Raw genomic sequence first — 144,179 nt, forward strand, 5'->3', positions numbered from 1 at the left:
CTACTCGGATGCTCTGGGCCCCACATTGAGTCATAAAGGTCAATATTGAAAACAGAGAAAAATCCACTATGCAAGTATGGTTTAGTGGCAGATACATTATTTCATTGAATATGATATTGTTAGTAAAAAGTCCATGTGATAAAGATATAGAGGTAATCATATTTTTGGATTGAATACGGTGTTACTGGAGAAAAGTGCACCAAGTAAAATGTTCCAGTGACAAGTTTGTTGCTTCCATCAACAAAGACCATCTTTTTCTCTTTATTATTTGTTTTGTTTTTATTTTTTTCACAGGATTTTAAAAGACGCAACAAAACGATTTTTTTTCAAATACGTAATCAAAAAAACTATTTCAATTAATTATTCAATGTTCGCAGTTTCCAAAAACGGATTCGTGAGGAGAATGCAAAATACGTGATTCCGAAGACAATTATACGAACGCTAGAAATTTGGTTAAATAAAGTAAAAACTCCAAAAAGTTCTTCAAATATCATGGAATTAAAAAAAAATGGTAAAGAAATAATGAAATTCGACTTTCATTTTAAAAAAATTGCATTTCAAAAGAAAAAGGAAAGAAAAACTGTTCAGTTTTACGAATTTAGCCATGAAAATACTATTTCATTATTTTACTGATGTTTTAACGTCTCTATCATGTTGTTGGTATAATACGCATTAATTTTAGTGTAATACGCCATTTTTAAATCTAATTTTAGTATAGTACTCGCTGGTTAGAGTAAAATACTCATTTTTATTTAATACTATGTTGAGTACAATACTCGCAAGTTTAAGTATAATATTCGATTTTTAAATAGAATACTTAATAATTTTAATATAATACGCCATGTTTAAATGTAATTTTAGTATAGTACTCGCTGGTTAGAGTAAAATACTCATTTTTATTTAATACTATGTTGAGTACAATACTCGCAAGTTTAAGTATAATATTCGATTTTTAAATAGAATACTTAATAATTTTAATATAATACGCCATGTTTAAATGTAATTTTAGTATAGTACTCGCTGGTTAGAGTAAAATACTCATTTTTATTTAATACTATGTTGAGTACAATACTCGCAAGTTTAAGTATAATATTCGATTTTTAAATAGAATACTTAATAATTTTAATATAATACGCCATGTTTAAATGTAATTTTAGTATAGTACTCGCTGGTTAGAGTAAAATACTCATTTTTATTTAATACTATGTTGAGTACAATACTCGCAAGTTTAAGTATAATATTCGATTTTTAAATAGAATACTTAATAATTTTAATATAATACGCCATGTTTAAATGTAATTTTAGTATAGTACTCGCTGGTTAGAGTAAAATACTCATTTTTATTTAATACTATGTTGAGTACAATACTCGCAAGTTTGAGTATATTATTCCATTTATGAATAAAATACTTAATAATTTTAATATAATACGCCATGTTTAAATGTAATTTAAGTATAGTACTCGCTGGTTAGAGAAAAATACTCATTTTTATTTAATACTATGTTAAGTACAATACTCGCAAGTTTGAGTATATTATTCCATTTATGAATAAAATACTTAATAATTTTAATATAATACGCCATGTTTAAATGTAATTTTAGTATAGTACTCGCTGGTTAGAGAAAAATACTCATTTTTATTTAATACTATGTTAAGTACAATACTCGCAAGTTTGAGTATATTATTCCATTTATGAATAAAATACTTAATAATTTTAATATAATACGCCATTTTTAAATGTAATTTAAGTACTCGCTGGTTTGAGTATAAAACTCGATTTTTTAAATAGGTCCTGCACTATCGTTCAGGATTCAACCCCTGTCCCATCGCTGCAGTGTTGCATTCCTGTGCCTGTTTTACAAGTACTTTAATAGAACGTGTTCTGATGAACTCATAGCATGTGTGCCCCCTCAACGAACATAACCCTGACTAACCTGACAAGCAAAAAAATCCTACCTTTTCGTCGTTGAAGTCCCTAGATATGCCGAAAAATCTTTTATTCTAATAGTCTTAGATTTGGAATTCCCTCCCTGCTTCCTGCTTCCCTAACTGTATGAACATGTAGAAGTTTAAATGTAATGTGAACAGATATCTCGCTTGTTTCTTCACACGATCCCAAATAGTAGCCTATTCACCCACTATTTCAAACAGTCTTACCGAGAGATCTTTTGTTTAGGATTCTAACTATCCCTTTAAGTTCAATTCTTTGTATTTCTCTTACACTTGTTTCACCGGGTATTTGTTGTTTTTATTTTTATTTTTTTCATAAATCCAATTGCTCTTATAATTAACTAGCCTGGGTGCCCAGCGTTGACTGGATGTTTGTAGGTGTGTGTTGAGCAAAAAAAAAAAAAGTGGTAGTAGGCAGGCAGGCTCGAACCCGTGACGCAAAGGCGGAAAAGAAAGTGAAAGAAAATATGACGTCTTACCGCTACTCCATAACGCGACCGGAAGTGTAAAGCAATCAAATTTCACGTAGTCAATCAAAAACAAAAGATGTCTTGCAGAAATGGCAGTGCTTTTAAACCTCCCACTAAAGCAAATTAGACACAAGGTCGTTTTTAATGTGGGCGGAGGGAAACCAGTTCCTTAAAAAAAGGGGTCACTCTGGCAGTATCCAGATAAATAGTAGTTGTCTCAGTATGAAAGGTTTCCCTTACATTGACCAAGGACCAATTACAGAGCAGATACTACCCGGCCCAAAGGCCAGGCATTTGCCTTTAAATAATTTCGCTTTATTTTTACGAAAAAGACAAACAAACACTGGAGACGACGGCACGATTTAAAAAAAAGATAGAGACGATGTTCGTTTGCGAATCTGAGATACTAAGATCTGAGAAGTATGTGAAAACTCCTCACGGAATCTAACCGACGTGAGAAGCCCGATGCAAAAAGCCTTTCGCGGACATACGCAAACACTTGTGCCCATTTTGCCTTTTATATCTTAGATTAGTCTGAGAGCCCGGCGTTGCCCGGGCGTTTTGCAGTGTGTGTTGAGTAAAAAAAAAGAAAGTGGCAAAGACAGAAAGAAAGTGAAAGAAAATCTGACGTCTTACCGCCACTCCATAACGCGACCAGAAGTTCGAAACGTTAAAATTAGGCAAAGTCAATCCAACCAATACGATGACTTGCAAAAATGGCTCACAAAAGATCGATCCCTCCTTGTAGAAAACTGCCCAGTTAAGGGTGAAGGAATTAATGTTTTTGGCCAATTTTTTTATATTTGTCATTTGAGACATCGAGCTTCAAAATGATACTGATCTCATGAAAATTGTGAAAATCCGTCGCCTCTGTCGAAGGTTTAAGGCACACATACATACATACATACATACATACATTTAAACAGACAGGTGAGATTTATATTATAGATGGAATAATGGAAATCTTCCCAAGATTCCAGTTTCTTTTCATGCCATACATAAGACCTTATATTTTCCCTCTCAACTCTGTTTACCCCAGCATCACTAAGACACTAACTTCTACTAAGGTTGCTTCTTTCTGTTAATTGTCCCATATCACTATTATCACATTATGGTTTAATGTTTTCTAGGTATGTAGCTATAGGGATTGCATAGTCATAATGGGTGGTCTATAATTTTTTCTTTTTACAAAGGAGTTACCACTTATCAAGACCCGGAGGCCACTCGAGGATAAAGATTAATGAGTGTACGATAATGAATGGGACAATATCTTAGTAACCGTTAGTAGTGGACATTTGGTAAATTGGATTACTCAATGCGAATCCTGAGTGATTCCCTCTCTTTCTTTTTTTCTCTCTTTCCTTGTCCTGCTGCTGCTAGTGTTCACTATGACCTCGGCATGACCTCACATTGACTCCCAAAAATAACTTGACCTCGACAGCATCGCAGTCGTTTCTGTTCTGCCATACACTTACGTCCACTGTGACTTGCGTCCACTTTGGGGTATCTGTTTTCTTCCCACGGCCTTCAGACCGTGACAGCTTACACACTCTACTTCTGTATGGCAGAACCTGCACTTGTCATTGCTGAGACCACTCATCTTTTTAAGAGCATTAATTATCAAGCTTTGATCTTATAATCCTTTCTGGATCTTATAGTGAATTAATCTTCTTTTCAGTCACTCTACAGAACTTTCCTCATCTATACACATGGTGTTCAATATTTACCGTAACAACTTTCTATTATGATCTATATTTTGTGAATTTTCAAGATTTTTGTCTTCAATATTTTCAGGTGTATATGGATAGTTAAACTTGGAGATTACTTTTGACAATATACTCCATGATTTAGCAAAACGAATTGCAATTGAAGAGCTATTCAAATCTGGAAAGTCTGCAAAAAACATTGCAAAGACCTTAAATGTGAACCAAATGCCAGTGTTTTGAGCACTAAAGCGTTTCAAATCAACTGAACTTGGAGAGTAAAGTCTCAGCTTCCCACCATACCAAGTTTGAAGCTCTGAAAAAAAATTAAGTGAGGAATGGGCCAAAATTCCACAATCATTTGTGACTTGCGTAGAACATACATCAAGTGGTTGCAGCAGGTTATCGATGCACAGGTCGGTTACATTAAATAAAGCTTGGATATTTTGAATCTAGTAATACTATTATATATATTTATGTTTGGGTGATCTGTATTATTTTTTTTTGTTTTCTTTTTGTTTTGTTTTTTGTAAATACGAGTCACCACTTATCAAGGCCCAAAGGCCATTCGAGGATAAGGGTTAAAGAGTGGACAGTAGTCAATAGGACAATATCATAGTAATCGTTAGCAGCGGAAATTTGATAAATTGGATTACTTAATGGTACGGATCATCAAGAACTTGTTTACATTGGACTTGAAGACGAGCATATTGTAATTAGCTGGAAAGCAGACAAACGGAAGACAGCTCCACAGGTGTGCAGTTCTAAGAAAGAAGCTTTGTTCATGGAATCTACGTTTAGGTTTAGGCACAGATAAAGAGTGGGGGAAATTATTGATAGTGGTTTCAGATAGTCACGTGTTTCTTGTGAAAGTTTGGCGAGGGGGACCACAGATTGGAGCTCAGACGAGCACTTGTCATGAAAATAAGGATAAAGCAGAGATGGGCTCGCAACATCTCTTCTGTGAGAAACAGGTTGCAGGGAAAAGAAAAGGGCATCCCCTATGAGGCCACGAAGTCTATTGTGAACTAGTTTAATTTAGTTAATAAATATATGTAAAAAAAACTTTGTAACGTTGATTATTGAACACCCTGTATTCCTGGAATATTTCATCAAGGAAATACTTGGCAAATTCTTCTAGTTTTCTGCAATTGAATGTCTTGGTGTATATTTGACGCTTCTTTTGTATTCTTTCAGTAGAAGATTTGTTTTGTGTCTCATTTGTAAGACAATCTTGTCCAAAATATTTGGCCAGTTTTGTGATGGGGGTTTTTCTTCTGGCTCTTGTTTCGTGATGTTTATGTACTATTTTGAGGTTTGGTTCCTGTAGCTCATCAGATATTGCTCGGTTTGTTGCATATTGGATGAAGGGCAATGCCGATAGATGTGCTAGTTAACGATTATTATATTTGTTATAATATTTGTCAAAATAGAATGCTATTATTGCAAAATATTTACAGATGAAATTATTTATGTTAATAGAAAAGAATGTTAGAACACAAACAATCATTAAGAAAATAAGCAGTCTTACATAGAGGTCACTTAAAGTGACGTGGAGTTAGGGTAGGGCTTGCAAAAAAATGCACAATATTTTTTAGTCAAGAATCGAGAGTGAGATTAGATGTTGTAAATGTTAAATGTCCGTTGTTAAACTACATCTGTTAATATATCAACACTGCCGTAAGTGTTATACATGCAGCAATTTAACGAACAATAGAAAAACTAGATAAGACAAACACATCATCATCATCAGCAGCAGCAGCAGCATCATCAACAACCACATCATCATCATCATCAACATCATCATCAATATCATCATCATAATCATCAACATCATCATCATCATCATCAACATCATCAGCATCATCATCATCATCATCATCACCACCACCAGCATCATCAACAACATCATCATCATCATCATCAGCAGCAGCATCATCATCATCATCATCAACATCATCATCATCATCAACATCATCATCATCATCAACAACATCATCATCAATATCATCATCATCATCATCATCATGCAGTCCGTCAGCCTTGTGATGCCTAGTCGGAGCCAAGTGCTCATCATCATCATCATCATCATCAACATCATCAACATCATCATCATCATCATCAACAACATCATCATCATCATCATCAACAACATCATCATCAACATCATCATCATCAACATCATCATCATCAACATCATCATCATCAACATCATCATCATCATCAACATCATCATCATCAACATCAACATCATCAACATCAACATCATCATCATCATCAACATCATCATCATCAACATCATCATCAACATCATCATCATCAACATCATCATCAACATCATCATCATCAACATCATCAACATCATCATCATCATCATCATCACCATCATGCAGTCCGTCAACCTTGTGATGCCTAGTCGGAGCCAAGTGCTTTATCCTTCAGTACAGGACTATCCACCTTGACTCCAAACTTGCTTCCGCAGTTCAGGTGAAATATCTGTTGCGCATCAGATAAACATCCTCTGAACTTCCAATGGTCATTTCCAGTGGAACGAACTCGCGACGACTGGCAGCAAAGGAGGCCACAGCTTCTGACCGAAAGTAATCTCAGTATCGTGTCTGTTACTATGCCTTTTCTTTTGTATGAGGTTCCATAGACTTTTAAGGAAAACTGCAAGGCAGTAGGATTTGAAGTCAAAGTTCCCATCTCTTAGCCTTTTGCTGTGATAAGGCCCACAAGGCAATGGTGTTTGAATTGGGGGTTGGTTCCCCTAATCTTCGCCCAACCAAGGACCCCCACAAGATAGTGGGGTAGGGGTTGGTAGTGTGTCAGGGCATGTCCACACATCGGTGGGCCATAACGCACTACCTCTGGGGTCCCCTACTACTCTGAGATCTCCTACAAGTTTAGCCTGGGGCCGCAAGGCACCCAGTTACCATGTGTGGCCAACGTGGAGGCACTGTAGGAGTCTTGATGATAGAAAGGCTATGTACTGGCAGGGAATACATGCATAGCTGCTTCCTTTTCACCACGAGGTTAGCAGCGGTGTTAGCTGGAAGCGAGAAGGCATGCAAGTATGAACTTAACACTAGCTTATACCTAACACACTAGACGCATCACATCCTCCTGCTGGATTAAGAATCCAAACACACACACAGATATACACACATCATATAAATGACTATGACCACGAATATACAAATGTATATCCAAACGAATCTCTTAATCCAATAGATGATGTACGAGATTAGAGACACAAGCATAATATATATCCCCTCCACATGACATATATATCAACTCATTATCGGTGAGTACAGTTTGACACATCGGTTTTCGTTGGATAACCAAAGTTCAGCAACGTTGGCCAGTACCAGATGGGTAAACATTAGGAAATATCAAGTGCTGTGTGTAGAAGGACGTCAACACCTCACTGCAAGAACTGCAAAACATTGTCATCTGCTAACGCGGATATACATGCAACTGGGGATCTCTAGAGATCTTGATATTGCCATGAAACTTTCTCGTTTAGAAAAATAGGTTGACCTCTAGAGTCTGACATAGTGTTACATAGAGGTCATTTAAAGTGACCTGGACTTAGGGTAGAGCTTGAAAGACACGTATCGTTTGTAGTCAAGAGTCGAGAGTGAAAGATAGAAGATTAAGTCAGAGTCCGGAGAGGATGAAAGACGGTCCATGGGGGGCTGATGGCTCCCAGTAGATAGGATCAGAATGCGTTAGTCTAGGACCAGCGTTGCAGCTTTCCAATGGGGAACATTGGTAAATAAAGCTGCTGAAAGACAACCCGAGATTTGTTGATTAATTGGGGTGAATCTTTATCGCAGCTTTTTCGAGAATCCGTCAAACAAGATAAAGACAGGCCAGGTGTGTTTCTCTGATTGGCCCGATGTTATAACCCCAGAGAACCGTTATTTATCTCTTTCTGTACAGTGCCTCCATGTTGGCCACACACGGTAACTGGGTGTCTTGCGGACCCAGGCTAAACTTGTAGGAGATCTCGGAGTAGTAGGGGACCCCAGAGGTAGTGCGTTATGGCCCACCGATGTGTGGACACGCCCTGGCACACTACCAACCCCTACCCCACTGTCTTGTGAGGGTCCTTGGTTGGGCGAAGATTAGGGGAACCAACCCTCAAATCAAACACCACTGCCTTGTGGGCCTTATCACAGCACAAGGCTAAGAGATGGGAACTCTGACTTCAAATCTTACTGCTGCCTCGCAGCTTTCCTTAAAAGTCTATGGAACTTCATACAAAAGAAAAGGCATAGTAACAGACACGATAGAGCAACTGTTTACCTCACTGAGGGGAACATCGGTAAATAAAGCTGCTGAAAGACAACCCGATATTTGTTGATTAATTGAGGTGAATCTTTATCGCAGCTTTTTCGAGGATCCATCAAACAAGATAAAGACAGGCCAGGTATGTTTCTCTGATTGACCCGATGTTACAACCCCAGAGAACCGTTATTTGTCTCTTTCTGTTGTAAATGTTGCATGTCCGTTGTTAAACTGTATCTGTTAATATATTAACACTGTCGTAAGCGTTATACATGTATCGATTTAAAGAACAATAGAAAAACTACATTAGACAAACAAACGTATATACACACGTCATATAGATGACTATGGCACGTACATACAAACGTATATACATTCTTTATACACATATTCATTAGAAGAATATTTTATAGCACTGGACAATGTACAAGTTTAGACACACGTACTAGTGATAGGACGATTCCAATATTTTTTCTGATTCCGATACAATTACCGATTTCAAATCCTATTCTTTATAAATCTCTAATTATTTAACTATAAGTTATTTTGCCCGATTTTCGTAAAAACACATGTTAAATATGCAGATATTTGACTAAACGTAAAAATACACTTGTGGAGGATGATCTATCGATTTTCGTTTCACTGGTATTTTAAAATCAATGAATATTTATTATTTTATCATTATTACCAGCAATGGAAGATTTTGCATTAAACAAAATAAAAAAATAAAAAAGACAATTAAAAGAATTGTTTCGGCATTGGAAAATAGGCATCAATTTTTCCGATTCCGATACCCCCAAATCTTCCGATTTTTTCGATTCCCGATTCCAATTCCGATTAATCATCCCGTACATTAACACGTACATAAAATATGCTCCTCCAGTATACAAGAAGGCTCACAATAGAAATCCAATGTTGATGATAAATTTCTGAGAGACCCATACCATATCCTTGAGCCCCTGGAGGCCATCCACAACTTTGTAGATGCTTTTGTAGCGAGGAGTTCTTTTTTCAGGGTGAAGATGCTGGCCCCATGTCCAACTTTCCCAGAAGGTACATACAACGCATAGCCTTTGCAAATGGTCACCCATCTGGTACTGGCCAGGCTCAACATTGCTTAACTTCAGTGATCTGGCAAGATCCGGTGTGTCAACATAATTATACTGTACGAGAGCCCCACACCTCCTGCCTTTTTTTTTTTTCTAACAGTTCCATCCTAATATGCTTCTTGGAACGATGGAATCAAAGTAAGTCTGACCATTTTCTTTTTTGGTGAAAATAAAAAGTGGGCCTCTTCATCACCGGTTCTCGTCTCTACTAATTGAATCAAATCGAAGATATTTGGCCGCTACCGATATAAGTAAAACTAGTTTCTACTTTGGCTGACCGAAAATGACTAATGGATCTGAATTCCTCAGCTGCCATCTTCCGCAAATACAAAAATATGATTAGTGCCGAACATAATTCGATTATCCTTTTTTTTTTGCCTTTTCCCCAGTGCGCCGCCATCTTGCTTATATGATAAGGTCAAAGGTCACGCAAATGGTACTAGCTGATCGATTTATTGTGAAAGCAAGACGCCATTAGATTGCTTTTAAATTCAATTGGCCGATAATTAGAGCGGCTTTCATTTCTTTATGGTCAACAAGGAAATGAACTCTAGCTTCTTTAAACTTGTTTTTTTTTTTTTTTTAGAATTAATAAGCAAAACATTGCCTCCCCCTCCCCCTCCCCCTCCCCCTCCCCCTTCTCCTTCTCCTTCTCTCTTCTTTTTCCTTTTCCTATGATTCTATTCAGACTTGTCATTTTCTTCCTATCGTTTCCTTGCACTTATTTTTCTTTTGCTCTTTCCCTTCTTCTGCTTTTTCTTCCTTTTCTCTTTCTACTTCTTCGCTTCTTCTTCCACCCCCTCCTCTTCCTCCTCCACCTCCTCCTCCCCTTCTCCCCTTCGTCTCCCTCTTCTTGTGATTTTATTCCTACTCTTCATCGTCGTCTACATATCGTTTCCTTGCACTTCTTTTTTTCTGCTTCTCTTTCTCTTCTTTTCATCTTTGTTTTTCTTTTTCTCTTTCTTTCTCTTCTCTTGTTCTTCTTTCCCCCTCCACCTCGTCGTCCTCCTCCTCCTTTTTCCCCTTTCTCTCCCTTTTCTCGTGATTTTATTCCTACTCTCTGTTTCCTTATATTTTCTCTTCTTCATTTTCTTTTTCTTCTTCTTTCCTTCTCTTCAACTTCTTCCCATGCTTTCCTCATACTTCTTTTTCATTCTCTCTTCCTTCTTCTTCTTCTTCTTCTTCTTCTATTATTATTATTATTATTATTATTATTATTGTTATTATTATTATTATTATTATTATTATTATTATTGTTAATAAAATTATTATTTTTATTATTATTATTTTTTTTATTTTTATTATTAATATTATTATTATTATTATTATTTTTATTTTATTATTATTATTTTTACTATTATTGTTATTTTTATTATTATTATTATTTTTATTATTATTATTATTATTATTATTTTTATTATTATTATTGTTGTTGTTATTATTAATATAATAATTATTATTATTATTATTTTATTATTATTATTATTATTGTTGTTATTATTAATATAATTATTATTATTATTATTATTATTATTATTATTATTATTATTGTTATTATTGATATAATAATAATATTATTATTTTTTTTTATTATTATTGTTGTTGTTATTATTAATATAATAATTATTATTATTATTATTTTTATTATTATTATTATTATTATTGTTGTTGTTGTTGTTGTTGTTATTAATATAATTATTATTATTATTATTATTATTATTATTATTTTTATTATTATTGTTGTTGTTATTATTAATATAATAATTATTATTATTATTATTTTTATTATTATTATTATTATTATTATTATTATTGTTGTTGTTGTTGTTGTTATTATTAATATAATTATTATTATTATTATTATTATTATTTTTATTATTATTATTATTGTCATTATTAGTAATATAATCATTATTATTATTATTATTATTATTATTATTATTATTATAATTGAGATACAGTGCGGGAATTTTAGAATGGTCTGACAAGGATTTGCATGCCATGGATATCAAAATAAGAAAAGTTTTAGCAATGTTTGGTATATTTCACATTCAAAGTAGCGTAGCAAGGCTGTATCAAAAGAGGAAAGATGGTGGGAGAAGATCGAAAAGTGTAAAAGATTGTGTTAGAACCGAGGAGATGTCGTTGAAGGAGCATGTGGTTAGAAGTGGAGGGTGGATGCTTACGGTTGTGGCCAATGAAGTGGAGGTATGATGAGACCAAGGCTGATTATGTGAAACGTATGGATAGAGAAAGGACAGAGGAACTGGCTAGGAAGAAAATGCATGGAAGGTTGACTTGAGCCCAAAATAATAAATTTTAAGAGGTCATAATAGGGGTCAAAGTTAAAAAAATTGACCGCTTTTTTTTTCTTTTTTTTTTGCTCAACATACACCTCCAAATACCCGGGCAACGCCGGGCACCCATGCTAGTATATCTATAAAAGTGAAAGTGTCCGTATGTCTGTCTGTGTGTGTACATTTCCCTACGCAATAACTCTGTCAATTTTCAGCCTACAGACTTGAAATTTGTTATACAAGGTACTGAGATTTGGAAAAATCTATGTGATTAGGTTTCGTCCGGAATTTTGCTGTTAAGGGGTCAAAGTTCAACGATTTGACCACTGAAAACTCTACCAAACTCCTCCGAAAATTCTTGGTTTTAATCCTTGAAATTTTAGATATAGGTTCCTTAGATATGGATCTAACTTAATAACTTGATTTGAGCCCAAAACAATAAATTTTAAGGGGTCATAATATGGGTCAAATTAAAAAAAATGAACGCAAGTTATTAAGTTAGATCCATATCCAAGGAACCTATATCTAATATTTGAACTGTTTGGACCCGAAAAAGGTCAAATCGTTGAACTTTGACCCCTTAATCGCCAATTTTCTGGCCGAAATCAGATCACCTATCCCAAATCTCAGTACCCTGTATATTAAATTTCGAGTCTTTAGACTAAAAATTGACAGAGTTATTTCGTATGGAAATGTACACACACAGACACACAGACAGACAGATACACAGACACGTTCACTTTTATAGATATACTAGCATTGGTGCCCGGCGTTGCCCGGGTATTTGGAGGTGTATATTGAGCAAAAAAAAAAAAAAAGCGGTCAATTTTTTCAACTTTGACCTCTATTATGGCCCCTTAATATTTATTGGTTTAGGCTCAAATCGAGTTATTAAGTTAGATCCATGTGCAAGGAACCTATATCTAAAATTTCAAGTGTGTAGACCCAAAATTGGAGTTGGAGTTTTGGTAGAGTTCCCAAAGGTCAAATCGTTGAACTTTGACCCCTTAGCAGGCAAATTTCTAGCCGAAAACCGATCACATAGATTTTCCTAAATCTCAGTTCCCTGTATATCAAATTTCGAGTCTGTAGACTAAAAATTGGCAGAGTTATTGCGTATGGAAATGTACACAGACACACAGACACGTTCACTTTTATAGATATACTAGCATTTCAACCCCGCATTGTCTGGGTGTTTGGATGTGTATGTTGAGCAAAAAAAAAAAAAGTGGTAGTAGGAAGGCAGGCTCGAACTCGTACCGCAAAGGAGGAAAAGAACTGGGTAAAACCTAACGTTTATGCTGTTATGACCACCGCCAAACCGGAAGCGGCATTTTTTTAAATTAAGGCTAGACAATCGAAAGAAGCGGATAACTTTCAAAAATATCGGCGAAAAATGTGACCCCCCCCCCTGTAGAAAAGTGCCTAGTTGAAGGGGAAGATATTAATGTTTTTAGCCAATTTTTCGATATTTGTCATATGAAAGTACGAACTTTAAAACGATACTGATCTTGGTAAAATCGGTCGCCTCTATTGAAAGTTTAAGGCAGACATGCAAACAGACATACATGCATACATTTATATATTGGTAACTAAAAATTTTCGACCCAAACTGATGAAAAAGCTTGCCCTATCTCTGAATACCCTTTATGTAAAATTTCAAATATTTAGACCAGAAATTGTCTGAGTAATTTGGAAGAGACCGCAAAGGTCATTTTTTTTTTAATTTTGACCTCTATTATGACCCCTTAAAATTTATTGTTTTGGGCTCAACTTAAGTTATTAAGTTAGATCCATGTCTAAGGAATCTATATCTAAAATTTCAAGTGCGTAGACCCAAAATTGTCGGAGGAGTTTGGTAGAGTTCTCAAAGGTCAAATCGTTGAACTTTGACCCCTTAATCACCAAATTTCTGGCCAAAAATCGATCACATCGATTTTCCCAAATTTCAGTAAACTATATATCAAATTTCGACAGAGTTATTGTGTAGGGAAATGTACACAGACACACAGACAGACACTTTCACTTTCATATATATATATATATATATATATATATATAGCAAAAATGGTAATTAGTAAAAACCTGAAGAGAGTACTCAATACTATTGCAGAGCAAATATGCATTTTATGGAATTAGCAATTGGATTCGAATCCTCACATCACACATATATATATATATATATATATATATATATATATATATATATATATATATATATATATATGTACATATATATACATATATATGTGTGTGTGTGTGTGTGTGTGTGTGTGTGTGTGTGTGTGTGTGTGTGTGTGTGTGTTATGTGACGATCCAATACAATTACCGATTCCAAACTAAATTCTTGATTCCAATACAATTACCGATTCCAACTCTTTATAAATCTCTATACATTTCACAATAAAGTTGTTATTTTTTCCCGATTACCATAAAAACACGTGCAAATATTTTCTGAAACTTAAAACACATTTGTGGATGAGGTGATCTATAGATTTTAGTCTTTCTCGTAGTTTTTAATCAATAAATATGTATCATTCCTATCATTACTACTTTTTTTTTTTTTTCTTCCTTTGAAGATTGTAATGCTGGGTATGGGGCAGCCAAACCAGCTGCCAACATTGCCCCGCTTTTTTATTGAAACCAACCAAGAGCTCTTTTTAGTATCCTCGTTGTTCCCTTAAGTGCAATTGTCTGAATCTCTTTTGCACTTGGTTCACCAGGAATATTAGTTAGGTAGGACTTCAGGTTCTTCTTCATAAGTCCTGTGGCACCTGTAATAACTGATATGATTGATATCTCCTTAAGATTCCAGTTTCTTTTCATATCATACATGAGACCTTGATATTTGGTCTGTTTCTCTATTTCAGCTCTGTTAAGACCGCCATCATTAGGAACACTCACTTCAATCAAGGTTGCAACTCTTTCTGACTTATTCCATATAACTATGTCAGGTTTCACAACAGCATGGACAATTTTGTTTTAAACAAAATCAAATAAAATGCTGCCCCATCAGCATTCCACTGTAAGAGCGCCTCAGGCGGCTATCAATAAACTAACCTCTTCTAAGAGAGAAGGTAAAACCTCAGAGGGTGATTCATTCAGGACACACACACATACATACATACATACACTCACATATACACTTACACACACATAAACACATACACACGCATTCACATACACACATATACATACAAATACACACACATACACACATATACACATACAAACACACACACACATACACACGCATACACATACACACATATACAAACACATACGCACACATATACACACATACACACACGCACATGCACACACATAGACACACACACATTCACACATACACATGCACACACATACACAAACATGCACATACGTAGACACACACATGCACACACATACACACAAACATGCACACACACATGCACACACATGCACACACACATGTACACACATACACACACATAGATACACACATGCGCACACACACATACACACGCATTCACACATGTGCACACACACATACACATACACACACACACATGCACATGTATGCACACATGCACACGCACATGCACACATACACACACGCATATAGACACACACACGCACACGCACACACATGCACACATATACACACACACATACACACACACATGCACACGCATGCGCACACACACACATGCACACATATACACACACGCGCGCGCGCACACACACACGCACACACATGCACACATATACACACACATACACACATGCACACACATACACACATGCCCACGCACCCACATGCACACACATGCACACGCACACACATGCACACACACACACACACACACACACACATTGGGATTTTGAAACAAACTTTCTGTTGCTTTATTCTACTTCTTAATCAAGAACTTCAAAAACTTCGCAACAAACTTTGGGTTTTTCAAAATATATTTTACATCTCTAGAAAATTGGTTTGTTTGTTAATTTATGTTTTCTCACTCTCCTTTCAAAATTCCCATCGTTGAGTTAGCACTTGCTAACTGGTGACCCATTCGTAACATTTATGTTTTTATCCACTTTTTCCATTCGCCAATTTAACTACATTTGTATTAATTGTTTGCGCTGTTCTTGGCACGTTTCAAAGATGCTACTCTCGGCAAAAATACACTACCCAGTACTACTATTACTACTACTACTACTACTACTACTATTACTACTATTACTACTCATTACATTATTACGTCTACATCTTCATTTATTTCTACTATTTCTACTAAAACTATTACTACTACTCTTCTTTCTTTTTTCTTCTCACATATGTTAATTAACCAAGTCCGACTCAAATACTCATTTGTGTCAATAAAAATATCTTCATAAGTTTGTTTTTGTTTGTTTATTTTTGTTTTTTTTTTTGTTTTTTTTTTTTTGTGATCTTATCACGTTACAGTAATGAGCTTTTGCCAAATCCGTCCTTATGATAAAGAATTCTGTCGCCTGTCTTTTCGGCTAATTTTCCCAACCAATTCAGGTCAAATTGCAAGTAGATTGCACTCTGCCATCGCATGCGAAAGTACTTGTGTCGCTGATATAGAAACGAAAAGATATCGAAATTTTAGAAATTACGAAATTCCACTCAAAGGGGAGATAATCAAACGAGCTTAGAGTTTTGGAGGACATGTCACGGCAATCCTTCCCAGGTATTCCTTCAACAATGATATTTGGTGTTTATTTAGTTTTAGTGGAAGATGAAAAGAAAATAAACAAAAAACGTTTATTATGTACTTATGTGTTAGATTTAAAAAAAAAAAAACGGTACACCAAAAATTGCACAAATTCAAGTATTTTTTTAAACAAAAAAAAACAACACATTTTAACACCAAAATACCTTGTCTGCTATTTCCATCATAATGCATTTTATGTGTTAGAACGTGCAATATAAACTCCAACACCAACAAGTAACATTTTACGCCTGAGATTAATTTTGGTGTACCTACACTCTAATAGCGAAATTAGGAAGACGAAAAAATCGATTTAAAAAAACAAAAAAAAAACAATAGTATTTACTGACGTTTTGTGTCAATTTCAACTAAAAACAATTAAAAACTATTGATTTTTTTTTAATATTACCCCATTATTTACAAAAACCCAAGTTTTCGATCTTTATTTTCACATTTGGCATGTTTTTTTGAAAACACGTGAAAAGCGAAGTAACTTTATCATAATATCTCATACAAAAGTAATTGCATCGATGATGTAGAAACGAAATTTTAGTTTATTTAATTGAAATTCATTATCGAGATGAGTAGTATTTATTAATTTTTATTTATTACGGACTATCATCTTCATCTTTTTTTCTTTTTTTTTTTTCAGTTGTTTCATGATGTTTCAGCCAACTATTCCTCTGGCCTTCGTCAGGTGGTACTGGTAACCATGACAGAATAGGAACTCTAAATCTCCTGACGGCATCCACTGCAATTACTGCCTTCACTGTTCTCGCCCGCGGCCCTCCGTGGCCCGGTGACAAGATCAAAGTGTAGTATCTGTTCCGGCAGATACTGCAAGCTATGACTAGCAAAGACCAGATGTGGGGGCAACCCCACATGCCTGACCTTTAACCAGCTCCCATTTCCCACCTCTCGGGAGCTGGTCCCCTTTTCCCTTCCCCCTCCCTTCACTCCTCACATTAAAAATTGGCCTTGTGCCTAATTTGCTCGGTGGGGGAGCAAATAAATACCATCTGTTCCGGCAGATGCTGCACTTAAGATAATTTGTACCAGTCAATGGAGGGGAAACCCTCTATACTGGGACAATTATTATTTTTGGTAACCAGAGTGACCCCTTTTTGCCTACTTTTAGGGGAGCTGGTTTTTACCTCACATTAAAAACGGCCTTGTGCCTAATTTGCTCAGTGGGGGAGCAAATAAATACCATCTGTTCCGGCAGATGCTGCACTTAAGATAATTTGTACCAGTCAATGGAGGGGAAACCCTCTATACTGGGACAATTATTATTTTTGGTAACCAGAGTGACCCCTTTTAGGGGAGCTGGTTTTTACCTCACATTAAAAATCGGCCTTGTGCCTAATTTGCTCGGTGGGGGAGCAAATAAACACCATCTGTTCCGGCAGATGCTGCAGGCTATGACTAGCTATGACTAGCTATGACTAGCAAAGACCAGATGTGGGGGCAACCCCACATGCCTGACCATTAACCAGCTCCCATTTCCCACCTCTCGGGAGCTGGTCCCCTTTTTCCCTTCCCCCTCCCTTCACTCCTCACATTAAAAATTGGCCTTGTGCCTAATTTGCTCGGTGGGGGAGCAAATAAATACCATCTGTTCCGGCAGATACTGCAAGCAAAGACCATATGTGGGGGCAACCTCACATATAAGACCTTGGTCAATGTAGGGGAAACCCTTCATACCAATTGTCACTATCCAGCTCCCCTACTCCCCGGGGAGTTGGTCCCCATTTCCCCTTCACTCCTCACATAAAAAATCGGCCTTGTGCCTAATTTGCTCAGTGGGGGAGCAAATAAATACCATCTGTTCCGGCAGATGCTGCAAGCTATGACTAGCAAAGACCAGATGTGGGGGCAACCCCACATGCCTGACCTTTAACCAGCTCCCATTTCCCACCTCTCGGGAGCTGGTCCCCCTTTTTCCCTTCCCCCTCCCTTCACTCCTCACAATGAAAATCGGCCTTGTGCCTAATTTGCTCGGTGGGGGAGCAAATAAACACCATCTGTTCCGGCAGATACTGCACTTAAGATAATTTGTACCAGTCAATGGAGGGGAAACCCTCTATACTGGGACAATTATTATTTTTGGTAACCAGAGTGACCCCTTTTAGGGGAGCTGGTTTTTACCTCACATTAAAAACGGCCTTGTGCCTAATTTGCTCAGTGGGGGAGCAAATAAACACCATCTGTTCCGGCAGATGCTGCAGGCTATGACTAGCTATGACTAGCTATGACTAGCAAAGACCAGATGTGGGGGCAACCCCACATGCCTGACCATTAACCAGCTCCCATTTCCCACCTCTCGGGAGCTGGTCCCCTTTTTCCCTTCCCCCTCCCTTCACTCCTCACATTAAAAATTGGCCTTGTGCCTAATTTGCTCGGTGGGGGAGCAAATAAATACCATCTGTTCCGGCAGATACTGCAAGCAAAGACCATATGTGGGGGCAACCTCACATATAAGACCTTGGTCAATGTAGGGGAAACCCTTCATACCAATTGTCACTATCCAGCTCCCCTACTCCCCGGGGAGTTGGTCCCCATTTCCCCTTCACTCCTCACATAAAAAATCGGCCTTGTGCCTAATTTGCTCAGTGGGGGAGCAAATAAATACCATCTGTTCCGGCAGATGCTGCAAGCTATGACTAGCAAAGACCAGATGTGGGGGCAACCCCACATGCCTGACCTTTAACCAGCTCCCATTTCCCACCTCTCGGGAGCTGGTCCCCCTTTTTCCCTTCCCCCTCCCTTCACTCCTCACAATGAAAATCGGCCTTGTGCCTAATTTGCTCGGTGGGGGAGCAAATAAACACCATCTGTTCCGGCAGATACTGCACTTAAGATAATTTGTACCAGTCAATGGAGGGGAAACCCTCTATACTGGGACAATTATTATTTTTGGTAACCAGAGTGACCCCTTTTTGCCTACTTTTAGGGGAGCTGGTTTTTACCTCACATTAAAAACGGCCTTGTGCCTAATTTGCTCAGTGGGGGAGCAAATAAACACCATCTGTTCCGGCAGATGCTGCACTTAAGATAATTTGTACCAGTCAATGGAGGGGAAACTCTCTATACTGGGACAATTATTATTTTTGGTAACCAGAGTGCCCCCTTTTTGCCTACTTTTAGGGGAGCTGGTTTTTACCTCACATTAAAAACGGCCTTGTGCCTAATTTGCTCAGTGGGGGAGCAAATAAATACCATCTGTTCCGGCGGATACTGCAAGCTATGACTAGCTATGACTATCAAAGACCAGATGTGGGGGCAACCCCACATGCCTGACCATTAACCAGCTCCCATTTCCCACCTCTCGGGAGCTGGTCCCCTTTTCCCCTTCCCCCTCCCTTCACTCCTCACATTAAAAATCGGCCTTGTGCCTAATTTGCTCGGTGGGGGAGCAAATAAATACCATCTGTTCCGGCAGATGCTTCACTTAAGATAATTTGTACCAGTCAATGGAGGGGAAACCCTCTATACTGGGACAATTATTATTTTTGGTAACCAGAGTGCCCCCTTTTTGCCTACTATTAGGGGAACTGGTTTTTACCTCACATTAAAAACGGCCTTGTGCCTAATTTGCTCAGTGGGGGAGCAAATAAATACCATCTGTTCCGACAGATACTGCACTTAAGATAATTTGTACAAGTCAATGGAGGGGAAACCCTCTATACTGGGACAATTATTATTTTTGGTAACCAGAGTGCCCCCTTTTTGCCTACTTTTAGGGGAGCTGGTTTTTACTTCACATTAAAAACGGCCTTGTGCCTAATTTGCTCAGTGGGGGAGCAAATAAACACCATCAAAGTGTAGTATCTGTTCCGGCAGATACTGCACTTAAGATAATTTGTACCAGTCAATGGAGGGGAAACCCTCTATACTGGGACAATTATTATTTTTGGTAACCAGAGTGCCCCCTTTTTTCCTACTTTTAGGGGAGCTGGTTTTTTTACCTCACATTAAAAACGGCCTTGTGCCTAATTTGCTCAGTGGGGGAGCAAATAAATACCATCTGTTCCGGCAGATACTGCAAGCTATGACTAGCTATGACTAGCAAAGACCAGATGTGGGGGCAACCCCACATGCCTGACCTTTAACCAGCTCCCATTTCCCACCTCTCGGGAGCTGGTCCCCTTTTTCCCTTCCCCCTCCCTTCACTCCTCACATTAAAAATTGGCCTTGTGCCTAATTTGCTCGGTGGGGGAGCAAATAAATACCATCTGTTCCGGCAGATACTGCAAGCTATGACTAGCTATGACTAGCAAAGACCAGATGTGGGGGCAACCCCACATGCCTGACCTTTAACCAGCTCCCATTTCCCACCTCTCGGGAGCTGGTCCCCTTTTTCCCTTCCCCCTCCCTTCACTCCTCACATTAAAAATTGGCCTTGTGCCTAATTTGCTCGGTGGGGGAGCAAATAAATACCATCTGTTCCGGCAGATACTGCAAGCTATGACTAGCTATGACTAGCAAAGACCAGATGTGGGGGCAACCCCACATGCCTGACCTTTAACCAGCTCCCATTTCCCACCTCTCGGGAGCTGGTCCCCTTTTTCCCTTCCCCCTCCCTTCACTCCTCACATTAAAAATTGGCCTTGTGCCTAATTTGCTCGGTGGGGGAGCAAATAAATACCATCTGTTCCGGCAGATGCTGCAAGCTATGACTAGCTATGACTAGCAAAGACCAGATGTGGGGGCAACCCCACATGCCTGACCTTTAACCAGCTCCCATTTCCCACCTCTCGGGAGCTGGTCCCCTTTTTCCCTTCCCCCTCCCTTCACTCCTCACATTAAAAATTGGCCTTGTGCCTAATTTGCTCGGTGGGGGAGCAAATAAATACCATCTGTTCCGGCAGATACTGCAAGCTATGACTAGCTATGACTAGCAAAGACTAGATGTGGGGGCAACCCCACATGCCTGACCTTTAACCAGCTCCCATTTCCCACCTCTCGGGAGCTGGTCCCCTTTTTCCCTTCCCCCTCCCTTCACTCCTCACATTAAAAATTGGCCTTGTGCCTAATTTGCTCGGTGGGGGAGCAAATAAATACCATCTGTTCCGGCAGATACTGCAAGCTATGACTAGCTATGACTAGCAAAGACCAGATGTGGGGGCAACCCCACATGCCTGACCTTTAACCAGCTCCCATTTCCCACCTCTCGGGAGCTGGTCCCCTTTTTCCCTTCCCCCTCCCTTCACTCCTCACATTAAAAATTGGCCTTGTGCCTAATTTGCTCGGTGGGGGAGCAAATAAATACCATCTGTTCCGGCAGATGCTGCAAGCTATGACTAGCTATGACTAGCAAAGACCAGATGTGGGGGCAACTCCACATGCCTGACCTTTAACCAGCTCCCATTTCCCACCTCTCGGGAGCTGGTCCCCCCTTTCCCTTCCCCCTCCCTTCACTCCTCACATTAAAAATTGGCCTTGTGCCTAATTTGCTCGGTGGGGGAGCAAATAAATACCATCTGTTCCGGCAGATACTGCAAAGCTATGACTAGCAAAGACCATATGTGGGGCCAACCCCACATATCTGAACTTGGTCACTGAAGGGGCAACCCTTCATACCAACAGTTTCTAATCCAGCTCCCATTTCCCACCCCTCGGGAGCTGGTACCCCTTTTCCCTCCTCCCTCCCTCCCTCCCTCCATCTCCACATTAAAAAACGGCCTTGTGCCTAATTTGCTACGTGGGGAAGCAAATAAATATCACAAAGTGTAGTATCTGTTCCGACAGATACTGCAAGCAAAGACCATATGTGAGGGTAACCCCACATATCAGACCTTGGTCAATGTAGAGGCAGTCCTTCATGCCAATTGTCACTATCCAGCTCCCATTTCCCACCCATCGGGAGCTGGTCCACTTTTCCCTCCCCCCTCCCTCTCTCTCTCTCCACATTAAAAAACGGCCTTGTTTTTTTTTTTTTTTTTTTTTTTTACAAAGACATCACCACATTATCAAGGCCCAGAGGCCACTCAAGGATAAGGGTTAAAGAGTGTACAGTAGAAGTTGGTCAATATAGTAATCATTAGTAATGAAAATTTGGTAAATTTAATAACTTATATGGAACGGCTCATCAAGAACTTATTTACTTTAGACTTGAACAAAACCATATTGTAGTCAGCCGGAAAGCAGGAAAACGGAAGACAATTCCACAGGCGTGCAGTTCTAAGAAAGAAGCTTTGTTCATGGAATCTACGTTTAGGTTTAGGCACAGATAAAGAGTGGGGGAAATTATTGATAGTGTTTACAGCTAGACGAGTGTTTCTTGTGAAAGTTTGGCGAGGGGGGACCATAGATTGAAGCTCAGTTGAACACTTTCCATGAAAATAACGATACATCAGAGACAAACTCGCAACATCTCTTCTGTGAGATAGAGGTTGCAAGGAGGAGAAAAGGACATCTCCTACGAGGCTACGAAGTCTATTTTGAACTCTATCAAGGCAGGACAAGTCCTTTCTAGCAGCTCCTGCCCAGATGTGGCAACAGTATTCCATCCTTGGACGTACCTGGCTCTTATATAGATAGAGAATAGCATCAGCAGTGAGATATCTACTGGATCGATAGAAAGATCCCACCATTTTTCCAGCGGCCTTGGCAACAGATTTGATATACGTGTTCCATTTAAGATCAGGAGTAATGGTCAAGCCCAGAAGCTTGTCAAAACTTGAGGCCTCCTGAAGACGAGAGCCATTCATTTCAATTGATGACAAATGTGGATTAGAATGTTGATGATGTAAAGAGAGAAGCTTGGTTTTAGATGCATTAAAAGTAACCAGCCACTCCTTTCCCCATTGTACTACGTGCTCAAGATCAGAGGAGAGAGAATTGGAGAGAACATGCTCGTTTACTGTCTTAGATGTGGTACCATAAATGGTAGTGTCGTCAGCATAAATGTCTACAAATGATGTAAGGATATGATTTGGAAGATCATTAATGTAGATCAGGAAAAGAGTTGGGCCCAGGATGGATCCCTGAGGGACACCGGCATTAATACTGTGAGCTTCTGATTTTTGCCCCTCAACTACTACTCTTATAAACCTATCAGAAAGAAATGATTTAATAATTGAGAAGACTTTTCCAGCTATACCATAGCTAGCGATCTTATGAAGTAAACCTTTATGCCATACCCTATCAAAGGCTTTAGATATGTCAAGAGCAATTGCCCTAGAAAGATTGCCACTGTCGAGAGATTTGCTAATCCTATGCGATATAACTGTAATTGTAATTGTGCCTAATTTTCTCAGTGGGGAAGCAAATAAATACAACTGCATTTACTGCCTTCCATAGTTGTTGTCCTCTCACCATGTTTTGGCCAAGTAACCATCTGGCCGGCATTGGGTAGGATTGAAACCGCCATCTTCAGACAATTCTCACCTGGAACCGTAGAGATTCGATGTCTCTATCAACTGCGCCACATGCCCTGAAGGGTGATCAAGGTTGAATTTAATAAAAATGTTGTTTTGTCCAAATAAAAATTTTTTTATTCATTTTTGAAAATATCTGAAATTGAATATATTTTGCCTACCCATCGAGATTTTGATAATTGAACGTTTTTATGCTTTGATGCTATACTTTGTGATTTCTCCCTTCTGTTATTAAAGCAAAAATTCTTCTAAAATTTAAATTATTATCTAAATTCACCTTTTTGGGAAGCCATATGAGATAAAGTAAATAAGATTTTTTGCTTGAAATTCTGAACTTGTATTTAATGAAGTGTTGAAATTAAAGTTTTTAACTGTCAAATACTATTGTGTCGCAAAAAAAAAAAAAAAAAATCCGTCATTCTTTTTTTCACTGACATACGACGTACATACAAAATGACTCCGAGTGAGCAAAAAAAATTCTTCTCTCCAATCAAAGAAATACAGGCATTTTATATGCTCAAATTCGACATATGCAAATTAAACCATGGTTGAATTTGGGCATATGTGACCTTTTCATGTCAGATCGGTCGGGTTTCGAGTTTTGAACATCGCACCCGCCACCCTTGGCCGCTTGTTTTCGTGACTGTTGTCACAATAAGGAATAGAAATTCTGTTGAAACTTGTTTCTTTTTGTTCAAAGTTTATTTTTATGCAAAAAACAAGTTTGATTATCTTTTATATCTTTTAAAATTTCTCTTCCCTGCAACCGCTTTTCGGCAGAAGAGATGTTGCGAACCTGTCTCTGTTTTATCATTATTTTCATGGCAAACACTCATCTAGCTGAAACCACTATCAATAATTTCACACACTCTTTATGTGTGCCTAAACCTAAATGTAGATTCCATGAACAAAGCTTCTTTCTTAGAACTGCATGCCTGTGGAACTCTGTTCCGTTTTCCTGCTTTCCAACTGACTGCAATTTGATTGTCTTCAAGTCCAATGTAAACAAGTTCTTGATGAGCAATTCCTCTTAAGTAATACAATTTACCAAATTTCCACTACTAAATATGACTACATGCTTCCCTTAACTACTGTGCACTCATTAGCCCTTATCCTCGAGATGCTTCGCAGCCTTGATAAGCGGTGGCTCCTTTGTGAAAAAAAAGTGCTCGTCTGAGCTCAAATCTATGGTCCCCCTTGCCAAACTTTCATGAAAAACACTCATCTAACAAGACACTATCAATAATTTCCCCCACTCTTTATCTATGCCTAAACCTAAATGTAGATTCCATGAACAAAGTTTATTTCTTAGAACTGCATGCCTGTGAAACTCTCTTCCGTTTGCTTTTCAAGAACTGACACCAAAGTGTAAACTTTTCACGCATAGATGTGAAAATCTTTATATTCACTAATTCATTTACATCTAATTGAACTTTTCAAAATGTTCATTTTTTTTCTTTTTAATACGTTTTGCCTACCTTTTCTAAAGATTTCCTTATGCTGTGATACTGGACCAAATCCCACCATAAAATTGAAAAAAATTGCTAATTTCAGATTTAAAAAAAAAAGACCTCCTTTGTAGGAATTAGTTTCAAGACACATTAGTGCCTTTCTCGAAATGTTATATCAGGGAGTAAGAATATCTCAGGTTTGGCAAACACTTGTTTATATATCCAACAGCGTTAATAGGGAGCTTTACATTTTGCTATCAAATTCCTCATGACTAGGCTTTATAAGGCAACTAGCCTGGATGCCCGGTGTTGCCCAGGTGTTGGGGGGTGTTTGTTGAGCAATAAACAAAAAGTGGCAGGCAGGCTTGAACCCGTACTGCAAAAGAGGAAAAGAATATGAAAAAAAACATGACGTCTTTGCTGTTGCGTCATTTATAAGAATTGTCCATATTTATATTTTATATTCAATGTACTTTTTACCTAAAAGGATTTTTTAAAGCAAGGGTCCCAGAGAAACCGCGTTTTCACAACTAGCTATCCGCCATTAGCCAAAGCGGTGTTTCTTCGATTTTTCAAGTTGTCAAATATGGATGCCTCAAAGGGACATAAATAATTATTTCCAAAACGTAAAAACAACACATTAGACTAAATACATTTCCAAATTAATCTCGATAGTAACTAGATGAAGAAATAAAGATTTGTTGGAAATTTATCGTTTCAGATAAATTCGACGTGAAAGTAACTAGCCTGAAAAAAAAAAATAAAAGCATGAAATAAAAAGGGGGGGGGGGTAAAGAATAAAATATAAAGGTCTTGTTTCAAAACGAAGAAGATATTTTATTTACAATAAAATTAGTTGCAAATTTTTCCCTTTGCCGGCATTAAATTCAAAGAACGCCAAAGTAACGTATAATGAAAAAAACAACACTGGTTCTTATAATGAAGATGTCGTATCCATGAAAGAACACAATATTATGATTCAAAATAGTAGTCCCTAATCACACACTCATATGTAATAAATTTTAGGAGCGTATTCACAAATTGAAAGCCAGTCAGGAATGTGCCTTTTTCTTTTTTCTCTCGATTAAAAGTCCTTTTAAATCATTATACTCCTTCCAATTATGTGCAGACCTTAGCCACGTAAAATAAGGTCTTTTTTAAAAGTTACACTCCTTCTAAATACGTGCAGACCGTAGCCACGTAGATAGTTTTCAGAAGCATACCTCGTCGCATGTCTGGAATATTCTTGCCGGGTTTTCTTCTTTGAAGGAGGCTCCAAAATTCCTTGTCTGCGCCGGTCAATCAATCTGCATCCACTCTTCACGTCGCTGGAACCAAAAAGAGACCGAAATTCGCGTTGGGCTCGTGACGTCATCAAGAAGCTAGCATTTCCTTTTTCTTCAAATTAAAGGGAGTTTCGTACAAACCCAAAATATACGAAACTAAGAATCATAAAAGATACGAAATACAAAAAATCAAATATAAGAACCAGACAAAAATATAATAAAAGTAAACAGGGGGGGGGATGCACTATTATTGGTACAAAAAAAATTCCAACACATTTAATTTATCTCCCCCTTTGTAATTAATTAGATATTTGAAGTCAATAAAGTTGGTGGATATGGGTTATCGTATGTAAAAAATGATCACATTTCACTCATCAGTTTTTGCCGATTAAACGCAAACCACTCAGCCAATTTTCGATTTTTTTTCCTTCTATTAAAGAAATACATGAGTTTTCGATTTAATTTTATTTCTTCTTTATGGAGTAAAATTTTTTTTTATATCTAAAAACAAAACATCGATTGAAATAGAAAAAATTGTCGTAATTGTACGAAATTTTGTGGACAATATAACAAGATTATAAGGTTTCACTTAAAAAAAAAAATATGAGCGTGGTTGTAAAGTCCAAAGTTTTAAATCTTTTTGGTTTAAAACTTAGGACTTTACAGCTAAATATGCAAATAACTATTCTTTTTTGTTTGTTTGTTTGTTTGTTTGTTTGTTTTAAATTGGCTTATTTTATCTATTGATCTTTTATCTTCAATTTGTGATATATAAATCTGAGGTGAGAAAATTAGTTATTTTCATTTTAATAGACATTTCAAAATGGGGTGGGGTGAATTTAAAAAAAAAACGCTTGTCTAGAATATTATATTCGGTTTATTGGAAAGAGCATAAAAATTCACATTGAACCTGAAAATATCATAGAAATTGAATGAATAGAAAAAATTTGATAGATTTTTAAAGTGAAAAAATTGAAATAATTTAACTCGTAAAATTCAATAAAAAAAAATGGCTGGCAGCACGCAGGCACTTTGTAAACACTGTTTTTGTTTGTTTTTTTAATAAAAAATAATATTTCTATTATTTTTTTAAACAACTTTAATAGTATATTTTGGAAGCATATTCTATAAAGGAAATAAACAACTTACTTTAAAAAGAGAAATTACCAGTTTTTTATATTTTATAAATTCGTAGTTCTGTGTTAGGGGTGTCAAAAATTCCCAAAAAATTCTGACACACCTAATGGACCTTGTGTCTGCCCTCGTGGGGAAGCAAGTAAACAAACAAAAAAATATAAAGAATTATATTGCATAATAAAGGTCTTAATATCTGGAAAACTACTTGTCTGCGCAAAATTTAACTGTGATATTCGTTTTCAGCATACGCGAAAACCCCTGGAAGTCGTCATTTGAGTGTTAAGGTGGAAAGAAAATAAAAATTTACTGAAACGTTTATCAAAAACAATTGAAAACAGCTGAATTCAATAGCGATAAAAAAAAAAAAAAAAAAAATCTGGAGTTATCTCCCTTACAGGAAAACAGGTTTTATTGAAAAGGTTTTAATGAAAATACTGGAAATAATATTTTTCTGTTTATATCATCTTTTTAATATTCGAGGAGATTATATAAATACTTAGCATCTAAATTGAACACAAATATTATTTAAAATTTATTAACTTGATACATGCATTAAGAACAAATAATCGTTAGCTAATATGAGTTTCGTTGTGGAACTCTTCATCGCCTGAAGATTATTTAAGTAGTGATGGCGCCAAATCCAATCACTTTTTACGTTACGAAATAATTCCGTTTCCTCAACAGGTAAAACTCGTTTTCTTTGCCATTTTTATTATTTACTTTGTATATTTGTTGATATTTGTAATAGATGAACTACTACGAGTTGTGAACGGTGAAGAATTATTTACTAATGAGAAAACGATGCGTTTATCGTTATAAATTTAATGTTTGTCGTTAATAAAAAAAAATATTTGTTTTTCGAAAAAATGTTAAAAACCAAACAAATGTATAACAAATAAATGTTAAGGCAAGATAAGTTACTGTCCTACCTATCTACGAAAGTTTTTAGTGGGTTTACACTTTAAAACGTTTATTCGGTTCGAAAAAAAAATAGTTACCGTGCGGGTGGGTTTCTTGCAGTATTTTGGGGTTTGCATTCGGGTTTGTATTACTGTAGATTCGAAAAAGTTGTCAAAAAACAAATATATAACAAATAAATGTTATCAAAGGCAAGATAAGTTACTTTTCTACCTAACTGGATATATTTTTCGTGTTTTTATTCAATGTAACATATTTATTCAGCTCGAAAAACATACAGTGTTTACCGATGTATTCGAAAATTCAAGATGGCGTCTCCACACCCTCTTTAACACCGTAAGTATGGAAAAAGGTGTTATAAATAAAAAACTATACAAAATACTATTAAAAACCCGCCGAATATATGTCAACCTATGTCACGGTAACATATATTGAGTGAGTTTTTAACAGTATTTTATCCGGTTTTTTATTTATAACACCTTTTCCCACACTTACCGTGTTAAAGAGAGAATAAGACGCCATCTTGAATTTTCCAATACATCGGTAAACACTGTATGTTTTTCGAGTTGAATAAATGTTACATTGAATAAAAACACAAAAAATATATCCAGTTAGGTAGAAAAGTAACTTATCTTGCCTTTGATAACAATTATTTGTTATATATTTGTTTTTTGACAACTTTTTCGAATCTATGTGTACAGTACAGTAATACAAACCCGATGAGTTACTTTTCTACCAACCGAGATGGTCATCTAGGGAAGCTCGATAATCGCTCAAAAATCAGAAATTAAAAATGCTGGCAAAAACCTACCCAATAAATGTATGGGGAAGGACATGCTCTACTACAGACAACACACCGAAAAATTTTCATATATTGGGTGGATTTCTATCGGTAACTGTTGTTTTCGAGTTTTGATCGATTATCTAGACTCTTCTCCGTCATTTTGTTGTTCGTTTAACTTAAACGCTCGGCATTACTTGCATTTTAAACTCGATACACGCTTTAAAATAAGTTAGTCACAGACAAGTTATGCAGGTAGGTAGAATAGTAAATCAGCGCTTTTGTTTTAGAGGTGGGTAATTTAAGGGAGATAACTCCCATTGACTAAGAAAAACATTAAATTTTCTGTTTTGAACTATTAAAGAATAAGAGCCGTTAAAAAATAATTAACGTTGAAATTTACATATTTTGATTTTTAATTACGATTAACTAAAAATTAAAAAAAAAAAAAAAAAAAAAAAAAAGCAAATTTCCTCTTTTAAAATAAAGGGTTTTGGTCTCATGCCAAAAGATATCTAGAAATTGGGTATTATTTTACTTTAAGACCCCTCTCACGTTCAATATGTTTTGTAGATTTCGGTGTGCTAAAAGCGAATTTGCAAACCGTTGCCGTCGCAAAAATTAGTTTTCATGAGATGAAGAAATTACTTTTTCAAAAAGTGGGTGATCACTTTTCGATGTAATTTTAACTTAAAATGAGCACCCACTTTCTGGCCACCTGTGAGGGGGGGGGCATTTTTTGTGTGCTTATTGACTAAAAAGTTTGTTTGATTTCTTTTGCATGAACTCTGGGAGTATTTTCGTTTCACAGCCTAGCCTTCGTTTACGCGACGCATAAAGCATAAACGAAGGCTGTTAAATGTGCACTCGCATACTAAACTGCCTTGTCACAGTGTAGTATTGGCGAAATTTAAAATTAGATAAAAAAAACAAATAGTTTTCCAAATATTAAACCATGTAATTCTGTTATAAGTGGTGGCCATTTCTATATGCGCAAGCATATTTTTGATTTTCAAAATTTTTTGTAATTTTGACATTATTTAATTGTTACAGTTTATTTTTGTTTTGGTTTGTTAATTTACAAGTTTAATTATTTTAATTTCATTTTTCTGTCAGACTGATGCAAAATGTTCTGTATAGTTCTGGGAGGTCCATCTTCCCAGGCCTTGGCTTTCGGGAGGAGCAAGTTTATCACTTGTTGTCTGAGACGCCTTCGCCGGTGAATGCCGACAGGGCTACTCAGATTTATTTTTGCAAGGCCAGAGTGCTCCTCCTCTTTGGGCGCTGACCCATTTTCCGACATTTCGCAGTGGAAGAGTGGTAAATAATTGCCTTTTGACTAGGAGCAAAGTGTAGTATTTGTTCTTATCTTACACTTCATCTTGTATGTCTTGTGTCAGTGAGGAAGAAACCCTTTCCACACCAAAGTAATTTTTATTTTGGTCCCAATTCAGAAGCCCCCCCCCCCCTTTTTTTTTTTTTTGTACTAGTGCACTTATTGATCCACTTTTTTTTTTAAATAATATTTTCAAGTTTAATATTTTCAAGTTTAATAAAATTTTATGATATCTCTTATTAAATTGTAAGGTTAAACAACAGAACAAGTACAAAACACCATCTCATCCCCATGTTAAGAATGGCTTTCTAAATGTTGTTTCAGCACGGATCAATATGTGCGCTAGTACCTCCCCTTTTTTCTTTTTTTTAGAGCTACATGTTCTCCACATTAAAAAAAGAAAAAATGACCTTGTGTCTAACTTGCCTGAGCTCCATTTGAATTGCTACTGTTTCTTGGAAAAGTTGGTCAACATTTTTCTCTGAAAATCAATAACTTCTTAAAATGGAAAAACTTTTTTGCATGCATTAAAAGGAAAAAACATCTTTTCTGTATAAAAACGGCTTTTAAGACATTTTTAACAAAATCGCAGACTAATTTAAATTTTGAAAGAATAAAAAAAAAAAAAATAAGTTTAAAAACAATAAAAATCGAATTTTTGAAAATGTGATAAAAGAACGGTTTCTATTTAAGACTCGATTCTGTCAGTGATTCCGTGATTGTTAAGAATTGGTTCCCTTCGACGGAGTCACAAGAAAGTAGACTTTTCTTTTCACTACAAAAAAACTTTGCATCAGACATTCATTTGGAAATGTTATTAATAGGAATATATTTTTAAACCTAAAACGTTTCTGAATATTTTTAAATGAGGATTGATTTTATTTTTTGTGTGATTTGGATTCTTCAGACTACTGTTCTCATCTTGAGTGTTATTTATACGTTTCTGTCGATGTAACACCCCTAAAAAATAATGCATTCACTTCTTGTTCTATAAATAACAAATAAAAACCCAATTATATACGCAAAAAAAAAAAAAATAAATAAATTTCAGAGGCGCAAAGATTTTTAAAAATACGCCCATGCAAATTCTGTGGGGAAACAAAACTTAAAATGCGTTTTGTTTGGCGGACATAGTTGAAAGCATACCACGTGACAAAAGTGCACTTCTCAACCAATCAACGCTCAGGGAGAGATTTAATTTTCAAAACCTTTTTCCTCACACCGCCTGGGAGCCAATTGGCAAATATTTAAACAAATTCACTCACTCACTCGGCACTCCGCATTCACCGCTCTTCGATTACTTCTCTATTCACGTCAACGACTCCGTTGCTACGTATTTTCCCGCCAGCATGACAAAACACGATTATCCACATGCATGCACACACACAGAAACTCTTCTCCACACGCACGCGGCGAATAATGCAGATATTCAGTCGCACGCAAAGACATTTACCTTCCTTATTTCTCCCAGCACACACAAAAATTAAGCCAGTTTTCTCGCTGAGAAAATGAAGGACACTCTCTGCTTTTTCTTGTCAAAACCAGTCTCAATTACTTTCATATTTGCAAGAACTGTCGATCAAGACACACATTTTTGACACTAAAAAATGATTTGTTTTTTACTTGTTATTTTTGTGTAAATAAACATCGTTTATTTCACGTGTTTGATTTTTATTTTATTTGTGGGGGGGGGTCTTATGAGACCTGAGTACCACTACATACTCATTTCGCATACAAATGACTCGGGTTTCGAATCCCGAGTTCTGATATGTTAAGCTGATGAGTCCAAATGATGGTGAAATTCGAGTCTTGTACTTCTGGTTATATATCATCACACATTCGAAAAATGGTGGAAAAAGGGATCTTATGAAACCTGAGTACCACTACAGAAAGTTTTTTTTTTTTTTTTTTCTTTTCACTACAAAAATATTTGTCTTCAGACATTCATTTGGAAATGTTGTTAATAAGAATATATTTTTAAACCTAAAACGCTTTTGAATATTTTTAGATGACGATGCATTATTTTTATTTATTTATTTTTTTTTTTTACTTACTTATTTATTTATTTTTTCTTTTTCTTCGGACTACTGTTCTTGAGTGTTATTTATACGTTTCTGTCGATGTAACCTCCAACTTTCTTCAAGTGTATCAGTATTTTTTTACTTTAACAACAACTTTGCATTCACCATTAAATTGACGACTTTTCAGGTATGCTGAAAACGAATAACGCATTTGAATTTGGGGCAGATCAATAGTTTTCTGGATATCAAAACCTTTATTATCCAATGTAATCTATTATGTTTGCACTGGCGGTCATGTTTTTCTCAACTGAACAAGTACAAAAGCGCTTGAGTGTTACAACCCCCCCCCCTTCCTTCTCATATTAAGAATGGCAACCACCACTGAAAATGAAATTCATTCATTAATACATTGGAAAAAAAATTCTTTAATATCTTTAAAATCTTTTAAAAAAAAAAAATTACTTGTCTGCCTCAAATTTGAATGTGATATTCGTTTTCAGCATACCCAAAAACCTATGAAATTCGTCAATTTAAAGGTGAATATTGAGTTGCAGTTAAAGTAAAATATTTACCAATGTATCTTTTTCGAACTTTGGAACTCTTTTTAATCCACGGGGGATAACTTTGGAACTCTTTTTAATCCACGGGGATAACATGCTCTTGTTCTGTCAGTCTGCAAGGACTGTGACTTAGTGGATAAAGTACTTGGTAAAATTCAGTGGTAAAATTCACTGTTAAAGGTTCAATCCTCAGTGCGAATGACTATCCAGTCGTGTTTGATGGAACAAGAACATGCCATCCCTATAGATAAAATAAAGGGTTCCGTTAGAAATTCTGTGCAAATTCACAAGTTTGACAGTATACAACTGAAGATTAGAGATTACATGAACTAAAACGTTGTGCAATTGTGGAACATGATACTACTGGACTGCTTTCTTTTGAGTTAAAACACAAACGTCTTCAGATCTAATGTAAACATGCTTTCCATTCATCTTCATTTTTTTTTTTTTTTTGACTGACAAAACACCTATAACATTAGACCTTATCCTCGAATGGCTTTTAGCTTTGATAAGTGATAATGCATTAGTTGAAAATCTATCTATAAAAGTGTGTGCATGAGGACAATTCTCAACCTATATACTCAACAATTTTTTGATCTACAAATTGAAATTTTGTATATACGGTATTCAGACATTTTATCTTGTCAATTGGTTCACATGACTGCTTCTTAAGAAGTAGGTTTGAAAACACTTTTTAAAGATTGTGGCAAGCTGGCCTCATGATTATCATACTTATCTCGCTGTCTTTAGGCTTTGGTTTCCATCTTAGTCTGAGTAAGTTATTTTTTATTTTTTCACTTAAAAGAAGTTAGCTGTTTAGGGTTTCGATCTCAGTCTGAGTATTTTTTTTTTCTTTTTTCTTTTTTTTTACAGTTAAAAGTGAGCTGTTTAGGAAAAACATGATACTCACATACACATTTCTTTCCGTTTTTTTATTTTTTTTACTTAACGAATTTAACGTTGCGTTTAATACCAGGCAGTGACAGGTACATCTGCTAGTATGCTATATTTTGCATAGCTTGTCCGTTTTTATTCCTAGTGTTTCTAATGTAGATATGTTTACTTATCCCCCTCCTCAAATAATTCCTTATGTTGCGTATTTGCTACGGTCAGTTGTTCAAAATACGTTTGTCCAGTTTATATAATTAACATCTGCTTTTGTCACCGATACAAGATATATACACGCTGACAGCGAGTAAAAATGACAGTTGATCTATAAAAAATGTATTTTTATTTCACATCGAAAAATCTTTTATAAATTGTTACTGGTGTTTTGACGTTTCCAAAAGGCACGTGAGGTGCGTGGTTGTTAGATGTCTTGCAGTGAAAAAAATGTGACAGCCTTTTTCTCTCTCTCTCTCTCTCTCTCTAACCGACTGACTGGCTTACTCTTTGTGAGGGTTCATTTATATAGATATTCTTTTCCTATTGGAATGTTTAATATTTCCAATTTTCTATTGTTTCAATCCTCTGAACGATATTCTCTCACATATTTCTGGGTCAAAGTATGCATTCCATTAGACAATGGTGGAAAGTCCCGCATTCTTCATATGGAATCCATTTTCGTGTATGCAACCAATCAAATGTTTTTTTTTTTTTGTTTTGTTTCCCACCCCTCCCCAGGTTTACTAATATCTAACACTGTGTGTAGCTACGTTGCTGCACTGATGTTCTTTCATAGGTTTGGCATAATTTTGAACGCTTAAATTTTGCAGTTGAATTTTTTTTTGATCTGTTAATAATTATTAAGTTCAGATATAATAGAATGACTTTCTTTATTTCTTAAATTTAAAATCAAAAAAGATTTTCTGACAACATCTGTGCCAACTCCCATACATGCACTCAGAGGCCAATTGATTCAATAAACTGGGCTATCTGTTGCGGCCTGTTATTGCTATTTATTTATTTTTTCTCCTTCTCCAAGTTGGGGATGATAAATTGGAATCGTATGTTAGTAGGCAAATAAGTAATAGAAAAGATTTTACGAAAAGTGCTTTTTTTTTTTTTGCCTTTTTTTTTTTGTCTTTTTTTTTTGTCTTTTTTTTTTTGTCTTTTTTTTTTTGTCTTTTTTTTTTGTCTTTTTTTTTTTGTCTTTTTTTTTTTGTCTTTTTTTTTTGTCTTTTTTTTTTTGTCTTTTTTTTTGTCTTTTTTTTTTTGTCTTTTTTTTTTGTCTTTTTTTTTGTCTTTTTTTTGTCTTTTTTTTGTCTTTTTTTTGTCTTTTTTTTTTGTCTTTTTTTTGTCTTTTTTTTTTGTCTTTTTTTTTTTGTCTTTTTTTTTTGTCTTTTTTTTGTCTTGTCTTTTTTTTTGTCTTGTCTTTTTTTTTGTCTTGTCTTTTTTTTTGTCTTGTCTTTTTTTTTGTCTTGTCTTTTTTTTTGTCTTTTTCTTTTTTTTTTCTTTTTTTTGTCTTTTTTTTGTCTTTTTCTTTTTTTTGTCTTTTTTTTGTCTTGTCTTTTTTTTTGTCTTTTTTTTTTGTCTTGTCTTTTTTTTTGTCTTTTTTTTTTTTTGTCTTGTCTTTTTTTTTGTCTTGTCTTTTTTTTTGTCTTTTTCTTTTTTTTGTCTTTTTTTTGTCTTTTTCTTTTTTTTTTCTTTTTTTTGTCTTTTTTTTGTCTTTTTTTTTTGTCTTTTTTTTTGTCTTGTCTTTTTTTTTTGTCTTGTCTTTTTTTTTGTCTTTTTTTTTGTCTTTTTTTTTGTCTTTTTTTTGTCTTTTTTTGTCTTTTTTTGTCTTTTTTTTGTCTTTTTTTTTTTGTCTTTTTTTTTTTGTCTTTTTTTTTTTGTCTTTTTTTTTTGTATTTTTTTTTTGTCTTTTTTTTTTGTCTTTTTTTTTGTCTTTTTTTTTTGTCTTTTTTTTTTTTGTCTTTTTTTTTTTGTCTTTTTTTTTTTGTCTTTTTTTTTTTTGTCTTTTTTTTTTTTGTCTTTTTTTTTTGTCTTTTTTTTTTTTGTCTTTTTTTTTTTGTCTTTTTTTTTTGTCTTTTTTTTTTGTCTTTTTTTTTTGTCTTTTTTTTTTGTCTTTTTTTTTTGTCTTTTTTTTTTTTGTCTTTTTTTTTTTTGTCTTTTTTTTTTTGTCTTTTTTTTTTTTGTCTTTTTTTTTTTGTCTTTTTTTTTTTTGTCTTTTTTTGTCTTTTTTTTTTTTGTCTTTTTTTTTTTTGTCTTTTTTTTTTTGTCTTTTTTTTTTTGTCTTTTTTTTTTTTGTCTTTTTTTTTTTTGTCTTTTTTTTTTTTGTCTTTTTTTTTTTGTCTTTTTTTTTTTTTTTGTATTCCTTCAAATTTTTTACTTTAAATCGTGGATATCAAAATTTTTGTTAACTTTAATCTCTAAATTTCAGCTGCCTGCCAATGAAAGTAAATTAACCTTCAACGAACATGAATTCTTTGCTCAAGGAAGATCATGCTCTGACTTTCTCTGTCAAAGGGTTTTATAGCTTTTCACGGTAAGTTACCTCCCTTCCTTAAAGTAACATGTCTATTTAAAGTATTCCCTACTAACCCTAACCCTATTTTGGGGATAGTTCAGTTTTCATGGTGAGTTCTCAAATACGCTTATAATCTTGTTCGTTTTGAAAGTGAGTGATCATTTTATCTTAAATTTATATGCTAAACTAATTCCCCATCTTAGTGTCAATGTTTTACTGCCAAATTGTTTTAAGATGTATAGTATTACTTATATATCCGTATGTGCAAAATGAATAATGTTCAAAATCTATAAACATTTTCACCCCTCCTTTAAAAATTCACCAAATATCAGGAAATTAACCAATTTTAATGAAATTTTCAGTATTTATCAAATAATGATCACGGAATGTAATGAATCCATTATTTTTATTTGAATCTTAATGAAAAAAATGTTTATATTTAAACAAAAAAGTTATTTACTAAAGTTATGGTTTTCAGTAAAAAAAAAAAAAAAAAAAAAAATTTATTTTTGCTTTTTTTATGAAAATAAAGCATTAAAATTGTAACAAAGTTGTTTTTTTCTTTTTTTTTTTTTTCTTTTTTTGCAGGAACATTACGACCCCCCCCCACTCCATATTAATGAATTCGATATAACTCTAAGAAAAATTTCTCAAACTACCCATATTCTCATTGAATTAAGCCTTGTTTAATATTTTCACACAAAAATAGTTTTAAAAAAAAATTTTTTTTTCAGATTACATGTTTCCCATGATTTTTATGTAAGATTCTAACATTTTCCTTGCTTGAATGAATGTGGGTCTTTCAGCATAACATAATTTTTATATAATCTTGAAAAATACATTTTTTTTTTTTTTTTTAATTCAAAAGCAAGAACACAGAAAACTAATTAAATTAAAAAATGGTAAAAAAATTATACAAACGTTCACGATAGTAATGCATAGCTTGGGGGGGGGGGCACTCTCTACCTCCTTCCAGCTACCTGATGTCATTTTCAGACAGCCTTTTGAATTTGACATTTTGGGCTTCTGTAGAACACATACTTAGACGATTTTGTTTTGCAAAACCAGAATCTCTTGGAGGGGGGGGTAATTAAGCTATTTTTAGTACAAACGGTGTTTTTATTTTATTTATTTATTTTTTTTTTTTTTATATCTTTGGAGTTTATTTTACTAATTATTTTTTTAAATAAACCCAGAAAACTAATATTCATTTTCAAGGGATATTTACAATTTTATTTAACTTCAAAATTTGGCAAAATTTCTGAATGTCACCATGAAAACATTTTTCATTATAAATTTTTTTTTTTTTTTTTTTTTTTTAAATCAACTTTATGCTTTAATCTTTAAAATACAATAAAAAAAATTATGATAAACTGGCTTTCAAAACCGTTCCCCCCCCCCATCAATTTTCCAATATCTATTACAAATTTTTTTAATGTTTTTTGTTTTTTTTTAATTTCATGCGCTATATTAAAATATCACAACTAAGTTACATCACATGGATCTCTATTCCCCCCCCCCAGCAACACCATGCCATGAAAAAAAGGAAAAAAAAAAAAAAAAACTGTTTCTATTCTGGTGAAAACACTGCAAAAAATGTTTGTTCACATGAAATAATTTTGAATGCTTAAATGGCTGTTGTGGCTTATGATGATGATGATGATATTTTTTTTTTTTTTTTTTTTTTTTTTTTTTTTTACAAGAGGGAGAAGGAAGACTCTCGATGAAAGCTGGAGGGTGATAATTTGGAATTGGGCATGTTAGAAGGCAACAAAGTAGTAAAAAAAAAACGATTTTACCAAAGGTGATTTTTGAAACCAATAAATATTTTTTATTGGAATCGTTTAGAGATGAGAAATTTATTTGCGGACTGTTATCCTCATCTTCTAGTTGTTTCACAACATTTTAGCCAACTGTTCCTCTGGCCTTCTTCAGGTGGTCAATCGCAACAGGATAGGAATGCGGAGTCTCTTAACAAAATCTTCAGTAATTACTGCCTTCCATAGTTGTTGTCTCACCAACTAATACTCTGCCCGGCTTTGGGTAGGAGGGGCATTCTGTGTCAAATCATCCAGAAATATGGGATTTTGAAACCCATATCCCCAGATCTCGCTGTAGTTTGCACTGTAAATTTTGTAAATTTAAATTTTAACGTGGTAGAAATAAGACCTAGAAGAAGAAACCACATGCCAAATTCACTTTCCTTTCTTCTGTGATCAAACTGGAAGGTGAATAAAAAAAACTATCGAACCAATTTCTTGTCTTGGAGTGAAATAAATCTTTGTCCCCAAAAACAGGTATCAAGTCTCTCTCCCAGACGAGAATTTCCAGATGGACCAACAAAATGGCAGAAGGTATGTTGAAAATACATTACATGTCACACACATATTCACACTTAACAGCATATGAACATATGTAATAGAAAGACCACTAGACAATCACACACACAACGACATTAACTCTGATAAGATAATCAAACATTCAATCTTTTCTAAATAGACAAATGCTTATTTTATGATACAACAACGTAACAATTAAAAGTTTTCTCCAATCTCCCAGAACAAGGACCTCATTGGAACAAAGATTCTCTTTCTTTTGATTCAAGTATCTGGCTTGGCATTTTGTTAAATATGATTGTCTAGTAAGTTATTTTCATGACAAGAGCTCTACTGAGCTTCAATCTATGCCCCCCCCCCCTAGCCAAACTTTCACAAACACTCGTCTAGCTGAAAACACTATCAATAATTCCCCTCACTCTTTATCTGTGCCTAAACCTAAACGTAAATTCCATGAAAAAAGCTTCTTTCTTAGAACTGCACGCCTGTGGAAATGTCTTCCGTTTTCCTGCTTTCCAGCTGACTATAATTTGATTGTCTTCAAGTCCAACGTAAACAAGTTCTTGATGAGCCATTCCACTTAAGTTAACAAATTTACTGAATTTCCATTACTACCAATTACTATATTGTTCAATTGACTACTCTACACTCTTAATCTTTATCCTCGAGTGGTCTTTGGGCCTTGATAAGTAGTGATACTTATGTAAAAAAAGGAAAAAAAAAATTGTCAATGGTGTCGATCAACAGATCTTTATATTCTGCGTATGTTAATGTTGCGTGGCCGGTTGTGTCCCATTCACTAAAATGAAACTGGTCATTGGGGTTCATATCCTACAACTCCTCCAAGAATTTCTGGAATGCTACTCTACCAGGGCAGTTTTCAGAGCGATGCATCATACACTCTTTGTTAAAAGAATCACAAACTTTGAAATGAAATCTTTGTAAGTGATGTTCCACTTAATGGCATCGACAAGAAGTCTTGCATTCTGATGTATGTCACAGAACGGAATGTGTAGATGCAGCTAAAACACACCACTTACAACATAAAGTTCATGCAAATTACACCCTATCACGCATTTTGTTTGCAAGCACCCCTTTTCTATACTAACAAATTCCTTTTTGGCTGGTATTTGCCGGCTGTATTCATCATTCTCATGCATTTGTATTATCACGTCGGCTGTCTCCAGGGAAAAATCGAGTTCGGTTTTGACAAAATACTATTTGTCAGTTCTCTGGCAGCCTGAACAACATACTAAGATACCTGGAAGAATTTGGAGTTGTATTCACGAGACCAGAAATCAGGAGCAAGTGTCATGCAGGAGTTGAAGCACTTCTCTTTCATCAGATAATGTAATTGATCCAATTCTGCTTTTTCTCTGGTGTCTGTTTTCACTGGGCATTAATTCTGCACATTCAGTTCACCAACGCCAATTTTATCACCATGGACATGTCACTTTTGAATGTTTCTACAGTTTGTTCTAACTTCCTTTTGACACTATGAACACAGCTATGAGAAGCAACTACAGGGGTAACATCCATGGATACCAGTCTCGCATTCAAGGTTTTTTTTGTGAAGTTTTCACAGAACTCACAGGTTCATAGTCTGGATCCATTGTGTCATCAACTGTCAGACTCGCATATTTTTTTGTGCACTGACAACAAAGAAAGTGACCTGGTGGTACATTATACCCTCTTGCCTCCAGATTTTTTGCCGTCTGCAAAGATATTGGTCGTTCACCTTTTGACCTTGTGGTGTAAAAATCCACTACAACACTTTGTGGTCTTTGCTTCATCACAAACAATATTTTGTTCCATCACAAACAATATTTTGTTCCATCACAAACAATATTTCGGAAATATTGTTTGTGATGGAAGCAAATGGTTGATAATTCACCTTCAACTTGCCCCAGAATTTAAAAATGTGTATAAACCCCACAAAACGCAAGAAATTGAAACAATTTTATATCTTTGTCTTCCTTAGTTTTCTTAGATCACATATCAACAAAAATCAACAGGTTCTTGGCATTTTGTTGGTATGAAGTGACGTCAAGATATATGGTCAAAAGAAATCGTGATTTTTTTTTTTTTTTTTTTAAGATTTAATGCTGATTTTCAGGAAAACCAATTTTTTTTGTCAAGTTTTGTTACTTTTTTTTTTACCTTTGAAGATTGTAATGCTGGGTATGGGGCAGCCAAACCAGCTGCCAACATTGCCCCACTTTTTATTGAAACCAACCGAGAGCTCTTTTTAGTATCCTCGTTGTTCCCTTAAGTGCAATTGTCTGGATCTCTTTTGCACTTGGTTCACCAGGAATATTAGTTAGGTAGGACTTCAGGTTCTTCTTCATAAGCCCTGTGGCACCTATGATAACTAATGAACATTTTTTATGTTTTCAGATTCCACATAGTTTTGAGTATCCCATCATGAAAAGCAGTAAAATTTTGTATTTTGATCATTTTAGGTCACTTTTATTATTTTTGGAATATCTGAAAAATTGGATAGGGGTTATTCTCAAGGACACCCCTAGAGAAAAATTTTGTAAATTTAATTTTTTGACACTTTATGATAGCTTCCTGAATCTTTCTAACCTATGTAGAAAATCAGAGTGAAAAAAATCACATTTTCAGGAAAATATAAACAAAAATTTAAAAAGTTGCATCAAAATGACCCTTCCCCCCCCCCTAGTTTTTTGAGGATTAAAAAGTTTCTCAAGAAGTTTCTTAATCAAAATTGTTGGCTTAAAATAGTACTAGAAGATTTTTACCATCCTATTATTGGTTTCTTATAAAACGATTTTTTATCCGGTTTGGTGTTTCTAACCCTCATCAGCTAATCTTGAAGACGGCTAGGTTGGTGAAATTGTTACCAGAACTTAACTGTTTTAGTATCTGACTTGCTTCAGAATTTATTCCAAAATTAAGGAGTAACATAAGTTTAACGCATGTCTTAATTGATTATCACATCCAATGTTTTTCTTTATCGTCAAAAATATACCCGACTTTCAACAGAAGCTGAATGAACGAAACAAGAACTTTTAACCATTTTTGGTCTAAAGACAATTTATTGTGTCTAAATCTTTGAATTCCTTGGGTCAAAAAACTTGCCTGGGTGAATTTTTAGAGCCATATGATCTTCCAATCAGAAAATATTCAAAGAAATGACATCAGAAAATTGTTGCCCAGGCATCAGATTGTGATTAACGCCAAAACCAAAAATGCTCTAAATCGGGAACTGCTTGGAATTATGTGCTCAAATTCTAAGGATTTCTTAGTTCCTATATTGTCTATCTGCAGTGCAAACTACAGCGAGATCTGGAGATATGGGTTTCAAAATCCCATATTTCTGGATGATTTGACACGGAATGCCCCTATGAGACAATTGAGATGAGAGGCTGTGATGAGGGTCATTGACATTGTCACACCAGAAGACTTTCATGAGACTTTCCGGAAGTTGTTTGAACAGTATAACAAGTGCATTGTTGCTGGAGGAAATTACTTCGAAAGGGACTATGGTTTCATGTGTGTACTATCAATAAAAGTACCAATATGAAAAAATCTCGAAACTTATTTAAGCCACGTTGTGTATGTAATACGTGTGTGTCGAGAATTGTAAATGTCAACGTAATTAAAGAAATAAATTGTAAGTTGGTCAAAATCATGAAATTTTCAATATAGACTTTTGTCATTTGTTTATTATATGCTCTGTAATTACATTGAGCTTCATAAATTAAGTATATAAAAAAAGTGAAATATAATTGAAAAAAAAACAAATCATATTTGGTAGTAGGCAGGCAGGCTCGAACCTGTACCGCGAAATTGGAAAAGAACATAAAAAAAACAAAACGTGACATCTTTGCCATTGCGTCCATCGCCAAACTGGAAGTGGCAAAGGTTTAAATTAAGGCTAGTCAATCGAAAAGAGGGGATGAATTTCGAAAATATCGGCGAAGAAAGCGACCCCCCCCCTCTTTGTTGAAAAGTGTCCAATTGAGGGGAAAGGAATTAATGTTTTTTGACAATTTTTCGATTTTTGTCGTCCAAAGGGCTGTGCTTCAAAACAATACCAATCTTATGAAAATCTGTTGCCTCTGTCCTAAGTTTTAGGCAGACATACAAACATACATTTAAACGGACAGGTGAGATTTATATTATAGATAATGTCAATAATTGTAAATATCAACATAATTAAAGGAATAAATTGTAAGTTGGTCAAAATCATGAAATTTGGAATATAAACTTTTGTCATTTGTTTGTTGTATGCTCTGTAATTACATTGAGCTTCATAAAGTAAGGATTAGTATATAACAAATGTGAAATATAATTGAAAACCCTATTTCCACAGAAATTATATAAACTTTTGTTTTACATAAGCATTTACGTCATTACACACTCATGAGCATGTTTCAGTCAGCTAGTTACAAGTAACTAGAGATGTCTTCAAGCGATATTGCTTATACAAAAATAAGTCTGTACTCTAGGAAATGCGACCTATAAATGAAAAGTATATTTTGCTCTATTTTGGTATTGAGCACTCTTGTATGAACCTTGTTTGAAATCCATTAGTTGCTTCTCTGACGAACTGCAAACATTTGTACTTCCTCGACGTAAATACCCCCGACAAGCAGCTAAACCCCACCCCTACACAGTAGAGATCCCTAGATGTAAGAGCTTTTTACTCCAGTAGTTTCTTTCTCATAACTGTTACACTTTGGAATTCCCTTCCAGATCCCTGCTTCCCCAACTGTACTGACATGCAGAAGTTCAAGTGTAACGTGAACTGACATCTTGCTGCCCAACTCCCTACAAAGTACCCCTGTAGCTTAGGTCCCTGTTAGTAGCCCCTACATCAAAGTGGCAATGTGCCTTGTTTGGGGTGAAAATGTAATTTAAAAAATTATGGATTACAATAGAAAAATGTGAGCATGACAAGTAATATGGGTAAGCTTAAACATGGAAAAGTAAAGGACTAGTTTCTAAAACTGGAAAAGAAAAGGACAAGTTTTCTAGTAAAAAAAATATAAATTTATAACTTAAAATAGTGCAGCATTAAGAATTTTTTTTATTCAATTTATAACAACATATAATCAATTCTTAATGCTGCAGTATTTAAGTTATAAATTTATATTTTTTACTAGAATATCTTGTCCTTTTTTTTTTCCAGTTTTAACAATTAGTCCTTTACTTTTCCATGTTTAAGCTTAATCATATTACTTTTCATCTTTTCATGCTCATATTTTTCTATTGCAATCCATGATTTTCCAGGCTTCCAATAAATTCTTTTTTTTTTTTTTGCCCCCCCCCCCCAAAACACCTATCCCCCAATTATCTCCCTTTCATTCTGTTTCACTTGTTATTTCTCTTTTCGAATTAGTAGCAACAATAGTCGCTGAAGCGACGTGGTTGCTATGGAAACCAGTCATAAAAAACGTTGCTAACCGCCTTACATATTTTTATGATGCTGAACACCAGAAAATTCATAACTTTTGTTTTACTGAACGAAAATTGAAAACTTTTTTTTTTTTTTTTTTTTTTTCACAATATAGTTGAGAAGGTGATCTATAAACTAATAATTGTTTGAAATTTGGTCGAAAAATGAGTGAAGGGTGAAGCTTTCAAGCAGTTCTAAATAACTAAAACTGCCACTTAACCATTTATTGATTCAAACTACCGTGTTTGAATGAGATGTATCAGACAAACTAATTTTTCTGGTGCTTGTGCAGAATTTGAACCAAACGTAACTAACTGTCCACTCAGAACATTACGTCATGTGCTTGGATTTGACTGTAATCTGATGTAAGACGCCAATCAATGCAAGGTGAAGGAGCAGACGATCTTTAGAGAAAATATTGGAAAAACAAAAACATCAACAGGACCAGCCAGGAGCTTCTTGACGGTTATCTTTGAGTTTGTGCAGACAGAAATTTGGTAGAGATCTGTTTGTCTCCATCTTTAAACCATATACGGAAAGCTACCCGTTTGGGTTGGCAAAGTTTCTTCCATATCCGCTGTTTTTTCTTCCCCCCCCCCCCACTTTGACATAGTCTGATGCGACCATAAAAAAGTCTCACTAATCCTATGGGAATATCCCAGCTGTCTTAATTTAATGTAATTTTTAAAAAATCGGTTACCTAGCCCCACTCTTCATGGGGGAGGGGGTTCATGAAAAGAGAAACAAATACCAAAAAAAAAAAAAAAGTTTACTTAATGTTACAAAAACAAAGAAAAGCCTACAAAACAAAAGAAATATTACATGGAAAATACATAATGTGCTTTCTTTTTTTTTCTTTTTTTTTATGATTGTTAAAAAAAATAAAAGCAAAAAAATTCTTATTTTGTACAATTTTTTGTTTGACTAAAAAAAAAAAATGCAACTATTTTTTTTTTTTTTTTACAAGAATAAAACAAATTGTTACGGTAGATTGTTGTTTCTTTATTTTCGTTATTTATTTTTCCTAGTAATTTTATATTTAAATGATTTTTTTTTCTTTTTCAGTGGTAGCGTTTTTACGCTTTGATAATCAGCGACGCTCGGCGAAAGCCGGCATGTTTCAAGTAAAGCAAAGTGGCTAGTTAGTTACGTCTGGTTCACATTATGCACAATACCAATTTTTTATATCGTTTACTAAAAATAATATCCTGATTTATTCATTTTAATCAATTATTAACGCACGTTTCATAAAATAATTTAACCTTAAAATGTTAACTACAAATTGTGCCAGAAAGTTATTTTTAGATAGGTGTGTCAAGGGAGATAACTCGTTTTCATCAGCAGAGTTGTCTCCCTTTTATTCTTACACCATAAACAAATGAAACCAAGTTTGCATTACGTCAATGATATAGCGATATACTGTATATATTTTCCAACCTTTATATTCTCCCGAGCATTATCTTTCCTAAAAGATTGGTCTTATTTCTAAGGAATTGCCTGCTGTCATCGGTCTTCTATTTCTGGCTACCTCAAAAATTCTTATCGATTATTTCGTGGCCATACCATTGAAGTTTCCTTTTTAGCACACACATCTCTATACTACTTAGATTTAATATTCCTCTGAGGTCATCAAATTTAAGTGTGTCTTTTAAAACTCATCTTTGTACTCCTCATCTGGTCGGCGCCATACATACTTAAGGCCAACAGAACCAAACAAATTAAATTTCGTCTCATCAGACCATAGGACATGGTTCCAGTAATCTATGGGCTTTGTTGACATGTCTTCAGCAAACTGTTTGCAGGATTTCTTGGGTATTGCCTTCAGAAGAGGTTTCCTTTTAGGGTGACAGCCATGCACACCAATTTGAGGAGTACAAAGATAAATGTGTTATGCCTACAGTCAAGCATGGTAGTGGGAATGTCATGGTTTGGGGCTGCATGAGTGCTGCAGGTATTGGAGAGTTACATTTCGTTGAGGGGAAACCTGAACTCCAACATGCACTGTCAAATACTGCAGCAGAGCATGATCCCCTCCCTCCAGAAACTGGGTCGCAGAGAGTGCTCCAGCATGACAATGACCCAAAAACACATCCAAGACAACCACTTCTTCACTGAAGAGGCTGAGGGTAAAGGTGGTGGACTGGCTAAGCATGTCTCCAGACTTGAAGAACCTAACAGAACATGTTTGGGGCATCCTTAAGCAGAAGGTGGAGGTGCGCAAAGTTTCAAATATCCGCCAACTCCGAAGTCATAATTGAAGAGTTAAAGAGCATTCCAGTGGCTACATGTGAAGCTCTGGTAAACCCAGGAAAGTAAAGGCAGTTTTGGATAATAATGGTGGCCTCACAAAATATTGAGAGTTGACATGTATGTAAATATTGACAACTTTTCGTAAGGGGTGTACTCACTTTTGTTTCCAGGGATTTAGCTTTTAATGGCTCTATTTGAGGGGAAAATAAATTAACTCTGTTATATATGTTGCAGACAGACAACTTTTTATTGTGTCAAAAAATCATTTTTCAGTGTTTTCCAATGAAGAGATGTACTTAAATGTTTGAAGAAATGTGAGGGGTGTAATCACTTGTGATACACTGTATATGAGAATGTGTGTGAGGATACTTCTCAACGTATATACTCAACAAATTTTTGATCTACAGACTTGAAATTTGGTATATATAGTATATTCTAACATGTGAAAAAAATTTTCATCTTTTTTTTTTTTTTTTTTTTTTTTTTTCATCCAGAAAAAAAGGCTGCTAAAGAATCAAAATTGAAAAATTGGTACAAGGTTATCGGTTTTATCTGTTTTATGACTGCACATGATGGCTTCCTTATGTTAAAAAAAGTTGGTTTGAAAACCCTTTTTAAAGATTATGTCAAGCTGGTTATTGTACTTTGATTCACTGTCTTTAGGTTTCGTTTTAGCTTGAGTTTTTTTTTTTTTTTCTTTTTTGCTTACAAGAAGTGAACTGTTTAGAAGAAAACAATACTTACATGCACATGTCTTAGTTTCTTTCTGTTTTTTCTTTTTTTATTAATTTTAACTTAAGGAATTTAACATTACATTTACTTATGATATTTCTGTTTATAATAAATAAGAATCCTGCATTAATTAAAATATTTGTATTTTGTGACCAGGCAACACCAGGAGCATTTGCTAGTGTGTGTGTGTGTGTGTGTGAGATAGATATATATATATATATATATATATATATATAATCAATATATATAAAACTTGATTTTATTTCAGGAAAAGGAAACAAGTAGAAAAAAAGATAGAAATAAAAAGCCAGAAATTTGCACATGAAGTTTTGCCCAAGAAATTTTTATCAAGGTATGTTTGAATAGAAAATCGTTTTTTGTGAAAAGTAACAGTATTATAATTAGTGTTGAGACGATTAATCGGGAATCGGAAAAATTGGAGCTTTTTGGGGTATCGGAATGGGGAGAGGGATTTGAGCCTATTTTCTGATGCCAAAACCGATTCTATTTTGTCTTTATAAAACGTCTTCCATTGCTTGTAGTAATAATAAAAATGATAAATATTTGTTGATTTTAAACTTCCAGTAAGACTAAAATCTGTAGATCACACCCTTACAAGAATATTTTTAAGTTTTTAGAAAATACATGCACATTTAAGATATGTTTTTAAAGTAATTGGGACAAAATAACAATTTTATAGTTAAATATTTAGAGATTTATAAAGAATCGGAAATTACATACGGAATCGGTAATTGTATTGGAATCGGAAAAATATTGAATCGGCCCATCACTAATTATAATATTACAAATAATGTTACAATTTTCTTATTCAGATAAAGACCTTTTTTTTCTTTTTTTTTTTTCTTAATTAAAAACAGTTCCTCTCAAGATGTGAGAACAGTACTCCATCTTAGGATGTATTTGGCTCTTCTAGAGATAGAGGATTGCATCAACTTGTCAGCATAATTGTTCCATTTTCTTACATAGATGGACGTCATCAGGATTACCCTACATAATCGTTTAGTTGTTTAAATAATTTACTCGACTTTACATTCACACCTTTACTGTTGGCTTCCTCCAAGGATCGAGACTAATTCATTCAAAACGATGCATCCGAAAAAGGTCAAAGATAACATTAGCTGAAATATTCAGAAAATAATGCTCAAAATGAAAATGACTATCTAATCCCCCCCCCCCTTTTTGTTTTTGGTTTTTTTTTTATTCCCTTAAGAAGGTTTCTTTGATATCAGCAGGCAGCAAATGAAAGTGGGGATCGCTTTCTTAAGACATTGAGTCTCTCTACTTTATCGTTACTTTTACTTGACTGAGCTCCAATCTATGTTCCTTCCCTGCAAAACGTTTGCAACAAGTACTCATCTAGCTACAATCACTTCCATCACTGTGCTTAAAACAAAACAAAAATCCCCCTTAAATAATCTAACCCGACCTGTTCCACCATTACTGATCATTTCAACATCTATCTCTTAGCCCTTATCCTAGAGTGATTTCCAGGGCTTGATAACCAATAAACTCCCCTCCCAAGTGAAAAAGAAAATTATTAACTTCTGAGCCACAAGGTTATCCACTTCCGGACCAAATAGTTTTCATTGATACCACACCACTTTTTTCTTTAAAGTTGAATAAACTCAGATCAAGTATTATTGAAAAGAGCATAAAAAACAAAAGAAACATGATCTTTTTTTTTTTTTTTTTTTTTTAACCGGTCTATTAGAACTGGAGTTATGATCATTCAAAGTATAAAAAAAAAAAAATGTGTGGTTCACTGGACATTTTGCCTTAAGTCAGTCCTATTCAAATGCATATAAGCTTCTGACTGAAAATAGGAAATTTACACAATTTGCAGACTAAAGCATCTTTAAAAAGCTGTATCTTTAGATCTTTTTAAGATTTGATGATGAAATTTTGAACATCTCATCATAATACCATGACGGTTCAGTTGGCATTATTTATGACTACTTCACTTGGTAAGTTACAGACTAATTAGCATACTATTTAGCATATTTCAGTTTCATTTTAATGGTTTTAAGTATAAACAGCACAAAAAAACAGCTAAGAAAAATGCTAAGGTTTTATCATCATGAGAAGTTTTATTCTGATGGACATGGTCATTTCTCATTATCACCTCGTGTAAAATCCAAAATGGCGACCGGGAAATTCAAGATGGCCACCACAATACGATTCAAAGATATTATTAAAATATGACTTGTAGCATATCAAATTAAAGGAAATTTTGTACAGGTCAGAATTATGTTTTCAAGTACATTAAACTAATTAGCATAATTAAGTTTCATTTTACAGCTACCCAGTTAACAAAAAAAAAAAAATGGGAGGTAATATTTTATCATGCAAAATATTATTCTGATGGACTTTTTTAATCATTGTCATCATTACACCGTGAAAAATCCAAGATGCCACCACGACACGATTCAAAGAAATTATTAACAAAATATGGCTTGTAGCATATCAAACGAAAGGAAATTTTGTACAGATTACAATTATGTTTTCAAGTTCATTAAACTAATTAGGATAATTAAATTTCATTTTAATGGCTTTAAGGTACCGTGACAATTATTGGGTGTGTTTCTAACACTATTTTGTATAATTTTTAAGTCCTTATCAAAACTTTAGGAGACATCACGGGCATTTTTTTCTTGTTCACATGTAACGCTCGACACTACTTGTTTTTTGAACAGAAAAAACATTTACAGCACCAAAAAATTTATCTAAGTAGGTAGCAGAGTAGCTTGCCTTTTGGTAACATCTGTTATATATTTATTTATTTTTTCTTTGACCACTTTTTCGTTGTAAAACAAACCCAATAAATGTTATCATAGGCAAGGTAAGTTATTCTTTTACTGAACTGGATAAGCGATTTGTGTGTTTTTTAACTCGTTCAAAAGCATTTTTTACCCAAGTGACGCCTTTGCTGTTACGACCACCGGCAAACCGGAAAGGACGTAGGTTTTAATGAAGGCTAGGCAATCAAAAGGAGAGGATGATTTTCGAAAATATCAGTGAAAAAAAAACAGCCAAATTTCTGGCCGAAACCAGATTATAAAGATTTCCCCGAATCTCAGTACCCTGTATATCAAATTTCGAGTCTGTAGACTGAAAATTGACAGTTATCGTGTAGAGAAATGTAGACACAGACACTTTCACTTTTCTAGATAGATTACTTTCTTAAAAAGTAATGAACATAAGGTTTCGATAATTTTTTTTTTAACTCTTGACTGTTTCTATTGAAACTATTACATATATATAGGCAAATTAGGACAATAAAATGGCAAATGAATACCAAATATTAAATTCATTAGAAACTTAAAATGAAAAATAGTTATACAAATTATGTATTATTATGCCTAATTTGTGTAACTTATATATAATTTCTTTTTTTTTTTTTAATCTTTTTTTTTTTTTTTAGCGATGTGTTAGTTGTTTTTCTTGACAAAATATAATGAAAAAGTACATTCCCTTTTTAGTAATTAGATAATTTTATTTATTTTCTTTTTTAACACTTTTAATTACGGTTTCTATTAATAAAACTATTACATACATATATATAGACAAATTACACCAATAAAATTACAAATAAATAACTCAAAATATTAATTTATTATAAACTTTTAAAAAAAAAAAAGTTATGCAAATTACACACTAAAAAAGCTTTTTTTTTTTTTTTTAACAAAATATATTGAAACAGTACATAATTGTGATTCTCATTCAATCCTGAGGAACTTTTTTTTTCTTTTTTTTTTTCTTTTTTTTTACATAGGACTCACCACTTATCAAGGCCCAGAGGCCACTCGAGGATAAGGGTTAAAGAGTGTACAGTAGTCAATTGGACAATATAGTAGTCATTAGTAATGGAAACTCAGTAAATTTTTTAACTTTAGTGGAACGGCTCATCAAGAACTTGTTTACATTGGACTTGAATACAACCATATTGTAGTCAGCTAGAAAGCAGGTAAACAGGAGACAGTTCCACAGGTGTGCCGTTCTAAGAAAAAAACTTTGTTCATCGAATCTACGTTTTAAGTTTAGGCACAGATAAAGAGTGGGGGAAATTATTGATAGTGTTTTCAGCTAGACGAGTGTTTCTCATGAAAGTTTGGTGAGGGTGGGGGGGGCATAGATTGGAGCGCAGATGAGCACTTGCCATGAAAAAAATGATAAAGCAGAGACAGACTCGCAACATCTCTTCTGTGAGAAAGAGGTTGCAAGGAAGAGAAAAGGGCATCCCGTACTAGGCTACGAAGTCTATTTTGAACTCTATCGAGGCAGGTAAATCGTTTCTAGCAGCTTCTCCCCAGATGTGCCAACAGTACTCCATCCATATGGTTTTTCCTTTTAGTAATTAGATAATTTTTTTTTCCAGGTTATTTGGTCCCTCTGATACATAGAACTTGTTTTAACAAATTAGGTATTATTATGCCTAATTTGTGTAACTTTTTTGTTGTTTTGACAAAATATAGTGAAAAAGTACATAAGTGTGATACTCGTTCAAGCCTGACCAATGTCAGGTCTCCCTTTTTAGTAATTAGAAAATTTTATTTTTTTAGCACTTTTATTTGCTGTTTCTATTAATAAAGCTATTACATGTATATAGGCAATATATAGGCCAATAAAATTACAAATAAATAACACAATTTATTATAAACTTTAAAAATAAACTTATGCAAATTACGCATTAAAAAAGCTGTGTTTTTTAAATATCATAAAAATATACCTAATTGTGATTCTCGTTCAGTTCTAAGCAACGTTTTCTCTTCCTGTTAATAATTAGATAATTTTTTTTTTTTTTCCCAGGTTATTTGGTCCCTCTGATACGTGGAAGGTGTTTTTCAAACAGGCGGATGCATTTGCATTTGTACATAAAGTCAGATTGGTGAGTGCTCAGTATTTTACAATTTTAGAAAACATTCCTTTTCTTTTTTTTTCTTTTTTTCTCTTTTTTTTTTCTTTTCTTTTTTTTCTTTTTTTTTCTTTTCTCTTTTCTTTTTTTTTTCTTTTCTCTTTTCTTTTTTTTTCTTTTCTTTTTTTTCTTTTCTTTTTTTCTTTTTTTTCTTTTCTTTTTTCTTTTTTTTTCTTTCTTTCTTTTTTCTTTTTTTTTCTTCTTTTTTCTTTTTTTTTCTTTTTTCTTTTCTTTTTTTTCTTTTTTTTCTTTTTTTTCTTTTTTCTTTTCTTTTTTTTCTTTTTTCTTTTTTTTCTTTTCTTTTTTCTTTTCTTTTTTTTTCCTTTTTCCTTTTTTTTTCTTTTTTTTCTTTTTTTTTCTTTTCTTCTTTTTCTTTTCTTTTTTCTTTTTTTTCTTTTTTTTTTTTTCTTTTTTTTCTTTTCTTTTTTCTTTTCTTTTCTTTTTTTTTTTTTTTCTGAGTGACAACTTGTCAAAAGGTCACTGAAGGATAAGGGTTAACGGGTTAGGTAGACAAGACAAAAATTTCAAGTATTGAAGACAGTGGTTGAAACTGGGCAGAATTTGATTATTTTAAAAGGACACAGCTTGATAAGAATTTGTTGACATTGGACTTGTCTACAATTTTGTTGTAGACGACTGGGAAGATTTTAGTGCTTGTTGATTTGCAAGTTTGGAAAAATCAAAATAAATAGAACGTAATTAGGTAGAAAATTAAAAGAAAATCTGTGGTCTTAGATGTATATTAAATATCCAAACACTTATTTTCACATAAATACTTTCTATTCAGCAATGATTCTTTTTGTGATTAGATTCGCCTTGATATTTTGCATGTTTTGTGACAAAAATTTCAACTTTTGGCGTCGTTCTTCCACCGAGTGCGTCATATGTTATTTATATGAGTGCAAATAAGTTTACTTCTATGTATAAACGTTCATGTGTTTACGTATCTATTGAATGTATATAACATGTATAGATTTGATTGCAACTAGTGTTCTCGTGTCAATATGTTCAGATACAGTTCCTGGTGCTACCAGATCAGGCTGTCTGGCAAGGCTCTATATTGCGAGTGATTTTTCAAAGTGGCGACTAGAAATAATGAAACGCTTATCTTTTGCCGATTGTATTTTTTTCACTGACAGTCTCCCAGTGAAATCTTCTGAGTGAAAAATATCTTTTCAACTTTGTTCGTTTTTTTTTTTGTTTTTTTTTAAAGTTAAATTTTTTAAACAATAAAAGTTTAATAGAACAATGTTTTTTTTTGTTTTTTTTTAACGAAGACTGTTTAAAAAACATCTGAAGAAAACAATGTTTATACCTTCAAGTATCAACATAAAATTTGTTGTATATTTAGAATTACAATTATTAAAAAAAATACAGAAAAATCTTTATTATGTACATACTCGTCATGGAATGAAGATGTCATATTCCAAAAATCATGTGGGTTTGGCTAGTAACTTTTCTGTTTGACTAGTAAATGAAAATAGTTGTCAAAGGTCAACTAAAGATAAATTTGTCCGTAGAGCCCTATCTGGTCTTCATCATCAATCTTCATCTCAAAAGTTCCAAAACATTATGTCGAGTCGGTGTGGACCGAAATTTATATGAAAGCGCAAACGACTACGCTATTTCTGTTTCATAAACACATCACACATTAAGATATTGGCTTCCTGAGGCTAAATGCACCTAACATTAATGCGTTTTGTTTTTTCTACTTCCTTTTGAAAACTTATGTTCTGCAAAACCAAAAACGACAACCCACCTTTCCCCCCTTTTCCTTCTTCCCATTTCCCCTTTCCATTTTCTATCTCCCCCCCACTTCCTGACGAGTTTCTTAACTTAAAATATTATTATTATAACCCTTTTCTATTGCAAAACTCATTCATGTTCTGCAGGGCAGGGAACAAAAACGATAAAATTCGCTATAAAACAACCAAACCAAACACTACAAACGATTGAAGATACAAAAAGCTTGAGGAATAAAGGTCGTCAACAAAATAACTGGTTGCAACAGGAATACTTTTTTTCAAAATAACTGGATTCGGCATTAAATAACCTATAAAGGTTTGATATTCTGTAAAACAAAACAACCAAACCAAACTCTTACAAGTAAATATTTAAAGATATAAAGGACTTGAAGCATGAATACCGTTTCCAAAATAACTGGATTCGGTGTTAAATAGCCCGAAAACAGTTGATATGCCGTAAAACGAAACCGCAAAACCAGATACAGTTAAACAACAGACATGTAAAACATTTTACAACAAAAAAGGGGCAGATAACAATTCTCGGGGGGGGGGGGGGTTACATCGAGCCAATCGGAAAAACATACCCGCTCTGTCTTTGGTCTTGTTTGACGGAAAACTGCAAATAAGATTTATCCCAATGGATCGACAAATCTCGGTTTGTCTTTCCAGCAACTTTATTACAGATGTTTCCCCCCATTGGAAAACTGTGCGCTGGTCATATGTTCATTACATTTGATAAGCATTGGACACCTTGTGTTCCCGGGTTTTCGAGCCATTTTCGATCAGTTTGGCTTGACTTTCTCCTTCGAGCTCCAACCACTAATTGACTAAAGCCCTACGTACACAAACATCTCCCCTCTAATGACATCATCAATATGTATCGCCATCGGCTGATGTCAGTCACGTATACTTACTTAAAATTCATTTTCATTTTCAACATATTTTTATTCTAAAAAATACCTTCCACCTTGATACATTCTTTGTCTTGTTAAAATATTTCTAACCTAAACACTGACAATCGACCATTGCAAGCTAACCAGTATTTTCTGGAAATCACTAACATAACATAACATGCATGGCCCTATCGCACAACCAATTATGCAAGTATTGCCAAACCCGTTTCTGAATTTTTAAGATGAGGATGGGTTATTCATATCTGAATTTTTTGGACTACTGTTCTCATCTTTAGTTTCATTTTCACAACTACTGCGCTACAGGTCCTTGGTGCAGTTGTTAGAGTACTTGGAAAAAATCATTTGTAAAAGTGATTTTTTTTTTTTTTTTTTTTTTTTACATAGGCATCACCACATTATCAAGGCCAAGAGGCCACTCAAGGATAAGGGTTAAAGAGTGTACAGTAGAAATTGGACATTATAGTAATCATTAGTAATGAAAATTTGGTAAAGTTGATAACTTATATGGAACGGCTCATCAAGAACTTATTTACGTTAGACTTGAAGACAACCATATTTGTAAAAGTGATATCTATGGAAAAGTTTATCTTTAGTTGACCTTTGACAACTAAATATTTTCGTTTACTAACCAAATAGAAACGTTACTAGCCAAACCCAAATGATTTTTAGAATATGACATCTTCGTTCCGTGATGAGTATGTACATCATAAAGATTTTGGGGTTTTTTTTTCTAATAAGTGTAATTCTAAATATACAACAAATTTTATGTTGATACTTGAAGATATAAACATTCTAATTTCTTCAGATGTTTTTTAAACAGCCTTCGTTAAAATAAAAAAATCGTATATTGTTCTATTAAACTTTTATTGTTTAAATAATTTAACTTTGTTCGTTTTATTAAAAGAAAAGTTGAAAAGATATTTTTCACTCAGCAGTGAACTTTGGAAGATTGTCAGTGAAAGAATCTCAGTATGGGCGATCAAAACATACAATTGCGGATTACTTAGAACCTCTAACCAGTCATGGTTGACACAACAAGAATATGCTACCCACGTGTGAAGTAAATAAAAGTATCTGTTGGAAATTCCATCCAGATTACTAAGTTCAACAAAAACATTCCCGAATTTGACAAGATACACTTGAAGAAGGTCAGAGGTTACATTGACCAAAACACTATGAGATATCTATATATATATATATATATATATATAAATGGAAAGCAAAGATCTTGTATGTGTAAGGAATAAATCTGGGCTGCTGAGCCATCTACATGCTCACAGCTAGAAAACATCTTGTAAAAATAATTTTCTTTATGAAGTGGCAATCGCCATGATATAACTAACTATTCTGGTTCATTCATTCAGCCTAAGTCTGCTTCCAACTACAAAGCCTGAATAAGTGGGGACAAAAAAAAAGACATTATTACGGACTTTGCTGTTCTAATGCAAAAGATTTATTTTCTAATTTAAGATTTTATGTTTAAAACATGAATATTTAAAAAAAAATTTTTTTTTTTTTTTTTTTTTTTCCTAGAATCTGCATGTGTTTGCATTTGAAAGTGAATCCTTTAAGGCTGATGTTCATCAGGGTCGACGTATGTACTTGGTGGCAACGTATCCAGTCTTTTGGCATTATTACAGGTAAATAAGTCACTTGCTTATCTATCTGTATCCTATTCTATAAAAGGAACTTTTGTGTGGGTGCGTTCCCTATGGACTCTGAAACAGTTGGGTCAATTTTTTAATGAAATTTCACACAAATGTACTTTATGGATAAGGCAGTGTTCTTAGATAAGCATTGTGTCAGAATGTCTCCAATAAGTATCGATAATCAATAAGCATAAAAATCTAATGAAAGAAGAAACAGGCGTGAGAAACAAGCATTGAACAAGAACACACATTTGAAATAGACATCGATATTTCTACAAGAATAATTGTTGCATAACGGGCATGTCTCTTGCAATATAAAACACAGGTCTGCATGTTTTCGGTGCATATGTGTGTGTATAGCTGTGTTTATCGATTAAATGACAATTTGTGTTATCAAAAGAAGTGCTGTTTATTTTACAGTTTGGCACGTGGCTTAGAGCAGAGAAAGATGGGAGCGACAAGGTGATTCATTTAAAGACCAAAACCAGTGCAGAATTTATTTTTTGATAAACATGTCTATTTATTAAAAATAAATTCGATATTTTGATTCATAACAGAATTTTCATCAGGAAAAACATTTTTTTATGAATCTTTTTCTTTTTATGTATCCTAATGGTGATTGATTGTGCGGCCTAGCATGTTATCCTTCAAATGTTGTCAAAGGGTAAAGTTCAAATGTCCAATCCAGTAGAAAAGCCGGTCCAGCATGTATTTTTAAATAACAAGCACCTCGTTTGCAGCCAAATGGCTGCATATAGAAAGATACATATATAGACACATCAACATATATATATATATATATATATATATATATATATATAGATAGATACACGGAAAGTTATATAGACACACATAGATAGATACATACATAGGACATTATAAACATATATATATATATATAGACCACAGAAAGGTATATAGATATAGACACAGTTGCCTATAGGCTGAGATAAACCCCGTCTCTCTCACACACACACATACAGTAGGGAAATTTATAAGAAGATTAAAGAAAGGTGTTTAAAATTTGAGATTTAAAAAAAAATGTTTCCTCTTCTATCATCCTCCCCCATGTGTTGCCATTGTTTACATTTATTTTACGGATCTGTCTGAGCACTCATTAAGGGCAATTTTATATTTTTATTTATTTTTTTTTTTTAGATTTTATTTATTTATTTTATTTATTTATTTTTTTTTATTTCGTTGCCAACCTAATTAATATCAACGACATTTAAAAAGTGCTTTGTTTCCTTTGTTCGTTATTATGATGATAATGAATTGGCCTTAGTTTCATATTTTTTGGATGCATTTTTTTTTTCATTTCCATGGATATAAATATCACTAAAACATCCACTGGGTCATAAGCTTCAATTCGGTACCTAACTTGCCTGGGTGGTTTGCCTGTAGGCTGAGATAAACCATGTCTCTCACATAAGATAAAAAGGCTGCTGTTTAAAGCACTGATAATATGGAATGAAAATTCAAAATTTAACAGTTTTAAAGACCAAAACAAGTCCAGAATTTTTTTAATAAACATGTCTATTTATTTTAATAAACAAGCATGTTTATTTTTATTACTTAAAAATACATGCCAAATTTTCATTATTAAACATAGTCACAGATTTATGTGTTTATATTTATTTTCTTGTAGCTCAATTTTATGAGTTTGTGTCCGATATTCAGTATTGAAAAATGCATTGTTTTGTTATCTTTTTGTAGTTATTCCATTTGCCAATTAGTTATCTGCTGCCACCAGATCAGGCTGTGTGAAGATATTGGTTTACTGAGACAAAATGCACCTAACATTTGTAAATTAGTTATAGGCCGTTTTTAATTGTGGAGTATTATACTTCAGTTTCCAGATAATGTCAGATTATCAGGAGAGAGTATGCACTATTTTGGAGCCAACTTCTCGACAGCCTTTTATGCATACCTGACCCTCTCGCTAATATTATCAGAACTGCAAGTAAATCAATAAAAAATGGGCGTTTAGTAATATTATGGTTTCTATTTTGGTTAACATGTATACATGATATGAGTATCGGCTGAAGAGAGCTTGATAAAGGTATCTAAAACGGTCCCCAATTATGAGGTTTGAAATCAACAGTACCAATGACTAATCTCATAAACTTTCTGTAAATAAAATAAATGTTTTATAGTTAAACTATTTTATTTTCTTATTTTTTACCACGTGCTAAAATACAATTGTTTTTTAATCAACAGTCAACTTGACAAAGCACATCGACATCACTATGAGATCATCCCAGAAGGTGAGGCAGTTTTATTTTTTCTGCTTTGAATTATTTGGATTATTTCTTTTTGAGATGAGATGAGAATTGGTAATTTGGATTATTTAAACTACTGTTCTCATCTCTAGTGTTATTTTCATCACATTTTAGCTGATGCAACCTTTTTTTTTTTTTTTCTTTTTTTTCTTTTTCTTTTTTTTCTTTTTTCTTTTTCTTTTTTCTTTTTCTTTTTCTTTTTTCTTTTTCTTTTTCTTTTCTTTCTTTTTTCTTTTTTTATACACATGTTATTTTCATCACATTTTGGCTGATGCAACCTTTTCTTTTTTTCTTTTCTTTTTTTTTCTTTTTTTCTTTTTTTCTTTTTTCTTTTTTCTTTTTTTTTCTTTTTTCTTTTTTTTTCTTTTTTCTTTTTTTTCTTTTTTCTTTTTCTTTTTTTTCTTTTTTCTTTTTCTTTTTTTTCTTTTTTCTTTTTCTTTTTTTTCTTTTTCTTTTTTTTCTTTTTTTTTCTTTTCTTTTTTTTTCTTTTCTTTTTTTTTCTTTTCTTTTTTTTTCTTTTTTTTTTCTCTTTTTTTTTTCTTTTTTTTATACACATGGTGGTCACCACTTATCAAGGCCCGGAAGCCACTCAGGGATAAGGGTTATTGCAAGTACAGTACGTTAGTGTGGAGATTTAATGAAGTGTTTACTTAAGGGGGCGGTTCATTAGGAATTTGTTAACGTTGGACTTGAAGACATCCAGGTTGTAGTCAGGTCAGGCAGGCACACGGAACAGTTTCACAGGCGTGCAGTTCTAAGAAAGAAGCTTTGTTTATGGAATCTACGTTTTGATTTAGGCACAGATAAAGAGTGGGGAAAATTTTGACAGTGGATTCAGCTAGACGGGTGTTTTTCGTGAAAGATTGGCGAGGGGGGACCAGAGATTGGAGTTCAGACGAGCACCTGCCATGGAAATAACGATAAAACAAGGATAGGTTTGCAACGTCTCTTCTGTGGGAGAGAGGCTGCAGGGTAGAGAAAAGGGCATCCTCCACTAAGCCACAAAGTCTGTTTTGTACTCTGTCAAGGCAGGATAGGTTGTTTTTAGCAGCTCCTACCCAGATATGACAGTATTCCATCCTGTAACCTTCAAGTTTATCTTCACAATGGTTTTTATTGGTGGATGGTAAAATGTTTTCATTCTTTTTAACAAGCCATCGTCCTTAAAATTCGAAATGTGTGATGTGCTTATGAAACAGAAATACTGCATTTTCGTATAAATTTCGGTCCACACCGACTTAACGTAATGTTTCTGGACTTTTGTGCTGTCAGGGAGCTAAAAATAGCTATCGAATCACTGCTTAGCCTCTATTTAGCGCAGGCCTAACGTTCTGCAAATGGTTTCCTTTGTTTTGGCAGACTTGCGAGTTGTTTTGTAGACTAAAATAGCCATGAAGCGATTTAGTGACAAACCAAACACTTCAACGGATAAAAGAGCAAGCCCAAGGAGTTTCACAGTGCAACAAGTGTTGGATAAAGTGACAAATTCTGATTCAGATGAAGGCGAATTTGATCAGGAGTATGTTTCTGAATCAGGTAACGCTAGTGATGATGAATATATCAATGAAGGAGGAAGTTTTTTTACATGGGGGTCACCACTTATCAAGGCCTGAAAGCCACTCAGGGATAAGGGTTATTGTCTGTACAGTAATCAATGAGATAGTATTGTAGTAATCATTAGTATTGGGGGTTTTTATAGTTTCTTAAGGGGGTGGTTTATCAGGAGTTTGTTTATGTTGGACTTGAAGACGTCCAAGTTGTAGTCAGGTGGGAAACAGGCAAGCGGCAGAGAGTTCCACTGGTGTGCAGTTTTAAGAAAGAAGCTTTACTCATGGAATCTACGTTTGGATTTAGGCACAGATAAAGAGTGGGGAAAATTATTGACAGTAGTTTCAGCCAGACGGGTGTTTTTCGTGAAAGATTGGTGAGGGCGGGGGGGGACGAGGGATTAGAGCTCAGACGAGCACCTGCCGTCGAAATAGTGATAAAACAAAGACAGGCTTGCAACGTCTCTTCTGTGGGAGAGAGGTTGCAGGGAAGAGAAAAGGGCATCCCCACTAAACCACGAAGTCTATTTTGTACTCTGTCAAGACAGGATAGACTGTTTTTAGCAGCTCCTGCCCAGATGTGGCAGCAGTACTCCATCCTTGGACGTACTTGGCTTTTATACAGATAGAGAATTGCAGTGATAATTCTGATGATGCAAATGGGCCTGCGCATCAACGAGGGCTCCACCTGTTAGACAGACTGGTATGTGAAGGCTGAATGCTGGCAGCAAAAAATTACTAACGCGTTTGGTTTTTTTTTTTTTTTTTTTCACAATTTTGCCCAGGAGGCCAGGCATAGGAGCAAATTAGATTCAGTAGCTCGGGTCTGGTAGGGTTAAGATGAGGATTGATGATATTTAGATTGTTCAGACTACAGTTCTCATCTTCAGTGGTTTTCTCAGTGTTCCAAACGATGTAAATTCTGATCTAGATGCACCTGAAGAAGGCCGGAGGTTACATCAGCTGATATATTACAAGAATAACACTCAAGACGAGAAGTCCAAATAATAAATCCTCATCTAAAAAATTCAGAACATTTTTACATGTTGGCATGTGTTGGACAGCTTTAAGAAATTTACTTCCAAACTAACCTAGTCTTTGTCCTCTAATCTCAAAATTCACAAATATTACCTTTTTGTTTTACTAACGGATTATCACTTACGAAGGACAAAAGCCATGCGAGGATAAGTGTTAATGAAATCGAATGATTGTCAGTTGAATGATAAAGCACCTTTTTGAAATGATCGAAAAAGATTGGGATGGATCAAATTTGAATACTTGTCGGAACCATTCATAATGGGGATCTGCTGACACTGGTTTTAAAGATGACTAGTATCTTGCAGGGAATTAATCTTGGTCATATGTTCCAGGCAGGAAGCCCTTGCAAACACGATACCACGAGGCTGATTCTTAGCTGACTATAACATGGTCATTTTCAAGTCTAATGTAAACATGTTAAGTTATCCTTAAATAAATTCTGACAAATCTTATGGAAAAAGAGGAAGATCGAAGATGAAGCAAACAATCGATTTGATTGCAACAGGAAGAAGTTGGAGGGATGCTGTGGATCTGACCAAAAGCAATTGTATACTTTGACCGCCTCGTGCATCGCAGGAGTCTTCACCATTACAGACTGTCACCGTTGTTTCACCGGCCACCCGACACTTGTTAACTCTTCTCCTTTGGTGCTTTATAATGAGTAACTTATTGTTAAGAAAATTTTTTTTTTTTTTTTAAATAAACTTTATTTTCATCAGAATTGTGTGTGTGATGATAATAAACAAATGTCCCCTTTCCATGTAAATAAGAAGAGTATTAGATAGGTGAAAATGAGATTAGGATAAGCCGAGACTCGAACCTTGTAAGCAAGGTTAAGAATTGGAATGTTAGAAATTAGTCTATTGTTAAATTCTATTAAAATAGTTAGATATTGTTTATATCGTAAAAAGAATTGATTGTTTATCCTTCTAAAAACTGAATATTAAAAATGTCAGCTAAAGAATGAACAATACAAATTAGAAATATATTGTTAAAAATAGGTTAGAATTGTATGTTGAGAATTCTTTTGTTGTTAAAATGTGTTTGGAAAAACATGTATAGCTACGTGAATTGGCCACGTTTGGGGAAACACACTTCTGACGTCATAGACGAAGGGGGATTCTCAATATAGGAGCTAGTCAGTCTGCTACTCAGCAGAAGAGTAGCGTCAAGAGCAGTTGAGTTGGAGTCAGTCCTTTGGAAGCGAAATGAAGAACATTAAACTATGTAGATCCAAATTTGAATTCCTGACGTCATCAGCATTCGACCGGTCAAATGAATAAAGAATCATTGTGTTTTTGTAAAACTGTTGTCATGTGTCATCTTTCAACACTCAAAATGTAACGTGTTAATCATCTTATAACGAACATTGTGTAACCATTACAAGATTATGTATCTCCCTTCCTCTGTGTTAAGAACTTGTATACATCTCCATTCAGTATCTATGCGAAGTCTCAAGCATCCCATAACTGTAATATATATGTATAAATGTCTTCGCTCGCTCATCATTGTTATATATGTCTCCAATACGAACTCCTTGTCATCTCTCTTAATATGAAAATGTACAACATGAAAAGTGTAATGAGTTAACAAATAAACCATTAAATGTTCACGTTCCAACTTAGTTTCAACTGACTCCAACCAGTTTAGAGGTCCTGAATCTGACCTTAAACTATATCCGTTGGTGAGGCCGCAGCTTGCAGGCTTGGGGAGTGTGGAGCCACCTTTTAATTGTCATTGCTTCCAGGTCTCCACTCTGGCCCGGAGATGTTGCATCCTTCTACCTGTTCGGTCCTGAATGTGATCTAAAACTATATCCGATGGTGAGGCCCCAGCTTGCGGGCTTTGGGGAGTGTGGAGCCACCCTTTGATTGCCATTGCTCCCAGGTCCACTCTGACCTGGAGTGGTAGTACCTGTTTGGATCCCAACTATGGGTTAAATAGAAACTGACATGAAAACAAAATATATATTCTATTGAAAAATTTTCTTCCGAATCACTGGATTTGGCATTAAATAACCTGCAAAGGGTTGATATGCCGTAAAACAAAAACAGCCAGTTTGGCTCTTTTTAAGTATTTGTGAATCGTAATCACGTGTTCAAACTATTGTATAGTCAGTGTGTGGTGTTTATACGGCAGTTTATATACTTTACTAATTCAACGTGTGTGTGTATATATATGTACACGTATTTGCATTGTTTGAGTGTATACGTGGCCTAACTGAATGTTTGTGGTTCTTCACTATTTGGATTATATGTGGTCTTATCTATATACTAGTGATGGGACGATTCTAATATCTTTCCCGATTCTGATACAACTTCCAATTCCGATTCTTTATAAATCTCTAAATTTATTTAAAAAAAAATATATATATATATATATATATATATATATATATATATATATATATTCCTAAACGTAAAATTACACTCATGGAAGGTGATCTGTAGATTTTAGCTTTACTTGTATTTTAAAATCAATAAATATTATTTTATCATTATTACCAGCAATGAAAGATTTTGCTTAAACAAATCAAATTAAAAAAAAATTGTTTTGGCGGTCGGTAAATAGGCACCAATTTTTCCAATACTGATTCCGATAACCCGTTAATCCATCCGCTGTCTTCAACATCCGAAATTGAACTCAACACCATGCTTGTCAAACCGGGACATGGGATATGTCAACTTCTGGTCACTTGCGCAAATACCTTCCAGTGCAAACTTGACTGGTTACCAAGTTTTACAGGTTTTGGGAAGCTTATCAAAACATAGCTTCACATCTCTTGTTTACTTTGCCATGTAGCTTGATGGACAGATAACAGATAATTTACTTTTCTGCTTAGCAAACTACCTAAAACAAGCCAGCTCACAGCAGTGGACAAATTGAGTCTACTATTGATATGAATTTATTATTTCTAAATGTATCCTTAAAACCAAATTCCAAATTAAATTTTTCATTTTATATTTTTGATTCCCTTTTTTGTAATTTATTTTATCTTTTTTTTTTTTTTTTTTTTTTTTCTCAGGTTCGGTGTGCAAACTTTATTTTGATCTCGAATTCTACCGTGAATTTAACCCGGGACTTGAAAATGGATATGCATTATGTCAGATATTTATTAAGGTAAAATTATTTACAGCTTTAAGAATTAAATGAGGTGGGAAGTTTTAAGAGTCTTGAAGGCATAAGTATCACGCCCCAAAGCGAGGAGGTAAGTTTACCACTGCCCCCCCCCCTGTCTTGTTTCTGTTTGTCTCCCCAATTCACATTATTACATCCTTTATCCAGTTTTGAAGCACAGAATTAACTTTGGCCCTAGTACTCTGACTTAGGGTTAGTGCATGCACCGGCTTTCGTTGAAGGGTAAGGGAGTTTACCACCGGAGATGTGTCACTTGACTGACTCCCATTAGATATTCAACCCTTGGGTATCGAGGCTCTCGGCTAACTTCAGTCGGGTCTAGGCAAATAGGGTGTTAGGCTTGTATTCTTTGTAATCCTCCGTGCAAAGAAAGAAAGCGAACAGAATGATGAACTCAAAATCCAAATATTTAGATTTTCTTTTTTTTTTCTTTTTTTTTTTTTCCTCCCCTTTATTTCCTTTATTTTGGTTCAGCTTTTATTCATCTTTGTTTTTCTTTTGTTTTTTTTTATTCTTCCCCCTCCCCTTTATTTTGGTTCGGCTTCTATTCATTTTTTTTTTTTTTTTTTTTTTTTTTTCCCCTCCCATTTTTGGTTCAGCTTTTATTCATTTTTTTTTTTTTAAACAATCAACACTTGAACAGCACTGAAATAAAAGCATATAATCAACGGACGGAATAAGGATAAAAAAAATACCTCAGGTATCAAACTTAGTCTTCCAATTACCTCGGTAATTAGAAAGTTTATGGGGTTTAAGCACAGAATAGTATTACAAGCGTATGCTATATTTTCGTGGACATCGGCAATATTACATACCTAATGTGCTTCAACAAGTCATATCTTTTTTATTTGTGGGTCAATTTTTAAAAGAATTACATTGATGGAAAGAGAATATAATAAGCATTCCAATGCTGTTGATTTATTTTTCTTTTCTGCATTCAATATTTTTATGCTCCAAGTTAAAAATGAAAAAACAGTAAAAAATGTCATCATATCAACGAGTTTTAACAGTGAGGTGGAAAGGAAGTAAAAATTTACCAAAAAAATTATCACAGAGAAAATAAAATTATCCAGTTATGAATATTAAATGTACTTGTCCCAAACAAAAATCCAGTTAGATAATTATAAAGAATTCCAGGTTAAAAAAAAAAATGGTACTATTAATCTTGTCAGGATATGATTTTCAAGTTAAATTTGATTTTTGTTTACAGTATCTTTTGTTTATTAGATTGTTAGTTGAAAATACAGAATAATTAACACTCCTCTCCTCCCTATATTAAGAAAGGATTTCTAAATGTTATTATTTCAGCATGGTCCATAAACTGCACAATTGCCAAATTTTATTTAAAACTTGCAAGGTTGTTAAAATACATACAAAATCTGCGTAAATTAAAATATCATGTGTAAGCATATTGTATGTCTGAGCAATGCAGGGCTGTGATATGACACACACACATATATATATATATTAGTCATATTTTAATTCATGCAGAATTCATATTCATTATTATTCTCAATTGAATATTATATTGAACCTAATGTATAGTACCTGTTTCAAATGTTTTTAAAATATGACTTTGATGGCATTTGCTGGAATTGAAACCCAAACATTTATGCTCCAGAAACGTTCCCTGCAAATGTAGCTATCGAAAGATAGATAAAATAAAAAATATTTAATATTAAACAACTTGAAGAAACGAATTTGGTCATGCGCAGAAATATGTTGACAATTTTACATTCCGACTTGCCAACATATTTCATTCATCCAAACAAAGATTTTACTTGTTATAAACCATCCTTGGTTTACGATTACTATTCCCTGTTAATTTCAGTGCTATGCGACCAGTAGTTTCAGAGTTTATCGGTTAAACATTTTCACACAGACAGACATACATTTACTGTTTTATTGATAAAGAAAAATAAACATACATAAAATATATATATATATATATATATATATGATGGACTCTCCCGTCGATTTCGACGTATGAGGTTCAGACAACCCATATTTCTAAAACTCATTCATGCTTTTGCCTCTGATGACTTTTTAGTCCAGCAAGGGACTTGCAGGCAAGACCACAAATAGAACATGAATGTGGATTTAATGCTGCAGATATTGGTTCGGCTGGTAGTCGTTTTGCTCTTACTCTGTTTTCTTTCAGTTGCCTTAAGCTTTCAGATTGAAACCTCTGGAAACCTTCAAAACACCTTGATCTCCATCCTTTTCGGTCATTCACCTCATCTTCAAGACTCCTGTATAGTATGTTCACTGCAGACAAGTTACTCTTCAACTTGTCCTTGTACCTAAGCCAAGGACGTCCGACAATTCTTTTACCACTCTCAAATTGACTGTACATCACAATTTTTGGAATTCTGTCATCGGGCATCCTCAATACATGACCAGCCCACCGCAATTGCGATTGAATAAGGAATAATTCAATGCCAAATATTTTGCATTTTGTGAATAATTCGGCCTTTGATACCTTGTCGCGAAGGCTAAGACCACATATGGAGCGTAGACAGCTTTTGTGGAAAACGTCCATATATATATATAGGAATGTCTTGGGCATTTTTTTGTTTTCTGAAATCTTAAGCCAATTTAGCAAAACTCAATTTTCACTAATTTTCTTAGAAAACTGTTTTCATTAATAATTAATTTCCTACCTTAACGGTTTTTTTTATATGTTCATGACTGTGACATTAAGCAAATATAGTTGGTTTAACGTGAAATTCAATATTTCACATTTTGCTCAAGTAACTGAGAAAGCACCCAGAATAGTTAACAACCCCTTCTCCATGTTAGAAATGGATTCTAAACAATGTTATTTCAGTATGGTCCATAATCTGCACAATTACCAAATTTTATTTTTAAAAAATATATCAGGATGCTTTGGACATTATTATTTTATTTATTCATTTATTTTTTATTTTTTTTCATAATAAAAATCTAAACAATATGATATAAATGCGGGAGTACCCCAGGGGTCTATCCTTGAACCTTTATTATTCCTAATATTCATAAATGACCCCCCCCCCTGATAAAATCGTTTATAACAGGCACAAGGGGTAAACAAATGAACGCATATCTAAAGAAATGGCAAAAACACTAGAAGATAACCTCCAATCTGTAGTGGAATGGGGACAAAAATGGATTGTCACATTCAATGTTGCCAAGACTGTTTCCTTCAAGAAACCTTCTCTACCACCAATAGCAATGGCCAAGAACACATTACCCAAAAGTACTTCCTTTTAAACTCCTTGGCCTAACGTTTACAGGGAATATGAACTGGAATAGATACATTGAGAGCATTGCCAAGGCTGCTGCGAAGAAGGTGGGCTCTCTCTACTGTGCTAAAATATTACTTACGCCTAAAAGTATCCTGTACCTCTATAAGGCCACCATTCGCCAATGTATGTTGTCACATTTGGGCTGGTGCATCTCGCTCCTGGACAGGGTTCAAAAGAGTTACCAACCTGATAGGTCCTGAACTGTCATCGAGGCTTCAGCCTCTGTCCGAAATTTTGCATTCCTCTGCCTGTTCTAGAAGTACTTCAATGATGAATGCTCTGACGAACTACAAGCACTTGTACCCCCTTGATGTGAATAATACCCCTGACAAACCCGACAAGCAGCTAAATCCCACCCCTTCACAGTAGAAATCCCTAGGTGTAAGAAAGCATTCTATTACAATAGTTTCTTCCTCAGAACTGCTAGACTTTGGAACTCCCTTCCGGGATTCTGCTTTCCCAACTGTACTGACATGCAGAAGTTCAAGTGTAATGTGAACAGACATCTTGCTACTCATTTCTTTTCATAATACCTTTGCAAATTATGTCCCCGATAGTAGCCTCCTACTTCAAAGTGGCACTTGATTGGGGTGAAAATCAAATTTAAAAAAAAAAAAATCGCCTTATCTCTTCACCTTGTTTTAAAACCAGATTATTTCTCCTTGCAGTATGTGTGCGCCTGGTTAAATGAAGTTTTCTCCTTTGATTGTGATGAACGAAATGTCCTCATCTTAGATGCCAGGTAACAATTGATTTAAATATTCTGAAATCCTTTTTTTTTTTTTTTTTTTTTTTTTTTTTATTTCCTGATAAAATTCATGTACTCCAGAGTGTGACATTTTAACTTAATCGAGTGTTTCAAATTTGGGAGCTTTAAAGAGTGTTATCTAATGTCACTCCCAGGCACACTCTGATCACAGTTTGCCATTTATGGGTTAAATAAAATGGATTACATGCTAGTAATCTGTATATTAAGTGAGTGTCCAACCTGATTTGCAGCATGAAGAAGAGGTGGGCGGAAAGTAATGAATAAGGTTTGGAAAAAGAAGTTTCATACCAGCTCAACAATTCATTCTTTTTAGCTGTCTACTGCTTTGAATACTTCATATATTGCTTTGAATATTTCATATATTGCTTTGAATACTTCATATATTGCTTTGAATATTTCATATATTGCTTTGAATATTTCATATATTGCTTTGAATACTTCATATATTGCTTTGAATACTCCATATATTGCTTTGAATATTCCATATATTGCTTTGAATATTTCATATATTGCTTTGAATACTCCATATATTGCTTTGAATACTCCATATATTGCTTTGAATATTCCATATATTGCTTTGAATATTTCATATATTGCTTTGCAAACTTCATATATTGCTTTGAATACTCCATATATTGCTTTGAATATTCCATATATTGCTTTGAATACTTCATAAATTGCTTTGAATACTTCATAAATTGCTTTGAATACTCCATATATTGCTTTGAATACTTCATATATTGCTTTGAATACTTCATATATTGCTTTGAATATTTCATATATTGCTTTGAATACTCCATATATTGCTTTGAATACTCCATATATTGCTTTGAATACTTCATATATTGCTTTGAATACTCCATATATTGCTTTGAATATTTCATATATTGCTTTGAATACTTCATATATTGCTTTGAATACTTCATATATTGCTTTGAATACTCCATATATTGCTTTGAATACTCCATATATTGCTTTGAATACTCCATATATTGCTTTGAATACTCCATATATTGCTTTGAATACTCCATATATTGCTTTGAATACTCCATATATTGCTTTGAATACTTCATATATTGCTTTGAATACTTCATATATTGCTTTGAATACTTCATATATTGCTTTGAATACTTCATATATTGCTTTGAATACTCCATATATTGCTTTGAATACTCCATATATTGCTTTGAATATTCCATATATTGCTTTGAATACTTCATATATTGCTTTGAATACTTCATATATTGCTTTGAATATTCCATATATTGCTTTGAATACTTCATATATTGCTTTGAATACTTCATATATTGCTTTGAATACTTCATATATTGCTTTGAATACTTCATATATTGCTTTGAATATTCCATATATTGCTTTGAATACTTCATATATTGCTTTGAATACTTCATATATTGCTTTGAATACTTCATATATTGCTTTGAATACTTCATATATTGCTTTGAATATTCCATATATTGCTTTGAATACTTCATATATTGCTTTGAATACTCCATATATTGCTTTGAATACTTCATATATTGCTTTGAATACTTCATATATTGCTTTGAATACTTCATATATTGCTTTGAATACTCCATATATTGCTTTGAATATTCCATATATTGCTTTGAATATTCCATATATTGCTTTGAATACTTCATATATTGCTTTGAATACTCCATATATTGCTTTGAATACTCCATATATTGCTTTGAATACTTCATATATTGCTTTGAATACTTCATATATTGCTTTGAATACTTCATATATTGCTTTGAATATTTCATATATTGCTTTGAATACTCCATATATTGCTTTGAATACTTCATATATTGCTTTGAATATTCCATATATTGCTTTGAATACTTCATATATTGCTTTGAATACTTCATATATTGCTTTGAATACTCCATATATTGCTTTGAATATTCCATATATTGCTTTGAATATTCCATATATTGCTTTGAATATTTCATATATTGCTTTGAATACTCCATATATTGCTTTGAATACTTCATATATTGCTTTGAATACTTCATATATTGCTTTGAATACTTCATATATTGCTTTGAATACTCCATATATTGCTTTGAATATTCCATATATTGCTTTGAATACTTCATATATTGCTTTGAATACTCCATATATTGCTTTGAATACTCCATATATTGCTTTGAATACTCCATATATTGCTTTGAATACTCCATATATTGCTTTGAATATTCCATATATTGCTTTGAATACTTCATATATTGCTTTGAATACTTCATATATTGCTTTGAATACTTCATATATTGCTTTGAATACTCCATATATTGCTTTGAATATTCCATATATTGCTTTGAATATTCCATATATTGCTTTGAATACTTCATATATTGCTTTGAATACTTCATATATTGCTTTGAATACTCCATATATTGCTTTGAATACTTCATATATTGCTTTGAATACTTCATATATTGCTTTGAATACTTCATATATTGCTTTGAATATTTCATATATTGCTTTGAATACTCCATATATTGCTTTGAATACTTCATATATTGCTTTGAATATTCCATATATTGCTTTGAATACTTCATATATTGCTTTGAATACTCCATATATTGCTTTGAATACTCCATATATTGCTTTGAATACTCCATATATTGCTTTGAATATTCCATATATTGCTTTGAATACTTCATATATTGCTTTGAATACTTCATATATTGCTTTGAATACTTCATATATTGCTTTGAATACTCCATATATTGCTTTGAATATTCCATATATTGCTTTGAATACTTCATATATTGCTTTGAATACTCCATATATTGCTTTGAATACTTCATATATTGCTTTGAATACTTCATATATTGCTTTGAATATTTCATATATTGCTTTGAATACTCCATATATTGCTTTGAATACTCCATATATTGCTGTGAATACTTCATATATTGCTTTGAATATTTCATATATTGCTTTGAATACTCCATATATTGCTTTGAATACTTCATATATTGCTTTGAATATTCCATATATTGCTTTGAATATTTCATATATTGCTTTGAATACTCCATATATTGCTTTGAATACTCCATATATTGCTTTGAATACTCCATATATTGCTTTGAATATTCCATATATTGCTTTGAATACTTCATATATTGCTTTGAATACTTCATATATTGCTTTGAATACTTCATATATTGCTTTGAATACTCCATATATTGCTTTGAATACTCCATATATTGCTTTGAATACTCCATATATTGCTTTGAATACTCCATATATTGCTTTGAATACTTCATATATTGCTTTGAATACTTCATATATTGCTTTGAATATTTCATATATTGCTTTGAATACTTCATATATTGCTTTGAATACTCCATATATTGCTTTGAATATTTCATATATTGCTTTGAATACTTCATATATTGCTTTGAATACTCCATATATTGCTTTGAATATTTCATATATTGCTTTGAATACTTCATATATTGCTTTGAATACTTCATATATTGCTTTGAATACTTCATATATTGCTTTGAATACTCCATATTACTGCTTTGAATACTCCATATTACTGCTTTGAATACTCCATATTACTGCTTTGAATACTCCATATTACTGCTTTGTATACTCCATATTGCTGCTTTGAATACTCCATATATTGCTGCTTTGAATACTCCATATTACGTAATAAATTATTTTTCCAATGCTTGATTGATTTGTTATTTCTCATGATATGTATCATTTACTTCTGTTTATCTCTTTGAATTGAAGGAGGTAATGCCTGTTAGTATGGTATTATGGCAACAGGTCAGATATCTCACTCCTCCCCCCAAAAAATGGTAATTTGTATAGCAAACATGTTCATGTCAAAACAGAAAATATCATATTCCAAAAATCGCGGAAATTAATCAAGTTTTATCTAAAAAAAAAAAAAAAAAAAAATCAAATTTTATGATTAATCAAAGAATGTCAGTCTTGCCTGCCATTTTGAAAACAATCTAAAGAAAAAAAACAAAGGGAGATAACTCAATAATTCAAACTTGCAGGATTTATATTGTAATGCTTACAAATTCTGATTAAATGCTTAAAAATGATTTTCTTTATTATAAAAATAAAAACATAAATGTACCACCTTACATGAATTTTGGAATCTGATATTTTTGCTTCATTAGATGCTTACATATAAAGTGAATTTTGACAAAAAACATTTTTTTCTTTGGCATTTTCTGATTGATAATTGTATATTAAACAACTTCTTTTCCAGCACTGCCTCCAAGTATAGCGAGCATTTAATATTTCAACTTCCAAATGCAGCTTTCAAAGATAATCTTCAAATTGGTAAGTGTGGAAAATTATTTTCTCCAAAATTAAGCACCATTCTAGCTTTATCGACACAGATTTGTTACCGTGGCAAATACTGAATGTTAGATTGTATGGAGGTTCCGAGACATAGGGCATGAAATAGTGTATTTGTTTATAGAAGCAACACAATGAAGAGACGTAACAGATAGACACAAATTGAAGCAACTTTAGATATAACTAGCATGGGTGCCCGGTGTTGCCCGGGTGTTTGGAGGTGTGTGTTGAGCAAAAAAAAAAAAAAAAAGTGGTAGTAGGAAGGCAGGCTCGAACCCATACCGTGAAGGAGGGAAAAAAACGTGACGTCTTTGCTATTACTACCACCGTCAAACCGGAAGTGATGTAGGTTTAAATTAAGGCTAGACAATCGAAAGGAGAGGATGACTTTAAAAAATATCTACGAAAAAAGCGACCATGTAGAAAAGTGCCCTGTTGAGGATGAAGAAATTAATGTTTTAGATAATTTTTCGGTATTTGTCATCTGAAGGGTCGAGCTTCAAAACGATACTGATCTTGTGAAAATCCATCGCCTTTGTCGAAAGTTTTAGGCAGACATGCAAACATACATACATGCATTTATATATTGGTAGCTCAAATTTTCAACCAAAACCAATTAAAAAGCTTGCCCTATCTCTGAATACTCTTTTATGTAAAATTTCAAATGTTTAGACCAGAAATTGTCTGAGTAATTTGGTAGAGACCACAGGGGTCAAATTTTGTTTTTAACTTTGACCCCTATTATGATCCCTTAGCATTTATTGTTGTGGGCTCAAATCAAGTTATTAAGTTAGATCCATGTCCAAGGAACCTATATCTAAAATATCAAGTGTTTAGGCCCAAAATTCGCGGAGGAATTTAGTAGAGTTCTCAAAGGTCAAATCGTTGAACTTTGACCCCTTAACAGCCAAATTTCTGGCCAAAAACGGATTACGAAGATTTTCCCAAATCTCCATACCCTGTATGTCAAAAATCGAGTCTGTAGACTGAAAATTGAGTTATTGCGTCGGGAAATATACCTAGATAGACAGACAGACACACACACACACGCACATACAGACAGACACTTTCACTTTTATATATAGATAACAAGGAAACAAACTATGCAGATTCACATTTATTTTTATTATTTGGATTCTTCAAATGACTCTTCTTATCTTAAGTGTTATTTGCGCAACGTTTCAGTCAATGTAACTTCTGACCTTCAGGTGTATCTTGTAGAATTTTTGGAATCTTTCAAACTCTTGTAATCTGCACACAGTTTTGAATAGAATCAAATCAATAAGGGTTTTATCACTCAATGAGGAACCCCTCCCTGAACTTTAGCCATCTCTCTCTGTCCTGAGCTATCCACTGCCATGTGGGACTCGTGTGTTGTATCAGGTTGTCCCTCTACCTCGTTCTTGATCTTATGTTCACGAGGTGTCCATTCTGTTGTTTTGGTGGACCATCTCTCATGTTTGGCTACGTGCTGTGTTTGGCTGTGTTGATGGCAGTAACTCTTGTTTTAACAGAACCGTTTATTTAATTAACGGGTATAGCATACTCTTGTTCCATCGCTCATGACTGGGTAGAAGTCCTGAGTAATTTGCATTTGTATTTTTGGGTCGAGTTTCAATCTCCTGGAATGTAACTTTTACGACTGAATTTTACTTAATTAGTAGGACGTGTTGAAATTCCACAGCAGACTTTTATTTTATTGATGTTGGCATTTGGTGGATGTTAAGCGTAATTGTAGTTTTTTTTTTTTTTTTTTTTTTTTTTTTTAACTGCAAAAAGTAAAATACGCTCAAATATGATATTTTAATTAAAGCAGATTTTGTGTATATTGTTATAGTCAATCTTTTCTCGATTCTTGTATATTATAAAGTTGTGATTTCAAAAATGTATCTATTTGACTTGGATGCATCAGTTTGAATCAAAACTTTTGAAGAATTATTGGTAAAATTATTTATTACAAGAAATGGAATGTCATAACAATTAAACGACAGTCACTCGGAAGGAAAAAAGGATGTAAACATGACACACAAAATAACACCCGCTATCATATTAAAATATAGATATTAGTGCTTTCTCAGTTTCTGCAAAACTACTCACCTTTTACAGTAATTTTATTGTTTTAACATCTGTTATTCTAGGAACAAATTTCAACTTTGTGTTGGTTTTGAGACCTACTTCTGGATGAATTGATTTTTAAAAATATTATGCAATTTTTTTTTTTTTTTTGTGGCTCTTTTTTCATATTTCTCAACAAAAACTTGATATGTCTGAATATATAATGGTTTTTCATGGTGGTCAACTCAAATATACATGTGTTAAGGCCTGAAATTGCACTGTTATCCATTTACACTGAGATTCGGCATATCCAGGGACTCTCAAGAGGTCAAAATGGCCAAAAATGACACTTTTTGCCCCATAACGTTTGATTCATCCGATAGATTTTCCTGAAACCTTGGCCAAAATGTGGAGGCCAATGTTTCTTAATATAGATTCAGTGTTGGTGACCCCGGCAAAATTCTTGTCCGCATCCCTCTTGGACTTTTAGGGCTAAAAAAAACATGCCTTTTTTGGAGCTCTTTTTTCATATTACTCAAAAACTTGATATTTATGTCGATATAGTGGTTTTCCATGGTGCTAAATTCAAATGTACATTTCTTAAGGTATGAAATTGCATTGTTTGTCCATTTTCACTGGGATTTGGCATTCCCAAGAGCTTAAAAGGGGGTCACAAATGCCCCAAAATTGCAAAAAATGACACTTTTTACCTCATAACTTTTGCTCCATCCATTAGATTTTTCTGAAACTTGGCGAAAATGTGAAGACAACATTGGCCCTTCACACTTCTTACACTCATCATCTCTTCACTATTTTTTGTGGCGTCATCTCGCATGCAGCACCAGAGGGGGACCATGCATGTGCGGCTTGTTAAAGTAGAAAAAAAATAAGCTCTCTTCACAAATTCAGTAATGTTCATCTTTTGCTTTTGGGGATGTGAATGCATCACAAATACAGCAGAATAAATCCAGATATGTCACACATTTCCTTCTACTTGATGTAGCGGCCATGTTGAATTCGAGACTGTTTGCAGAATACTTGGGAAAGAAATAAAATTTCTTTTTAAACATGTACTGCTTTCATCTAACATTTTTCTAAAATGCAAATTGTAAATTATAAAAAATATATACAAAATTTAAAAATTGAATCGTTTAAAGCCAAACAAATGCAGAAACACGTTTATTTATTGAAATTGAATTTGATATTTTGATTCACACCAGAATCTTCATCAGGAAATACAATTTAAAAAAAAATTTTTTTTTTTACGGTAGTAATACTTGGATTACTTGGCACGTTTTCCTTCAGATGTTGGTGAAGAGTAAGGTTTAAAATGTTCAATATAGTAGAAAAATCTCTGTCGAGCATGTATGTGTTAATAGAAAGTCTGTTTTAATAAGCACTGTTGATATGGAATACAAAATTAAAATTTTTAAACGGTTTAAAGCCAAACAAGTGCAGAATCTCTTTCAATAAATAAACTTTTTTTTCATTACATAGGCATCACCACTTATCAAGGCCAAGAGGCCACTCGAGGATAAGGGTTAAAGAGTGTACAGTAGAAATTCGACAATATAGTAATCGTTAATAATGAAAATTCAGTAATTTGTTAACTTATATGGAACGGTTCATCAAAAAACTTCTTTACATTAGACTTGAAGACAACCATATTGTAGTCGTCTGGAAAACGGAAGACGATTCCACAGGCGTGCAGTTCTAAGAAAGAAGCTTTCTTCATGGAATCTACGTTTAGCTTTAGGCACAGATAAAGTGTGGGGGGTGGAGGAGAATTAGTGATAGTGTTTTCTACTATACGTGTGTTTCTTGTGAAAGTCTGGCGAGGAGGGACCATAGATTGGAGCTCAGCCGAGCACTTGCCGTGGAAATAACGATAAAGCAAACTCCCCAACATCCCTGAGAAAGAGGTTGCAGGGAAGAGAAAACGACATCCCCTATGAGGCTACAAAGTCTATTTTGAACTCTATCAAGGCAGGATATTTATTAAAATTAAATTCAATATTTCGATTCATAACATAACGATTGGGTGTAAAATCTTCGGTATATATTAATGTTTACAACTGAAAGAAAAATTCCATTTTTATAATTGAGAAGCCTTGTACTCAACACATCTGTCACACTTTCTCGCTGAAAATGAATGCAAGGGGCGTAACTCTTAAAATGAGGAAAGAGTTGCTTCCCTTTAAAGTACAAAAATTTCTTTTTAGCTAATAGGAAGGAAATTCAACTTCAATTTTTAACGGAACTGTTTTCTTTAAATCAGTTTTTGGTAAATATTGGTTCATATTGTTAAAAAACAGATTTCACTTTCTGCAAAATTACTCACCTTTACAATAATTATTCTTTTGCATTGATTTAATCGTGATGAATAGTTTCCCCTCCCGTTTTAATTATTACTCTTCTGTTAAAATCAAGTTCCACCTGTCTTTGTTTACTTTCTTTGTCAGCTGATCGTTCCACTTCATGATGAATGCCCTGGAAAAATCCCTTCTGATTAATGTTGACCTGCTTCAAAATCGTTTGTTATTCTGAAAAACAACCTAGTTTGTTTATTTTAAAACTGGGAAACATTAATCAGAAGAGACTTTTCCAGGGCATTCATCATGAAGCAGAATGAGCAGCTGACAACAAAAGGTAAACAGATGCACATAACTTAATTTTTAACTTACACTCACTCTGTTTGCATCTGTCTTTGAGAAGGGATTAGTTTATTGCTAATTGTTTGAGGCACCTCTACCGGGGAATGCAGACAGAGCTACTGAGGCACTTTTTGCATGCGAGACTCCTCTTCCTCTAGGGCACTTGTCTCTTCAATTCCATTTTTCCACCCTTGTGTCACATTATCCTACCCTGGGGGAAAAAGACAAATGCCAACTGGTTTTGCAAACTCGCTTTGGTACTGGTGTAGTTTACAACCCATGCTGCAACTAATGGTTGATTGGCATCTTCAAGAAAAGCCAGGAAACGAAATGAACTAAAAATCAAAACAAAGTACTGATATTAAACGGGGAGGGGGGGGCGATCAAGAAAATCACATTTAAAAAAGTCATCATAAGGGAATTTAAATAAAAAAATTTTAAAAGAACGCAACAATTTTTGTTGGGTTAGGATGAAAAGTTTCTTGCATTTTTCTTTTTTCTTTTTTTTTTTTTCTTTTTTTTCGTTTTTTTTTTTCTTTTTCTTTTTTTTCTTTTTTTTTCTTTTTCTCTTTCTCTCTTTTTCTCTTTCTCTCTTTTTCTCTTTCTCTCTTTTTCTCTTTCTCTCTTTTTCTCTTTCTCTCTTTTTCTCTTTCTCTCTTTCTCTCTTTTTCTCTTTCTCTCTTTCTCTCTTTTTCTCTTTCTCTCTTTTTCTCTTTCTCTCTTTTTCTCTTTCTCTCTTTTTCTCTTTCTCTCTTTTTCTCTTTCTCTCTTTTTCTCTTTCTCTCTTTTTCTCTTTCTCTCTTTTTCTCTTTCTCTCTTTTTCTCTTTCTCTCTTTCTCTCTTTTTCTCTTTCTCTCTTTTTCTCTTTCTCTCTTTTTCTCTTTCTCTCTTTTTCTCTTTCTCTCTTTCTCTATTTCTCTATTTCTCTTTTTCTTTTTCTCTTTTTCTTTTTCTTTTTTCTTTTTTTCTTTTTTCTATTTTTTCTATTTCTTTTTCTCTTTTTTTTCTTTTTTTCTTTTTCTTTTTTTCTCTTTTTCTTTCTCTTTTTCTTTTTTCTTTTTTTTTCTTTTCTTTTTTTTCGTTTTCTTTTTTTTTCTTTTTCTCTTTTTCTTTTTTTCTTTTTCTTTTTTCTTTTTCTTTTTTTCTTTAAGCAAAAGTTTGTGGGAACCAAGTTCCATATACAACGAACATTGAACACAAACTTGTGACATTAAAGTAAACCTAATTATCTCCCTTAAATTCCGGTAATACCATTTTTTGCCACAAGGTGGCGTTAACATCTCACTTCCGCTCCATATTACTCGCCTGCTTTTTCCTTTGGACACGGAACCATGCAGATGCATAAAAACTACGCTACTGATTTGCACACATGCAAAAGACATTCGTACTCCCACGAAGAGACTCTCAAAACAATCACGCAAGTAATGTTTTCCTATACCTCTTCAGTATTTAACTGTTTCTTATTACTCATGAAACAATTATCGTAAATAAATATACATCTGTTGTAAATTTATGTGTCCATTCTTGGCTTGGTGAACTAAGCGACCATTTTATATTTATTCCGCTACACACAAGGGAATCAGTAACTCTGATCCCCAACAAGTTAATAATTCTTTTCGCTTTTATCTATTTTTTCTTTTATTTTTATTTATTTATTATTTTTCTTTTTTCTTTTTTTTTTTTTTGGGAAGGTGAGAAAAAATCTTATTAAATTTTTAGGTGAAAAAAAAGTTTGTTTTTTTTGTAGGTGAGATAAAGGCATTGCATTTTTTTTTTTTCTTTTTTTTTTTCTCAACACAATATATTTAAATTGTTATTGACAATTATTGCCTGCTGCAATTTGATTGGCTAAGCCTTTTGGCAGCTTTCACTAGTTTTATGTACACTGCTAGATGCTGACAAAACAGTTTCAGCACGTATTAGAAATTGCAGCAGTACACACGTGTGTATGCGCACGAAAGTTCTCCAACTTTTCTTTTGGCTTATAAGTTTTCTTTCTTGACAATTCAGTAATTCCTTACAAAGATTTGTATAAAGGCATGAAACCACATTCTAACATTTAAAGACTGCTTTATTGGTCATCTTTGTTAGTAAGGTATAGAGAGAAGCAGGTTGTATAGAGAAAGGGTTAGTCATTGAAAGTATTTCTCTGTTGAAACGTAGATTAAAGATTAAGCAAGCTTGTTGAATGAGAAAGTTTGTGCGTGTTAAAGTTATGGTATGTAGCTATGATAGATTATTTGTCTCCTTGAAGTTAGTAATAGAAGCGTGTGTCATGAAAGATTAGAGACAGTATTGTTGGTTGGTTGTTTTTGTTTTACGGCATATCAACCTTTTTCAGGGTATTTAATGCCGAATCCAGTTATTTTGAAGAAATTTTTTTTAATACAATATATTTTTTTTTTTTTTTTTTTTCAAAGTCAGTTTCCATTTAACCCATAGTTGGGGCCCTAACAAATACTACCGCTTCAGCTCAGAGTGGACCTGGGAGCAATAGCAATAAAGAGTGGCTCCACACTCCCCAAAGCCTACAAGCTGGGGCCATTGGATATAGTTTAAGGTTATATCCATGACCAGAGACAGTATTGTAAGGATGAGCTTGTGTATGTGTACCGCATGTGGAGATGGCCATATTGGTTTGTTTGTATTTCGTCATAATCGAACATAGTCCGTAGACCAGATGTTGACTTGTTGAGTACCAAGAGAGAAATTGAGGATGACAGGTTCATTCCACATGAAGTTATTGTCTGTCCAAGAATTGGGAAGAAAGAGTGTGTTGCCAGTTTTGAGTTTTATAAACTCAGTCACATGACTGGGAGCTGGCTTCTGATTGGACAAGCCAAGAAGGAAGTGTATCTCAAAATCTCGAGCCACAAGAATTCGCTTCTGCTAGTATTTGTCGCAATTTTCCTCTGCTACAGATTAAAGCCTCTGCCATATCTTTATGAAATTTATGATCACTTTAATCAATTTTTTTTGACTTGTTGAATTTTAATTTGGGATTGACAATTGTTTTCTGTTGCAATCTGATTGGCTAAGTGTTTCAGCATCTTCCAATGATTTGCATAAACTGCCGGAAGATGCTGACAAATTTTTGTTTGAAGATCGGTTATGAAATGGACCAGTATCCTTGCTTTTTTTTAATATTTATTTATTGGTCCCCCCTCCCAGACAAAGGAGGGATTGAACCTAGTAATTTACTCCAATTCATTCGTTCACACTTTCTCATTAACCACGCCTTGGATTTTATAAAAATTTTGCTCAAACATGAGTCATGGTTAAAGTAAATTTTTGCCAAAATGGATTTTCCAGGATAATTTTGGTTGTAAGGGTATTTTCTCGATAACTACTTGAATATTTTTTTTTAATTTTGCATAAACATTATTTTCGCTTGTGGAGGAGAATAATGAATGCTTGGCTTTTTATTTTTTTGAATTGTTTCCATATTTTCCAGGTTCATTTGTCCAGTTTATCTCTACCCAATTGGTGATGTGGTTGAAAGAATCGGTTTCCCTAGGTGACAAGGAGAATCAAGCTGTCGGTCGTTCATCAACAAAGGCGATAGAGATCAAAACTGAAGATGGAGCATCCGATCAAAAGAAATCTGCTGAATCCATAGACTTTCCTAAACCTGATCTACCACCTTCTCGCGTAACATCCACAAAATTTCGCTCTCGGAAAATATTTTCTTTGTTCTCCAAGGAAATGCTGCAGAAATTGATTGTGAAGGATAAAAATTGTGAAGAGACACTTATTTGTGATTTGGGTAAGATGAAGGCGCTTTTTTTTTCTTCTTTTCGTCTTCTGTCAGTTATGGAATGAGGGCTCACCATACTTTGTTTTGAAAAAAGAAAAGGAAAGTTGCTGCATTGCAAAGCGTGTTTTCTCATAACATAAATAATTCTGGAGCTGATTGTTCTCGTAAGCAGCATCGTGTCTCTTTTCTTCACAATAGATTACACAAAAGAATTTGTGTGTGTGTGTGTGTGTGTGTTTTCTATGGGGAACTCAGCCAGGGAAAGCGGAATGCAGGGGTCCAAAAGAAACGATATAAAGACTGTCTGAGAACGTCCCTAAAAGACTTTGACATCAGCCCCCAGTCTTGGGAGAGTCGCGCTGCTAAACGTTCGGCCTGGCGTTGCGTCATCAGCCTAGGAGCCGACAGGGCAGAGAATCAACGCATGACACACGACCAGCAGAAGCGCAAGAGGAGGAAGGAGAGAGATGCTGGTTCACAGCCTGCCGATACCGCCTTCACGTGTCCAGAGTGTGGAAGAGTCTGCCGAGCACGGATTGGCCTCATCAGCCATCTCAAGACCCACAAACCCCTGACGCCGAACTGATTGATACCTTGGTCATCATCGACTTCGACGGACGAGCAAGAAGTGTGTGCGTGTGATCTTGTTCATTTGAGGAACAGTCTCTACCAAACACTTCTGTCAATTTTTGGTTTAAAGACTTAAAACTTGATATATAGGTGATTCGGGCCTGTGGATCAAATTTGATTTTAAGTGGAGAAACCAGCTGCTAAAGAGTTAAAAATAAAAATTTTAAAAAATTGAACTTTGCAGGATTAAGTTAATTTAGTGCTATTCTATATATGCGCAAATATACATTTATGTTAAAGTCTGTTCACTTTTAACTATTTCTTATCCATTTGACGATAGCTCAAACGGTAACAGCTAAAGCTGGAGTGCTAAATGTTCTGGTTTGGATTCTAGCTGGTGACAATCAAGTTATTTTTATTTTATTTATTTATTTATTTATTTACAACTTTTGAAATCACGGCTATATATATTGGGTACAATGTAATAATCAATAAGAATTGGTTCTTAAGAATAAATATGAAATCTGTATAAATCAAAATATCTTTTTTCCCATGTTCTGGTGATCACGGAACGAGAACTTGTCATACTTTGCTGTAAAAAGAAAATTGCCAGAAAATGTTTTCTCATATTATTAGCAGGTCACATCGTTAGAGAATAGCCAGGCAGAAGCAATAAATTATCTGCTTATCTAGTGATCTATCTTGTCTATCTATCTGGCTATATAATTATCTACCTAGCGATGGGTTCTGGATATGACCTTAAACTATATCCAGTCGTGAGGGCCCCAGCTCGCGGGCTTTGGGGAGTGTGAAGCCACCCTTTAATTACTATTGCTCCCAGGTCCACTTTGACCCGGAGTGGTAGTACCTGTTAGGGTCCCAACTATGGGTTAAATAGAAACCAACTTGAAAACAACAAATATATTCTATTAAAAATTTTTCTTCAAAATCTTTGGATTCGGCATTAAATAACCTGAAAAGGGTTGATATGCCGTAAAACAAAAACAACCAACCTAGCGATGAGTGGACAAGAGATCCGAATCGTCATATTTTCACAACATGTCAAACTTCTGATTAGTTTGCACCGGAAGTGTTATTTGCAGGTTTTTATTTTTTTTATTGTGCACTTTGAGATGTGATTTCCGTATATCGAAAAGGACCGATCCATTAAATTTTAAAAAAATTTGTTTATGTAAGATTATGGTTAGTTAAGTGATGCAAACAGTTTTATAAAAATACAATTACGTTTAAAACTTTTTCTTTCATACAATAAACTAGCACAATGTTCGGTGTTGCACAGTTGTAAAAAAAAACATTTAAATATGATATTTTAATATTTTGTAGTATCGACCCAATTCTCTATTATTATTATATTGTACCCAATACATAATAGTGCTTTCAGAAGTAAAATAAAATAATTTGGGTGTTAGCTAGAATTGAAACCAAAACGTATACCTCTTCGGTCTTATTTGTTACTGTACCACGTTCATCTGCGTAAAAAAAGTTTTTAAAAATAACATTGTTCCGCAAATAAATTTATATTTGCTCAGGCATAGAAGAGCACTTTAAATCGACTTATACCTGCCAAGTTTCAATTTCAAGTTAACAGGGGTTTGGTAGAGACCATTCTTCAGACAGACAGATCACGTGTGTGTCTGCCTTAGATATAGCTAGATTAGAGTAAGACCTTTAGATTATAATACTCTCGCTGTTCTCCGTTATAATTACTTGCATGCATCGTCATATTGCATCACATGCCAGATATTTATCTATATATATATATATATATATATATATAAAAGGCAAAATGTGTGTGACCATTTCGTGTATGTCTCGCAAAGGCTTCTTTCGCACACGCTCCCGGGGTCGTTACTATCGCTTAAAACTGTTTGTATACCCCCTATATCATAATATGTAGGATTTGTGAACGCGGGTCATCTCTAGATTTATTTACGTCGACTTTTATGAGATTCGTGCTATTTCGCTCTGTCCCCTGTTTGTCGTGCATTTTAGTATAAATACAGTGAAAAACGTTTTGTTCTCGGCTTTCACTGCTTTCCCCCCACTTCCCACCGTCATCTGGGGGAAGTGAAAACTAAAAATAACGGTCGTGCTATGATCTCATTTAGCATCTTCCTGTCAATCAAACTTCTTTTAGCTTTATAAGCTTTAACTTAACATGCTGATCTATTACTCGCACTCGTGGTCGAGACCGTTAAGTAGTTGGCATTGGTTTCCACTTCCGGGTTCAATCCCTCCTCCCGACCAAACGTTTTTTTTTTTTTTTATTACTTCGCTTATTCTTTAGTTTACCTCCCCCCCATACGCAGGTTTATTTATGCCATTTTTTTTTTTTTTTTTACATCGTCTTTTTTATAATATTTAAGCAGGATTATTAATTACCCCCCCCCCCATTCACACACCTACAAATACCCGGACAACGCCGGGTACCCCCCCCCCTCCGCTACTCTATATATATATATATATATATATATATATATATATATAAAAGCGAAAATGTATGTTCGCTTTTTTTGTGTTTGTCCAAGAAAGGCTATTTTCAGAGAAGCGGTCAGTCGGTTGACAACTTTTTAAAACTTTATATCACATGTAAATCGTAATATCTCGCAGTTAACAACGGAGCTCGCCTGTCTATTTAATTTGCTCTACTTCGGGAAGATAAATATTCAACAGTTTTCGCTCGCCACATGTAGGTTAGGCCTTTTCCTATGTTTCCCCCTACCCCCAACGTCTTGGGGGGGGGCATTCCCACACTAAATGAAATGTTACCCCGCAGTCAAAATTTGACCTCATTAAGTCAGAAAATGTGCACCTGCTAATGTAAGTAATTAAATAAATTCAAACGTGTTTCCGTTAGCATCTCGCGGTGGCGCAATGTTTAACGTCGCACTTTTTTTTTTTTTTTTTCCACACTTTAATTTACAACTTTGCCTCAAGGGTTCGAGTCCGATCCTCATACTTACTTACCAAAACATTTTTTTTTTTTTTTTTTTAACCCCCCCCCCCCCTCCTACTCAGCCCCCCGGAGTTTCCACACACACCTCCAAACACCCGGGCAACACCGGGTACCCCTCGCTAGTATATTAATAAAAAAAAAAAGATATTTGACCTTTATACCATTTCTCTGCTTCCTCTTAACAATGGGAAGATTTATATCCAAATTAAATACTGGACCACTTCAACTGTTCTACATCTACTGAACCATGAACTCTCCTCCATTCTTTCAATGTGATTAAACCATCAAGGATTCCTGTTCTTTACATATTTCCTTATATGGTCGAGATCTACTATTCCCCTGAAATCATCAGATCTAAATTCATCTTTAAGACTCACCTGACACATCCATCGTAATATTCTTGTATCATTTCCTTCCTATTCTTTTACTCTTCTTCTGAATTCCTCAGAACTAAGTCTATCTATGGCAAGCTTTACATCTATACAGAGCAACCATTTTTAAAAAGTTGCAATCTTTGATATAACATTTATGGCGCTTTTGTAATCGTTGCCATCGGTTCTTGGCAGACGGCTCTATTTCCCACTGGCTTGCTCTACTTTACTAAGCGTTTCATTCAAATTTACATCTACTAATTGAAGAGTTACTTTTTTTTTTTTTTTTTTTTTTTTTTTTTTTAAAGAAAATGCAACTTGTTTACAATATCACGTTAGTTGATATTTGGGCTTGATGATGAATGCCCTGGACAAGTCGCTTCTGATTAATTGCAAGAAAAAATTTGTTTTTCAGTAACTTTAATGTAACAAAGTTTTAAAATTACAAAGAACATAAAAAAAAAAAAAGGAAGAAGTGGCGTGATTGCAGAGGAATTCTATTTCTTCAACTTTATTTTTTACTTTGAGAAATTGTAAGGAAAAATACATAGCGTTCATCAAATTCTGTCTGTGTTTGTTTACACTATCACGTCAGCTGATAATTGGGCTTAACAGTGAATGCCTTGGAATAGTTACTTCTGATTAATGTTTATCAGTTTTAAAATAGCCTGTTATTCTGAGAAACTTGCATAAGAGATGCTCTAGCAGCTATTTTTACAGCTTAAAAACTAAGTCAAAAGTGTTCCCAAGGCCCAAATACCATACATATCAAGTTTAAAGTCTGCAGACCAAATATTCAGAGAGGAGTCTGGTAGCGACATTGTTTAGCCACAAAATTTGATTTTCTTATTTAAAAATAAAACTGCTTGTAAGAAAAATATTTTTTTGAACATTTTAATGCCTTTTTATTCAAGTTTTTAATTTTTTTTTTTTTTACTTGACATGCCTTTTGTACTTCATATTTTTAATATTTTTATCAACTTTTTTATTTGTTTTTTTTATTTATATTTTCTTTTTACTTAACATATTTTGTAGGAGTCTATACGAAAAACCGGAATTTTCGTTTGTTTCTCTCACAAAAGCTAGGCCAGAAAAATCCCCTTGTGTTGTCGGGTCACAATAAATTTCTTCCCTCGTCTGCTTCAACAGAAGAAAATCAAACCATCTTTTTTCATTCGCTCATTGCAAATGTTGAGTAAGTCCTTTGCTTTTTTTTCTCCCCCCCCCCACTTTTTTCTATTCACTAATATATATATATATATATATATATATATATATATATATATATATAAGCTGAATGTCTGTATGTGTGTGTCTGGTCACGAATAGGCTCCTATATGGTTGACTATTTTAAAAAACTGATTACATATAATGATAGAAGATGTATCGAGACACTGGAATGAGTATGTTTGATCTGGCAGAACGGTGGTTCATTAAAATTGTAGGGTCTGCGTTCGCGCCTGGTCCACAAAGTATGAAAATAAAAAATTTAAAAATTAAAAAAAAAAAAAAAAAAAAAAAAAAAACCTTTACAAGTGTTTTTGATATAGATGTACATAATAATTTAATAAGTATGTTTTAACTTAAATAGGGATGGTATAATAAAATTGTTGGGTCTGTGTTCACGTCTGGCCTCCATGGAATGGAAATAGGCACAAACTTTAATAAAGACTTTGCATATCTATCTGCGTAAGTATACTTTGATAATTATGTTTCAGTTTGAAGAAATATGGTATAATAAAATTATGGGGTGTTCGTTCGCGCCTGACCTCCATAGAATGGAACTAGGCCACAAAGTTTAACAAGGTATTTTTAATATAGATCCAGAGAATATTGTGATAAGTGTTTCAGTGTGAACAGGTATGGTATAATAAATTATGGGGTTTATCTATTTTATTTTTACTTTCATCATATTTTGCTTTGGTTTTGATAGCCCCAAATTCGAAGCTATCTCTTTACACCCCTTCCTTTTCATAACCTATCATAGTTTCATAAATCAGAGTCCAGTGAAATTGTGTGTGTGTGTGTGTGTGTGTGTGTGTGTGTGTTTGTGTACATCTCCGTACCAAAGTACTCTGTCAATTCTTTTTAATCGGGTTCGGCCAGAAATTTAGCTTTCAAGGGGTCAAAGTTTAATGATTTTACCTTTGAAAACTCTACCAAACTCCTCCGCCAATTTCGGGTCTTAATACTTGAAATTTTAAATGTAGGTTTCCTGGACATGAGTCAAACTTTTCATTTGATTTGAGCCCAAAACAATGAATGTTAAGGGGTCAAAATTGAGAGGTCAAAGTTAAAAAAATTTGACCTCTGCAGTCTCTACCGAGTTACTAAAGACATTTTCTAAACATTTGAAATTTTACTTAAAAGGTATTCAGAGATACGTAAGCTTTTTAATCGTTTTGGGTCGAAAATTTGAGCTGCTAAAGGTTCAAACTTCAAGATTTGACCTTTGCAGTCTCTAGCAAACTACTCAGCCAATTTTTGGTCTACACATTTAAAATTAAAAGCATTTTAATCAGTTTTGAACCGAAAATTTTGCTGCCAAAAGGTCAAAGTTGAAAGAGTTAACTTTTGCAAATTCTACAAAACTCCTCCGCCAATTTTGGTCTGAACACTTAAGATTTTAGATGTAGGTGACTTGTACATGGATCAAACTTTTGATTTTAATTTGAGACTAAAACAAATGTTATGGGGGTCAAAGTTTTTTTTAAAAAAAAAAAATACTTCTGCGGCCTCTACCAAATTACTCAGACAATTTTTGGTGTAAACATTTGAAATTTTACGTAAAGGGTATTCACACCTAGGGCAAGTTATGAACAGTACATAGGGCCCGAGCAAAGTTGGGTTGAACTGCTAGAGCATATATAAAATGGACTCTCCCATTGATTTTGACGTATGAGCTCTGTGATAATAGTTAAGTTGTTTGGAATCCACACAGATGATTTGTTTATATTGGTGAAGGCTTTGTGTAGAACCAACCACATTTTGGTACTAATGCTAACCTTTGTCAGTGCAATGACCGCCACAAGATAGAATATACAGTAGACTGCAGGTTTTAAACCTCAGTTTTCCTTCTCCTAGATGCAGGTCTTAACAAAGACTTGGGTTACATCCCTCCCAGTAAATTCCTGCGCTCCAAGATACCAACCTGGAGATTTCTACAACTCAGTGCGGTACATACAGCGCCTAGCCTTCCTAAATGATCCCCCATCTGGTAGTGGCCAAAAAAAAAAAGGACCTAGTCAACCCAAGATTGTTGGAAGACAGAAGTGATTTATTCAACTTGATCTTGGTTCCAAATCATTAGCCGGTGGAATATGATAGAACTCATCAAAATTACTTGTTTGAAGATTCTTACCATTCTTTCCAGCAATGATTAAAAATATTTCTGCTCTGCAAAAATTCAAACTCTACAGCTAACAAACATTTACTGACAGTGTAGAACATCCAGAAGAAATATTTTGAAACGGCAAGAAGTGGAGCCTCAACAAATTGTAAAGTACTTGAAAAACGAAATTATTCAAGCTCCTAAACTAAACAAACATTTTACTTTGGAAAAACAAACTTTCCCCTGGTGCTACCAGATCAGGCTGCCCTGTGGCTTCCTGAGACGAAATGCACCTACATTGACGTTTTTTTGTTTTCTGATCTTTTTTGTAAAACTTAATTATGTTCTGCAAAACCAAAAACAAAAACAACAGCCTATTCCCCCCCCCTTTTTATTTTATTTTTTCCTACCTTACTCCCAGTCCTGGATATGACCTTAAACTACATCCGATGGTGAGGTCCAGCTTACGGGCTTGGGGAGTGTGGAGCCACCTCTTAATTGCCATTGCTCCCAGGTCCACCCTGACCCGGAGTGGTAGTACCTGTTAGGGTCCCAACTATGGGTTAAATAGAAACAGATTTTAAAAAGGAAAAGAAACAACAAAAAAAGAAAAAAGAAAACAAATATATTCTATTAAATTATCTATTTATTTATTTATTTTTTTGCCCTGTCGGTAGGGCATGAGAACAAACCGACTGCCCCCCTGCAGAGGGTAAAAATCCCTCAATGGGGCAACTAGTTAGCCGTGGGTTGCTACCCGTAAAGTCTTAGGACGTGATCCTGGTGATTGAGCGAACCTAAACCAGGATACATAGAAGACCAATCGGCCAGTCACGCCAAGCCCCACCATATATTGCCCATTCCAAAAACCCACTACTAATACAACACATCCCCCCTCTCCCACAAATAACCCTACTCCCTAATATATGATGGAAAGTGGTGGCTGAGGGTCAATCGATTAGGTGTGAATATCGATGACGAGGCTGTAAACCCCTCAGGATTGCTACAGATCCCATAGCAATATCAAGAGAGAACAGATAATCATTATGATACCACCAAAGTCGGTTATATCATCATTGTATCCCTGTAGAGGCTGGGCGAATGGGTTTCCCCCCAGGCTCTTCCCAAATAGGACTCCGAGGTGGGTGGGGAACAAAGATGACGAAAAAAGAAAACAAAATATATGGCTTATTCCTCCCAAAAACCACCCAACCACCCAAAGAGAACCCACTCTGATGTCTCTGACATCAGTAGCTCTGACGAAGAGACGATAAAACCAAGGAACTCAACATTCGTAGTAATAGAATCAATGGAGGAAACTCCTTTGAGCAAACTATCACCTTTTAAAATTGAAAAAAATCTTAAAACTCTAAAACCAAAGTCTATTAAAAAACAATTTAACGGCAGCCTACTAATAGAAACCCATAACGAAGAACAAACTAAAGAAATATTGAAACTAAAATTATTTGAAAACATCAAAGTCAAATGCTACAGACATCCAACCCTAAATACCTGCAAAGGAGTAGTGAAAAGCCACGAACTTGCACTTTGTCCCTTGGAGGAAATCCGGACAAACTTACAGAAACAGAATGTGTTAGATGTTCGCAGAGTTCAAATTAAAAAAAACTGTGAGAAAATCAATACCAATACATATATACTAACTTTCGATTCCCTCACCATACCCAAAGAAGTGAAAGTCGGATATATGAAAATAAATGTAGAAATTTATATTCCAAACCCCCTCCAATGCTTCAAGTGCCAGAAGTTTGGACACCATCAAGATCGGTGCACACGATTACCAGTGTGTGGAAGATGTGGAGAAAGTGGTCCACACATTGACTGCAGAAAAGATTTCAAGTGTGCCAACTGCCTGGGAAACCATGGCGCTGGCTCTAGATATTGCGAAATATGGAAAAGAGAAAAAGAAGTGACCAAACTAAAACATATAAAGAATATATCCTACCCAGAGGCCAGGAAAATCATCGAAACTAAAACATATGCAGATGCAACAAAAAAAACTAATCCAATCAACAATCAAAATGGTCATATACATGTAACGGATACAACTGACAAGAAAATTGATGTCCTAAGCAAACTAATAAAGGAAATGAAAGAACTATTAGAAGAAATGAGGAAAATGAATAGTGCAATGTCTGCAACCAATCCAAGGATAATATTAAGTAAAGACACTACTGAACCACAAAAAGAAACAAAACCACAAACCATTTCTACAAAAACAACCGAACAACCATCAAACACATCACAAGCCAGAAAAGAATCAAAAATCCCCCCAGACAAAAAAAAAAGAACAAACAAAAACAGGAAAAGAAAGATCCCGATCTATATCTCGAACAGGGACTCCGACAGAAAATAGATTTGAGGGATTGGAGACGATGGAAGTTGAACACAATTCCAAATGATGAACAAAATATTACAATGGAATATCAGAGGGATAAAAGCAAACCAAAATGAACTCACATTATTAATAACAAATATGAGCCCAGCACTTGTCTGTCTACAGGAGACCTTTCTGAAAGAAAATAATACCATCAACATGAAACACTACACATCTTACAACTACATAAATAAAGATACGGACAGAGCTTCTGGAGGCACATCAATACTTGTGAAGAATGAAGTCCCTCAAAGACAAATAAATATAAACACAAACTTGCAAGCAATTGCAGTTTCAGTGACTCTACATAGAACTATAACACTTTGCTCAATATACATCCCTCCAAAAGATACAATCAACGAAACTGAGATAACTCAATTAATAAAACAACTCCCTAAACCCTTTTTTCTACTAGGAGATCTCAACAGTCACAATGTAATATGGGGAAGTAAAGAAACAAATAAAAAAGGAAAAGAAATAGAAAACATAATAAATAAAAATAATCTATGCCTCCTTAATAATCAAAACTACACCTATATGTACCCAGCAACAGGTACTTTCACCGCCATTGACCTTACCTTATGTGATCCTTCCATATATATGGACTATGACTGGAAAGTACACAATGACACCTGTGGGAGTGATCATTTCCCAATCATCCTGGAAAGTCTAAGTACTAGCACTGAACAAAAAACACCCAAATGGAACCTACATAAAGCGGATTGGGAAGACTTCCAGGAACAGTGCAAAAACCAATTAATTATCGAAAAGAATGATGAAGATGACCATTTGAACTACTTCATTAAAACACTCACAAACATAGCAAATAATACCATACCGAAAACAACCAAAACCAACAATCACAACAAACCTTGGTTCACAAAAGAATGCAGAAAAGCCATCAGAGCTCGACGAGCTGCCTTGAGAAAATTCGAAAAGTATCCAACAAGCGAAAATCTGGATTTCTTCAAAAACAACAGAGCAAAAGCCAGACGAATCATAAAGGAATCCAAAAGAACAACCTGGAGAAATTATATATCCAAAATTAATGTGAATACCAAGGCGAAAACAGTTTGGAACATGATGAGGAAAATAGAAGGAAAGTGTAGTAGTACACCAATATCCCACATCTCTAAAGGCAACAAAATATACACCGATCAAAAAGACATTTCCAATAACCTGGCAGATAATTTATCAAAAATTTCATCATGTGACAGACAAACAGAGAAATTCAAAAAGATTAGAGAAAAGGAAGAGAAAAAGAAAATTCTATTTAAATCACAAAATACTGAAAAATACAACCAACCTCTTACCTTGCCTGAATTAAAAGAATCGCTAACCAAATCCCATGACACAGCTACAGGGCCCGATGAAATTCCATATGAAATCCTCAAAAAACTTCCAGAAGCCTCAATGAAATACCTACTTGAAATTTTCAATATTATATGGTCCAGTGGAAACGTACCCGAGACCTGGAAAGAGGCCACAATAATACCAATCCCCAAATCTGAAAACTCAAACATCCAATCCCAATCAAGTAACGTCTCAGATCCATTGAATTTCAGGCCAATAGCTCTAACAAGCTGCATTTGTAAGACCATGGAAAGGATTATAAACAAAAGACTAATCTGGTTCCTGGAAACAGAATCTTATTACAGAATTTCAAACAGGATTCAGGAAAAACCGAAGTTCAATAGACCACATAGTCAGACTTGAAACCTTCATCAGAGAAGCCTTTGTAAGGAAAGAACATTTAACAGCAGTGTTTTTTGACATGGAAAAAGCCTACGATACTGTGTGGAAGTACGGTGTTACAAGGGATCTGAAGGCGCTTGGACTAAAAGGCAGAATGCCAATTTTTATTGAAAATTTTTTAAAAAATAGACGGTTCAGAATAAAGGTTGGCACAGCTCTCTCGGACTTGAAAGAACAAGAGAATGGAGTACCTCAAGGGAGTATACTGTCAGTGACCCTGTTCAGTATCCGAATTAACAACATTGTAAAAAACCTTAACCCTGGGGTAGATTGCTCCCTATATGTGGATGACTTCCTAATATGCTGTAGATCTAGATATATATCTATAATAGAAAGGAAGCTTCAATTGTGCTTAAACAAAGTAATGAGATGGACGGAAGAGAATGGATTTAGATTCTCCAAAAGAAAAACGAAATGCATGCATTTCTGCAAACTAAAGAACATGCATAATGATCCTGTCCTAACCATGGAAGGAATGCCCATACCCGTTACTGACCAGTACAAATTCTTAGGGATTTTATTTGACAAAAAGTTAACATTCATCCCACACATAAACTATCTGAAAAAAAAATGTAACAAAGCTGTAAATCTTTTGAGAGTGGTAGCACATACCGATTGGGGTGCAGACAGGGAAACACTCCTTAAACTTTACAGAGCACTAGTCCGCTCAAAGCTAGACTACGGTTGTTTCATATATGGATCAACCCGAACATCATATATAAAAAGCCTAGACCCTATTCACCATACTGGGCTAAGATTGGCCCTAGGAGCATACAGAACTTCCCCCGTGAACAGTCTATACACGGAAGCACACGAACCCCCACTAGATCTAAGGCGAGAAAAGTTAGCCCTTCAATATTTACTGAAACTGAAGTCTTGCCCAAACAACCCTGCATACCAATGTACCTTCTATCCTAAATATGAAGAACTCTTTAACATGAGAAGAAAAACTATCAAAACGTTCGGGCTCCGAATGAAGGAAAGCATTGAAGAATCGAAAATTCCAATCTCCAGCATTCACAACTTCATACTGCCTAAAACACCCCCATGGACCATGAAACAAGTTGAAATAAAACTCAACCTAAACAAAAAGTCCAAATCTACCACAAACCCTATTGAATACCACGACGAACTTCAACATTTAAAATTACAATATTTAGACTACACCTTTATCTACACAGACGGGTCTAAAAGCAACAATCACACTGGATGTGCAGCAACGTACCATAAAACCACAATGAAGAGAAATCTTCAAAATGAAGCATCTATATTCACTGCAGAGACTATAGCTATCGATCTAGCACTCAACATAATTTCAGAGGAAACCACCAAAAACTTCATCATTCTCACAGATTCTCTATCAGTCCTATTATCTATACAAAATCAAAAACAAGAAAATCCACTAACAACAAAATTAATAGAAAAAATCAATATCCTTTCAACTACTAAAAACATTATTCTTGTCTGGATCCCCAGCCATGTGGGGATCAAAGGCAATGACAGGGCAGATACAGCTGCAAAAAGATCTTCTCACCTTCCAACTGACAATTTTAAGATTCCACATACTGATCTTAGACCCCAGATAAAAGCATACATACAGGAAAAATGGCAACTGCGGTAGAGTCAGCAAGAGGGCAACAAATTATACTCAATCAAACCTGAACTTAAGGAACGATGTCCGGACATCAAGAGATCACGCCGAGAAGATGTGATACTGACTCGGCTGCGCATAGGGCACACCAACTTTACTCATTCTTATATACTAAATGGAGAATCGGCGCCAGAGTGCATCCCATGCCAGGAGACACTCACAGTAAAACATATCCTAGTTGGGTGTGATGACCTTGCCCCAACTAGAAAATTATATTATACAGAAAGCAATATGGAAGACCTTTTTGAAAAGGTCAACTCAGCAAATATTCTAGCATACCTAAGGAAAGTAAATTTATATAAGAAAATTTAAGGAAATTTAAAGTCATCCAAATATACACATCCATGTATAAATACAACATTTAATTTCTTAGTTCAATTTTATAAAAAAAGGGAGGAAAGGCTGAAAAAGTCATTCCCCCCCTCCCAATAAAAAAGTTAAAAAAAAAAAAAAAGGACTCCGGCATTAAATGACCACATAGGTTGATATGCCGTAAAATCAATCAATCAATCAATCAACAAACTTTCCCAGAAATTAACAATCAAAACTAACGTTGGCATAAAATGATCCCCCTCCTCCAGAGGTTGAAATGCAGATAAATAAAACAAACTCACTCGCGTGGATGCACCTAGCCATACTGATGAATCCTAGATGATGTAAGAACCGTCAATGGATGGCTATGCGTATTATATCTAAACCTGATAGAGAAATCTTTCAAAAAACGGTTCTTTTTTTTTTTTTTTGTTACCCACAATAAAACCTTTTCAGGTAAGGTAGAATTGTAGCCTGTAACCATGACAATTATAATCTAAGAAATTAATGATGTCATTCCGAATCCTAAAATGTTCCCATTTTATTTCCTTTCAAGAAATTCATCAAATTTGAAATTTCTCGTCTTTGAACAAGAAAAACAAATCAAGTTACGTGCGAGGAATTTGCAACTGAAAAATCCAGATTTTCCAGGTCAGTTTTTTTTTTTAAAATGTATACTCCTCTAAATTCTGTTTTTGTTGGTGTATTGATATTCGTATTAGAAACCTCTTTTTTTATTTATTTAAAAAGAAATACAACTTTGTTATATATGGGTCGTTGAATTGCATTCATCTGCAAAAGATCTAGCTAATTTGCATATTTTTTTGAACATTCATTTTAATTAATTTTCTATTAGTTTTTTGGGGGGGTTTTTTTAACGTTTTTTTTTGTTTTTGTTTTTTTTTTTCAGTTTTCTTATGGGATGAGCAGTTTTAGTTGACTATTACGTGTAATTATATTCATGTAGATATTCTACATGATTTATACTTGCGTAATATTTGCATAAAAGGCTTATAGTAAACACAAACCTCTTTTTATATATATTATGTATGCGTATATATATTTGTTTAAAAAGTTTTGCCTACCAAACTCTTCTGTCAGTTTTTGGCTTACAGGCATGAAACTTAATATATAGGATATTCGGAATCCATGCAAAACTTTACATTTGGGTTTTAGCCAAGGAAAATCTGTGCAAAGGTGTGAAAAAAATTTTTTTTAAAAGGGAATTTACCAGGTGAAGGTTGATCGACGGTATTATGAATATGCATGCGTAACGTAATAGTTATTGGTTCATGTTTTAATTTTTAGCTTTGCAGCAAACATGTAGGTCAAGCATTAACGTCGAAGGAAAAAGTAAATTTTAAGCTAAACGTGTTGGTTTTGATTCGCGGTGATGAAATGCAAGTCTTAACTTTTTAAATCTTTACTATATATTGGGTCCAATATAATAAATATGAAATGTGTTAATTAAAATATCATATTTAAGCATATTTTACGACTGGGCAATGTCACGCAGCCTGCTAGTATTATCTAAACTTCTGAATAATATATATATATTTGCTTTTTATGGAATTTCACCTGGATTTGTCATCTTTTTTTTTTTTCTTTTTTTTTCTTTTTTTTTCTTTTTTTTCTTTTTTTTTCTTTTTTTTCTTTTTTTTCTTTTTTTTCTTTTTTTTTCTTTTTTTCCTTTTTTTTTCTTTTTTTCCTTTTTTTTCTTTTTCTTTTCTTTTTTTCTTTTCTTTTTTCTTTTCTTTTTTCTTTTCTTTTTTCTTTTCTTTTTTTTCTTTTCTTTTTTTACTTTTTTCTTTTTCTTTTTTTCTTTTCTTTTTCTTTTTTCTTTTTTCTTTTCTTTTTTTTTCTTTTCTTTTTTTTTCTTGTTTCTTTTTTTCTTTTTTTTTCTTTTCTTTTTTTTCTTTTCTTTTTTTTTCTTTTTTTTTCTTTTCTTTTTTTCTTTTCTTTTTTTCTTTTCTTTTTTTTCTTTTCTTTTTTTTCTTTTCTTTTTTTTTTCTTTTTTTTTTCTTTTTTTTTTCTTTTTTTTTTCTTTTTTTTCTTTTCTTTTTTTTCTTTTCTTTTTTTTCTTTTCTTTTTTTTCTTTTCTTTTTTTTCTTTTTTTTCTTTTCTTTTCTTTTCTTTTCTTTTCTTTTCTTTTCTTTTCTTTTTTTTTCTTTTCTTTTCTATTGTATCTATTTAATCCACATAAAAAGGGTTATTTCATTTTATTTTTTTATAGCTAAAAAAAATTATAGGTTTCATTTTAAATGACAACTAGCCATGTATGATGGTGTGAATATGTGATTGGAAAAAAAAGGCAAGCAAGCTATAATAAAAACAAAACGACTGTCACTTTTCTTTAGTAATTACAAAACGACCTTCTCAACTGCTGATTGCAATGATTAATAATATACTCACTGAAAGCCTTTAGTTTAAGCTCCTCAGTCTAACATTCATTAGCGACATGAATTGTAACGTACATTGAGGACGTTGCCAAGGTTGCTGCAAAGAACATGCGATTTCTCTACTGTGCTAGAAAATTACTCACACCTGTGAGCGTCTTATATGTTTACAAAGTCACCATTTTAATATTGTTGCCGCATCTGAGCTGGTACATCAACCACTAATCTCTTGCTCGTGAGGTTCAAAAAAAAAGTCATCAACCTAAAATGTCCTGCACTGTCAACCAAGCCCCAATGGTGTTGCATACCTGTGCAGGTTTTATATGTATTTTAATGGAATGTGTTTTGATGAAGTCACTGTAAATATCCCCAACTGTCTTGACAAGCAGCAAAATCCCACCCCTTCACTGTAGGGATCCCTAGATGCAGGCAGTTTCTTCCCTCGGACTACTAGACTTTGAAATTCCCCTCTGGGTCTCTGCTTCCCTGACTGTACTGAAATGTAATGTTGCTGCTCAACTCCCCTCAATCCCTTGCTAAACGCATCCCAAGTAGCAGTCCCTTACGTCACTTAAGACTTCTACTGAGTTATGGCTGAAAGAACAAGAACATTGATGCAGATACCTGAGTTTGACAGAAATATTTCCAAGTTTGATAAGCTACACTCAAAGAAGGTTGGTGGTTACATCGGCTGAAACGTTGTGAAAATGACATGCAAGATAACAATCCAGAGAATCTAAATATGAATTGTTTGTAAATAGATTTGCAGATTTCAATCAAATTTTTTATTTATAAGGAAATAATTCTATAATCAAGGGGAATAATTTATACACTTACAAGGGGAGATAACTCTATTCAAGGGAGATGATAAAAAGGAAAGCTAACCAATGTTCGTATTGATTTGCATCTCGTTAAGGACAAAAATAAACAATATTCAGTTTTCAATGTGGGGAGAAAAATAACGTTTCCCAAAAAGTTGCTCCCTGGATTGCAAAAATATGAAAGTTCCTTCAGTGTGGAACTATTGCTTGACGACTAGAATTACTAGAATTGTAAGAATTTTTCTTGAAGGGTTGCATCATGAGCACAGCAACCAGTTCCTTGGATGTTAGACACAATGTAATGAAAGATAGATCAAAGCTTAATACAACGTTGGTTACGTCTGCCTGACGGGTTTTCTGTCGACATCATTACTGGCAGGGACTGTTCTGCTGGAATTGAACACTTGTATTATGGATTTGATACTTGTACAGTTTAATCAAGACATTTAAAAAAATGAAAATATTGAGGGGGGGGGAGTTGTACGTATCCGTTTTGGACTGAAGATCTCTGAAAAAAATTTCACTTAATTTGATCGAGCAGTGTTGAAGTCAGCCATGTTTGAAATTTTTGTAACGCGCCACAGGGAAATAACTGTTTGAAGTGCCGACACTCCCTCCCCATCTTTAATACTAGTTTTTCTTCCTAAAAATCAAACCTTTTGCTCGGTATCATAACAAATTGTTTTTTCACTGTAGTAAAAAAAAAAAAAAAAAATGATGAAATTAAGTGAAATTTTTTTTCAGAGATCTTCGTTTTATAACGGATATGTACAATATAACCTTTTTTCATTTTTTAATGTCTTGATTTAAACTGTACAAGTTCCATGGGTCTTGCTATACATTAAAACATGCAATAACAACTCCATATAATATTAACTAGACTGGCAAGGAACATTTGACATTTAGATAGCTTTATTATATATATATATATATATATATATATATATATACTCACGTTTATCCCTAACTAAGCTTGGACGTAAGGGCTAGTATTTGGAACCTTGCCTAGGAAAAATTAACAAGATGTTGGTTTACGTTACATTTAAACCTCAGCATATCAGTAGAGTCAGGAAAGCACATAGCAGGAAGGGAATTCCAATGTCTAGCTGTTCAAGGGAAAAAAACTATTAGAGTAGAAGGTTTTCTGGCATTTAGGGCCTCTACAGTGAAGGGGTGAGATGTTGTTACTAAGTGAGTTTGTTAAGGATGTATGCATTGAGGGGGCACAAGCGCAATGAGTTCATCAGAGCACATTCCATTAAAATATTTGTAAAACCAGACACAGGAAGGCAACATTGTGGTGATGGGACAGGGGTTGGAGCTTAGATTGGAGACTTTCTTTTTTGACCCTATCCAAGAGTGAGAGACTAGTGGTAGATGTATTGACCTAGATGTGGCAACAATACTCCATGCATGGCTAATTGTGGTCTTGTAGAGGTACAGGATACTCTCATTCTGTTACGAGTTTTAGTTCGAGGAACCCCACCTTCTTTGCAGCAGCTTTTGCAATGTCCTCAATGTATTTGTTTCAGTTCATGTTGCTTGTGAATGTTAGGTTGAGAAGTTTGCTTCTATGCACAATAAAAGTTTGGTTTGAATTTTAAAAAGATCGGTTCTTATACTTGAAAGGAAGGAATTTAAAGACGAATGTCATTAAGAGTAATTATTGTTTTTTTCCCCTCTGGTTCACAGGACCTCAGCTATTTATCTCTTCCAACCGGCTCCCACAACATGTCAGCTGCTCATACTTTATTTTAGGTGCACACATTTCCCATTGGTTGGATTAGTTTTTATTATTTTTCCTTTTTTTTCAGCAGAGAGGGGCATGGAGCCGATGCGCAGAGATGTTTTTGTACACTTTGTATGTAACCGCCATCGGGTCAACATCCTGTTAAGAGTTTTATTTATGCATGAATCCTCAGTATATGATAAGTGACACATTTAAAAAAAAAAAAAAAGACTAGAATTTCTGTTATTTTAACAATTGTAGGAGCATTTTAGAACCTGAGTTGGAGCATGCGATTTGAAACTTTTTACGTATGCCATGGATATATTCCAATCTTTAACTGCATTCTGATTGTTTCCTCCTCAAGTTGAGAGAGAAAGAGAGATCAAATGAGAGAAAGATAGAGATAGATGCATATTAAAACAGAGACTAGAATGTAAATTTGATTTTTGAAGTCTTTGTGTCGACTAAGTAAATCTGAGCTTTGATCTATGTACCCCGGTTGTATAAAGAATCTGGCTCGGCAGTCATTACTTTTTGTCTTAGCAATTCAAATGTGTATGCACTGACATTTTGAGATGAGAACGGCACCAGCTGGATTTCGCATCTCTTTCCACAGATCTCGAGCGCGTGGTTCAGTGGGGGAAGACGTGGCTGGTTACCTTTTAATGCATCTAAGACCAAGCTCCTATCATTACATCATAAACGTTCTGATCCCCATCTGGCATCGATTAAAATGAATGGCTCTCGTCTAGGGGAGGCCCCATGATTTGATAAACTTCTGGGTTTGACCTTTACTCCTGATCTGAAATGGAACACGTACATCAAGTCTGTGGTCAAGGTCGCTGTGAAAATGGTGGGATCCTTCTACCGCTCCAGAAGATATCTCACTAATGATGCAATTCTCTATCTGTATAAAAGCCAAGTACGTACAAGGATGGAGTACTGCTGCCACATCTGGGCAGGAGCTGCTAAAAACAGTCTATCCTGCCTTGACAGAGTACAAAACAGACTTCGTGGCTTGGTGGGTGGATGACCTTTTCACTTCCCTGCAACCTCTCTCCCACAGAAGAGACGTTGCGAGCCTGTCTCTATGGCAAGTGCTCGTCTGAGCTCCATTCTCTGCCCCCCCCGTCAATCTTTCACGAAAAAACACCCGACTAGCTAAAACCACTGTCAATAATTTTCCCCACTCTTTATCCGTGCCTAAATCAAAATGTAGATTCCATAAACAAAGCTTCTTTCTTAGAACTGCACGGCTGTGGAACTCTCTGCTGCTTGCCTGCCCCCCCCCCTCCGAATTCAACTTGGATGTCTTCAAGTCCAACACAAACAAATTCCTGATGAACCGCCCCCTTAAGTAATGACACTTTATCGAATCCCCAATACTAACTATTACTACGATACTATCCCACTGATTAGTGTACACACAATAACCCTTATCCCCGAGTGGCTCTTGGGCCTTGATAAGTGGTGACCCCCATGTGTAAAAAAAAAAAAAAGTCGGATATAAGACTTTTAAATGTGGGGAGTTGGAGAACTCCCCCAGAAAGTGCTAATACCATTGTGCCACATTCGTCACTCGCACCCGTTATTATTTTTTGTGATCTAAGCTCCAACTAACAATGGTCATTTGTTTCCATGATAAAATGGTCAGATTTATGTAATCTTTTAATCTCATGTACAAAAACCATTATTTTAATTCCCACCCCCAACCCTGGAAAGGACAAGCGTTTAAATCCCTTTCTTTTTTTTCTTTTCTTTTTCTTTTTTCTTTTCTTTTTTTTCTTTTCTCTTTTCTTTTCTTTTCTCTTTTTTCTCTTCTCTTTTCTCTTCTCTCTTCTCTTCTCTTTTTATTTCTTTTCTCTTTTCTCTTCTCTTTTCTTTTCTTTTCTCTTTTCTTTTCTTTTCTCTTTTCTTTTCTCTTTTCTTTTCTTTTCTCTTCTCTTTTCTTTTCTCTTCTCTTTTCTTTTCTCTTTTCTTTTCTCTTCTCTTCTCTTTTCTCTTCTCTTTTCTCTTCTCTTTTCTCTTCTCTTTTCTCTTTTCTTTTCTCTTTTCTTTTCTCTTCTCTTTTCTCTTTTCTTTTCTCTTCTCTTTTCTCTTCTCTTTTCTCTTTTCTTTTCTCTTTTCTTTTCTCTTTTCTTTTCTCTTTTCTTTTCTCTTTTCTTTTCTCTTTTCTCTTCTCTTTTCTCTTTTTTCTTCTCTTTTCTCTTCTCTTTTCTCTTTTCTCTTCTCTTTTCTTCTCTTTTCTCTTTTCTTCTCTTTTCTCTTCTCTTCTCTTTTCTCTTCTCTTCTCTTTTCTTTTCTTTTCTCTTTTCTCTTCTCTTTTCTTTTCTTTTCTCTTTTTTCCTTTTTCTTTTTTCTTATTTATTTAATAAATATTCACTTTTTTTTTCTATTTTGAAAGAAAAATCAGTTCTTTTTATATATAGTTATTTCCTTAATAATTCAAGTCTTTTTGTTTTGTTTTTGTTTTTTTTTTTTTTACATTTGGTTGTTACGTTTTATATAATTAGTTTTTCTTTTTTTTTTTCTTTTTTTTTTTTTTTTTTTTTTTTTTTTAACTTTAATATTTCAAAAGTGAAATGAGAATGACTGTAGAAAAATAAATTCTGGAGAACAAAAGGTAATGATACCACTCCTGTTTCCATAGCTCTTCAACTTGTGGGGGAAGGGGGTAGATTTTACTTTTTTTTTATAGGAGGAATTTTGGACAAGAACCCTGCAAAGATAGAGTAGCATCAGAACAGATACTACACTTTGCTTCTAGCCATTTTAACTTGGTAATCTTTAATCTTTGAATGATTGGTCAACTTCAGAATCGTAAATGCAAAATTGATGCAAGGGCGATTACTCTGGTCAGAAAATATGCCTACAATTCTTAATACCTGACGAGTTATTTCCCTTTGCTCGTTTCTCTGTTTTTTTGTTTTATTTTACTTCAGTCGAAGTTCTCAGAAATCAAGGGGCCCACGACCTGGGGCTAACACTTGAAGTCTATATGAGATACATAGATATTCGAATGTTCCATTACAGTTCTTTATCTCTCAAACATTGCTGTATATTGCAGGGTTGTGAGTCGCAAAGTCTAAAATTTCAGCTTTTTATTTTAATGCTTTCCAATATTTAGATTGTCTGATTTTTTAGAGATTGGAAAATACGACTTCGACTATTTTTGGTGCTTTTCTTTAACTCCTCATTGATCTGAAAGGAAATGACTCCATTTTATTATTCACTAGCGGGAGTGCCCGGCGTTGCCCGGATGTTGGGGAGGGGGGTGTAAAAGAAAACAAAAAAATTTTGGTAGGCAGGTAGGCTCAAACCCTTTGCTTTGAGGCGAAGGCGGAAATGAAAGCCTGATAACTTCCTGCTACACTCTCAGGGCAGAGAAGCGAGAATGGTTGAAATTAAACGTTTAAAAACAAACGTCTGGTTTTCTAGGTCGAACATCACGCAATAGAGAAACGAAATCACGCAGAGCCAGTTAAGCTTTACGCTTTCTGCGGATTTGTTTATTTCCTCGGGATGTTTGGGAAAACCAGTTCTAATAAATAGCAATTTTACAAAAATTCCCGTTGTGTCCCCAGGGGCTCAAGAGGTATAAAATGCCCGAAAATGGTAAAAAATGACACATTTTGCTCCACAACTTCTGTCTCATCCATTAGATTTTTTTGAAACTTGGCCAAAATGCGGAGCCCATTGTTCTTAATATCAATCCAGTATGGGTGACCCTGGCAAAATTCTGGTTTGTCTTCGGAGACTTTTAGTGCTAAAAACGCCTCTTTTTGTGGCTCTTTTTTCATATTTCTCAACAAAACCTTTGTCTGACTATATAGAGGTTTTTCACAGTGGTCAACTCCAATATACATGTATTAAGACGTGAAACTGCACCGTTATCCATTTACACTGGGATTCTGCATCCCCAGGGGCTCAAAAGAGATCAAAAATGCCCCAAAGTGGCCAAAAATTACACTTTTTGCCCCATAGCGTTTGATCCATTAGATTTTCCTGAAACTTGGCCAAAATGTGGAGGCTATTGTTCTTAATATAAATTCAGTATGGGTGACCCTGGCAATATTTTGGTTCACATCCCTCTGGGACTGTTAGGGCTAAAAAAAGAACATGCCTTTTTGGAGCTCCTTTTTCATATTACTCAAAAACTTGATTTGTATGTCTATATAGTAGTTTTCCATGGTGCTGAATTCAAATATATATGTCTTAAGGTGTGAAACTGCATCATTTTTCCGTTTGCACTCGGATTCGGCGTTTCAAGGAGCTCAAAATGGGTCACAAATGCCCAAAATTGCAAAAAAGAAAATGACACATTTTATCGCATAACTTTTGCTCTGCCCTTAGATTTTTCTGAAACTTGGCGAAAATGTGAAGGCATCGTTGGCCCTTCACACTTCTCAAATTCATCGTTTCTTCACTATTTTTTGTGGCGTCATCTCGCATGCAGCACCAGAGGGGGACCACGCACACGTGGCTTGTTTATCATCAACACGCACTTCCAAACACTTAGGCAACGCCGGGCATCCAGGCTAGTCTATTATATAAATCTCACCTGTCTGTTTAAATGTATGTATGTATGTCTGCCTAAAACTTTTGACAGAGGCGACTGATTTTCGTGAGATCGGTATCGTTTTGAAGATCAACCCTTCGGACGGCAAATATTGAAAAAAATTGGCCAAAAACATTAATTCTCTCACCCTCAACTGGGCAATTTTTTACAATTTTTGCCGATATTTTTGAAAGTCATTCTCTCTTTTTGATTGACTAGCCTTAATTTAAACCGTTGCCACTTCCAGTTTGGCAAAGACGTCACTTTTTTTTTTTTTTTTTTTCCCCCCCCCACGTTCTATTCCTCCTTCACGGTACGGGTTCGAGTATGCCTTCCTACTACCACTTTTTTTTTTCTTTCTTTGTTCAACACACACCTCCAAACACCCGGGAAATGCCGGGCACCCATGCTAGTCTATAATACAGAAACCATTAAAAAAGACTTATGACTTTTTTCTTTCTTTTTTTTCCATAACAAACTTAATTAATAACACAAACAATGGCGTCTTTAATATTACAAAAACATTTCTATTTATAAAAAAAAAAAATGCAAAGTTTTTTTGTTTTTTTTTAACTTCAAAAAAAAGGAAAACGTTACAAAACATTCTCTTTAAAACATTAATAACAAAAAATAAATGAAACGTTTTAAATTTTTTTTTATTCCTCTGCAACTATTGTTGCATTGGTTTCAGCATCATAAATTGTTGTCTAAAAAAAAAAAATAAATAAACGAATCACTTAGTGAAATGGAATTATGCTCCTCCCCTTTTCCGCTCCTTAGACCAGTGACGAGTTATACAGAAGCGCCAGACTTTTAGAAGTTCCGAAACCGCTGATTCATTAAACTTTTTTTTTAATTTTTTTTTTACAATAGATGTTGTTTTGTTTTTTTTTTTTGTTTTTTTACAATAGATGTTTTTTTTTTGGGGGGGGGGGTACAATAGATGTTTTTTCTTTTTATTTTTACAATAGATGTTTCTTCTTTTTTTTTTTTACAATAGATGTTTTTTCTTTTTTTTTTACAATAGATGTTTTTTCTTTTTTTTTTACAATAGATGTTTTTTCTTTTTTTTTTTTTTTTTTTACAATAGTTGTTGTTGCTATGATTCTGCTAAATGATACTCCTCATTTAAGATCATGATTTTAATGCTAGGACTTTTATCTCTCTGATTCCCGTGTCAAAATTTCTGTCCACTTCTCATCTTTGATCTGTTTTTCATAGTTTAGAAAACAATTGCTTTAAAATCTGTCGTGTAAATGTTCCCTTTTCAAACTCGATCAAATTTATGGGGAAGAAAAAAAATACAAATAACAGCAAAGCCCAACAAGTGTACAGTTAGAATGTTTGTCCGAGGTGGTTATAGTCAGCTAACGTACTTCCTAACTTCTAGTGTAACGCTACCAAAGGCGGTGACAAGGCAAATCAGTTCTTTCACTTGTTCTTCAGTATTCCTATTGTGAAGCGATTTATTGAAATAAAATATAAGAAAAGGACATTATTGAAAAATATACAATAAAAATTAACAAAATTATAAAGATAAAAATAAGACGATTAGTCTTTAGTTGCACTTTTGATAACAAAATTAAAATAATTTTCATTTTATTTGGAATTTTACAAGAAATGTTTATGAAATAATGAAATGGTTTTGTTTTTTGTTTTAAATTTTAAAAATGTTTTTATTTTATTTTATAGAATAATGTTTATGAAATTATAAAAGTTTTTTTTTGTTTTTGTTTTTTTTAAATTTTAAAAATATTTTTTATTTGACTTTATAGAATGTTTATGAAATTATAAAACTGAAATCAAAATAAGAAAATTTCAAGCAAAAAAAAGAGTAAATGTACAGGGGAGATATAGGCATGAGGGGGGGTGGGGCAAAGGAACTGAATTGCCTTGTCACCATTTCTTGTAGTGCTACGCCAGAAGTCACCTGACTATAACTTCTGAGATCGCTTTGAATTTCGGTATAGTAGGCATCATTAGAGCCTCCTCCTGCTAGTTATCCAATGAAGCAAAAAAGCACGGGCAGTGTTAAATTTATTTTTCTTTCATTCTAAGTAAAGCTAAACTTGGATTTATTTCCTTTTCAGGCGACGAAGGAGATGCAAGTGAACAATCTCCGTATCCGGAAGTGGATGCTTTCATCAGTTCCTTAGTTGGTTCCAATGGACGACGCGGGAAGATCCGACATTGGTTTTATTTTATGGAAGGAAATCTCCTTTGTTATGACATTGTCGGCTATAGATGGTGCGAAAATATCAAAAGGGAGCATAAAAGCAACAACATCAGGTTATTATTTCTCCAACGCCCACTTTTTCTTTTTTCTTTTTTTTTGGTGCCCCGATTTATCAGAGAGGGACCTATGTTTTTGGTGGCGTCCATTAGTCCGGACAATTGCTAGATAATCGTCCATTAATTTTTCCTGATATTTTGCCACAAATTCTATTTCATTAAATAGATGTGCACAGTAAAAAACCTTTTTTGTGCAATAGTTCCCGTTGGTCCCCAGGGGCTCAAAAGAGGTCAAAAATGCCCCAAAATAGCCAAAACTTACACTTTTTGCCGCATAGCGTTTGATCCATCGATTAGATTTTTCTGAAACTTGGCCAAAATGTGGAGGCCATTGTTCTTAATATAAATTTAGTATAGGTGGTCCTAGCAAAATTCTGGTTCACATCCCCAGGGACTCTTAGTGCTAAACAAAAAAAAAAAAAACATGCCTTTTAGGAAATCTTTTTTCATATTCAAAAACTTGATATGTATGTCTATATAGTGGTTCTCCATGGTATTGAATTCAAATAAACATGTCTTAATCGTGTTAAACTGCACAATTTGTTCATTTTTCACTGGGATTTGGCGTTCCCGGGAGCTCAAAATGGGTCACGAATTATAGTTTTTACCCCGTAACTTTTGCTCCATCCATTAGATATTTCTGAAACTTGACGAAAATATGAAGACAACGTTGGTCCTTCACACTTCTCACATTCATTTCTTCATTAATTTTTGTGGCGTCATCTCATATGCAGCGCCAAAGGGAGACCACACACGCGGCTTTGTTTTCTTTATGGAAATTACTGTAGACAAGGCATAAAACCACTTGATATAAGGAATTAAAAAATAAAAATTTTACTCAAAAAAAGAAAAATTAAACGACGATAAATGTTAGACTGATCGATTCCAACCCATGAAACGGCAATTCTTCCCCCCCCCCTTTGTCAAAAACTTTGTTCATGGAATGTGAAGACTGAAGAAGAAGGCAAGAGCTATGAGGCTGCCGAAAGTAAACTGAAGATCTCCGTTGCTGAAATTTATTGGTTTGTGTACAGCCTAGCATGCACACAATTGTCACCAAACTTGATCAAAATATCTGTCATGAGCTAACTTAAACTGAATTGATTTTAAAGTTTTTAGCTAAAAGGTCACACTTTTCGTGATATAGTAGTCTATCATGGAGACTTAATATTTGGCCCATATTGTAGAGAATGAAGTCCTGTATCTTAAATGACATTGAAAACTTCTATCAATGGAATTTTAACTATGGTGGTCAGTATGTAGTCTCACAATTGTTTTTTTATTATCAAGTTAAATATCTATATATATATATATATCTATATATATAGATATATAGATATATATCTATATATATATATATATATATATATATATAATAAAATTTTAGTCATTCAATGAATTTGACGTGAAATGTTTGAATTTATTGAAAGATTTTTATTATTCTATGTAAGACAAAGAATACATTTGAAATATTATAACTTCTTATCCTATAGGATTTCGATGTCTACCATCTCTTCAGAGGAGAAAATATTAGAAAAGGAAACCCTAAATAAGTGGATAGTCCTAGGACTATCCACTTATTTAGGGTTTCCTTTTCTAATTAAATATGTTTTTAACTCTTTTTCAAAATATTTTTTAACATGTTTTATTAACTATTTGCTCTTATTATGAGCTCTATTTCCTATTTGGTTTTATCGAGCTTTTACATCTGGTTGAGATTACTTTATAAATATTAATTCTTTAATATTTATAATATACTTTAATTTTACCATCTTGGATCATTTTGGTAAATTTAATTGTAATTTTTATTTTATATATATATATATATATATATATATATATATATATATATATATATAATGTTGTATGTATGTATTGTCATGTATAGGTTGAGCAGGAATTATTGTTTCCACTTAGCATAATTTTTTTTTTTTTTTTCACTCCCACTCCCAAACAAGGAACAGTACCACTAAGGGGGCTATTATTTGGGACCAGATGTGGAGGGATACTATGTAGGGAGTTGGGTAGCAAGATATCTGTTCACATTACATTTGAATTTTTGCAGGTCAGTACAGTCAAAAGAATCTGCAAATTAATTAACCGTCATGAAGTCATTCACATATTTATTCAATTTAGGTGAACAAAATTATCTTTTATCACAGCAATAGATTTACTGTTTCAGTCTAAAAAATACTTCATTATGTGACAAAAACAGCCTGTGGCCTTAGTTGAGGCATGATGTTTCTTCTTTTTTTTTTTTTTTTTTTTTTTTTTTTTTTTCATGAAAGGTCCTGCCTTGATTAAGACCAGAGACTGTTTTTGTCACCTGATGAAGTCTTTACACTGAAACAGTAAATTTATTGTTGCGACTAATGGTAATTTTGTTTGCCTAAATTGAATAAGATAAAATTATATAGAAAGAGATTATTATACATGAAAGCTATGTTCTCTTCTAGGCAATACTTTTCTTTTTTCTTTCTTTCAAATTTAATTTAATGTTTCTTAATTTAAGAAATTATACGGTACTTGTACAGTTTAATCAAGATATTAAAAAATGAAAATATCGAAAAAAAAAAAAAAAAAGGTTATATTGTACGTATCCATTATAGAACTGGTCCTGGATATGACCTTAAACTATATCCAATGGCGAGGCCCCAGCTGGCGGGTTTTGGGGAGTGTGGAGCCACCCTTTAATTGCCATTGCTCCCAGGTCCACTCTGACCCGGAGTGGTAGTACCTGTTAGGGTCCCAACTATGGGTTAAATAGAAACCGACTTGAAAACAACAAATATAATATATTAAAAAATTTTTCTCAAATCTTTGGATTCGACATTAAATAACCTGAAAAGGGTTGATATGCCGTAAAACAAAAACAACCAAACCAAAGCATTATAGAACAAAGTTCTCCGAAAAAAAATTTCACTTAATTTCATCAAGTAGTTTTTTTTTACAGCAAAAAAAAAAAAAAAAAAAAATTTGTTATGATACCGAGCAAAAGGTTTGATTTTTAGGAAGAAAAGCTAGAATTAAAGATGGGGAGGGAGTATCGGCGATTTACATGGAGTTATCTTTCTGTGGCGTGTTAAAAATTTCCATAATGGCTGACTTCATAATGCTCTCATAAAAACGTGTTTTTCTGCTGTAAAAAAAAAAAAACTACTCGATCAAATTAAATGAAATTTTTTTTTCGGGGATCTTCAGTTCAAAACGGATACGTACAATATAACCTTTTTTCGATATTTTCATTTTTTAATGTGTTGATTAAACTGTACAAGTACCAGTTATCCTGTTTTTGTTTCAGGTTATTTGTCGACTTGAAGAAATGTGCTTATTACCAAAAATGTCATGATCCAGTTTGTAAACAGAATAATTTTTGTTCCGAATGTAAGTATTTTGAACTTCGATCTTTTGACAAAATATACTTTTAAAAAGTCCGTTCTTTTTTTTTTAAATAATTTTTCTTCTCTCTCATAGAAGAGATGCCTTCCCCTATTTCGCCAATATTCGCACAGTAAGCACTCAGCTGAGTTTCGAGTTTTGGTCCGTGTCTTTGAAAAAAAAAAGCCTTCTCGGCAAAAAATAATTTGGTTACCAACACGGCAAAGAACTTTCTGTGTGTCGAAAATCAGAATTTCCATGAACAGTCTTTTTTCAAGAACTTTCCACCTTTTGAACACATTAGTGCAGGAATATTTCTCTACAAATTACAACATGGTTGTTTTCAAGTTCAATGTAAACAAATATCCATTAAGTTGTCCTATGAATTTCTTATGAAACAGGAAAGTTTATGGATACATTTACTTACAAGTGTGGAAGATTTAATAAAAAAAAATATTGGTTTACTATTTATTTACTCCATATGAAACTACTGCATATAAAAATGTTATGTAGTAAGTCGAACACAAGAACGTATTTGTTATTAATCTGTCTGTCGATCTATCTATCTATGTGTATTATCGATATATCTCTTGATCTAGGTAGCTATCTGAATGTGTGTCATACATGTATTTTTGACATACCTTAGTTTCATGCGTCCTTGATCTTGTTCTTGGAGGGTGGAACCTGTTTGAATGAAATCATTTACCTCCAAGAACGCTGATTGTATGATTGTATTTTATATAGTTTCTATTCACTTTCAAGAATGTTGACACAGAAGAATGGAAAGTGAATATCTTTGCTTGAGTGCTTTATTCTAGGTCTCCATTCTGAAGCACGTCAGCTACCTCCCCAGTTGGGGGAGGGGGGGGGGCTGTTAGACCATCTGCCCTGCTCAACGTCTAAATTTCAACTCCAATGTTATCGAAAAATTTTGCTTTCAATTTCGCTTCTGGTTGATGACAACAAAGTCCTGTTTTTTTTTACAGAGTGCCTCCCCACTCCCACTTGCTAGTTAAAGAATAAAGGACGAATTTACGGTAACATTTCTTATATGAATTACATGGCCTTTGTGTGTGTGTGTGTGTGTGTATATATATATATATATATATATTTTTACTTAGGAGTCCCCCTTTAACAAGACCCAAAGGCCACTCGAGGATAAGGATTAATGAATGTAAGGTGATAGTATAGTAAGCGTTAATGGTGTAAATTGGGTAGAATTTGATTTCTGGGGACGACTCAACAAGAATTTGTTTACATTGGATTTGAAGGCTGCCATTCAATCGGGAAACAGAATAGGATTTTACAGGCAGGAAGTTCTGGAAAAGAAGCTGTGTTCATGGAATCTGCATTTAGATTTTTGGCACAGATAGAGTAGTGGAAAATCATATACAGTGGTTTTATAATAAATATATATATATATATATATATATATATATATATATATATATATATGGTATATTTAGGCAACATATTCTCATTGAGACAAATGTTATTAAAAAGCACGCACTTTTTCAGTTTCACTATTTTTTTATCTTCTCCAAGCTCCGAATATTTTTTTTTTTTTCGTTTTTCTCAAAATTGTTTAGGTTGGATCCATAAGTTTCTTTTGTGAGCGCTTTCGATATGAATACTTCTGTCATCCTCAGGCAAATTGCATTGTAAAAATTATGTTTTTGATTATTTATATATATATATATATATATATATATATATATATTTTTTTTTTTTTTTTTTTTGTCACGGTCAGATGGTGGCTAATTACAATATAAATACATATTTTAAATTTACTATAAGCATTTCATAATATTTCAACTGTACTCGTAATTAATGTTATTTATCTGAGGCTTTTTTTGTCTTAATGCTTCAAGTATTTTTAATCTATTAATATTATTTTTGCTTTGCAGAACCTTAGTATTCTCAAGTATTATAACCCATGACAGGTAGCTTTGTTAAGAGTTTCACACTGTTAATATCTGTAACAGAGATGAAATTTTCAGGTTCCGAAGGCATAAGAATGCTCTTAAGCTATTGCTTCTAAATAGATGTTGGTGTAATGAAAATGACTTTTCGTTCCCATGAAGGTAGCTATGGACACGTGACTATTATCTTTCCATCAGATTTATAGGGAAAATTTTGATGTAAAAAGAAAAGAAAAAAAAATGCTTACATTTGTGTTTTCATGTTAAGGGAAAAACATGGAAACCAACTTTCTACCTTTTCTTTTTTCTTTCTTTCTCTTTTTTCTTTTCTTTTTTTCTTTTCTTTCTTTCTTTCTTTTCTCTTTTTCTTTCTTTCTTTTCTCTTTTTTCTTTCTTTCTTTTCTCTTTTTTCTCTCTTTCTTTTCTCTTTTTTCTCTCTTTCTTTTCTTTTCTTTCTTTCTTTTCTTTCTTTTCTTTCTTTCTTTTCTTTCTTTTCTTTCTTTCTTTTCTTTCTTTTCTTTCTTTCTTTTCTTTCTTTTCTTTCTTTTCTTTTTTTCTTTTTTTCTTTTTATTCTTTCTTTTTTCTTTCTGTTTTTTTTTCTTTTTTCTTTCTGTTTTTTTTTTTCTTTCTGTTTTTTTTTCTTTTTTCTTTCTGTTTTTTTTTCTTTTTTCTTTCTGTTTTTCTTTTTTTTTCTTTCTGTTTTTCTTTTTTTTCTTTCTGTTTTTCTTTTTTTTTCTTTCTGTTTTTCTTTTTTTCTTTCTGTTTTTCTTTCTTTTTTTTCTTTCTTGCTTTCTTGCTTTTCTTTTTTCTTTCTTTCTTTCTGTTTTTCTTTCTTTTTTTTCTTTCTTGCTTTTCTTTTTTCTTTCTTGCTTTTCTTTTTTCTTTCTTGCTTTTCTTTTTTCTTGCTTTTCTTTTTTCTTGCTTTTCTTTTTTCTTGCTTTTCTTTTTTCTTGCTTTTCTTTTTTCTTGCTTTTCTTTTTTCTTTTCTTTTTTCTTTCTTTTTTTCTTTCTTTTCTTTTTTCTTTCTTTCTTTTTTTCTTTCTTTCTTTTCTTTTTTTTTCTTTCTTTTTCTTTCTTTCTTTTTTTTCTTTTTTTTCTTTTTCTTTGTTTTCTTTTTTTTTTCTTTCTTTCTTTTTTCTTTCTTTTTTCTTTCTTTTTTTTCTTTCTTTTCTTTTTTCCTTTTTCTTTTTCTTTCTTTTTTCTTTTTCTTTTTTTTCTTTTCTTTTTTCTTCTTTTTTCTTTTTTCTTTCTTTTCTTTTTTCTTTCTTTTCTTTTTTCTTTCTTTTCTTTTTTCTTTTTTCTTTCTTTTCTTTCTTTTCTTTTCTCTTTTTTTTTCTTTTTTTTTCTTTTTCCAACTTGAAAGGTTGAAAAGAGCTACGAAGATGAGAGTGGTACCATTATAATTAATTTTTCTATGTAGTCACCACCATTCTCAATGCACTTTTGCCAAGAATTCAAAAAAATAAAAAAATAGGAGACACTACAGTAGTTGTGCACTTACTAATCCGCGCTATTTTTTAAATCGTATTTCCAAGTTTAATTAGTTTGATGTTTTTTTATTCAATTGTAAGGTTAAAGTATAGAATAGGTACAAAACACCCTCCCCATGTTAAGAATGGCTTTTTAAATAATGTTATTATTTCAGCACGGATCTATAAGTGCACTAGTACCGACATTACTTTTTGAACCCCCTTTCTATATAAAAAGAAGTCTAGAGATGAACAGATGAACAAAATGTTCTTTACTTGAATTTTATTACTCTCTCTTAGTACAACTGCTGTTACAAACGTAATGCCTCCTATTTTTTATTTCGCTCGACTAGATCTGAGAGGATTGCAAATTGCAACGTTATGATGACTTCAGGACTTGAAAATTTCATCTCTCTGTTACAGATAGTAACAATGTGAAACTCTTAAGAAAGCAACCTGTCATGGACATGTGTCGGAAGCAGAGACGAGTCGTTCAATTTTTGGCAAAAGGGTATTTAAAATGGTGACCATGTAGAAAAACTTGTTTTCATTTTATTACTCTCGTTTTTGTAAATCAACTTTTTTAGTTTTAAAAAAAAAATATAAGAAGCTTTACTTTTGGAACAAACCTTGTATAACCATTTGTTTTAGATGTTCCTTGTATATATTTTGGACAAGATGCATTACCGAGCCGGACGGTATCACCTGCTCCCATAGCGACATCGAAGAATTAGTAAATTATTTTCATCTTTGTAGATTTCTGTTAACTTATGTGAATTTCTTTTTGTCTTTCTTGCAAGATTACGATCTTCCAGGAAACGTGTTGCCGTGGATTGAAGATTTATCTGCAGAGGAGACCAACGATGACCTGATAACGAACGACGATGATGAGGAGTTGGAGGATTCTCTGTTGGCGATTGCTGTGGAGAATATTGAACAGAGTTTAACAGAGTCTGAGCTTGAAGATGATGATGATGATGATGATGATATGTTGGTGTCAGTTGCCGAACAAATGGACATTAGTGTTAGTTAACCCTCTTCTCCTCAGAAGGAGGAAGAATTTTTTTACCTAATCATGTGGATTAAATCACTGTGGAAGCATGTGAAGCTTCTCTCAGTCCACTGTGATGGGCTCCTAACTAAAGCAGAAAATCAACCAGTTTGATTTTAAAAAAAAAAAAAAAAAAAAAAAAAACTGGGCGATTTTCACCGACAATAAAATATGGGAGTATGGAACGTTCGTTGATCATCATTCAGTCCCAAGCAACAATAAATCTGATAAAAAATATAATTTGTAGTTAGTAACCAAATAACTTCTTTTTTTTTTTTCTTTTTTTTACATAGAGTTCACCACTTATCAAGGCCCAAGGGCCACTCGGGGATAAGGGTTATTGTGTGTACAGTAATCAATGGGATAGTGTAGTAATAGTATTGGAGAATTGATAAAGCGTCAAGGGGGCGGTTCATCAGGAATTTGTTAGTGTTGGACTTGAAGACATCCAGGTTGAAGTCGGGAGGGAAACAGGCAAGCGGAACAGAGTTCCACAGGCGTGCGGTTCTAAGAAAGAAGCTTTGTTCATGGAATCTACGTTTTGATTTAGGCACAGATAAGGAGTGGGGGAAATTATTGACGGTGGTTTCAGGCAGTCAGGCGTCTTCCGAAAAAGACTGGTGGGATGGGGGGGGGGAGAATGGAGCTCAGACGAGCACCCGCCATGGAAACACCGATAGAACAAAGACAGGCTCGCCACGTCTCTTCTGTGGGAAAGAGGTTGCAGGGAAGAGAAGAGGGCACCCCCCACTAAGCCACGAAGTCTATCTTGTACTCTGTCAAGGCAGGATAGGTTGATTTTAGCAGCTCCTGCCCAGATGTGGCAGCTGTACTCCATCCTTGGACGCACTTGGTTTTTATATAGATAGAGAATTGCATCATTAGTGAGATATCTTCTGGAGCGGTAGAAGGATCCCACCATTTTCCCAGCGACCTTCAAGTTTAATTATCTGTTTGTTTTCAGATGCACCGTGCATCAAAATTCAACCGATGTAGATCCAAAGGTCTCTTTCGTTTTGCATATTTTGCGCTTTAAAACCTAATTGATCCTTTTGTTGTTGGCGATCAAATCAGAACCTCGTCAGATTTAAACAGAATTAAATTAAATGTTTGGCTGCTGCAACCTTCGATCTTCAACAGGTGCATCTTTTCCAACTTATAGCTGAACTCGGCACCGTGGAATCTCAGTCGGAATTCTGTATAAGTTTCGACTTAAATCAAATATTTACTACAGTTTTCTCCACATTAAAAATCTTATTTGGATTCTTCGGACGTTTGTGAATTTTTCACATTAAGATTGGTTATTCATATTATTTGGATTCTTCGAACTACTGTTCTCATCTCCAGCGTTATTTTCATAACATTTCAGTCAATGTAACCTCCGACATTCTTCAAGTGTATCTTGTCGAACTCTGGACAGAATTTTGAACGGAACCCTTTATTTACTTCACAAAGGTAGCAATCTCTTGTTCTGTCAGCCATGACTGGATTGAGGTCCTAAGCAATTCGCAATTGTATTTTTTTTATCAGTCGCCCACACTGAGGATTGAACCTTTAACCTTCAGGAGAATATCACTTTACAATCAATTTTTTTTTTTTTTTTTCATAGTACTCTAACCACTGTGCCATGGGTCCTTGCGAACACTGAAAATGAGACCGGCAGATTCCAAATAATATCAGTAACCAATTCTCATCTCAAAATTCATGGAGAGACAAATAGTCTTTTAGCACCGATTGTTAAAATCCGATTTTAATGCACCTAGAGAAGATTGGAGGTTACATCGGCCGAAACCCTGTGAAAAGTAACAACTATTAATAAGATGAGAATAGTTGTCTGGTGACCTGACAATGTACTTTGCAAAGTTAAGCAACAGTGAACCTGGTCAGTATTTAGATAGGTGACCATTTAAGAAAAGAGATGCTGTAAGTGGGATACCACCTTTTTTTTTGGGGGGGGGTCTCTGGCTGTAATTTCCACATAACATCTTGCAATCCATGTCGTAAGTTATTGCTCAATAGATAGAGAGGTCTCTTCTTTTTGTTGAAGCTAAGCGCACTTGCCTTTGACTTTTGTACATGCTTCTGAGAGCTTTGCCACATGCTTGAAAACAAAATTATGTCACTTACCACGGTCTTGGGCCAATTGCGACCTTTATCTGGTCACCCCACATTTCTGGTGGTCGATCTTTCTTGAATGAAATTTGATTATGACATTTATCTCTTTTTGAATAGCGCTGTTGATGGATCGATTAATACTAGGGTTGCCCCTTTTTTTTTCCGATATTGTGTGTTAAAATTATGAAAAATGATTGTCGAATTTAGTACCGTATCCAAGAATTATGAAAAATGATGAAATATGTACTACATTGACATAAGATGGCATATTCCCAAAATCACATGACTGAACTGCTGATTCCAAAAATCAGGTAAATTTGTCTACATGGTCATCACTATCATTCTCAATACATATCTACATCTGATGCATCCGTTCGTGACAGGGGGTTGCACACCGTCAATATCTGCAACAGGGAGATGAAATTTTCAGGTCATGAATGCATAAGATTAATAATCATAATGCAAATTACAATTTCTAATCTGTTTTGGCAGAATAATAAAAAAAAAAATAGGAGCCATTACTTGGAACATGCCTCGTTAAATTCAAAGATTTATTTTGTAATTGCAGAAACATTGAACAACAAAAAAAACCTGAGGTAAAAGTTCATAAAAACCACACATGGTCGTGCGTGGTTTTTATGAACTTTTGGGATTTTGAAAACAATTGTTATACATTTTCTACATTCATCCTAGTTTATTTTTAATTTTTAATCAGTTTATATACATGGCACGTTGGTATGGTGGTAACATCACCAGCTTTGAATGCTACTGTTTTGCTTTTGGTTTCGATTCTAGCTGATGGCAGCCAAATACTTTTTTTTTTTTTTTTTTTTTTACTTTGGAAATAACGACTCTATAATAATATATGGAAAATCTGGACAAATCAAATATTGTATTTAAGCGTGTATTACGCCTGGGCAAAGCTAGTAAAAAGATATGTTTCAAAAATGCTAAATGCATACACATATCTCCAATCTATCAACATGTATATCTAAGTTGAGATTTTTGCCACACTGACATTAATATTAAAAGCCTTCTTTTTCTATTTAAAAATTATTAAAACAAGCTTTTTTTAATATACTCTGTAAATTGATATGGGAGTGACTTCATAAATCTATATCTGTGAAAGTGTCTGTCTGTGTACATTTCCCTACACAATAACTCTGTCAATTTTCAGTCTACAGACTCGAAATTTGATATACAGTGTACTGAGATTTGGGAAAATCTTTATAATCTGTTTTCGGCCAGAAATTTGGCTGTTAAAGGGTCAAAGTTCAACAATTTGACCTTTATGAACTCTACCAAACTCCTCCACCAATTTTAGGTCTAAACACTTGAAATTTTGGATATAGGTTCCTTGGACATGGATCTAACCAATAACTTGATTTGAGTCCCAAACAATAAATGTTAAGGGGTCATACTAGGGATCAATTTTTTTTTAAAAATTTGACCGCTTTGGTCTCTACCAAATTACTCAGACAATTTCTGGTCTAAACATTTGAAATTTTACATAAAGGGTATTCAGAGATAGGGCAAACTTTTTAATCGGTTTGGGTCGAAAATTTGAGTTACCAATCTATATATGTATGTATGTTTACATGTCTGCCTAAAACTTTCAACAGAGGCAACGGATTTTTACTAGATCAGTATTGTTTTGAAGTTCGACCTTTCAGACGACAAATATCGAAAACTTGGCTAAAAACATTAATATATTCACTTTCAACTAGGCACTTTTCTACAGGGAGGGGTCGCTTTTTTTGCCGATATTTTCGAAAGTCATCCTCTCCTTTCAATTGTCTAGCCTTAATTAAAACCTACGTCACTTCCGGTGGTTGTAACAGCAAAGACGTCACGTTTTTTTTTTTCACCATTCTTTTCCCCCTTTGAGGTACGGGTTCAAGCCTTCCTTCCTACTACCTCTTTTTTTTCTCAACACACACCTCCAAACACCCGGACAACACCGGGCTGAAATGCTAGGGTTAACTAATTTGCATATTCCTTTGAAAAACGAACTTTCATTAATTATTTATTTTATATGGTTTCTTGTTGGCTGATTGGTTTCATCAATCTATTACGATCAGTTCTATTTATGCATATTTTTGTTGTGCACGGTTGCACAGAATTAAGGATGAAAACATCCTAGCATATATGACCTGATTTATGTGGGCAGCCTGCTAGTAAATATAAATAAATACTTGAAAGATAATATTGTGCTATAAAGTTCAATTTATATAATAAAATTACACTGTTTAGCACCTCTTGGAAGACAATTTTTATTTTTTGCCCTGTTTCTTTTGAATGTTATCTTTTTTTATGTCATATTTTGTTGATATTTTTTCTTTGAAGAATCCCCACACGTTGAAATTATAAATATTATGGAACAATAAGTATGGGAGTATTTTTTATTTTATTTTTTTTTTGGTGGGGGGGTCTCATTTTCCTCTTGTCTAAGAAACAGGTCGCGATTACTCAAAAAAAAAAAAAATTTTTTTTTTTTTTTTTTTTTTTTTTATTAATCCTCGTTCTTATTCATTTCCTCTTTTCACGCTTTCATATTGTCAATTTGGACAAACACGTGTTCAGTTTTTTTTATTCAAAATAAGTCTCCGAATTACAAATTTTAACATTTTATAAAAACAAATCTTTTATTTTTTCATATTTAATGATATCTATGAAGAAAGAAAAAACTAACAAACAAAACGAATGTTTTTAATGTTTTATTACAAATGAGGTTTTTTTTTCTTTTTTAATATAGATTTGTTTTTGTTTAAGATTTAAACAAAAAAAATGAACACACTACCCAAACTCAGCAACTTTTATTTTTCTTTTTAAATGTTTCATATAAGTAATCCGATCACCATCTTAAAAATTTATTATATAATATATATTATATAATATGTAATTTATATATATATAAACAAAAACAAACAAACCTGCGCAACAGATTTGACTTAAGTTCCATCTTCAAGTCTTTTTTTTTTTTCTATAGATGTTGGTATAGAAAATAAATTTCATGTCTTCACGTGTAACTTTTTTTTTTTTTTTTTTTTTTTTTTTACGTGGCAAATTAAACTCAGAATTAAAAAAAAAAATACGGAAACAAAAGAAAATGGCATCTCTCATAAAATTTTTTTTTTTTTTTTTTTTTTTCAAATGAAACCTTTTTAAAGATAATTTTTAATATCCAAGGGAGATAAGTCTCAGAACATTTTAAGGAAGATAACTGTGGCAAGGGAGATAATTCAAGGTTCGTAACCCAAATTTTCTTAAATTCTTTAAAAATTACCAGATTTTAAGAATGAGTTTCAATCAGTTTCTCCTTGTTTTTTTTTTTCTCTCATACGTTTCGTTTTTACCATTCATTGTATTATAATTATTTTCATCTCATTTTAATATTTTGTAATTAACTAATAACCAAGATAAGAATAGTTGTTTAAAATGATCCCGACTTAACCTTCCGTGGCATTTCGTATTAATTTTATAAAAACTAAAATACTGGATAAATTTTTGGTATGCGACTATTTTAGTACTTGTACAGTTTAATCAACACATTAAAAAATGAAAATATCGAAAAAAAAAAAAGAAAAAAAATTATATTGTACGTATCTGCTTTGGACTGAAGATCTCCGAAAACAAAAAAATTTCACATAATTTGATCGAGTAGTTTTTTTTTGTTTTTTACAGGGGGAAAACATGTTCTTATAAGAGTGCGTTGAAGCCAGCCATTATGGAATTTGTTGAATACTCCACGGGGAGATAACTCCAGTTAAAGCGCCGACACTCCCTCCCCATCTTTATTCCTAGCTTTTCTTCCGAAAAATTGAACCTTTTGCTCGGTATCATAACAAATTGTTTTTTTGCTGTAAAAAAAAAAAAAAAAAAAACTACTTGATGAAATTAAGTGACATATTTTTCCGGAGAACTTTGTTCATAACAGATACGTGTAATATAACCTTTTTTTTTTTTTTTTTTCGATATTTTCATTTTTTTAAATGTCTTGATTAAACTGTACAAGTATCATTTTATTTCTTTTTTTAACCTAATGAGTACATGAAGATTTTTATTTTTGCTATTTTATTTAATGCTTATTTTTTTATTGGGTTGTAATCGGCTAATCATTTAAAATATTCCCTGATAATATTTAACCTTTTGAACCGACTTTAGGAGAGGTGGTGGTGGAGAGAGGATTAACTTTGCCATCAGTAATGCCTGACAAACCTTGTTATCAAATTTGCATGATACTCGACTGTACCTGAATCCAGATAGGCTCTGTAAACATATTGAGCACTTCTACAGAGTTTCATAACAATAAATTTGGCATGCATAAACACTTTACTGCAGTTTCATGGTTTATAAAAAAAGAATTCAATTAGCTTAAACCAAACTGGTTGTTTAAAATGAAAGTTGTCAGTGATAGGTTTTTGTTTTTTCTCTTTCAATACAAAAAAAAATCAAATCTTAATACATTTTTTTTTTTTATTAACTTACGATGTAAATGGACGTCATGGTAAGACGTCATTTTGAATTCAATTCGAGTTTCTTATTACATTCTAATAGTCTTTTATTTTAATGAATTTCTAAATGGAACCAATTTGATATCTCCAATCATATTATATTCTGATGGATCTATATATCAATACAGTAGTGCCTTAACGATCCTATTTATTAAAAAAGTGGATGATAATAACATACTACAAACATTAAATGATCGTTTGTATATACGTTAATTTAATGTTTGTAGTAGGTTATCATCTTCTATCCTCCTTTTTAATAAATAGGATCTCCCGATCACCAAAAGTGCAATGTAAAAAATAAAAATGTTGCTTTTGGGCCGTACATGAAACTAAAACTACCTGGCTAATAAACTTGGTTAACCAGGTGCAAGACAAACAATTGCACTCAAAGGTTAAAATCTTAAATGTTTCTTGGTTGGAGTGACTGAAATAGTCAGTGAATGTGTCTGGCATCCAGTAGAATGCCCTATCCTTGGCAAAATCGATTTTGTAATTGATTTGATAGCTACACTCATAGGAGACGTGACTGAAGCGCTAAATGTTTTCGTTTCGATTTTAGCTGATGGCACCCAAGTCAACTTTTTTTAACTTTTGAAATCCGTTAGGCTAACTTTCCACTATCTTTGAAAATGTTTTCAAAGATACTTATTCTTAAAATAAGGAATCTGTCACGTGAACGATTCACGCATGCGCATTCGTGAAACAGTTGACAAACAGATAAAAATCTGACCCCCCCCCCCCGTACCAATTTTTCAATTTGAACCTCCTAGCAGCCCTTTTTTCTGGATGAAAACCGATTAAAGCTATTTCACATGTCTAAATACCCTATATATCAAATTTAAAGTATGGAGATCAGATTCGTCCTCATACACATCTCACTTTTATATAGATTTTTTTTTTTTATTTATTGTAAACAATTTAATCTAATACATTTTCTTTGTCATTAGTTGAGATTTTAAAAAAACTTCAAAATTTAATGGTGAGGTGTTTGAGATATATATAAAATCATTCTATCCATCCACCTTGTAATCTTTTTTTTTTTTCTTTTTTTAGTAAATATAACTCCAAAATAAGTGAATTAGCTTTGGCAAAAAAAAAAAAAAAAAAAAATCCTTTTTCCCAAAAAATATTTAAAAAAAAAAAAAGATTCAGAGATTACATTTTTAACTTAGGTAAGGATGGGGTCATTAGAGTTGGTAGGTAATTGTATTCTTACAACTGAATATTCAGAGAAAAAAATTTGTTTTCGTCTTTAAATCACACAATCAACGATAAGAATGATTCTTTATGATTTATTCAAAAAATATATACACCCTTATTTAATTATACGTGTGTTGAAGATTCTTGTTTGGAGCTTTACCAATGAAATCATAGAAGTCACACATACTGTGAGTTTTTATTTTTTGGGAAAATCTTTCCTTCAAAGACAGGAACGTTCGATATTATAAAAATAATATTAAAAACTCCATCTGTTTAGTGAAAATCATAAAAACAAGTCAAAAATCAAAGAAAAATATGAAACACTCCTATTTTTGACGGGGATTTTCCTAAAAAAAAAAAAAAAAAAAAAATTAAGACAAAAAAACAAACTTGATTTATTTTTTTTTTTTATATATAAATTTATTTTTTTTAAAATGACTCAGACTGGAAGGTTTTATATTGTTTTATAGGACTTTACTAAAAAAAATAAAGATAATATAAAACAACCCCTGTTCCTGAAAAATGTAAAAAAAAAAAAAAGTTTGCTTTCAGCATCTGTATAGCTTCAAAAAATATTTTTGTATACATGTTTATATTGTTTGTATGAAGAACAGTATTGAAATGGTTTGGATAATTGTTTTAAACTTAACCCCATCGTCTAGATGGAAGAATTTTCTAGCAAAAACAAGATTTTTTTTATGAACGAATATTAGTGTTGCGTTTCTGAATTATGATCTCATTGATAAACTTATTTTAGAATTTCTTTTAAAGAATCACGTTGACACACCGGTTCCCGCTGGATCATCGAAGTTGAGCCTGTCCAGTACTAAATGGGTGACCATTTGAGACTTCCAGGTGCTGTATGTGCTCTCCGCTTATCTCGGCATTGTTTCCAGTCGTCCTGGTCTTCTTGCCAATGGACCCAAACAGTGCCGATTCAGGAGAGGCATGCTTAGAGATTGCACGACCATTGCCTCACAATTACATACGCAACTGCCCCTAAGGGGTATCCTTTGTCTTTCAAAACTGAACGGAGGCATCAACTTACAAGAAAGAAAAAAAAAAGTCTTCAAATATATAAATTGACTGAAATTCTTGTTTTTCTCAAAGACTAATTATTTTATTGTTTTTATATTTTTTTCGTTTAAAGACTGCCATGCTAAACAGCAATTAGACGTAATTTTAAAAAAAATTATATTCATGCATAATTTTTTTTAAAAAGCGTTTAAAGAAATTTGTTAACGGATCAATCATAAAAGAATTTTCTTGGACAAATCTTTCATTGAAAGATACTTTGCCATCAAAATTATGTGCACCCTCCCCCCCAACGCTTTTGACCACTGTATTCAGAAGCTGGTCACTATATTAAAACTTGTCATAATCAGATTGTTTGGCCATGTGAATAACGGTGGTCCATCGAGAGTGCTTAATTGCTCTACTTCAGTTCAGAAAGGCATTTGCTGCTTGTCATGGCAATGGGTTTTCCCACATCAGGTTGCAAGATCAATAGACAACGATAGAATGTTTACCAGATTCCTTTTTTTTTTTCTTCTTCAAAGAGCACGTGTGCCAGAAGTTCACAAACAATTGTAAATCCATGGCATTACAACTTCAAATACTTGGATCCATGGATCAATCAAAACTCGAGGTGCACATTTAGACCATTATTTATTTATATATATAGTCTTTGAAGTTTTTAACCTTTAAAACTATACAAAAAATATTTTTTATCATTCATTAGAAAACCATCTAGTCAGTAAGTTATTTAATCACCTGCAATCACTGCATCAACTCCCTCTCGAATTTACTATAGTACCCAATAATTTATTTTTCAAGGGATCATCAGTTGTTTACCATGAAACACTATTTCGGGGATTTAAAAACAAGACAGTATATTACATCATGGCTCCCCAGCAGTGTTGATCAAACACCACCACCCTTATATATATATATATATAAAAAGCGAAAATGTGTTTTTATGTCTGGCAAAAATTTGATACATTCGACGGATCCTCACGAGATCGGTATCGTTTTGAAGCGTGATCCTCTGGATGATCAACTGGGCAGTTTTGTTTTTTTTTTTCATGAGAGGTCAGTTTTTGTGTTAACATTTTCACAAGTCATCGTCTCTGTTGGATTGGTTAAGCTTAATTTCCACCCTTGCGACCTCTGGTTGCACCACGTACACATCGGTTAAGATTTTTTTTTTTTTTTTTTTTTCTTTGTGTTACGGGTTCGAGCCTGCCTGCTACCATTTTTTTTTTTTTTTTTTTTTGTACACCTCTCTCCACCCGGGCTGCCTACTTTTGCTTTTATCCCCCTCCCTCTGCTACTACACTACCTATATACACCCGGGCAATGCCAGGTACCCCCGCTAGTAGCATTAAATTTTGAATTTTATAACAAAAAGGTTGGAAGTTTTGTCTGCTTCATAAGTTATAAACATGCAGACGGGTCACATTTTATAAGAATTTTAAATTTATATATTTCAACAAGATACATGTGTGCCTGTGTGTGTGTTGATATTTAACTGATAAACTCTTAAACTACTGGTCGCATAACACTGAAATTAACAGGGAATAGTTATCGTAAACCAAGGATGGTTTATAATTAGTAAAACTTTTGGATAGATGAATGACGTGTACAGAAATATATCGGCAAGTTGAAATGTAAATTGTTCATAACAGCTTGCCGGCATTTTTAATTCTTTATGTGCATGCCCAAATCCAATTAATTTATTCAACTTTTTTTTTTTTTTAATAATAAATTAAAAGTATTTCATGAACTCTCATCCACAAGGATGTTTAATTGTCAGTGCTTGGCCATAGTTTCTAATCACACAAAATTAGTAAATGCTTTTGTTCACATACCAAAATTATAACTCGTGTTTTTTGTGCCAAAGCTGAATTATTTTCATCATCCCATTCCGAACTCTATTTTGGGCTTATTTGTGGAAATGTATATTAAAATACGTAATTTACAATGACTGTCCAGAATATGTGAGAGTATATGGTAAAATTTCCTTTTAATTTAAATTTAGCAATTTTTTATTTTGCTAAAATATAAAAAAGAAAATGATCTGGTCGGGATAGGGATCTGGTCTGTTTTTAAACTTATTTTCAGATGACATTTTTTTTTTTTGACATTGATATTAAAAGCCTGCTTTTTCATTTTATTAATTATTAAAAAGACTTTAATATACTCAATCATAGCTATACAAGCAACTTCACGAAGGTTAACTAATTTGCATATTTTGTAAAGACTAAAGCTGGAGTGCTAAATTTTTTTTGTTTCGATTCTAGCTGATGGCACCTAAGTCGTTCTTCTTTTGAAATCATTACTATATATTGGGTACAGTATAAATATTCAATAGAGAATTCATTCTTTAATTGTTAATACGAAATCTGCAGGAATTAAAATATCATGTTTAAGTGTATATTGTGACTGGGCATTGCTTGGTGGCCTTCTAATGTTATACGAAACAACAAAGGAAAATTATGAGCACCAATTTAACTGAAAGAATAGATGAGAAACTAGAAAAAAAAAATGTATTAATTTTTCATCTTTTGATTCATAGATCTGAAATAAAAATGCTTTGAAAAGGAGGTCATACCCTTGAAATATCAAACTGCCACCATCTAATGCACTATTAATCAATGATTAAACAGTATGTAATAATTTTCTTGGTTTCATTTTACCTGTCTGAACTTTAGATTCCTTTCAATTGCTCGCTCATTCTTTAAGTGTATTCAGCACTCCTAGCGTCATAAAGTAAAACCTATCTATATAGCATGAACAATGTTTTAATCAAACTATAACTTATTCTTCTGCTTCACCCCCCCTCTCCTCCTTTCTGGTGTTCCAAATAATTTCTTACTATAATCAAAAACAGCAAGAGATTATGCAAAAAAACAACTTTTTCTTCTGAAATTCCTTGAGGTAGTTTTGCCAAAATAAAAATGGCTTGAGAGGGAGCAGTATGTTTTGAAGTTTACAGAAACTTTAGATTATTTCTACGATAAAACTTCCAGTTTAAAAAAAAATAACTAAATTATTTTTTTATTCAATCAATTTTAAGGCATGGCTATTCTGAAGGAAATTCTGATGAAAGGATCCAACCCCCTCACCTCAAATTTTTTTCAATTTAATTTCAGACATTGACATAGGACACGTATCCTATGTCAATTTTAAAACTGGTCAGACAAAAATTTTTTACAAAAATGCAAGTTTTGCATTTTTTAATAAGAAATTCTTAAAAAATACAAAACTTTTTTTTTTTTAAGAAATTTTGACTGGATATTTTTAATAAACATTGGTCGGTGTAAGTTTAAAATTTTATCTAATCTTATGTTTGCTTTTCTTGCATTTGTAACAAAATTACCGCAGTACAAAACACTAATTTTGATCCTTGGGTTCACAAGCTGTAATTATATACAGGGTGTGGCCCACTTACGATAAGCCCTACTCATTGGTCACTATATTGTGCTTGTGTCGTAGGCTGAATAAGTTACGTTTCAATCTAAATTTTGTTCATCTCATCCGCATACAAATAATCTGAAACAATGAAACCCATACTGCTACTACATCATTCTCCCAATAGATTCATCGAATGTTTATCTTTCTGCCATGAAACGCAAAGTTGATAATGTGGGATTTGAAAAGCCAGCGTCCAACAGAAAAGCACTCTAGCCAGCAAAAACATGCATTCGTTGATAGGGATTCCTCAGGCATTTAGCAATAAATTAATTCCCTTTTCAAAAAGGAAGGTAAAGCGTGGTAGAAGAAGAACCGAACAGTCATACACCTCAGCTAATAGAACACCTCATCTCGGCAATAGCCAGGAACAGGGTTTCCCAAAGTGGGCTCCATGGAGCTCTTTCTTAAAGAGGACCAAATGTTTTATATCGAAAAATTAAATGGCTGAAGACATTTAATTTTTTTATATTTTTTTTTACTGAAAAATTAACAAAAGAAATGCAACAATTTTTGATTAATCAAAAACAAAAATGGTTGTAAACATTATCATTAGTTAGTGTTAAAATTTGAAATTAATTTCTAAAATAAATATGAAAAACATTATCTTCGTAGTGCTCCACGAAAAAAACCTTTGCCCTATTCGGGGCTCTTACTTATGTCACAATATAAAATATGTAATTTTTTTTTTTTTTTTTTTTTTTTAATTAATAAGAGTAAAATAATTGATATTTAAATCTGATTATTTTAAATTTAATTCTTTTCTCCAAACACAAAATTTATTTACAGATGTAATAACATTGTTGCAGTACATGATAATATAACCAACGTATAATCAGTATACATGTTTGGCTCTTCAGCTCTAAAAAGTTGCCGCCTGGCTTAGATGCTGATGACTCTCTCTTTCCCAACTGATTCAGATCCTGTTTAGGTGAGACATCTTGTACAAGCAAGTTGTCTGGTGACACTTGTAATACGTAAATTTAACAAACTTTTTTTATTCGACTCCTGGCACACCCACACCAGAAATAAGAATATTAAAACATTTTGGGGGGTTTGTTTTACAATCCACAGAGGTATGAAAAAAAATTGTCAAAAAAAACAAATATATAACAAAGAAATGTTATCAAAGGCAAGATAAGTTACTTTTCTACCTAACTGGATGAGTTTTTATTTAATGTAAAAGTTTGTTCGGTTTGAAAAACCAGTAAAATTAAGTGCAACAAAGAACAAAAAAAAAAAAAAAAAATGGCTGCGACTCCTTTGAAATCTCGACAAAGACTTCAAAATAAATTTAAAAAAAAAATGGTGATAGAAACAATAAATGGCATTGAGTGGGTTTCTATCACCATTTTTTTTTTTTTTTTAAGTGATTATCGAGACTTCAAAAATGTAAAGAGACATCGCAGCTGTTTTTTCTTGTTCTCCAGTAGCGCTCAATATTATTTTTCGAATTGAATAAACATTTTACATTAAATAAAAACTTTTTCAGTTAAGTAGAAAAGTAACTTAGTTTGCCTTTGATGACATTCATTTATTTTTGACAACTTTTTCGTACCTTTGTGTATTATAATATGGACCCAAATTTTTTTATAGTGACTGTTAACAACCTCCAAACACCCGGGGAACGTTGATAACCCCCCCCCCCCAGCTAATCTGTTTTTGACAACTTTTTTGTACCTTTGTGGATTATAATATGGACCCCAAATTTTTTAACGCCGACACTTTGTTGATCAACTTTATTTTTTCCCTTGAAATATTGAACTTTCAAAATTTCTTTTTAGATGAGGATTGATAATTTGGATTATTTACATTCTTCGGACTACTGTTCTCCCTTTTTTGGTCAATTAACAATCGTTGAATTCTTATTCACATGGTCAGTTTATAATGCAGGGGAAAATCCAACTCTCTCCTCTCTCCACGAAAAAAAGAATCTGGATTAGGACAAAAAATAAAAATTGCTTCAGTCTAAAAGGATCTCTCCCTAACTGAGCCCCAAAAATGTGTAGTATCAGAGCAGGTACTACACTTTGCTCCTAAGAAATAGGCCAAGGCGTTAAATGGTGTTGCATCGAATTGAACTTGGGAATTTTTCAGCATCTCAAACTGAACCCTTTATTCGATCACCGTGGGACAATGGATAAAGGTGTTGGTTAACAGTATTTTAAGTTATAATCAGAAGATTGGAGGTTCAATCCTGATGGAAAGAGGATAAGAAAAACAAATATAAAAATTACGTAAAACTTCTACCTGGTCAGGGCTGATGGGACAAGAGAAACCTACCTTCATGGATCAAATAAAGGATTCAGTTTGAAATTCTGTATTGATTCCTGGAGAAATGCAAGACAATTTATTTTGAATAAAATAAATTTTCTCACTGAACCATTTTTTTTTTTTTTTTAATCAAAAAAGATTTTTATCTTAGAAAAAAAATTTTATTTTTTTTTTTATGAAATTCTCATGAATCCTGGAAGCAAAGAATTGAGAATAGCAATTAGAATTGAATGTTTCAATTATTCGGACTACTATTCTCGTCTTGAATGTTATTTTCACATCGTTTCAGCCGATGTAACCTCCAACCTTCTTTAGATGTCTTCTGTCGAATTTTGAAATCTGCACAGAATTTTGAATGGAACACTTTATTAAACCCACAGAGGTAGCTTGCACTTGTTGCATCAGTCATGTCTGGTTGGAGGTTTTATGCAATTCGTAACTATATTCTTAGCATCATTGTATTGAGGATTGAACCTTCAACCTCCAGAAGACTGTCATTTAAAACTGCTTATTACTTGACACTTATATCCGTTAAGTGACACGTCTGCAAGTGACAGCCTTAAATAAAGGGTTCCGTTCTAAATTCCATGTTGATTCTCCAATTCAAGAACATGTAACCTACCTTTTTCAGGTGCATCAGCCGAAACGCTGTAAGAATAAAATTCAAGAGAACAACAATAGTCAAAATTATCCTCCTAAAAAATTCTCAAACAATTTTGTTTGTATTTCTAAAAATAAAAAAAATAAAACTTTGAAAAAAATTTTTTTTTAAAAATAAATTTAAATAAAAAAAAATCCAAATGAGAACTTTCTGATATTTGAGATCAAATTTAATTTTCTGTTTGGCAAGAATTAAATTTTGATGAGAAACATTTAGAAACAGTTCATAAAATTCCAGGATCAGATTTCTGGTAAACTGTTTCCATCAGTAAATTTTAATTGCATCCCGGGTGATACCGGGTAGACGCGGTTCATGTTCAATTTCACTTAAATTCTTTTGTTATTTCTCTAATGAATGTCGGTTCAAAAAAGATTTTTCTTAGGAAATTATTTAAAATGAACTCTCACTTGCTTATATATATATATATATATATAGTAGTCGCTAGAAAAGCGGGAAATTTGAAAGTCAGCTAAGATCATGAATGAAATGCGTGATTGCTATTCAGTTTCTGCTCCTACTTTCATCGCACCGGAAGATTGGTCCTCAAAACGTCCAGACTTAAATGTCATAGATTACTGTGGTTGGAGCTTGTTAATAACGCAGAACTGTCGATGTGACATACAATCTATTGATGACTTGAAAACGTGCTTGGCAAGAGCTTGGAATGATATCTCACAAGTTACCCTTCAAAACGCCACACGAGCTTGCATTTCTAGATTAAGACGCTGCAGTGAAGTGCACGGACGACATTTTGAGTATCTATAATATAACATTTGTGTTTGAAAAACTTTGTAAAAATAAATCATTGTTTGACAAATTTCCCGCTTTTCTAGCGACCACCCTGTGTATATAATTATATATATATATATATAAAATAAATTTAATTGTAAATTTTAATTTACAGTTTTAAATTCTTTTATTTCCCTCATATATATGTGTGTATATATATATATATATATATATATATATATATATCATACATACATACTCATGTATATATACATACTCATGTATATATACATACTCATGTATATATACATACATACATATATATATCATACATACTCATGTATATATTAGCGTTGGGATTAATTAGAATCAGGAATCAAAAAAATCTTTGAGACATTGAAATCAAAACAATTTGTACCTATTTTCTAACGTTATTTCTTTGTTTTTGTTGAAAACGTAATTTTCCATGGGTCGTGTTAATGATGAAATGATAAATATTTATTGACTTTAAATAAAACAAAAATCTACAGAATACCCCCTTCCACAAGTGTATTTTTATGTTTGTGAGTATATATATATATATATATATATATATATATAAAGCCGAAAATATATGCAGATAGTATAAGTTTTTTTTTTTTTTTTTTTAGTAATTTGGCTTCCTCCAAAGAAGAAAAAAAAACTAGATTTAGACATTTAAAAAGAATGGGAATTAATAATTGTACTGGAAACAAGAATTTAGGACAGAATTAGTAATTGTATCGAAATCATGGAAAAAAATATTGAAATAGTCCCATCACGAATGCATTGAACTTAAAAAAAAAAAAAAAAAAAAAAATTTTTTTTTTTTTTTTGCTAAAGTGCTCAAGACATATGTAGAGCTTTTATTTTATAAGTGAAATTATTTTTGAGGGATTGTTGACAATGGCATTAAAGCAAATTAATCCATGTTTATATTTATTTGTTTGCTTTGGTTGACTTTTAACTACATTTTTTCCAATAAATTTTCCACTTTTCAGGTCCAAGAATGCTAGTAAAGGATTTTGAATCTTCCAGTAAGCTGTACCAGATTGGTTTGATCTTGAAAAACTATCCAATCACACCATGCGTGAATTTTACAGTGTAAAAAAAAAAAAAAAAAATCTTCAGAGATAAAAATCATTTTCAGTCAAAAGAATACCAAACATGGTGGTTTTTCAGCTAACTAAAAAATATAATCTCTACCTGGTTTTAATATTTCTGAAGATTTAAAACCGGGGAGAAATATATAATTTAAATATATTTTAATTTGGAGCCTCGATAAGTGGTGACTGCCTTATAAAAAAAAAAAAATTTTAAATATGAATAGCTTCACTCTAAAAACTTAGATGGCAATCTAAATAAACATGTGCTTCATTTCAAAACATTATATGGTCATGCTTATTTCTTTCAAAGAAAAATTTCTGTTACTTTTCTGACGCATGTACGTAAGCTAAAATTCAATATTAACATAACAATAATGATTGTTCTACGTAAACGAAACCGGCCTGTAAAATGTAGCAAAGTTTTAATATGTAGAAAGAACTGATTAAGATAAATAACGTATTGGATCTTTGAATATATATATATATATATATATATATATTCGTATTTACTTATACGTGTCCTGTTACGTTAAACAAGCATAGAGCTCCTGAACAAAAAGGACTGGTATACACAAAGTGTGAAATATAATCGCAAAAGCATATTTTCCCAAAACACATAATTTTTTTATGGTTTTCTTGTACATATTCCGAGAGTAAATCTATATATATAAAAGCCAAACGTCTGTGTGTATGTATGTATGTTTGTTTGTAACGCTAAAACTTTTGAAAGACGGAACCAAACTTGACAACTTTGGTATCATATCGAAGCCCCATCACCCGGATGACAAATATCGAAATTTCTCGTCAAACGGACCACTAGAAGTTGGTCAACTGATCAGTTATCTTTGAGGGGGGCCCCAAAAAACCTGTCATTATCTATATATATAAAAAACAAATGTTTGTTTGTAACGCTAAAACTTGAGATGAAAGATTCCTCTCCCCTAAGAATAAAACATATGTTCAATAATCTGCTTTTGTTTTTTCATTGTTTATACGGTCCCGAGCAACGCCGGGTAGCCCTGCTAGTCTATTATATAAAAGCGAAAATGTTTGTGTGTGTGTCCAGCAAAGACTTTTTTTTGGGGGGGGGGGGGTCACTCCTTTTTAAAACTTTTTATATACTTTCTAAATCATAATATATACAAGTTACGAACAGGGGTCGCGTCTATCTTTAATTTGCCCGACTTTTACACGCTATTTTCGAGAATTTTTTTTGATCGCCGTGTCTGTTTCGCTTTCGAGTATAAAAAAAAGCGAAACTGAATCCGTATCATCAGTTCCCCGGCTACAGGCCGAAAACGTCCAGAAAGTGATGGACGTTTGGTCAATGTCAGTTTTCACCGTCATATTAGACAATTGCTTTCATTTGGACACACTCCCCTAATAAAGGGGGAGCTGGTTTTCCCCAACACGTTGGGGGGAAACAACACCAGACAAAGTTGGGTAAAAAAAACCCAAAAGAACTATCCCGCAGTGAAATTAAATTCCACACGCACCTGCCACTTATCATTCACTGCGGCGTTTGACTTCATTAAACGCGCACCTGTCATTTTTAATCATTTTATTTCACACATTCTCACTTCCCTGCCATCGTCGTGTGGCAGGAAGTTATCAGTCTATTAACCTCAAGGGTTCGGGTTCGAGTCTAAATACCTACCAAAATTTTTTTTTTTTTTTTTCTTTTACACCTCCAAACACTCGGGAAACGTTGGTTCCCTCCCCCCCCCCCCCTAGTGTTTTAGAAAAGTAACTTATTTTGCCTTTGATGACATTCATCTGTTTTTGACCACTTTTTCATACCTTTGTGGATTATAATATGGACCCCAAATTTTTTAACGACGACACTTTGTTGATCAACTTTATTTTTTCCCTTGAAATATTGAACTTTCAAAATTTCTTTTTAGATGAGGATTGATAATTTGGATTATTTACATTCTTCGGACTACTGTTCTCATCTTGAGTGTTATTCTCCCTTTTTTGGTCAATTAACAATCTTTGAATTCTTATTCACATGATCGGTTTTTAATGTAGGAAAATCCAACTCTCTCCACGAAAAAAAGAATCTGGATTAGGACAAAAAATAAAAATTGCTTCAGTCTAAAAGGATCTCTCCCTAACTGACCAAAAAAAAAAAAAATGTGTAGTATCAGAGCAGGTACTACACTTTGCTCCTAAGAAATAGGCCAAGGCGTTAAATGGTGTTGCATCGAATTGAACTTGGGAATTTTTCAGAATTTCAAACTGAACCCTTTATTTGATCCACGTGGGACAATGGATAAAGGTGTTGATTAACACTCAGTTTTAAGTTATAATCAGAAGATTGAAGGTTCAATCCTAACGGAAAGAGGATAACAAAAACCAATACAAAAATTAATTCTGAATCCCTTATTCAATTCAGGTTTTCTTGTGCATATTCCGAGAGTAATGTTTTCCGCGTTATAGCAGGATAGACAATAAAATAGTACAATACTAAATTTGTCTGATGCTCAAAACTATTCAGAGCATATTTATATTTTTTTTCCAGTTCAATTAAAATTTTTTAAAAACATGTTCTTTTTTGTTTTCGAAAATTGTGAATTGAATATATATATATATATATATATATATGTGTGTGTGTGTGTGCGCATGCTTTTTATTTCTGAAGATAATTTTACTGTAAAATTCTGACCTTGTATAGTGCTTCCAAGATCAAATGGATGTTCCTGGTATCATCATAATCGAAAATGATTTTATATATATATATATATATATATATATATATATAGCAAAAATGGTAATTTGTAAACACCTGAAGTGCTCAATATTGCAGAACAAATGTTTTATTTTTTATTATGGATTTATCTGCTTAGTTACACATTTTTTGGTTACCAAGTCTTATTAACAATCCAGTAACTTCATCAGACATTACAGAAATGTGTGATGAAGTTACTGGATCATTAATACGACTCAGTAACCGAAACATGTGTAACTAAGCAGATAAATCGGTAATAAAAAAATAAAATATATATATATATATATATATATATATACACACACACACATGGGTGGGTGTAGGTATGTATAGATAGGAATAAGTTAAAAAAAAAAAAAAAAGACTTTCATTGATTCAATGTTTTGTTGTTGTAATTACAAAACTTTGACAAAGTTTTATAATTGAAACAAAATATTCTTTTATTTTTTTATGAATCAATAATTGTGTTACTTTTTCCTGTCCTTAGTTTTTTTTTTGTGTGTAATACCCGATTCCTACCTATACACATTTGTGTGTGTGTATATATATATATAGTAAGTTATAAAATATATATGGCAATTAAGCTACACTGAATATTCCGCGTTTCATCCACTCTAGGACTCTTCAGGCTTATGCAGTGTAGCTTAATCGCCATATATATATTTTATAACTTACTAACTAGCTCTACCTACGTATTGAGCACTTTTGAAGTAAATACTTAAAGTTTACACATAAATTTATACTTTCGTATATATTAATTTTATGTGAGTAAATGTAGTTTATATATATATATATATATATATAAAAATATAAATAAATATAGCTAAAAAAGAAAAACAGTCAAAATTTTTCTAGTCTTTTTTTTATGTTAACAGTTCTGTTTTTTTTTGTTTGCTTTTTTTGTTTTTTTGTACAATTAACGGAAAAATTCATTGAAGCTGTTTGAAACATTTTGCGTTATCAGGAAAATATATCTTTTAAAAATGGGCAGAAACAATTGTAGGAGTTAAAACAGATTCAAGAGATTTATTAAATTATTTGGAGCTATTAACCTCACTTATGTGTGAATTTAAAGAAACCATATATACATATGCACCACAGCTTAGTGAATCGAAAGAAACCGTTCAGAATCAGAGATCACAAAAATTTGATCCTGTTTTAAGAAAAAACGAGAACCACATACCCCATAAGAATGTTGAGACAATTTCATTTTTTAAAATAGCAAAACATAATTAAAATATTGTCCAGAATTTCATCCTATATTTAAAAAAAAAAAAACGAAAATAAAGAAAAATCTTTATAATGTACATATATCCTTGGCGAAATGAAAAGATCATATTCCAAAAATTACATAATTTTATTATAAAAGAAAATCATTTTTGACCAATTAAAGAGAAATCATAGGCATTACAAAGCTGATTTTGCAAGTTTGAATTATTGTGGAATTATCGCCCTCTTGTTCCTTCAAGATGATGATGTGAGACAATCCCTTTCTGTATACTCGTAAAATTTGATTTTCTTAGGAAAAATTACTTGGTCAACTTACATAAGTTTTGGAATATGACATTTCTGTTCTAAACATCAGATTTTTTTTTTAATTTTTAAAATAGGAAAATTCTGGACAGGAACCAAAATATCTAGTAATTATATATATATATATATATATATATATATATATATATATATATATGACGAGATGGAAATAGTATTCCAATGAGATAGAGAAATAAAGAAAAAAAAAAAGAACAAACCAAGTCACATGATGGACTTGTAACTTGGTTTATTCTTTTTATATATATATATATATATATATATATATATAAATTTGAGGTTGCTATTTTTCAAAGGTAGGGTAACCAGTGAAATATAACGAGGTTAATACAAGAGTGCTCAATATGGAAGTAGAGCAAGTTACATTTTTAATTTATCTTTACATAAGTAGTAATTTGTTGCTACACAGTAATGAGCATGTTTCGGCCTTCTAGTATTTAGTAACTAGAGACCTTTTCAGGCAACAACGCTTATTTACAAAAGCGGAATTCTTTAAGCGTTGTTGCCCGAAGAGGTCTCTAGTTACTATATACGAAAAGACCGAAACATGCTCATGACTGTGTAGCAACATTACTGCTTATGTAAAGACAAATTGAATATATATATATATAAACTAAAAAAAAAAAAAAAAAACATTTTCTGAAGGCATAAAACGGTATTTCCTACCAATTCTGAATTTAAGCCAACTGTTTTTTTTTTTGTTTTTTTTATATTTATTTTTTTATTTTCTCTCCGTTGGTGTTAGGTAATTTAAAGAGGAACATGTAAGCTGCAAGTTAAGACTGAACCTCATCAACCCGGCAATTCATACAGAAGCCATCCCATCCCACCCCACTTGGCAGGGAATGTTTCTTGTTTCCACATGAGATATTTTTTTTAGTTTTCACCCGGTAGAACAGTTCCAAAGTCAACCAACGGTAAACCAAACAGACGACCCCCCCCCTTCTCCAATCCCCAACTCCAACCCCAACCAAATAATAACGATAATAGAAAAAGACTCGCAATCCGACTGTGCTGCTCTCTGGTCCCTTCGTAACGTGAATAACAATTTTTAAGTCATTTGGTATTTTTTACTTACTGATCAGATTGTTTGCTGGATTTTATTTTTTTTAACTGATATTGCCAGCGACTGACCCACGAATTGGGGGGAAAAAAAAGTTGTCATCGTTAATTTATTTTCTAAATTTTTTTTTTTTTTTTTAAAGAGAGAGAGAGCCGTAACTTTGCCCGTTTCCAGTAACCTATCATCACCTCCCTTTCGTTAATGGTACTTCAGGGTAAGTGGGGAATTTTGCAGTCACAACTTTGTTGGCCGTCTTATAGGAAGGGAACAGCCCATTCTTGCCTGCTTTTCGATTCACACCTTTCGAGTAACCGTCCCAGTGGTTTCCAGCGATGCCGATGAGATCTCCAACTGCTAACGCAATTTCTTCTTTGCGTTTTGGAACATGGTTTTGGATGGCTTCCACATTGTGGGCATTCTGGCCGCCGAAATAGTAAATATCATCCAGAGAGTAGAACCGTTGTGAGGCATCGCCGTGATACGTTTGCATCAGTTCGTAGGCGACTCGACAAACCTGGGAGAAGAAAGAAAAGAAATGGTTAACTTTTATGAACTTGGCGTAAATATCTTTATTGGTAGGGGGGGGGAGCAAATTTTAGAAAGGACGTGTGTGAAAGAGAGAGAGCTGAGAATGTGGGCAATAGCCATCAAAGAGAACTTGACTGAACTCTCAGGCGGTCAACCTTTGCTGGTGGAATAACAACTGACTTACCATCTTGTGTGATCTAGCTAAGGACTGCTGTGTGTTGGCCGGTGAGATCATGTGATGCTTTTCGCAACAATCGCCAACACAATGCTGTATGTGCTGTGGTCACTTTCTTCATTTTTTTCTTCTCTTCCATGGTCTCTTACATTGGTGCGACTGCCAAGGGAGTGAGCACTAGCTCACAAATTATTTTAAAGTCTGTTTTTCTGTTAATTTATTTACCCAATTGTTTTTCTTTGTACACTTTCGCCCTCCCCCAAATACTATTCTTAAAATTTTTTATTGGAATTTTTTATTGTCAATTTGCGCCTTCTGATACACTTGCTATTTTTTCTTCAAAATAAACGAATTCTCAAATTTTTAATTCAACTTTTGATAAAAAAAAAAACTGCTGACGCCAATCCATTTTATTATACTTTTCATACAGTCATACCAATAAATGTGCCGCCGTCGAATGTTAGCAAAAGACAATTTCCATCCAAATCAAGTTGGAAATGACTTGAGGAAATTAGCTGAGTTACTATATACATTAACTTTGCCAACTGAATTTTTTTGGGGTTTTTTTTTCAGTTAGTGAGAAGGGAACCTCTCACCATACTTTCCTCTAAACATATCAATTGAATAGATTTTTTTTTTTTTTTTTTTTTTTTACTATAAAAATTCTAGTTCAGCAGTATTTTTGCATGAACAGTTGCTTGAAATGTCGGAAGTTTTGTGTTTCTATCTCATTAACAGTGGTGCTGGAGGTAAACATTTTACTGGGCTGACATCAGGTCAGTGGTTAGTCCAAAGTTCAGGTCCCTGATATAATAGTCAGGGGCCTGAACCTTGGACTAACCACTAAGGAAGCCGTCCTACCAGCAGGTGCCAAGTACTGGGGCTGTTGTATTGCCATTTGGTGAATGGATTTTGGACCATGCAGTAGTTTTTGGGAGGAGCCTCTTGATGCCATATTAGTGGGTAATTGTTACGGCTTTACCTTATCGTGGTCTGCAAAAAGTAATATTTCTTCACTCTTCACTTCTTTTTCTCCCTTACTTTCCCTCTCTGCCCTGCGCTAAGTCTGTTGACATATTCCACAAATCCTAAAACTCCACCTTGTAACCTCCTTGACGTACATAGCCCTGCTAAACCCGCTTAGCAACAAAATCTCACCTCTTCACTGTTAAGGTCCCTAAATGCCAGAAAGCTTTCTAATCTAACTTCCCTCAACAGCTAAACTTTGGAATTCCCTTCCTGCTGCCTGCTTCCCTGACTGTACTGATATGCAGAAGTTTAAATGTAACGTAAACCAACATCTTGTTAATCTTTCCTAAACATGATCACAAATAGTAACCCCATACATCCAACTGGCTACATGCCTTGTTAGGAGTGAACGTGAATAATAAAAATAAAAAAATTACCAAAGTGTAATCTTCTTTTTGTGAACTTTAACCTTTGTGAGCAATCACCTAGAAAAGCACTGGTCTCAACCACCTCACTGAGTCGGCATCAGAAAGGGCATCCGGCCTATAAAAACATTTGCCTCAAATAAGGAAACAACTTCCCAAAAAAAAAGTTATGCAGCTGACGAAATAAGTTGATTGTAGATAGAAACTTGTATTTTTAACGACAAGTAAACTAAAAATGGTGTTTGCATGTCGTCTGTTTCAGCTATTATTTATAAAAGAGGATAGACAAAAGGTCATGACCTTTGGAAATGTTAAGAGGTCATTAATGATGAATGATGCTGACCAGCTGCATTGCTTCTACTCATCGCCATCCATATTTCTAAATTTGTGTTTTCTGTTTGACAAGACATTAAAAAAACAGATGAATCTAGCGACGAATTAGGAATTTGTCCATTTTGCCGATTGATGAACGAGAATTGGTTCAATCTTGCGCACCTGTCCATTTCCCATATCATGGGACTGCTTTCCAGCTAACTACAACATTTCCATTTTCAAACCCAGTGTTAATGAGAAGAAAAGATCTGACAGTTTGGATTTTTTTTTTTTACATTTACCAGAGAGTCACCACTTATCAAGGCCCAGAGGCCACTTAAGGATTAAGGTTAACAAATGTCAGGGCAGGCAACCCCATGACGATCTGTTATCATGAAAATTGGATAGTGTAGAGGTAGAAGTCACGTTGCAAATAGAGAAATATGGAAATAGGTCGCTTGGTCCTCCGAGCCAAGAATGAACACACAAATTTGCCAAGATTATAATTTACAACCGATGTACATTTATTTACGAGAATTGTTACGCAAGTAATGAGAAATTGTTCAATACTAAAGAGGTACAGGAAAACATTACTTGCGCGATAATTCTGCGAGTTTCTTTGCGTGTTTGCAAAACAGAAGCATAGTTTTCTCATCTATACACGTACATTTAATGAGAAATTGTTCAATACTAAAGAGGTATAGGAAAACATTACTTGCGCGATAATTCTGCGAGTTTCTTTGCGTGTTTGCAAAACAGAAGCATAGTTTTCTCATCTATACACGTACATTTAATGAGAAATTGTTCAATACTAAAGAGGTATAGGAAAACAATTACTTGTATGACTGGGAGTGCAAATGTCTTTTGCATATGTGCAAAACAGGAGCGTAGTTTTGCCGCTTCTGCATGGTCCCGTGTTCAAGGGAAAAACAGAATGAAGAATAAAGAACCGACACGAAAGAGAATGACATTGCTAGAATTAAAGGGCGATAATCAGGTTTACCTTAATGTCACAGGTTTGTGTCCGTGTGTATGTGGAAACTCGGTTCCCACATACGTGCCTTCACAATAACTTATCTGAAGAGTGATCGTGTTCGTCAATTCTGGTCTTTTCCGTTATGGAAGGGATGGCTTAAACTGCCTTTTGGGGCTTTCTGTCGCCGTGCACACGAACTGACGTCAACTAAGGTAAGAAACACTGAGGAAGTGGTTTGATTGCGGTTTACTTTATACTAGCATTTCAGCCCGGCGTTGCCCGAGGTGTTTGGGGTGTATGTTGAACAAAAAAAAAGTGGTCAATTTTTTTTTTAACTTTGACCCCTATTATCACCCCTTAACATTTATTTTGGGCTCAAATCAAGTTATTAAGTTAGATCCATGTCCAAGGAACCTGTACATAAAATTTCAAGTGTTTAGACCCAAAATTGTCAGAGGAGTTTGGTAGAGTTCTCAAAGGTCAAACTTGGACCCCTTAACAGCCAAATTTCCGGCCGAAAACCGATCACAAAGATTTTCCCAAATCTCAGTACCCTGTATATCGAATGTCGAGTCTGTAGACTTAAAATTGACAAAGTTATTGCAGAGGGAAATGTACAGATACAGACACGTTCACTTTTATAGATATAGGCTGATTCACGTAACTCCCCGAGCGAGCAGTGATTTGTTTACCTGTTGCCCATTTGAACCTTTAAAGAGACAAGGGAGATAAGCACTGATTAATCAATGGGTGTATATACGACAATCATGATGACACACCGATCCTCGTCCGAGGAAAGAAGCTATCAGAATAGACAACTGTTAGGGACATCAGCAAAAATTATATTTACAGCCGATGTATATTTATTCATGATAATTGTTACACGAGTAATAAGAAACAGTTCAATACCGAAGAGGCATAGAAAAACATTGCTTGCGTGATAATTCTGCAAGTCTCTTTTGCGTGTGTGCAAAACAGGGGTGTAGTTTTGACAAAGGTCAGCCCCTCCCCCATACTTTAGAATTTGGAGAAAGAAAACAACTGATAAAAGACGATAAATGGTTTTACCTGCGAGGAAAACGTGCAGACCAAATAATCGCAGAGCGAAAGAAAATGGATATCAAAAATGATGCCACGCAGAGAAGCTGTGCTGTATCGGGTGCCCAGCCCCGCTGTCTTGGAGATCTCAGAGTCGTAAATGAACCGGTAAGTAGGATACCTGTGGGGGGAGGGAAAAAAAAAACAGAGACAAAAAAATATCAGTTTCATATAAAAATCAACCATTTTTTACATTAGAAATTTATTTCCAACATTGAATGAAGTAAAGTGGCTTTCTTTTATACTAATATATATATATATATATATATATATGAGCAAACAGTTAATGAAATATGTTAAAAAACACTTTGAAATGAGTTAAAAACATTTAATTTGAAAAGGAAACACTAGATAAATGGATAGTCCTTAATCCGCAGAGTTTCGAAGAAATACTCTCCTTCTCATCAGAGGGTAGGAATTAACAAAATGCAGGATCGGATTTTGCATGCAGAAGTATTTGATGAAACAACAAATAAGTCAAAGATCTTACTTGAAAACAAAATAAGTTAAGCAGAGGGAATATGGTAAAGAAAAAGGTGATTACACATTAATGGATAGTCTGGTGGAAGATAAAAAATCCAGTGACGGTAAAATCCAACTGTAAAACTTCAAGAAAGTTAAAAAAATTTCGATTTGTACAAGTAAAATCCAAAGAAATCCCATAATTGGAAGAAGATGGTCCATAATAATCCAAAGGCAGAAATCGATGGAATAATTCACAAAAAAGTGTGTACAAGGAAAAAATAATATTAATAAAAGAATAATAAGATGTGCTTTTCACTCTACTTCCGAGACATAACTATAAATAAAAAAATCTGGGAAGAGAAAGGAGAAAAAAGAAACAAAAGAAAGATAAAGTTAAATATAAAATAAAGGGAAACAAAAGTCAAACTGACCCAGACAGGAAATGTTAAAGGCGCGAAAATATATATAGGGCAAAATAATATAATATATAATAAATAAATAGAAAATAAATAAAAAATGAAATATAATAAAAATAAAATATAATATATAATATAAAATAAAGTAAAATAAGAATAAAATTAAAAATTTAAAAATTAAAATTATTTAAGGGAAGATGGCCGGTATCTGTAATTTCAGGAAAAAAAAATAAAAAAATTTAAAAAAATATAAATAAAAAAATAAGTAAATTCATATAGTAAAATTTAAGTAAATATACATACAAGATATGAAAGTGTGGGTAGATTGATATATTAGATAGATAGGAAAGTTTAAAGAATAAAAAACCGGCCATGCAAAGAAGAGATAACAAATTAAAATAAAGGATTATTAAATTATAAAGTATTAAGTATGTCGAAAAACGATAAAGTCAAAGAAAAAATATTTTATATCTATATAAAGGGTAAAAGTAATAACTATGTAATTTCAAAATTGCCATAATTAAATTTGGACTTATGTTTACAGAAAGAGATCAGTTCATTTTTAGAATTTATTATATTGTTACTTAGAGGGGAAGTAATTATAGTTATAGCTTCGGTTGTGCAGAGGCCACATGACTTAGAGCCTGGAGTCTAAGACTTAACTATTTTTATAATATACATTTTTTTATATATATATGTATATATATATACATACATACATACATACACACACACACTTTGCCAGTCATAAAATATGCTTCAATATGATATTTTAATTTGTTCAGATTATATATTATTATAGTCGTGATTTCAAAAGTAAAAAAAGTACTTGGGTGGCATCAGCTAGAATCGAAACTAATACTCGAAGCTGGCGCTACGCATACAAACGGATTAAAAATAAACTAAAATAAATTTACAAAATGTACAGCGATTTTTTTTTTTTTTTTTTTTTAAATTTTGACCCCTTTGAAAAAATATTTCAACCGGCTAAAGACCCATAAAAGAATGATCCGTAAAAAATCCAATCATTTGAAGCCCCTAGCGCCACTCTGCGACTTTTAGTTTCAGAAGAGATAGAGTTTGAAAATATGGAGACAAACAAACATAGTGCCTTATATATATATATATATATATATATATATATATATATATATATATATATGAGATTACAGTAGGTGGCTTAAAGCATTGTGTATATAAAATAAATTTAGATTTACAGTAGGCAGACCAATGCAGAGATGTGACGAATAAACTATGCAGTTTCACTTCATTGAATCAATATATATATATATATATATATATATATATATATGATGACTGCAACGTCTTGTCAGACGAGTGCCACTCCCTCAGACACATAGTCCATGAGCCCAAAAATGACTTTTTTTTTTTTAGTCCTATCGGTGAATTCACACGCTCAAGCAGGCATGACACTGAAGACGATCATTGAGATCAATTATTACATGCTTCCAGCATTTCAAGCCTCCACGCATCACAATTTCTCCATCGCCACAGGACGATTTTTATAGACAAATGACAGATGATGTTACAGAGTCTTAGCTTTGTACGACAGCTAAGTTTCTCTCTCGGTTCAAAATGTTGAGATCCAGCAACAAGCGGGAGCAAGATAGCCAGCAACAAGTTAAACTGCAGACCAGCTTAATGCGGGTACTGGTCTCCCGCTTTATGGTTTTTTAAATC

The 144,179-nt window shown here is 33.6% G+C and overlaps 2 protein-coding genes across 15 annotated transcripts in view; one reads left to right on the forward strand and one right to left on the reverse strand.

The window, feature by feature from the left end:
* Positions 1–28,370: 28,370 nt before the first annotated feature.
* LOC145296136 (DNA-directed primase/polymerase protein-like) lies at positions 28,371–114,919 on the forward strand. Of its 4 annotated transcripts, XM_080142290.1 has the most exons (15): positions 28,371–28,483; positions 36,738–36,842; positions 47,839–47,922; positions 52,398–52,476; positions 56,696–56,802; positions 59,032–59,078; positions 64,704–64,798; positions 68,772–68,845; positions 73,143–73,216; positions 81,398–81,709; positions 86,654–86,813; positions 95,619–95,713; positions 106,657–106,855; positions 110,160–110,242; positions 114,429–114,919. In XM_080142290.1, exons 2-15 carry the CDS (start codon positions 36,775–36,777, stop codon positions 114,659–114,661), a joined length of 1,710 nt encoding a protein of 569 aa, XP_079998416.1. In that variant the 5' UTR covers positions 28,371–28,483; positions 36,738–36,774; the 3' UTR covers positions 114,662–114,919. The 4 variants fall into 4 exon arrangements, with proteins under 4 accessions (XP_079998416.1, XP_079998417.1, XP_079998418.1 ...); XM_080142291.1 differs by lacking the exon at positions 47,839–47,922; XM_080142292.1 differs by lacking the exon at positions 56,696–56,802 and having other exon boundaries at positions 28,420–28,483.
* A 21,821-nt stretch (positions 114,920–136,740) lies between these two features.
* Positions 136,741–144,179, reverse strand: part of LOC145296137 (alpha-(1,6)-fucosyltransferase-like) — an 884,509-nt gene continuing 877,070 nt past the window's right edge. For all 11 annotated transcript variants that reach the window (XM_080142295.1, XM_080142301.1, XM_080142300.1 and 8 more), the window contains 2 exons: positions 141,568–141,718; positions 136,741–137,628 (listed from right to left, as the gene is read on the reverse strand). In XM_080142295.1, the coding sequence (XP_079998421.1) occupies positions 137,299–137,628; positions 141,568–141,718 (481 nt within the window). In that variant the 3' untranslated portion in view covers positions 136,741–137,298. The remainder of the gene's footprint in view (positions 137,629–141,567; positions 141,719–144,179) is intronic.

The sequence above is a fragment of the Euprymna scolopes genome, chromosome 16 (genome assembly GCF_053919585.1).
Source record: "Euprymna scolopes isolate OS-2025 chromosome 16, ASM5391958v1, whole genome shotgun sequence".
Taxonomy (NCBI): domain Eukaryota; kingdom Metazoa; phylum Mollusca; class Cephalopoda; order Sepiida; family Sepiolidae; genus Euprymna; species Euprymna scolopes.

What these genes read in the sequence shown, in the direction of transcription:
- LOC145296136 (XM_080142290.1), top strand. Translation starts at nt 36,775, where the DNA reads ATGAATTCTTTGCTCAAGGAAGATCATGCTCTGACTTTCTCTGTCAAA. An exon ending in GGGTTTTATAGCTTTTCACG is followed by an intron (nt 36,843 to 47,838) that starts GTAAGTTACCTC and finishes ATTTTATTTCAG; the next exon opens with GAAAAGGAAACAAGTAGAAA. An exon ending in CAAAGATAATCTTCAAATTG is followed by an intron (nt 73,217 to 81,397) that starts GTAAGTGTGGAA and finishes CATATTTTCCAG; the next exon opens with GTTCATTTGTCCAGTTTATC.